General features: G+C 43.8%; 1 protein-coding gene across 6 annotated transcripts; it reads right to left on the minus strand.

The window, feature by feature from the left end:
* Window positions 1-949: 949 nt before the first annotated feature.
* On the minus strand, window positions 950-120,227 carry PSD3 (pleckstrin and Sec7 domain containing 3). Of its 6 annotated transcripts, none has more exons than XM_088054687.1 (16): window positions 120,136-120,227; window positions 104,410-104,518; window positions 90,534-91,602; window positions 88,702-89,082; window positions 75,496-75,702; window positions 75,314-75,394; window positions 68,017-68,129; window positions 65,307-65,365; window positions 61,205-61,294; window positions 39,109-39,152; window positions 31,172-31,365; window positions 28,716-28,786; window positions 21,241-21,398; window positions 20,283-20,427; window positions 16,961-17,104; window positions 950-10,645 (listed from the first exon to the last, which is right to left on the minus strand). In XM_088054687.1, the coding sequence occupies exons 2-16, from the start codon at window positions 104,411-104,413 to the stop codon at window positions 10,433-10,435; spliced, it is 2,973 nt and encodes a 990-aa protein (XP_087910813.1). In that variant the 5' UTR covers window positions 104,414-104,518; window positions 120,136-120,227; the 3' UTR covers window positions 950-10,432. The 6 variants fall into 6 exon arrangements, with proteins under 6 accessions (XP_087910813.1, XP_014115133.1, XP_005530988.2 ...); XM_014259658.2 differs by lacking the exon at window positions 120,136-120,227 and adding an exon at window positions 116,372-116,444; XM_005530931.3 differs by lacking the exons at window positions 104,410-104,518; window positions 120,136-120,227 and adding an exon at window positions 116,372-116,466.
* Window positions 120,228-129,889: the final 9,662 nt, after the last annotated feature.

Consider the following 129,889-nt stretch of genomic DNA (forward strand, 5'->3'; position numbering starts at 1 on the left):
ACACACAGCTTCTCAAGTGTCAGTCTTACCACTCATCTAAAGGCAACATACGGAGGAAAAATATAAAGAAACAGTCACCTCAGGATAGTCAAACATTCACAGAAATCTTAGGAAGAAACAACATGTCTTCCTCATTATTGTTCCAAGTACAAGCTGCTAGCCCTGTTGTAAAGCTTGGGCATGACCCACCTGTGTTGGACACATCCTCTTCATCTGCCCACTACATCTGTGACAAACTCTCCACAGAGTGTACTAACTTCCCATGCTGAGCTATGTCCCACCCAAGAACTGCAAGAACAACACTGTTTGCTGTGTCTTGTACAGACTATTTCTCCTTACTTTGGATAGGCATAGTTTCTTAACCACTCCCACCTTTGCCTTTATACACTCCATCTTTTTCTCTACTGTCTGACTTTCATGGTTCCTTTCTTCCCACACACCATGGCAGCAGCAATTCCCAACCTCAACAGTGAGGAGTGACCTCCTCACAATTTTGTGACCTCCTACAAATTTTGAGATCAACTCCCAACCATTTCTGAACAGCTGTTTGCTGCAGTCTCACTGTTTAATCCACATGCTGGTAAACCCATTTTAAATCAGTTAATTCTCTTTTTGCTGTCTCTTCACAGCAAGCAGGGGTAGCTCTGCAGGCTACACACCCTGAAACAGCTTGAAGGGATCTACTCTTGTACAGGTGCAGAAGGAAGGGAGACGTGTTCCAGCTGCCCTCACACAGAACTAATGTGCACAAAGTGCCATTGGTTACCCCAACCACAGGTGAGATCCAGACTGTAAAGCAGACAGTACACATGTGCTTCGGCTCAGGAAACCTTGAAACTACTGACTGCCAGGAGTCTGAAGCAGGACAGCCACTGCAAAGCCACCTTCATGTTCTTACTTGTAGGAACAACTGTCAGGGTTCAAATAAAAAACATTCAGCTGCAGAACATGAAATACATTTGGTTTATTTCTTTCTAAAGTTTGTACATATACATATATCATTATACATATGTGAGATCCTTCAATAGGGTTGCTTGAGTTCAATGACATAAAAATTATTGAGAAGCTTGCAGGCTCTTTGTTGCCCGTAAGCAACATTTATTCCAACTTATAAAAACACAGAGGAACAGATTTATAGTCAGGAACATGGACACAAGAGAGAAGTCTACTTTATATCTCACAGTTTCAATACATCAAAGGCAAATTATTTGTCTGTATACTGTAGGCTTACTTTATCAGCAATGATAAAATAGAGGAAAATATTTATATACAGTCACCTCAAGTGAAAAATAAAGCAATGTAAACTTAAATTCCAAAATATTATTTTAAATGATATAACAATATCCCCAAAAGTCCTTCTTCCAAGGGGAAGAGGACTGATTAAGTGCCTTCATTTATCAGGAAATGATCATTCTAAGTACCAGATACATGAAGCAGAATAAGGGAGGGCATCCTGTGATACCTGTAGAAAAGAGTGATAACTCTGCTTCAGGAAAGCATCTCTGTGTAAGCAAGTATATGTTTGAGTCCTTATGGACATCAGCAGCACATGGAAAAATCTCCCCTAAACCAGGGCTTGACTTAAGTCTGCACAGCTCTGACTCCAACCACCCAGCATACTTTTCTGGCCAGGCCTATTCCTAGGGACAAAACGGGGTGTCCTGGTGGTAGGACAGCATCAAACCTGAGATGATGACCTCCCCAAGAGTCAGAATAGCAAGTTCCATGCTGCTGGAAAAGATTTAATGGCTACCTCAATGTTGTTGCTTCACAGCAGACCAAGAAGTTACCACAAAGCGGCGAGACTGGGACTGTGTCTCTAGTGTATTACATGAAAAACACTCCAGCAATTCAGTGATGAGAGTAAACTGAATTCAAGGTTACCAGAAAGAAGGTTCCTACACATCACAAAAGCAATAGGAGACCACCCAGAGGAAAGGTCTTGCAAGGACTGCTGTCAAGCCCTGTAAGGTTAGTTCTGCACACAAGAGATGCATAAGGTGTATGTACACGCATGTGCAAAATATTTTTCTGCACTACCACTGCTGAGTTATGCTTCCCACATGGCTACCAAGCAACATTGACTGAAAATTCAGTCCTCTTTCTCAGCCTAAGAGAAAACAACAGCAACAGCTCAGGTGGAGGTAAATGACACTTCTTAACTGTGACTCTGAAACTGACAGTGCTCACCCACATCTTCCCATCACCATGGAGGGCAGGAAATCCAAGGGAGAAGCCCAGTACCTGAAAAAAGATTACAGGACTACAGCTTGCCCAAAGCAAGGTGACAGGGTGGTCCCTTTCATTTCATTCCAAGCTGCAGCTCACTTGTGTCTCAGTTCTGCAAGACATAATCACTCTGGCTGTGGTCCAGTGAAGTGCAAAGGCATAGTTTCACTGAAGTTGTTCATGTTGCTTCAACCTAACTCCATGATAAAGAGTTTTATGACTCCAGGTGAGAATCACACCTCAGGTTTTGCTCTCTCTTTCCAAGAACAATGCAGATCATGATACTGTTGCCCTTACTAGATCACAATAGGAAAACCCACTGGGTTTCCCTATGTCTTTTTCCTCAGACCAGCAACTTGTTAAAAGGTTGTTTAATGCTCCCAAGGGAAACCTCTGGAATGCATACGAGATGCCCAAGAGAGATATTTCAGCCCTGTTGCTCTTCTTTTGCCTGCTGATGAGCCACTCTTCTGGAAATTTGTACAGTTACAGAAAAAAACCCCCCTCACTACTGCTGTACGGCTGTATCTGCAGGAGACATCACAGGCACCTGTCCTTCTTGGACACTTTGGACATGATGTCCCTTTGCTGAATTTTCACAGAGCAAGGTCAACATTTTCAGAAGTAAAGCTGTGTATTAGATCCCCAGAGCATGATTTTCAGAAGTAGTCAGCACGGATGCTCCTTGTACAGGCATCGGCTGATACAGACAGGGAGAAAGTCAGCCCAGTGTTAAGCTAACAGAAAATTCCACCCACTAACTCTTGCTTAGACTCTCAAATATATGCCTTGCCTTCAACAAGCAGAACAACAGGCAGCCCCTGGTGGACAACACATGAAGATCAAGGCAGCTCAAAGTACACCATAAATCTGCAAAAGGTCTGATAGCTGTTTAAACTTATTTGAGAACAATTAGAACAACACGCATCCTAACAATGTCTGCAGCTTCTGAAGTGCTTTGGCCAAACAAGCCTCAGAAAAGAACAGTGAGCTTTGCAGTGCTGAGCCATAGAAGCCATACTTTACTTATGAAATACACACATCTATAGGCATGTTTGCCAAGCAATGTAAGCCTCAGAATGCACCTCACACAGAGGAGTGATTTTAAAGTTTTTAAATAGCCAAAAAACTCTGTCCTTTTTAGCCAAATTATAATTCTAGACTCAAGTAAGAGGACACATTTGTCATGAATATGTACAAATTTAAAAAAAACCCCAACCACAACCCACCCCTGTTCTCATCCTACAGTCTTTCAGAATCTGACAGCTCTGAGCATGAGATTTTCGTAAGTGTGTGAGTTAAGACTTATATTACCAGTAGAGTTTGGCCTCTGTGGTGACACAGACAGACTCGACAGCATTTATCTCCCTCTTCCCAGCAAGAGGCTAAGGGAAGTTGGAGACAAACAAGTCTCCATGGTAGCTTAGCTAGCTGCTTTGTCACTACACCATGATACTCAATTGGCCCAAGCTGAAACTCGCCTGTTTAGACCAAAGGTATCTTCTTGTGCTAGTCTCATTTAGGAGAGTTACAGGCAGGATCACTGCTAAAGTGGATACTAATTACAGTGGTTTCTGTCAGAGAAAAATCCAGCCCTTGTAGCTTGCTGCACTTTCAATGCTTGCACTGCTAAGTGATGTACCTTCACTGGTCCAAATAAACCTCTGGCCTGTACCCGAGCTGGCTCCTGGCCCAGATTTAAAAGCAGATGCCATGGGATGTCCCTCATTGATTAAACATCTATAATTTTTATGGAATAATTAAGTGTTCAAAGGCAGGGAAGAGATAACACTTTGGACTAGCCTAAATTTGCTCTTTCTGACCACAAGTGCAGAGTGAGGTCAATGGTCCAACCTTTGGGAAAGTTCTTACTTGCATTTGGCTCTAATAAATAACTACAACACAACCTTAATGAATCTATCAAAATGTATGAGCAAGGGACATTCTCTCAGGCAAAGCTGGGCCTGCCTCCTTTCAATGTTCAACTGTATGTTACCGTCAGCAGAGCAGATACTCCCAGATGGCATTCAGACTTTTTGCATGGAGCTGTCCTTCTTGGTCTCATGTAAACCAGTCTCCACACAAAGGGACTGTGCTAGGCCTGGATAAGGGTGCTGCTGTCACAAGGGAGAAAAGCAGCAGGTGCTAAGGACAGTTCCTCAAGCAGCACAGACTAGAGAGAAAAGGAAGCCAGCATTTCTCGTTACTCCCAGCACTAAGGGCAGTGCTAGAGCTCACAGTCTCCAGCAGGTGACCAGCCATGGAGGGTGGCACTGGCTTCTTCTTACAGCATCATCGTCCTGTGCAGTAGTGCTCAGCTCAGGTGGTATAATTTCTCTGAAGGCTGACAAAGCTGCTTCTTCCTGGAGCTCAGGTCCCCACAGTGAAGCTCTAGGTGAAGCAGTTCACTATGCTGCACCTATGTTCCTGGGAGAGCTCTGGGAGAGAGGAGAGAGGCGAGGCCAGACGTACTGTGTCTATCTGCACTAAAAATATCCTTTAAAAAGCACAAGCTGCAGACTAGCTCTTTCTGAGACAGCTTCTATGGTTCATCCCTCTAGGCAGCCTAGATACCAGATGCTGAGAACACATGCTGAGGAGCAATGATTGTGCTCTGATGAGAAACGTTAGAGAGACTTCTTAACTGCCCCCTCAGAGCAGATGTGACGTCCCAAAGCCTGGGGAGAGCAATACTGGAGAAAATTTAAACAAGCAGCAAGCTGTAAGATTGCTTTGCCATAAGATGTATATACTGCCTTTGACCCTGCAGAAGCAGCCAGTTTCCAACAACCTGGATACTAGAAGAGTAGGAATGCTGCAAGTGTCTGGTCTAAGTGTGGGAGAGGGAACTTTGCATCCCTGCAGCATAACAACTAGAGGATCACGGCAGTCTAAAACTCGGTCTCACACCTCCCAGCTATAACTGTGGCTGGAAACACAGGCTACCGACAAGCAGAGTGAAAAAGCTGTTCACAGGGTTATCCATTCAATGCAGCCCTGCTTCAGAGCAGGTTTTCTCGATGCATGATGGGAAAGTTAAATTTTCTGGATTTCTGCAAGCGTGGAAGGAAACAGACCTGTTATACAGAAGCAGCTGAGGTGTTAAGATGACAGACAAGAGCAGCTTGTCAGAAAAGGAGGAGGAGCTGTCAGACTAACTGCAATAAGACCAAAATTCATTTAAAAATGGAGAATGCAGACACAGTAACCAGTGTGCCATCTGCAGAGAAAAGCCTTTTGCACTTTCCAGGAGAACACTGCCATGCAATGTCTCCAAGAAGCTTGATGATGACCCTGTCACCTCTGACTTCCTCCACTGCCATAATCATGTCTTCACTGAATGGCCTGCTCCAGTCAAGCAAGTACCTCATTTCTCCACTGGAGAAAGGAAAAAGTTTTGGCTTTTTCAAGTCAGAAGAGCAACTATCTTTGTTATCCAAAGGCATTGGAGCTGTGAAAAGTCACTGACCAATTCCAGTCCCTGGAGGTCTGCTAGGCTGAACTTCTCCTCAAAGCAGGGTTTTGCAGAGCACTGCTTTCAAGGAGAGTCCCTTAACGGGGCCTTAATGGACAGACTACAACCTGGGAGCAGGCAAGATCAGAGGGAAAGTATTTTAGTGACGAGCTGTTACTAATCATTAGAAAGTTTCTGGTAACCATTTTCAAGTGAGTGGCTACAGACAAAAAACTCTGAGTCGGCAACACAGCTGAACAGCGTTCCCGCACAACTCTGGTGCATCAGTCACTCTGCTGGCTGACTTGCCTCTCTACATCAATTGAAAACACAACATAAATACTGGCTTTAGAAGCTACAGTCATGTTCACTAGTTCATGCGTAATTTATCTGCAAGATGCAGACAAACACACATTCAGTCCAGGGAGTCTCTTTCACAGACACTGATGAACAAAAACCATCTCAATCAGTCCCCTGCATCCTCCTGGCTCACAGAGGAGACTGGCATTGGCTTCAGAAGAGTCTCACCCACTTTGGCTGCTGGGTGGGGAGAGGGGAAGGCAATTTTCCCCTTCTCCATCAGATCTCTGCTGTCAGGTGCAGACTGGGGCGGCCCTTTCCTGTCTCTCCTTCCTTAGCAAATGGTTCAGCCCCTGGAGGATGAGTAAGCCAGCAATGCTTCAGAGAAGGGCGGATCTGTCCAAAACCACTGTCTGCACCTTAAGAAAGGGGAAGCAAGGAGGTGCTGACCCCAGCCTGCTCCCCTCTTTGCATCCCTGCTCTACATGCAGGCAGAGGCTTCGCCTGAGCAATGATAGTGCACTGGAGCAGGGAGGGTGACAAGGAAGGATGACACCTCCCTGCATCCCCAATGCAAAGGCTCTCCTGCATGCACACATGCTCATGGCAGCCAGCCAGTAACTCCTCCTTGCACTGAGCACACCCAGAAAACTGCAGGCTTCTCCAGTGATTTGCAGCTCAAGTCCCAGAGGAGGGTTGGAAACCAGCAGAATATCCTTACATACTGCAATCAGAGCTCCTGAGCCGCTGCAGTCAAGCACTGATCTCCCCTAAAGGCAAACATTTCAGCCAATAAAGGCAGCATGCAGGGTACCATGCAAAGCTACCTGGTCAGACTCTCTGCCTGAGAATCTGCCCCTTTATAGCATCATCAGGAGGGAAAAAAAAACAAATTACAGTACTGATTGCTAGATGAACCTATTCCCAAGGGAGGGCAGGAGTCTTACACTTTCACAACAGGATATTTTTTCTTGGTCTCCAAAGCATGCATTTCTAAATGGGTGCCTGGGATGTTAATAAATTGTAAAGTAACAGAGGAAAATGGCATTAATTAAAACTGGAGCAGAAACTATAAATTCTGGGTAAACTAATCTGCATGCCTCAGCAGCCTCAGCAAGACTGTTCTAAGCTCAACAAATGTTTAATGACTAAAAAATGCAGTGAAAAACTGCATTCAATACAATTAGATGAGACCTAAAAAAAATACGCTAATCCGTTTACAAGTATACATGGAAATAGATAGTAAATAATGAAAAAAAAAACCCTCTCTTTAGCAGTCCACTTTTTGATTTTTCCCATTGCTTCAAATCATCTTTTCTGCAACGACTTTGAAGAGGAATTATCCAGTTTCTGTGTCAAAGTTAGAAAATGCACTTAACAGGAGAAATTTCTTTTTGAGCTCAGCAATTTAACTGGAATTTTCAGCAACCAAAATCCATTAAAAGCCAAGAAAGAAGAAAGTTAAATGTCACCTCTTTGCATTTTGAAGCACTGCACTCCATAAACACAAGAGGTTTGCCAAGCATATTCTAGCCTGCCTTCAAAAAGATCATCTAGTCAACCCAACCCTGACAGCCAAGCATGGCCATTTACAGATCTGTACCTTTTCTGGGTTTTGCTTCTGCTGTTCTGGCCAGGATGGGGATAATTTCTGCCCTAGCCAGGGGTATGGCTTGGACTTGAAGGTTATTCTATACTATCTCATGTCATCTTCCAGGAACAGGGGAAGATGTCCCTTCTGGGTTGGGGTGTTGGGAAGCAAGTGGTTGGGTATTGTTGGCGTCTGCATGGTGAGCATTCTTGAACACTGTTGCTGTTTACCATTCATTTTCTTATCTCATTGCCGTTTCCAGCAAATTGTTTTCTCACCCTGTGATCTTTGCCTTTTATGCCTCCAATTCTCCTCTCCAGCCCACTGCAAGGATGGCGAGGGGAAGGAGGGAACGAGCAAGGACCATGTAGTGTGTAGAGTCTCAGTGGGAACACTGAACTGGGGAATAGCACTCCTTAATCAAAACAGAGAGGTCAAGTTTTCTTCCCAAATGTGCATCCAGCATTTCCCAACTGAATTGCTTCTCTCTGTTCTGCTTGTCTTTTTCAACCTCCAAAGCATGACAAACAGCTGGAGGGATCTATCTTTGTTACCCCTCCATGAGCTGTTGTTCTACCACTCTTAATTACTCCAAATAATCCTTCCCAGTGAGCACTACCATGCATCTCTCTACACTGAGTCTCCCCATGCAATAAGCTGCACCACATCACTCTGGCCCCAGAAGGAGAAGATATCTCTCTTCTTCAAGAAGAGAACTAAATGTTAAATCCACCTTAGTAGGAATGCACAACTTCTAAAGCCTCAGCACTTGGGAAACACTGGCAATTTCTACTCAGGACTCCGCAAGCTTTTAGCAACGCGGCCAAGGTTAGGAGCCAGCCTCCTGACTTTTAGCACGGAACAGCCACTCTCAGTGGCAGATGGATGCGCATCCCAGCATCATTTGTGAGAACAGTCTCATCTGGTTTTGCTGCCAGGCTGGAACTGCAAGGATCAATTTTCTCTAAAACCACACATCTGAGTATGCAACATCATTGTTACAGCCAACAGTCAGCAAAACACCAGGAAAGCTGTTGCATGGTGGTACTTGGTAGAGGAGGCAAGTCATGCAGTGCCTGTTAAGGGCCTTTTCTCTTCGATCATTCCCAGTTCTGCTCACTGGTCTGGCAGCTCAATAAAAACTAGATGAATTGACTTGGACCCTTGGGAAGCCTGACAGAACACACCCAGGTAGCAATTTTTTTGATGTGTGGCCCTTTGACTACTTGGGCTGAAAACACCAGTGCATTTTTAAACAGTCCTTGCACTGATCTTGATGCTTCTATATGCATTAAAGATTGCATTCATCAAGAAGCTGTCCTGTGCCAGGCACAGCAGAATGAACAGCAAGGAGCAATTTTCAACTGGTTCTCAACATTATCTCCCCAGACGCTCTGAGGGAAAGGCCAGTTTGGTTGTACTACTTCACATTGGGAAAGGGCGACACAAAATGGGAGAGACCTGTCCAAGCTCACCCTGAGGGCCAGTATTAAAACAGAGATTAAAACTCAGATAACAGGTAACAGGAGAGCCAGAACTCTCTGCAGAGCCATGACACTGCCCAGACAAGAGAGACTGGGAAGCAGGAAAATTATTTCTGTGTCATCTTTCCGCTCTCTGTGCCTGAAAACTGCTGGCCACCCCAAGGGTCTATGGCACAAACAGGAGCCTTTCAGGTGTGAAAAGATCTACCCATGGTGGTCTCTCCTGGTCCTGTGCTCCCCTTGGAAAGCCTGGCACAGGGTATGCAGGAACTGTGAGGAGGCACCAGCCTCTTCCAACCGGATGTGAGCTAAAGAAGGAAAATGGAAAACGGAAGAGAATCCTTTTCTGAAGAAAGTGCTTTGTCACTATGAGAGGAATTGAAAGCAGCTCTCTGTGCACACCAACAAGGAAACCCCTGGAAGGGGAAGCAACAGGACACAATATATCATAAGGCTCTATATAGCAGCTAAGTGAGAGCGTATAGTTAAAAACTACGCAGAGGCCCTTTGTCTTTAATATATATAATTAATACATAATGCTAATGGCTGACATCTACAGCAGCCTTCTTTGCAAATTAATGTGAAGCCCAGATAGCCATTCCAACTGGGTAATCCCTAATATTCCTGACTGCAGAGACAAGCAGAGACAGCATGGGTTTGGATGCCTTCCAGCCTGCAAACTGAGGAAAAGGCTCTCTGCTTGGAAGGAAGCAAACAAATTATTCCAATGCTATCATCCCAGCATTGCCAGAGGTTTCCAGGTTTCATTCCTTCACACTCACGTGTCCAGGGTCAATGCAGCAACAATAAGCAACAGTGACTATTTACTGTACCACCTGCTGCTAAGTACCAGTACCAACATGCCCCATATTGTCAGGAAACTAGTGTTCCCAGCAGCCTAGCCTCTAGTCAGCCTTCTGCAGCTGCATGTTTGCACAGCTCTTCTTACAGCTACAGCTCACATTCATAGCACTGCAGCACTTGTCCAGTTATTTTTCCCACCCACCACATAAATAAAGTGACAAGTGACTTGAGAGATGAAAGCCACATGCCGATGGGAGGAGATAAATGGGGAGGAGACAGAATAAACGTCACAGCGCTCTACGCCTTCCCCAGCTCCTTTAGAAACAGAACAACACAAGAAAGTCCCAATGCTTCAATTGCTAAATGATAAATTAACAAAGCAAAGCAAAGCAGGAGCAAAGACATCTCCCACAATCTGCACAGAAACAGCAAAATATACAATAGAAAATGTCACTAACACCCCATTCAGGCAGATGCACTTATTTTTTGTGAATGACAGGTTATTAAATGAAAAAATTTTGACCACCGATACTTTGCTGCATGGCTGTTCCCCTAGTTGTCATTTCCACTCTAAGTGACCTTCTGCTTAATGCTGGGTGTTTCTGGCCTGTAGTCCTTCCTCTCCGAGACATTGCGTTTCACCTTGGCACTAACTGGAGACTCCTGATTCAAAGAAGGACTTGAGTGGGATTTCTTCAGTCCTGGTGCATCATTCTCTCCTCCGCTCAGCAGCTCCTTCACCCCTTCTTTCAGTAGGCCAACATAAATCTCATAGCGACTTTTCTGGGAAATGAAAAGAAAGGCCCAAATCAGTCTGGAAGAAATTCTGCAGGGGCACATGAGAGACCTCCTAAGTAACATAACGCTTTCTGCTGGCCTTGAAAGCCAGGAGCTCAACATGTGTGTGAACAATGGTGCCTAATGTGGATATGAACAATAGTGGCTAATATAAATTGAACAAAGATGATTTCAGGCAGACTGAGGCCTGGGGTGCTGTGTAATTAGATGTACTCAGTTCTGCAGCACAAAAATTCCAATGCTCTGCTGACTGGTGGCTCCCATTCCAAGTAACACCACCAAACAAAAGCTTGCTACTTTAGCCATGATGAGATGTAAGCTGTGTTCATACATACTGTGATCCTATGTGCTCAGGTACAGATGGAGATGAAGTGCACTAAACCAAGGAAAGTCTTGCTCTGGTGCAATCCTCCACTTCCACCAGCAGGTCCTGCTTTATGTGCTTTTCTTATCCATGGGGGAAAACCAAAGCAAGGTCTAAGTTCGGACTGTACCAGCATGGCCACCACTAGGCACATGAGAGAATCTTCTGAAAGGCCAGATCTTAACCAAAAGGAGCAGATGAGAGGGATATGACAGCAGCATGGTATGTTCTGCTGCTACATCACTCATAGGGAATGATGACAGTTGCTGTTTGTCCAGACACTTGTATTTTTCAACCGGAAAAACTTCTCTTTAATGTGCCACATGACCATTTGCTCTATTCCTTGTCAGGACCAGAGTTTTCCTCTCCAACGGGAAGATTTTGTTCTGTTTTCTACAATTGCATCATTTTCCAAGAAACAATTTGGCAAGGAAGAAAATGAGGGTGCAGTAACAGAAGATCCCTAAAGAGTCTCAAAAACAGATATTGGGGCAGGAGGTCCTGGAACAGAGCAAACCACTTCACAGGATTTATTTAATAACCTGCCCCTAATATATCCACTAAAGATATGGTGCAGGCATTGTAATTACAGTGATCTCAGTGTGCTGGGAGTCAGGGAAGGTGGATCATCCTGATTGTTAACTTGTATTTCAAACTGGCAAAACAGCAGCCAATGTGGCAAAACAGCAGCCAAGCTATTATGTTCCTGACAGAGGAAAAAGTATTTAAGAAAATATTTTAAATTTTCTAATAAAATAATAAAGTTCTGGTGAAAAAATTTATTTGAGGGCAGGAAGTCAAAAAACTTGGTAACCATTTTGAAGTGTGGAATATAAAAGGGAATAAAAAAAGGAGAAAACATGACTGGCTTTTGAGAATCCTTTGAATAAACAAACCCTTATAGAGGAGAATTGTAGCAAAATCCTCCTACAAATTAAATAAAAAAGCATTCCTATGACTTCCATATCTGTAGCTGGAGCTCCACAACGTGAGAGACAAACACATGAAGCAGGTAAGATGTGTCATTTAATAAAAATGGAAAAACAACAAGAAGAACCCTGACGATGATGCACTGAGCTGATGGATGATTCATCACAAAATGAACCAGACACTTCTGTAAAAGGCCAGCTAGTGCTCTCAGCTTGCGAACAGTGTAATATCATGCAATGGAGAGGGGGGGCTTTACTGCTGTATGGATTTATGCTTTTACTGGTCCAGTAAATACCACCAGAGTCTCAAGACTCAACAATCAGAATGGAAATCCAGGACCTGCATGTGTGCAAATGGCCATTTTACCCTGGACTTTGTGGGGCCTTGGCTTCTATTACAATTAATCAACACGTTCCTACTTTGATTTCAACCCCAACAAAGCTGGTCTTTCAGTGACCTGACACTTGAAGTTAGTAATTCTGCCTTAAAAGAAATTAATTTGGAAATTTCTGTCGAGAAACAAAAACCACAGAAGTTGAAACCATTCAAAAGCTTCTGCAACATTATCTCTGATGAATGAATGCACATAATAAAGAAGTATGAGGTAGCCACGCATCAGTATTCTGGCATCACCTCTCACCTGACAGCATTCAAAAAGATCTTTAACTATAAATTTTCTGCAATAAACAACAAATATTTTGCCATCTGATGCAGTACTTCCTCAGAGAGCAGGCAAACTGGGACAGACAAACAGAAAAACTGTTCCTTCTGTGGTGTGTATAAGCAAAGACACCATCAAAAACAAATACTACTGGCTGCATACCTGAACAAGGACTGGTAACCTCCTGGTTTACCTCCCCTCCATCTCATTAGTCTTTCGTAAGGAACAAGAATGAAGACTTCACCAGTGTGTGAAAAGAAATTGTAAGGATCTACAGACAAGGAAAATGGCATCTTCCTTCCTAATGGTACCATGCTGCTACCTTAGGGACTCACCGGCTTTTTTGGTGTCTTTCCTGAGACGTATCAGCATGGCCCTTTGTACACAGACACTAGGTTTAGCCTGCAGTCTCAGTCTGAAAGAGACAGCTACAAAATCCTGCCTCACCTGACTCTTGCCTTTTCATTTAACCTCATGCAGCAAGCTTTTTCACCACCTCCTGCCAACCCGGACAGTACGCTGATGTGAAGGGAAGGTCTCCATTCACAAAGTTTCCATTCAAAATTTTCATATAGCTCAACATTTAGGTTTGGTTCAGGATTTTTACTGCCTCATAGTATAATAGAATAAACTGAGTTGGAAGGGGCCCACAGAGATCATCCAGTCCAATTCCTGTTCCTGCACAGGACCATCCACAAGAATCATTCTATGCGTCTGACAGCGTTTTCCAAATGTTTCTTGAACTCTCTGTGACCACTTCCCTGGGGAGCCTGTTCCAGTGCCCAACCACCCCTGGATGAAGAACTCCTCTCTAATGTCCAGCCTAAACCTCCCCTGACACAACTTCAGGCTATTCCCACACATCATCACAGACAGATCCGTGCCTGTCCCTCCTCTTCCCCTCACAAGAAAGTTGTTGACTGCAATGAGGTCTCCCCTCAGTCTCCTCTCCTCCAGGCTGAACAAACCAAGGGACCTTAGCTGCTCCTCACATGGCTTCCCCTTAAGGCCCTTCATAATCTTCACTGCTCTCCTTTGGAGGCTCTGGGGTTTCGTGTGTTTCTTATACTGAGGGGCCCAAAACTGCCCCCAGCAGTCAAGGTGAGGCTACCCCAGTGCAGAGCACAGCAGGACAATCCCCTCCCTTGCCCAGCTGGTGATGCTGTGCCTGATACACCCCAGGACACAGCTGGCCCTCCTAGCTGCAAGGGCACTGCTCACTCATATTCATCTTGTCTTGACCAGGCCCCTTTCCATGGCATGGCTCTACATTTTCTCACTCCTAGGGTTGCCCCATCCCAGATGCAGAATCTGGCACTTTCCCTTGGTGAACTTCATACGGGTGGTGATTGTCCAGCCCTGTAATTTGTCAAGGTCTCTCTGCAAGGCCTCCTTGCTTTCAAGGGAGTGAATGGCTCCTCCCAGTTCTGTATCATCTGCAAACTTGCTTAGTATCCCTTCCAGTCCTGTGTCCAAGTCATTCACGAAGATGTTGAAGAGCACAGGGCTATGGACGGAGCCCTGTGGTACCCCACAAGTGACAGGTCACACCAGTCTGATGTCACTCTATCCACTGTAACCCTTTGTGCCTGACCCATGAGCCCATGAGCCCCATGCTCACCCATCACACGAGGGATTTATCCAGCTGAGTGCTGGACATTTTCTTCAGAAGGGTTCTGAGAGAGACAGTATCAAAAGCTTTATGAAATCAAAAAAGATTGCATTAACTGCCTTTGGTTGATCAACTAAGTGGGTTATCCTGTCATAAAATGAAATCATTGAAAGCAAATGAAAGCAGGACTTTCCTCTCATGAAGCTGTGCTGGCTGTGATGATGGCTCCAGTGTCCTCCTGGTGTTTCCCAATACTTCCCAGAAGAATCATTTTCTCTGTAATTTTACCAGGCACCAAAGTGAGACTGACAGACCTGTAGTTTCCAGTGTCACCCTTTTTGCTCTTCTTGAATACTGGGAAAACACTAAACAGTTTCCAGCCAACTGGGATCTCTCCAGACTGTTCATATATCATCTAGGGAAGTTTTGTGATGACATCAGGCAATTGTTTGAGGTTTCTTGTATGAGTCTCATCAGGCCCCATATATTTGTAGAGATCCAGCTGGAACAGCTGACCCCACACAACTTCAAGGTTGAAGCTGGGAGCTGATCATTCTCATAGTCATGGTCCTCCAGCTCAGAGCACTGACATCCCCCTGGTCTGTCATCCATATTGAAGACAGAAGCAAAGACTGCACTAAACACCTCTGCCTTGTCCATGTCCCTGTTTGTGAGATGACCATTCTCATCCTGTAAGAGGCTGATGTTATTTCTACACTGCCTTTTGCCATTAATACACCTTTTAAAACACTCTATTGTCCCCCACAGTTCTGGCCAGCTGCAACTCCAACTAAGATTTGGCCACAGAAATTTTCTTGCTACAACAGTGACCAGCATCTCTCTCTGCATTCTTCCCACGCCACCTGACCTTGCTTCCACACAGCATAAACCTTCCTTTTTTGCTTTAGCTCCAAAGGAAGATCCCAGAGCCTTCTACCTCATCTGTTTTGACTTCCAACATTTTGGAATTGCCTGCTCTCACAGCCCTTGGAGTGGTGTCTTGATAGTTCAACATGGTCTGTGAAATCTGTGCTTAGTGTAAAGGTAACACAGGCACACACATCAGCACCTTGAATTACCATTTCTCCCACAAAACTGAAGTTGTGGCCACAACCTGCCTGCTTAGATGAGCATTCCTTCTGAGCTGATCACTTATCTGAACTACACAATTCAAATGCTGTTTGAGACTCTCACTAGTGAAGAGGACATGTCTTGTTTCCTGGACTACACTAGTTCTGACTTGTACTGAGGTACCTGAAGAATATCTCAAAAGATCACCCTGATAAAATTGACAGGAAACAGAAAAAAACCCCACAACAATCTACTCCCCCATCAATATTTCTATAAATGTTTAACACTCAGCTTACGTAACATCCCAAGCTTCTAAAAGTGATAGAAAATAAACTGTGCCAAGAACCCAAAGCTAAGAAACTGCTTGATCTTCCAAGTTTTACAAGATCCACACCAGAGAGAAAGTGTGTGACTTACTCTGAACATCTGAGTACTCTGTTCAAAACTGACACTGTGCCATTGATCACAACCCCTTGATCTCAATTGTTCAGCCAAATCACCTTATTGTCAATTTTCCAATCCACTTCATCAGCTTGACTACAAGCACATTAGAGGAGACAATGTCAGAATTCTTGTCAAAGTGAAGAACAAACAACATCCACTGCTCTCCCCTCATGCATCACACCAAACATCACATCATAAAAGACTACCACGTTAGTCAGGTTATGATTCCTCTTTTATAAAGCCATGGTGATTGGCTTTGCTACAGAAAAGTGAAACTCAACACAGTGGTTACAACCCTCTGTAAAAGCAAAAGTATGCAATAAGTTCAGGAGTAAAAAGAGTCCCTCTAACAGAAACTGACAGCATGGGGCACAAGGCTTATTTCAGTTCTGAAGGCTTGTGCTATGCTGCCTCCAGCATCAGCTCTGGTGGTCTCATTTGTCTTATCTGCTCTTCCTCTTTTCCAGACTATGTATTTTCCTTGCCAGGCAGTGCCTATTTAGAGTAGGATCCTTTTAGACTCAAGGCAACAATGACTTGCAGTCCTGAGGGAAAAAGCTCAAAGGTGTAGTTGTAAGAAATACCAGACATCTGCTGGGCTGGCAATTCATTCCCACATAAATTGTGGCAGACACCATCACAGATAAAAGCTAATAGTCAGATACTCAAAACAACCTCCTAATGCATCTGCCCAAGTTGCATCACTCAACCCTGTGATCTTTGTATCTTTAATTCTACCATCTTCCTTCTCATCCTGACATCCATCTCAGTGGTATACAAATGCCTTTGACAAGGGAGGCATGCCTATGACTATGACTATAACTTCAGCATAGCAGTTCCTTCAGAACCTACTAGTGGAAGACAATTACCATGATCTTCATTTCTGCAGAATGCAGTCATTCTCTAGAGACTGAGGTTCCAACACCAGGCAACATATTTTGTACATGAAGATCTTAAAACCTCTTCACACAGATACATCAGGAAGGACAGGAGTCTTGTTTTTATCCTCCATGTTACAGACTAGGAGCTAAATTCACAGCTAAAAAAGTTCTCATCAGAAAGAAGAGCCACATCCCAGCATCTGCAACTGCTGTGACTTTTCTGTCTAGCAAGAACACACTTCCTAGGGAACTGAAGTGAAAAATGCAGAACTTCAGGACTGTACCCCAAATATAAGACCATTCATACCCAAGAAGTAATAATGTTTCCCATATATACCTCAAATTCCAGATAGTGGTCCTTCAGTTTGTAATCATCTACTTCCTTGCCTTTGAGCTTCTTGTCAGGAGGATAGGAGCGATGTTCAGCAAGCTCAGTGGAGATCTGCTTCAGCTTAGCTTCATGGGACTTCAGCTGTTCATCCTTCAGAAACACATTAGGCACTTAAGTGACAGAATCTAAAATATCCAATAAGCAAAGAAAAATAGAGAGGTTCCTGTACCATAATACCTCATCGTTTCCTTTTCTATCATCCCAGAGTGCTGCCACCAACAGCTCTCTCAAAGGCACTCAAAGTGGCCAAGCTTGCTGAAAAACTCAGCAGCTAGCAGATGCCACTGAGAAGGAGAGCAAACCTGTCATCCATTGCCTTGCTGTGAGCAACACAAGCAGCTTGCTGTCGAGCAACGTGACTGACAACATGACACTTTTGCTCTAATACATTTTTTGGTAAATTAATTAAGACTGTTGTGTATGCAGACAAACCAAGGGCAGAATGAGACAGGCAGAAAACCCTGCCTCAGGTCTTAGCAACGTAAAAGGCATTCTTTCCAGGATAGAAAAGACATGGAGTCAGGGCCCCTCCTTCTATTTCTGCACTGCCAAAAGCTCTCTGGTGTGTGGTTTCTATTTGTTTAGAACAATACAATGCATTCAGAAGAAGAAGGGCTGTCCAGTCCCCCAAAAGTATACCATTTTGCTAAGCTTTTATCCCACTGTGCAGCTGGAGAAAGTGAGGAGCTGCTACTCCCACTTTCTAGGCAATTTCCTTTATCATAATCCCAGGCCCACTCACTTCCTCCAGTCCATCTGTCAAGCTAACCTTCCCTCATCTCAGAAGGTTTCCATCTCCTGCAGGATGGCCTTCTGTCCCATTTCTAGGCTTGGATCTGAAATTCTGTTTGAATTAGGTGAGTCCAAAATAGACACATGATCATGCAGATATTGGTGAACTAGCCAAGAGGCAGTACCCAGGTCAGCCCCTGTGTAGGCACCTTGCCTCAGAGGAGGGAACAGCTGCCAGTGTTGTCCCTCAGTGGTGTGGTTCTGAGTGCAGCCCACAGCTCAGATGAAGCCCACAGCTCAGATGAAGCCCACAGCTTCAAACCTAGCTCAGACATGCCTGCACTGCACTGAGTCACACTGGGTACTGAGCCTCTTGGCTCGCTGAGCTGGAGCTGCAGAAAACAGCAGAAAGGGGGAAAACTTCTACAGACGATGATAGCTAAGCCCCAGTTAATCTTGTGTTTCAACTCTCTTGCAGGAGAACGGAAGAAAGAAACATGTGGGATAATGTACCTCCGCCTAAACATTGTAGGGCTGAAACCACTTGATTGCCAAAAAATTCTTGTTGCTGTTAGTTACTACCCTAAATGTGCCTGCTCTCTTATTAGTGCCCAATCACTCTTACATTAAGTTGATTCCCTGGTCCTAGGGACATCCTGTGGTAGTGAGCTCTACAGCCTGATGACAGGAGGTCTTTGAGCAGCTATTAATACAGCACTTGCCATTTTCAGGGCACCAGTTTTGGAGCTTTTGTGTGTGCTGTGCATTCTCAGAAAAAAAAAAAAGAAAAAATCCAACAGCCTAGTAGATCTTTTCTAGATTAGTTCTTCCTTTATATATAGCTTTGTCACATCCTTCTTTGGTTGGACTAACCAAGATCAGACACTGCTCTGCTTTTGAAAAAAAATCTGGTACAATGATCTTCCACAACCTGTCATCATATCCAACCTCTTCCTTACCCATGTTAGGTCCTCACTGCACCCCAACTTCTGGCTGACCAGGAACAGACCCTTTGAAGAAGTAGTGTCCATCATGATTCATCCCACAAAATCCTAAACATCAACCACAAGGATTTGACAATTTGTATTTTTTTTTGTCTGCCAAATGAGAAACAGCCTGCTGGCAGCTTTTCCGCATTGACAGATGAAAGTAGACATGTTTCTGTTTGCCTTTGAATTTATCTACTTTGAACACTTAACATTCTTCTGCTTGTCTAAAACAGCTTATCTTGTTTCACTTTTTGTGTCTCTCCTTCTCCAAGATACAAACCACAGGGTTGTGATCTATCTTTTCCCTTTCCAGATTAAATGGAAACAATGAGACTAGAAAATAACGTGCTAAATGGAACAATCACACAGAACAAAAATTAGTAAAATAACTTACTTTGGTGATGGGGGTAAATTATGGAAGCCCCATACTATATTTTTAAAAAGATATGCATGAGCAAAAAGTAAAACTGCAAGGATGAGACAAGTTAGTATTATTTTTTACATGACATGCTTTAAACTTTAACCCAGAGCAGAAGATGATAAGTCAGTGACCACATTGTAAGAAGAAAGGCTACTTTCATGGAGAGAGAAAAAGTAGGGGCAACCAAAAAAAAATCCACACCCTTAGAGAAACAGATTTTGAGACAGTGGTTTCTAAGGATAGTTGCTAAGCTATGAAGATTGTTAAAAAAAAAACAACAAATGTATTTAAGAAGCAATCCAGCATGGGCAGATCACGTCAAAAGGTACAGGAAGATGTCAAGAAGTATAACCTCTGTCATTCTGTCAATCTGATCAACATAATCAGTATCATATTCCTGCCAAAGCAGGAGGAATTCCAGGCAGGCATTGCATCTCCATAAGTATATAAGCTATGAGCACAAGCATTTCACACAGCCAGTCTGAGACATGCAGAAATACGTGCGTTTGTGCAAGAAGCAGTAGAGCTGTGAAACTCCCTGCCATGGGATGCTAAAAGCTTGTGTGATCACAAGGGAGACTGAAGACATTAATGTATGACACAGTTTTTATATATATATATATATATATATATATATATATATATATATATATATATATTATACAAGAAATCTCTGAGCTGATAAATTAAGTCTGGAAAATCTAGTGGGAGAAATATAATTGATGCTTGTCTGATGCATCAGCTTTCATCTTTTAGCAATTCAATAAGCCAAAGGCCAGAAGTATGTCTATTTCTTCTGAAATGTGTGGTTTTCAGAAACACCCAAATTCAAAAAACCCCAATCAATTAGTATTTGAAAAGTCCTCTGCAGGGCCATAATTACAAGAAGAAAATTTTTTATCTAGTACTATTTTCTTCAAAAACATAAACCAATTGTATTTGATTCTGTTTCTTTTCTCTCCCTACTTCAAATCTTGCGTAAGGAAATGAGCAGAGATTTACTATGCAAGCCTTTTCCTCCTAGAACTGCTAGTGGCAACAGCTATAAAACAGTGACATGGACCATCACCCAGTGTCCAGCCAGAAAAAGAAATCATCATCTACCCTCTCTATCAAAATGTCTCACCTGAGATAGCTTTGTTGTGGTGGCTGGCAGGAGTGGGCGACTGAACTTCTTCTGAGAGCCAATGGCTGCTGGAAAGGGTGGTGCAGAGAAGACAGCAGCCACACAGTTAATCTTGTTGATCCAGATCTGCATTTCTTCTTGGCTCCTGGGGAAGCAACACATATTAAGCACTTGTTGACTCAGCCTCTTCTACCTCTTTCCATCCCTTCTACAGCATCTATAAGTCAGAATAACCAGAACTGGACAAGTCTTGGAGCCTGCTCCATCTTCCTGCCTATATTTGCAAGCACTCAGTCACAGGCTGGCTTGTGGTTAGGTCTGTACTTCACATGTTTTCCTAATCCAATCCAAATAACACAGGTGGCAGAGCCAACTAATGCTATGATTCAGATGTATGTCCTAAGGTCTCAGTTGCACTGGACACCACAGATCTCTAGGAGGTTTCACATGAACCTCAGTAGAAAAGGGCTCAGAAACAAAAAGGTAGGTCATCTGCTCTGTCTGGATATCACACCATGAAAAGCTTAATCCAATTACTACCTAATTCTTATTTTAGGTAGTAACTTTGTTTCTAACCACAGCATATCTTCTAGAAAGACACTCGGCTAGGACCTGATGACATCATGAGACAGACAATCCAAGACTGCCTTTGGTCATTTGCTTCAATGATTAATCACCCTGACTTTTATAAGTTTGTGCTTTGTTTCCAAATTTAATTTCCTGGAGCTTCAGCTTCTAGCTGCTCCATCTTGTTATGCCTCTCAGCTAGATTAAAAGCTGATGTTTCTTTCTCATGCACTACATGTGCACTCTAATCGCATCACTACTTAATCTTATTTCTGATCAAATAAACAGATTGAACCTCTTAAGTCTCTGTTTTAACCTGTCCAGGTAGGAATTTACTCCTCCTTCAGCACTGCTTTCTTTCCTCAGTGAGTGGCACGAGGAGAGCACTTACTGGGCTTGGAAAAGCAGGACTCTCCAATCTGCTGTTTTAAGCTTGAGGACATTGGGCTTCTTCTCATAGTCTGTTGCCTTGGATGCCAGTGCATGGTGCACACTAACTGCATTCTTCAGATCTTCCTCCGACAAAGCCTTTTCTGGCTTATATTCATCCTGCAGGAGACAACAGGGGGAAAACAGCCTTTTATTTCTGCATGTGCTATTCCTTTTTTCCTTAGACTAGGGAAAAACCAGAGTTCAGAAATAGTAATAGATTATATGAACTAATTGCAACCTGACTTGCACACCTGTGGTTTCCACTACCTTCAACATGTTTTCCTTTCTCTTTCTTTCTCTGTTTTGATGTCTTTCCAAGGGAGAGAAGTAGTTCCACTATGTGCTTGACAGGAAGAGATGTAAGCAGGAAGTATTTGACTATGACAACAGCTGTGGATTATTTGTCTTCATTTCAAGAATCCTTCATAATCAGCTCCCCACCTCCACTGCTCATCTACTTGCATTCTCAGCCTCTACTGCCTGATTTTAATTTTCTCAACCCATTACCTTTGTAGCTGCTCCTAGACAAGCCCTCACAGAGTGCAGAAGCCTCCTTACCAGTGTACACAAAGCAAGTTACAGCAAACTCCTTTAAATCTCTCTGATGAGGGTCTACAAACAGCAAGCACATCTCTATCTCGGTTTCTGACGCAATTCTAGCACTAGAGGACAAAAACAGGGATTCTTGTTTTGCAAGCATCAGCCTGGACGCAGTCTTTGATCTGAGTGACAGAAGCTGGACAAGGGTATAATGGAGCCACAAGTTCCATCCAAAGCCCACATGGCTTGGGAAAGCCAGGAGCTTTCTGAAAGAAAAATTATTTGCCAGCAAGGCTGCATCACTTTGTTTCTGAAGGGCAGGCCAAAGCAGTCTGTAATTGACTCTATTTCTCCCCCTTAGTATATCAAAGAAATCAGTCTCACCTGGAATATGCACCAAGTGTGACGGCTGCAAAGCAGTGAAATAACTCCCTGCAGGCATGGTAACTATTGATCCTGCACTTGAACACAATTTACGAGATGAGGTTTAGCAGGAAACAGTGCAGGACACAGAGCGTGTGCAGGGACAGCACTTAGCTTCAACATCCAGGGAGGCACCCACTTGAGAGATGACCTGGTTAATGTGCATGAATTCTTTACAGAATTTCTCTGGCATTACATCAAACACGATTGCAGCCAGAGGAATCTACACCACTGTCAAAGGTATCTGAGCTTACCACCAGGCTGGGCTGGGGCTCTCCAGGTTGAGTTTCAGTGGATAGAGAGTCATCAGGTGTGGTAACCACCTCTTAGAAGGTGGGAGAAAACATCTTATTCCTCTGCTATGTCTCATCCTTTCTGATGGAGGTCCTGCTAGTGCAGGCCCACAATATGCCACATTGCTCCTCAGACACTTAACCTGAGAAGAGGCAGCTACCCAGCAGTCCTGCCACCCCACAACGTCCATCTGGAGCTAGACAAGGGCACAACCCACCATGGGTCTGGCAGGCCCCGCAGAAACACAGAGCATTACTACACAGGTGACCAAAAGGCAGCCTCCCACCTAAAGATCTGTGGCATAAGAGATTTTCAAAGGCTGAGTTTCAAAGGCATTGAGCAAAGCCAAGCGTCCTCCCTCTCTCATAATTTGAGACTCAGCAAGATTTGGAGGCATCTATCTTGAAGGATTTTGCCTATGCCCACTTAGGGCATTCTTTAAACCTTTTTCAAGGAAGTCTGGCACACCAGACTTGGTCTGTGTCTTGAAGACGAATGAGGCAAGGCCTCAGGTCACGCCCCTTCCTTTAAGGGTTCACAAGCTGATTTATTTGGTGACAGTTCTGGGGGAAATGACTGGCTCCACTGTCCATGAAAACTGGGAAGGAAAACCTCAGAGCCAGGCGCGGTAGTTTGGCATTTAGGAAGAAAAGTGGGAAACACCCACAGAAGTGATTTCTCTGAGAGAGGCTGCTGGGAGTTTCTTCTCTGATTGAGAAGAAACTGCTTCTCTTCTTCTGAGAACTGACAGCACTTTGCACCACCTCTGAATAGTAAGACCACCTTTGTGAATACCACCTTTTAAAAACCCAAGTCTGGGAACTTCTTGTCCCTTTCTTTCTGGCCTTGAAAGGTATCAGAGCTCTGGTGCGGCTGGCCCTGCTCCCCCGTGGCCTGTGCGGCCTGGGCTCGGATCTCAGCGGCTCCCGGGCAGGGGATGGAGACTGCGGGGCCTCCCCCAGGCTGGGCCGGGCTCTGCTGTGGCCCGTCCTGGGAAACCCTCCGGGTCCCATCCCAGCGGGGGGACCAAAGCCCTTCCCAGGGGGGCCCCCAGCCCTAGGCTGGGCCAGGCCACCTGCTGACACTTGCCAACACCTCTCCACCCTGCCCCCGGCCTGCTGAAATCCGATACCATGAATAACTGCTGTGGCTTGGGCCAAATTTAACCCTTTCACTACACAGATGAGACCTGCAGACTTTAATCTCTCCAAGGAGAGAAAAGGACGAGAGCGATCAACACATAAGGAGACATCAAGAAACATCAAAGTCAGTAAAAGAAAGAGTCAAGCCTCAGATGGAAGGAGAATGAGGAGATGCTCTAATAGGCTAAAATATCCTTTTGGTAGGGCCATGGAGATGGGCAATAATGTTCTGAAAATAACTCCTTTAATTCATGAAAGAGTATTGGGGGGAATGAAGTATTCAAACTGTAGATGTGAGCAGAGGCATCCATTGGTGAAGCCAAGCAGATTTTGGAGTAGCTGTGATCCCATGAGATGCTTGAACAGAGAGAGAGATGAGAGCTGATGAAGACCCTTTGTCTCCAGAGAGAGAAGAAAATCTCTGTTCTCAGAGATGACCACAGAGACAGATGAAGAGAACTTTTGACTTTGAATAACTCATCCTTAAGATAATACCCCATGAGTTCATGGCCCATGAGCACACCTCTGAGTGGTGTGAAAATGGGAGGAAGGTATATGATGGCAGAGTTTGTGCCCTGGCGGCTGCCAGTTATAGAAATGAAAAGCCACCAGAAAACTGTTTCTTGTGGAGAAGTCTCCATGGAATGACAAGAAAAAACTCCTCTCCCTACAAAGACTGATGAAAAGACTACTGTATAGTTGGTACTGCTTTAACATCCCAGGTTTGTCTCTACATTGTCAGTTGGAAAAAGAAAGGTTGGGTGGGGGGAGAAAAGGTTTCTGGAGGTTTTATTCTGGTTTCTTATTCTTGTAGTCCTGTTAATAAACTTTTTTTATTCCTTTTAGGTTTTAAGCCTCTTTTGTCCTTCCCCTAATCCATATCTGACAGCAAAAAACAAGTAAGTACTCCGGTGATTTTAGCTAGAGCTAAAACCCACCACACCAGGAAATGAACTTAGGCCTCAGACATATGATATTCTATTTTACCTCATATTACTGCCTAGAGATGGTGTCAGCTATCACTTAGCTTGTTGCCTCCTAGCTTCCTCTGTGAGTTGCATCCAATGTCTACAACCCTCTCTGGTGACTAAACCTGTTTCAGAAGAAGTCCACATTTGGGTAGTCCCAGAAGCAGCCCTGGTTGATAACCCCTTTCTTTCCAACAGAGAGCATTCATGGTAATCCTTGCTAATCCTACCAGATCAATTGCCTGCAATCTACCTTGACAGCTGGGGCTCTGCCAGCTTCTCCAAAGGCACTGATCAGCATACCAGAAATGTCTCCACGTAGTTTGGCAGCCTCAGAGAAAGCTGTAAGGACACAAATGTGCTGTCAAAATTCCTTCTCCAAGTCCTTCAACTCTTTTAGACTGGTAGGGAATTCTGAGGAAGTAGGAACATCCATTTTTGTCTAAGCCATCAAGGACAGCATGTGCAATGATGGTGCTGGTGTCAGTGTGCAGGCTGAGCTGAAATGGAAGGCAGTTCTCTAAAGTTAGACCTAGACAGTGGCAAGAAATATATATGGAGCCAGAGAGAAACTGATCTGTCTGTCAGCTGAAGGCTGATGTGAATGCTGCATACAATGCAATGGCATGCTGAATTCATCTTTCTCAAACTCCTAGAGAATGGCACACATCCTGATGACCTAGAGTCAGCATATTTCTAAATACGTTTTTGGTAAACCAGAGAATGACATTTGTCTTTTCTTATCAGTCACTGTACCATGGATGGGTATCTCCATGCAGCTGCATGTGACAGCTGCAAAATTCTCTTTCAGAAAGTCTCACGATCAAATATTTTACATCAGTCTGGCCTTTCCCTATTTATTTTTTTAAAAAATTTTAATGGAGGAAATTTGAGAAAATTTATATAAAAATACTTGAAGCCTGCAACATTATCAAGTGCCACATCAAAGAGAAAAGATGTTGCAAACCTCACAGAAGAGTCCAAACAAAACACGAAGGTTCGTGTCCTGCACTATTTGCCCAGAAGCAATTTCTAACAAGGAGCGAGGTCAACATTATGTCCTCTCCTTATAAGCTTTTCTTGTGTATGCACATCACATCCCATGTCAGTCTAGTGAACAGACATTCTGTCAAGCTCCTACTTTGCAATTTCCTCTTGCTATGAACAGAGGGCAGGAAATTAACCTTGGCCTGAGGATGCCCAGAGACTCAGCCAACATCCCAAACATGTCAAACTTCTTATTTTATATATAATACTCTGCAGGCACGTTTAGTTAGCTAATTGTGAACATTTCCACTGAGCTCCTGTGGTGCTCTCTGTGCCCACTAATTCATAAACCATCTCTCCTAAATCACTAATTTAAGAACAAAACAATATGAACCACAGGAATTAGCACTGGAACAACTCCAATAGAAAAAAAAGGTAGGCAGGAAGACAAGCCTGCCCAGAAAAAGTCCTCAGTAAATCCCAAGTGACCACCATTTACAAAACACTCTCATACATGGACTTTGACAGCAAAAAATGGAGAGCAGGAATACAAATAGAGTGAAAGCAGAACTGGGATCACACTGCTCACTGGGGGAATCACAGCTGCTATGAACAATTAATATTTACATTACAATAGTGTCTTGAGGGAACAGCTGAGTTACAGATGAACACAGAAACCAATACTGCAGAAGTCTGTACATGTGTTTGTGTGTAGACAGCACATGTACAGTGAGATTTCTCTCTATCCTGCTTGAATAGCGCTCATTGCAATGAAACCACCATCACAGATGTAATTTCCAAAAATTATATAGAGAATGAGAGAAAGAGGATGTGGATGTGAATGCACTCTGCCCTACTGCACTCTGTAATCAGGAAAGAAGGTGAATTGAGAAAAGGAAATCCTTTGACAAGGACTGTTGCCAGAACAATGCACTTCTGCAAAGAAATCAAGCTGTGCTAAAATGCTTTGGTACTTACTAAAATTAGAATAATTTCAGTCCCTAGTATATTACAGAAGGAAACAGCAGCTCAGCAACCTTTCCTATAACTACTTGATCTAGCTGAGTATTTTTTAACTCTGGCACCTTCAGCTTCTATGAAACTACATCCCTAAAAGAGTGAAGTTTATTTTAGTGCTGAAGGAAAGCCCTGGTGGACCTTCTAAAGCTGAAATCACAGGCTTTATCACAGCTGCAGCATGTGGCTGAGCAGGGGCCAGAGGTACCCTGGGGAGGCTCACAGCTGCCACGTCACTCTTGGAATGAGTTACTTCCCATCACACCCTTATGTCAACCTCTAACAGCACGATAGCAAAAGCCTTGCTTGTCACTCTGCTACAGTAAGATGGCTTCAAGGCAGTAGATGGCTCCCATGCAAATGGAGAGAATGCAGCTCTGCAGAGTACTGCCCTGTAATCACTGAATTCAAGTGCTCTGACAAGTGAAAATTACACAAATAACAAACAAATAAGAACAAAAATTCCAACAATGCATTTCACTCTGCAAAGATGCCGTCATATGTGAAATTACTGCCTGCTCCTGAAAGCATGGAGGGCAACAACGGGGAGGGCAGCATTCTGTAGAAAATTTGCATGCTACATCAGCATCTCTACATTTATTAAACAGAAAGTATTTTACACTAATATGCCAACAATATTAATAAAAATATTTAACTAAGGTGCTAAAATAGGCAGTATCCTCAGTTCTTTCCCTTGAATATCAAATAAGAAATTATGTATTGCTGTACAAAAAAGGAACCTTCTTATTTCTCAGAGAACCATGCAGTCTTTTCAGGTGAACATTAAAGATTACTTATTTCAGAAACTGAAGCAGATGAATCCACTTCAGTCAGAAAAGGGTAAGTACAAGCCTGCCATGAAGGCATTTTAGTAAAACCTGAACTTGCTCCCAGCAAAAAGATTTGGGATTCAGCACACTTGATTTTAGTCTCTTGCACTGGCTCTGAGTATATCACATCCAACTTTCAGCCCAGATATTGTATCCTGACTGCAGATTGTTTTGTCTGTTTCAGGACTTCAGTACCCTCAAAAAGGTACTGCACCCTAAGCATTCACCTTGTAAACCTCATGCTATAATAATCTGATCCAAATTACTCTTTCTTCTCAAGAAGAGAAGATACCATTCAGGTTGGCTCCAATGAAACCAACAACTTCAGAAAACCACAGCAGGGGAGGAGGAAATAGCAGTATGTACTTGCAGTCCTGATAGTTACAAAACTATCATTTTTTGAGTGAAAATGTAAAACAGCTTTCAAAGAAGCATACTTCTGCAATATAGGACAGTCTGGACAAGCAGTATCTATTCCATGAATATTTCATCTATATTGGAGGGCAAAAAGCCTTAACTACCTACTTATCTGCTGCCATTTATTTGATTTTGACAGTTCTCAGTCATACGTTGCATTTTATGTTCTAACAGTATAGTTAAAAATGTACTATAATATATTTAAGCTTGCAACAAAAGGCCTGAAGCGCTTCATCTAACATTTTTTTTTAGACATGTGGCTGTCAGGAAGCACATTTTGTTAGAAACCAGTCTTTTCTTGCTCATTGGAAAAAAAGCATCCTTTTATCCTTCGATTTCGCAAAGGAACAGAAGCTTCAGATTCCTACCAAGGCCAAGCTGTTGTTCAATTGTTTTGCAGCTGGTCTTGCAGGCACTGCAGAAAAGTATACTGTGAAAAGGTGGGAATCTTACAGAAGGGGAAGTCATACATATGAAATGTAAAGTTAAAAGCAGCCTAGAGGAATGTGTGCATGACACAGAGAGGTGACGCTGGCTATTTTTTTCAGTTGTGTGAGATAGCAGTGGCAGATACTGAAACTTACAGGGAGCACATGTGGATGCAGGCAGTGGAACTGATCTTGAAATTGTGAAAAGGGAGAGGGTGTCACTGAAAGGATTCATGCCTGAATGTGTATGCTAATAAGGTGGGGGTAGGGAGCTCAGCCATGCTGTGCATCAGAGGGAAAGGAGCCTGGAGGTGCACTGAGAGAGTGAAGAGGATCCACGCTGCTTTATCCCTCTAATTAGTTTTCAAAAGACAGTGATTTCCCCTACCTTCTGCAAGTACAGGACTGTTCCCTTCAGCACAGCATAAAAGGTTTTCCAGCCTCGTTTTCCCCGGGGAGCTGGAAAGAAAACAAATGAAAACCCATTTAACTCAGATCCATTTTTACACTTTGTCTAGGTTACAGAAGAGCTACATTAGTCCTGTGTTAAAACTCCTTCATAGTATCTTCTTCAAAGGACAATGCAACTTAGCAAAGTGCCTGCACATACCTGCTGTTAGAGAGGGTAATACAACAACGCTGATGACAACCCTGGACTGGATCAGAAAGGAACAGCAGCAATGCAGAAAGCAGGCCACAGAGATCCAGTCTTTTTGCTCTTGAAGACAGGCAGACACTGCCCCTACACAGCCACACCTGAGCTCTGCACCATGGCAGTTTTCAGAAAAAAATACTCTTTCTACATGCCACAGTAGGCTGGCAGGCACTGCTCAGAACAAGTGGGATATCACTCAGAAAGCAGTGTCTCCCTAGCGCATCCTTTCCCTTGCTGCATGCCCAAGTTGGCATTGAGAAAGGAGAAGGGTTCCAACCAAAATACCCAATCCCACAAGAAAGTCAAAGTCAGTTAGAGGTCAAAGAACATAACAGAGGCAACATATCTAGCCCATAAATTCCTAGAGACAAGGGGTGGGGGGAAGTAAATTCAGCATGATGGCTGAAGGATCCAGTCTGAAATTCAGCTGTGACAGAAGGAGAGAATTAGGTACAGGCTGTACAGTCACAGTTCCAGAGACCAGAAGCCTGCATCTAAGCTCACCCTCCACAAGCACACACTGATGACCAGCATCCATATAGTGTATCACTGACGCTATACTGAAATTAATACACACACAACTAAAGCATGACACTCAGAAAGGTGTTCCGTTCTGAAGACAGAAAGTGAAGATGAAGAGGTTACAAATCCCTTGTCCCAGAGATTAGTAATTCTCATCTTGCATAACAGGCCTTATTTCTAATTGGCATTTGTTCAGTTTGATTTCCAGCCATTGGCCTCTGTTACATCCTTCTCCTCAAAGTGCCAAAGTGCTTTAGCCCTCAGAACTAGGTTCCTGAGAAAATACAGATGAGTGTTCTATCACATCACTTCATTAGAAATCCCACACAAGCTTATCTCTGCCTTGCAAAAACTCCATTAGAAAATAAAATATGAAAAAGTCTAACAACCAAACAAACAAACAAAAAGGAAAGAAAAAAGTTTTGTTTTATTTGTGCCTTGAAAGCCAGAATGCAGCTTTTCTGAGAAAGACAGATTTTAAATTGTACCAGAACTTCTGAAAACATGGCCTTAATTACATTACTCATAAAAGAGTTATCTCCAGAATGCCAGTGTCCAGTGTACTGAATAACGAGCAATTCTGGTATTTATAATTAATGAAATAATTTAATAAAGGCAACTTGATACAATTACTTATTAAGGTTGAATAAGAAGATGTTTAACAAAGATCAGTCTATTTAGAGGATGCAGTCATCCCAAAGAATTACGTCAGCCTGATTTTGACACCTTTGTCTGGATCCAGTTATCAGCTTTTTTGAAAATACTGACTTCCAACTGTACCTTCTAAAACAGACTAGCAAAACATGTGAACACCAGACAGCTTAGCCCAGCTAGCAGAGACTGGCTGTTACTGGAAACCCACCATCAAGTCAGACTTAGTCTTTGGGATTTACCCAACAATTGAACCATGAGCAGCAAATCATCAACAGTGACTGGGGAAAACACAGATGCTCTGACTAGCTTCTTCCAAGATCTACAGACAACAAATGAAGCTATCCAAACTACAAAACATACAGGTGCATCAGAAGCCCTTAATAATTAGTGCATCACCAACAAAAGTAAAAGACAAGAAGGGAAGAAGATAATTAAGGTAAGAGACGCTGCAGGATTATTACAAGAAAGGGACAGGGAGGAACTGCATAGTAAAAAGCTGTCTGGTGCCAAAAGCTGCTGCCCTTCATTGGATATGTGACCCAAGACTGGAAAGTAGGGAAGAGAATAGCATCTTCCAAATAGAGGTAAAGAGCAGCCTTTCTTTAAAGACAGACCTGGAGGGGAGGGGAGATTTGCAACAATCTGGTGTCACATAAGGAAAACGAGAATTACCAAATTACTGCAGAACAGCTACTGTAATTCACTTGAAATTGTTTTCTATTCTGTAAACCACTATATTAATTTTCTTTTAGCACAAAAAAATTCACATTGCTTTGCTGTATCACATTACTTCTTATACACATGCATTAAGCTGCTGCAAATGGGACTGAGCATTGTAAATTCTGGCCTAACCGTGAGAGTGTGATAATCCAATTGTTGTGTTGCCTGTTACTGCTGCTATTTCCCCTAATGAAGCAGCGCTATTCGCCTTGAGAAGTACATGGGCTCATTGGTACACGGCATTGTGAAGACATAACAAGAAAATAACACATTAGGATTGAAAAATTACTCACTTTTCTTTCCATCCATATCTGCATGGATTTTCCGAGCCAGAAATCCAGTTTTATACACAGCAGCATTGGGGTCATGAGGGATGTCCAGAAATGGGTTATTTGAATTGCCAATTCGACTCACAGCCTTTGTCTGGTTCCCATTATCCTTTTCATCTGTACCATCCGAGTGAGATTTTTTTTTCTCTTCTTCATCCCTTAAAAAGCAGTGAAAATCATGCATGAAAGATGGACTGACCAGCAAAGTTTCATTTCAGCAATTTTTGAACACTTCTTATTAAAACATAGCTCTCTCTTTATAGGGAACCATATTTAGGGAGAAACCTACAGATATATCAAAATATAGACATATCATAGCAAAGCTTCAGTTCACCTACTTCACCAGCACAGGACACAGATTTTCAACAAAGCCCAAGTTTCCATTATTGTCTCAAAAGATAAGACTTCAAGAATGTTCTGTCCTCCAACTTTGCCTATTTTTATTTCCATGTATTTGAGTGCTAAAATGGGAAATATTTTCCTGCTGGGTTTAGCTGAAAAATCCCCAATTTGTTAATGAGTTCACATGTAGATGGAAAGAATTAGAAAACTACAGATCACTGTGGCCTAGCACTTAACTTAGCATATGAAACATATATAATAAAAACTCTACATCTTTATTTTCCTCTGCAGACTAGCATAAAATTCGTAATTTAAAAATAAAAATTTTGCTAGGTGAATTATGGTATCTTTACTTTGGAAACAAAATGCTGCTCAAAATGTTACTTATTAGGGCAATGTATTCCACATAGTTCTTGGGCACAACAATCAAGTCACAAGCACTGCCTGACTAATAAATACCATTTTGCTTGTCACAGGCAAAGGCTAAAAAGGACAAGGCAACCTAGAAAATAAAGGGTGTCCTTCACAAGAGTAGAACAACAGTTTTCAGAGAACATTCCAGATTACAGAGTAGTCCTTCATCCTCTGAAGTCCACACACATTCCCCTCCAGGTGACTAGGAAAGGTGTGTCAGGGAGTATGAAGGCTTTCATTGGAAAGTCGTGGTAGCAACACCTTCTGAGACCAGCATCTGATTTTAAAAAAAAAATTATCATTTGAGCATAATGATGGCTAATACTGCCAAACCCGTTGGGGGTGGACCTCAAGTTGCTTCATCTCACTGGACCCAGATGACTGGCAGAGACAGGAAGCTCAGGCAGATCTTCCAAATACATGTATATGCTCAAAGGCATGTATTATGTGAGGATTAGCAAGGCATGTATCAATCCAGAAGCTCCTTTAGGGATACAGTGCTACCATGGCTGCTTATGGGAATGACCATCCAAAGAAATGTCCTCCAAGAACTGCAGGCTGCAGCAACAAATCTATCTTATCTTCAGCTCTGCTGCAAAGGTAGCTCATTATCACTCTCTACAACTGAAAGGAGGCTGCAGCCTGGTGGGGGTTAGCCTTTTTACCCATGCATCTAGTGACAGGATGAGGATAGCCTCAAGCTGTGCCGAGGGAGGTTCAGGTTGGACATCAGGAGAAATTTCATCACTGAAGGGTGGTTAAGCATTGGAAAAAATTTCCCAAGGAGATGGTGGAGTCACCATCCCTGCAGGTGTTCAAGTTCAACAAATGGACATGGCACTTGGTGCCATGGTCTAGTTGAAAAGGTGATGTTCAGTAAAAGGTTCCACTTGATGATCTTGCAGGTCTTTTCCAAACTAGATGATTCCAAAGAAAGTGATTCTATGATTCTATGAAATGATCTTCAGGGGAATAGCTTAGTCTAAGGAAGTAAAAGATTAAGAGGCTGGTTTGACAACAAAGAAACCAAATCCAGGAACATGGGGGCTGTATTAGTGAGCTCTGTAGTAGCAGGGAATGTCAAGCATTTGACCGTGACCACCTCATATAAATTATGGAAATATAGTATGTCCTCCTAATTAAGAGGAACAAAATTTTTACTTGAAGACGTGATTCCTGCAAGGAAGAGCAGTCCTTGCATCTTTAACCTACTGATGTGTGCTTTCTCACTCCAGCACAGAAAGTTCTACAAAAAAATTTTTATTAGTCAAAGCAGTAAGGACTTCATCAAGTATACTTTAGTTGAAGCTCTCTCCCAATTGAAAAAGTGAAGGCATTTCTGACAATTTTGTTTGTCCCTACCATTCATGGGTCTACTACACTCACTAGCTGCTGGTAAGTCTGAACCACTTGTGTTACATTTCTTAGATTTATGTCCATTCCAGAAGCAAATTCTCCCAACATGAGTCTGAGGCACTTAATCCAGATTAAAATCTCTCAAAGGGCAGAAGCACACAGGCTGATTTTTCACACAGAAGTGCCTTGTGAATTCTGGGATTTCAGCCAAGGACACAAAAGATTTCTCTTTGTCAGCAGAAACCAACTGCAGTAAAAGGCTTCACAGTTTCTTGGAATAAGCTATCTCCTTTGGAGCTATGGGAGTGAATTACTGTATACTGATCAATTGTCCTGTGGGAATATACTAGTGCCCTTAACCAAGCAGCCACAGTGGTGTGATGAGCAATCCTGTGGGGGACCCTGGACACCACTATGAGCTGGGGGCAGTGCTCTTAAACTCAGCACTTCTAGGGCAGATGTTAAAACAGGAATTCCTCAAAAGACATGGTGGAAAGGACAGAATAGCATCTGCTGTCATGGCTGCTGACAACACTGAACAAACATTTAACTGATCTTTTATTCTATCATGAAAATGGGACATCTTTGAGACTCGGACGGTTCAGCCATTTCTGAGAACTGAGTGCTCTGACAATAGGCACGAGGGCAAGATGCCCTCGTGCCTATTGCAAGATGCAAGTAAGTCTGCAACAGGCAATGAAGGGAGACAGAGAGGCAAGAAGGACATATTACAAACAAGAAGTGGATGAAAACCAGGGGATCTGGGACTCATTTGCTCAAATACTCCATGTTACTACAGTGGTCAAACGTAAGAAAAAAGCAAGATGATTTGGAGGAATGTCAAAGTAGCAAAAAATGTAGGTATTAGCTTTTCCTCAGGTATCTTCCAAAGCTGGCTGAATAGATAGGTGCCAAATACTGTTTATCAAGGATTTAACAATTTGAACTTCCTTCTAACAAGCCTTTACGGTACTTTTGCAAGAAAGAACTGCAGAAAGTTCAGGGGGCCTCTGGATACATAAACCAAAACTGATCTTTGTTTGAAACCCTAAACTGTTGGGAATGTGACTACCTGCCCATCCTCAGATGGCTCTCAAAGATCATCATGTGCTGTAAAATCACCAGTGTTAAGGCCTCCGGTGATGTCAGCAGGAGTCAGTGGGTTGTGGTCTGCACAGGCATGTTCAGAGTTGTGGATATGGTGTCACACAGGCATAGCTCACGTCCTTTTGAAGGGCAAGACCACTGCCTCTCTTCCATTTCATATAGGAAGTAGAACAATCCTTGTCCCTTTAGGGGAAAAAACCCCACAACGGTTCCAAAACACCCTTCAGTAGGCAAAACATCATCATGAGGGTTCAGTTAGGCTTGCGGAAGTCCTACAAAATTTTCCACCCCTGATCAGCAAAGGAAGATCATTCTCTGCTCTGGTTCTGGAAGCAATTTCTCTGGTGACCCCTCCCGGATGACTGCAAAGGGTTGATAGCTGCAAAACTTCTTTTAAGTCCCACTTTCCATTCATAGGAAATGAATGTGTCACTGCTCTGCTCTGCAGGGTACTGGTGAAAGGAAAAGGTTACCATCTGTAGAGTTTCTCTAAGCCTCTGCTTCTGGCACATGATGTTTGCAAGGCTTCCCAAAACAAGGAGATTCAGTTTCACCTCTGTAAGCCTGTCTCTTTGGAAAAGAACCTGCAGAGAGAGCAATAACCAGCCCTCTGGCTGCCCATGAGAACCAGCACACCAAAGCCAGGATCTGCTTGTGCTATCATTTACAGTCACAGGATTGAAACAGCAATGTTTTCCTTCCCAAATACATGATAACTGACAACTACAAAGTTTGCCCCTTATTCTTAAACACATAGATGTGAAAAACATAAAAATCCAGATGTTGCCATTTTGGTGAAGAAAAGCATTTTCTGTCTCTACCAAGAAGATATACAAGGAAGCCCCATTTCTGTCTTTTGGGAGAAAAGCACCATCTGATTCTCTCAGTAATAAAATTATTTCTGTACACTCTATGTGGTCTGATTTGAGGCTCTGCCTCAGAAAATTTTGAAATCATTAATCTGGAACAATGTGGTCAAGCCTTTTGTTTTTAAAACTCTGCTTCATCTCTGCATTTGTTCAAATAGCAAACTTATATGACACAGCAGAAGGTTGATTTAATCTATTTAAATACCACAATGGAAAAAAAAAATCAGGTTTTCTGTCATGCATCTGTGGAACTAACAGCATCCATATTAGGAAGTTGACTTGAGAGAATTTTTGGCATCTTTTCCAGTGGGAGAAGAGAAAAAAAAAGAACCACCTGATCTCGCCCTAAAACCAATCAAGAAGTTGCAAACAGTAAACATCCCAGAACTTGGGAGACAAAATTTAATTATAATAGAAAGAGATTTCTCAGTTTGACCTAAAAACAGGTGAGCTTCAGCACAAATGTCTTTATAACTATCCTGATTTCAGCATCTTCATTTCACGGTTTGATTTGGCACCAACTCTTTCCCACCATCACTATCTGAATGCCCTGATTTGTTTTGGCTGAAAGGAGGTAGGTTTTCAGTGTAGTCCAGAAAAAACAAAAAAAGAATATACCATGTCCCTGTAAACTTCTCTGGATAGAGAAGTGTATCATTCTCTAGTTAAAAACTAAGTTATACTCTTGAGAACTGCACTGTTCTGCTGAGAGAAGGCTTTTGGGACACAACTGGCTTAAATGCAGCCATTTGGCTTTAGCAATTTTGTAAGCAGTGCTTTGGGAGTTCATATATTAATTCTAGATCACCTGTTTTCAGATTATGATTTTTTTATTCCTATTACTTTCAACAGTAAACAGACACAGTATTACAAATAAAGGAAAACAATGATGACATTTCCATGTAGACATCATGCAAATGAAACATATTTAGCTCTGGCACCTTTGTAATCGGACAGATTTTCCTCTTTCAGCTTAAAGCTTGCAATGACCAGTGTGAGAGCCAAAGAATGAGAAGCACCTAAAAACCTTGGGATATGGTATTATAGACAATAAAGGGATGTCAGGCAATCTATCTCCCGGCCTCTATAGCTGGATATCCTCTTCATGAACCATTCCAAACAGAACAACCAGTTCACAAAAACCTCCAATGAAAGTGCTTCTGTAGTTTATCCAGGCAAACCTGTGCCTTGCTTTAAATTGATAGAAAACTTTTTTAAAGGATTTCAAATTTCCCTTGTTTCAAATTTAAGCCTATCCACAACAAACATGAAGAACAGTTCACACTTGCAGTGTGAAGCAGAAGTGTGCTTTCAGGATCCCACATTCACCAGTACAGTGTAAATTCCAGGTCAGATAATTTTATTTTACAGATTATGGCATGTGGTTCACTTTTAACTTTGTGGAGAACTTGAACCAAGCACTACTGCAGAAGAAGAGCTGTAATGCAATTCTCTCTTCAGAGCTGTACTCATGCTTTCCTGTTCAAAAAGGATAAATGAACACTCCCACTGAAAGTCTCTGGAGAACATCTGCTGATTAAGGTGTCACTTCTCATGATTACAAAATTGAAGTCAATGGTAGCCTTTTCCTTGCGTGGGCTTTGGATCAGACTATAATTCTACTGGAAATGTACTGCAAATTGTTCGAGATGATAACACACCTAGCTCACAACTAGTGAGGTAAGGGCTGGATAGCAGTCTTTTGGCATCTTATGTTTCACCATTACCCTTTCCTGCGTATGGATTTACTGATAGCCACTAATCCACTAAATAACAATTCTAGAGCAGCTCTCAAACCTTTTCTTAGCTCGAGAGTGTCTTAGATCCTCAAAGGATTTCTGGATGGAGGAAAGGCATTCCCTCAAAATGACAACATTGTGGGAGAGCTTACACTGGGGTTTGCAGTCCTACCTTCACCTTTGCATTACCTCCCACTTCTTACTCTGCCAAGTGCACCAAGGAAGCTAAGGAATAATCTTTGGAAGGGAGAGAGTATTCTCTTTGGTCCCATCAGAACAAAACTGGCCATGTCTCCTTCCCTTTCGGTTTTCTCTGTGGCTCATAACAGTAGAGCAAGAGAGTTATGTGCCTCCTCCCTCAAGCTCAGACAGCCTTAGGGCTTCTAGGGGTTATTACTTTATACCAAGCACACATCTCCATAAAAATGAAGAGAAACATCTTCACACCCCCTCTTCCAGCCAGCACTCTCGGCTCTAAAGGTACTGCTTATGCCCAGAATGAGCTTTGTTTCTCATCACAGAAATTAACTGTAACATCAGTTCTATTATGTCAGTCTCAGATTGGAACAGACAATTGGCACCTTTGAGCATTCTTCTGTAAGAAGGTAGCTTTATATCCATGCAAAGTCATATTTAAGAAAGAATCTGAACTATCCCTCTTCTAGCCTGCTTGGAATTTTCCCCCTAACAAAGGACATGGACTATACTATGTAAATGCCAAAGCAGTTACCACTTATACAGAAGCAAGATCTCATAAATCACCTTGACTGAGGCTCATGGGAGCAGAGCCAGTCATGAGCCAGTTCCCACCTGGAGGCTGCCCAAGTGTATTAGACACGGTATGGTCTCTTGGCAAGAGCTGGAGGAAAATTCTGACATTGAGAAAGTCACATAATGGATTCTGCTGGTTCTAAAGCACCTGTGACAGTGTCTGGCAAAGAGCTTTGGTGTGACATGTAAGATTCACACAGCGTGTTCCAGGTCCAAGACACAGTCTGTGAAAATGTCTCCCACCATGACTTTTAATGCTCATCAGAGATGGCACTTCTTGCTGATTCCCATTAATAGCACACCTTCTTTACCACTCTGACATCACCTAACACATTTCTGAACTAGGACAGCAATCCCACTTGGAACCAGCTGCCCTTGTGAGACTACACACCCTGACAAGAAATTTGTTTGCAGAACATGAACTTAAAACAATGAAGATCAGAAGGCACTGAACCTGCAAGACCTATGACAGTTGCCACAACTTCTAGCACATGAGGTATAGGACCATGCATTCCACATACATTGTTCCCAAGAAGGTGAGGTTTCAGATATGTAAATACATGCAGGGAAATACCTTTGTATAGTTAAAATATATAAAAGACATCATATTCCTATTCTATATCAAAATCCACTGTTCTGGAAGTGACAAAATCAAAAGGAGACACTTCTACCCTTTCCTGGCATAACTAGACCACATGAAACCTAAGCACAAAGAAATGTCTGAAATGAAACTGAAGCTTTTTCTTGTCTGCAGCATATACATAGTTAACAAGTGTTAGCCTGTCAAAAGCAACTAAGGATTGGAGAGGGTGATATCAGACTTTGTCTAATTTATCATCTTTCACATTAGGTTGTTGTCAAGTTATCCATAGTTAATCAGGAGACAAACCAAGACAATAAACCAACAGTAGGAAACTCAATCCAAGAAGTGTGTTTCTATTCAGCGGTTCTGACACAATGAACAGAAAGATAAAGGAGACGTCAACTTCTGTTTTATTTATGCAGTCATAGAACAACAGAGGATTTAATTTCTCTCTTTTTAGGCTGAAGTTTCCTACTAAATGAAGTGTCCTCTTTCCTTACAAATGCAGTTGGCTCCTATCATTAACAACTCCTCTTGTTGGAGAAACAGATGAGGCTGCCTTGCCAGGTCATTCATTAGCAAAAAAGCACACTCATTATGTACGCTGGCTATCTTCTACAGGCTTTGGATCCCACACATATGGTGACATAGGACATATAAACAGGTTACTACACAGGTACTGTTGTTAAACTTCTAATTTTACAACAGAAGTATACTTACACTGCCCATTCCAGCTTCTCATTCTTGATTGAATTGTAGAGGGCCTGCAAAGGGAAAGAAATGAGATGGAATTACTGTTTGATCCCTCCTTCACATATATTAATATGTTGAGGAAAGATCCCCAGCTAGTATCAGCAAGCAAGTGGTCTCTGATCAAGAAGGTCCCATATCTGCTAACAGCAATGTGAGAATCTTCAGCAGAAATTTCACCTAAGAAAAAGATACTGTATAATAATAATAAGCATGTTTTAAGATTACAGTCATTTTCTCAAGCAAGTTTTTGGGGTTTCTGGCTTGCGCCTTCTTAAGAACAAAGAATCATGGAATAGCTATGGAAGGGACCTTAAAAACCATCTAGTTCCAACACTCTTGCTGAGGGCAGAAACACCTTTCATTAGACTAGGTTGCTCAGAGTCCCATCCAACCTGGCCTTGAGCACTTACAGAGATGGGTATCTACAGCTTCCCTGGGCAACCTGTTCCAGTGCCTCACCATGCTCACAGTAAAGAATTTCTTCCTAATATATAGTCTAAACCTGTTCTCTTTCAGTTTGAAGCCATTTCCCCTTGTCCTTTCCTTACACGCACTTGTAAAAACTACTTGTAGGCTGCCTTCAGGGACGGAAAGGCTGCAATCAGGTCATCCTTAAACTTTCTCTTTTCCAGGCAGAACAATCCCAATTCTCTCAACCTGTCTTAATAGGAAATGTGGTCTATTCATCTAATCACCTTGGTGCCCTTGTTCTGGACTCACTCCAGCAGGTCTGTGTCCTTCCTATGCTGGGACCTCAGAGCTGGATGCAGGGTTCCAGGGGGGGTCTCACCAGAGCAGAGCAGAGGGGCAGAATCCTCTCCTGCCACTGCTGCCCATGCTGCTTTGGATGCAGCCCAGGATACAATTAGCTTTCTGGCCTCTCAGATCATGTCCAGCCTCTCATCCACCAGCATCCTCAAGGCCTTCTGGGCAGGGCTGTTCTCAATCTGTTCATCCCCAGCCTGTGCCGATATCAAAGGTTGCTCTGACCCAGGTGCAGCACCTTGAAACTTGGTCTTGTAAAACCTCTTGAGATTCCCATGCACCAGTTTTCTATCCTGTCCAGGTCACTCTAGATGCCAGCCCATCCTTCAGCTGGGTGTCATCTGCAGATTTGCTGAGGGTGCATCTGATCCTTTAATCCATGTCTTTAATGAGACATTAAATAGCACTGTATTGAACCCCTGAGGGACACCACTTGTCACTGATGTCTATCAGGACATTGAGCCATTGACCACTCACTACCTTCTGAATGTGACCATACAGCCACTTTCTTAACCATCTAACAGTCCATGAATAAAATCCATCTCTCTGCAATTTAGAGACAGGCATGTTGTGAGGAACTCTGACAAATGCTTACAGAAGTTCAGATAAATGACATCTCAACCCTCCCCTTGTCCACTAACAAGGTCACTCTGTCATTCAAGGCCACTGGGTTGGTCAGGCAGGACTCGTCCTTGGTGAAGCTGTGCTGGCTGTCTTGAATCACCTCCCTGCTCTCCATATGCCTGAACACAGCTTCTAGGAGGATCTGCACCATGATGTTCGCCGGCACGTGGTGAGGCTGGGAGGTACCTGGTTGCCATGGCTCTCCTTTCCACCCTTTTAAAAGATGTGTAGCATGTTTTCCCTCACCCAGTCACCTGGGACTTCACCAATACAATGGTGAATTCATGACTAGGGTGGCTTTACAAATACCATGGAGAATGGCTTGACAACTATATCAACCAATTCCCTCAGAAGTCTGGGATACATCTCACTGGTTCTAATAGACTTAGGTACATTCTAGCTCCTCAGGTGGTCATGAACCTGAACTTTACTTACAGTTTGCAAGAGCTACAGGACAATGGCCCTGAAATTCAAGGTTCACCCTAATTCCTGACACTCAATGAGATCTTTTGTCAATGACTTCAAAGATTTCACCATACAGGCTAATCTATGAAAATTTGCCAGAATAGCTATCCAAAGACCCTGAGCCTCACAGACGCCTGTATGCTTTCCCAGTCACACATCTAAACATAAACATATTCAGTTTCTAAGTACAAAACAGAAAACTAATATTAAGCAAGTTCTGTGCTTGAAGATCACTATACTGGACTGCTGTCCACTAACACCATTCCTCTTTCAGTTCATAGGAAAGGTGCCCAGTAGGTTTGACACCAAAGGTAACAGTTCTGTTTTTGATACAAGCCTTCAAAGAAAAGGGTCTGATACCTGACTTAAGACTGGGTGAGTATCAGACAGCTAGGATGTTTTTGGGTTTTTTTTGAGAGAGAAAGTACATATATCAGTTGGATAACTATGTCTTATTTCAGCTCCCCCAGGATCTGATGTGCACAATGGTTAACACCTAGCATTACTACAAGCTAATGGAGTTCTTCAAATAGGTCACTTAAATGAAGTATTTTGGTATGGAATGTCCCTGATTCTCACACATATAATCCGCACTTGTAATTCACCTTATATACATAGCTAGATTTACTCCCTCTGGCACATAACTCCTACACAGCCTCAAAATATGTTAACGTGTAGAAGAACTGTTGATGCACATGATAAGCAAAAAGTAGCACATCAAGTATGAACAAGCCTGAAAATCACATACTATAATAGCTATGACATAATGCTCAACAGAAAAGTAACATTTAGATAGCCTTAATGCTGACCCAAACCAAAAATAATTTGGAAGCTGCAGAGTTGAAATTAGTCTTGTGCATATGCCACAGCTGAATTCGCATGAGCCATACCATGAGCGTATCCCACTCTTCATCCTGTTATCCACTGGCTCCTTTCTGAAACTGGAAGTCTTATCTGAAGATCCTTAATATTCAGCTCTGTGGAAATTTGGTTTAACTGAACCATAAACAAGCAGGTCAAACATTATGGCATAATTCACCTCATGCTGATGCTACACAGGCAGCAACTCTTGGTCACAGTGTTCCAAGAAAGTAGGTTTCTCACAGCACATAACAACAGTTATGAACACCAGGAATAATCATGCCTCATCCTATTGACACTGAGCTAGCAAAGAGAGGTCCTCAGCACTAACTGAACTTCACTGTGCCATTCAGAGAAATACGATGAAGTATTTCCAAGCCTGGAGTTTTCACTACTTCTACAGAACCTATCTTCTCTGAAGTTGTATAAGGAGCTCTGAACCAAAGGCAAACAGGCAAAGGTGAACGGATGGGTATTTCTGGCAATTTGTAGGCACTTGTTTAATTTTCAGGTAAAAGCTATCAAGAGATTTTAAGACCACTTTGCAGAAAGAAAGCAAAATAAAGAGTTAATATTTCTCCTGACAGTTCAGCAGAATTAGACTACAACAATTTTTGTACACAAACGAATGCTGATATGGTTCCTACAGTCACTGAGCATTTCTTACATGATTTGGCCAAAGCCTCTGTCTTATTCTTTGGCTTGTTCTTTTCTTCCTGCTAAATTATTCTCTTACATTTTGAGCCATAAAATTACTTTCAAATACGAAGTGAAGAGGCTGCATACTTCCCCCAGTTACCTCCCCAGTTTTTCAGTGGTATTTTTTTTCTTCATCTAGTTGAATGAGTTTTAGAAACAGCAAAAATCTACCTTGAGGAAACACATTTGTTGCTCTCTGGTCCAAATGTCTATAAGATTGGGTCAAAACCTCTGAAAATTAACACCTGCCCTGTGCAGGTTTTTATGAGATTTCACTGCTAAGCATGTCTCTAGGGATCACTGCAGTCAAAGAGCAGAACACACAAAAGCAGCAGTCCAGATTGGTGCAGGAATAACAAATGCCCCAGGCTTTTGCCTTTTGGAAAGAGAGCTATGTTTATTCCAACCTTTACTAATGAGCCAGACATTGTCTTCCTTCTTTAGGGAGTAACATCAACCCAGAGTCATACAGCACACATTGGACCAAGGACATGGTGTCCCCCACAGACCATCAAACAGAGCCTGTCAAAAAGTTGCTGGTATTTACAAAACAGAAAGAAAACTGTAGAGACTATGCACAACCTGGGCAGCTGTATACAAGACATGCTTTGTGTGTCTACCAGACACGTTCACTGAGACCTCAGCAAGCAGACCTCTCTAGAGATGCAAATATGTGAATTCTCATGCCTGTCCCCCAACCTACCTCTCTGGCAGAGACTGCTGAGAGGCTGTGCACTTGCTCCTGGACTCACCAGCCTTTCAGAGATGTTTCATGTCTGATGTTTCAAAATTTCCTCCTGACATGTTTTGCAATCAAAAGCATACGTGTACAGCACAGCACCTGCTCTCTTTTTTATTCCATGGCTATTCCCCATGGCCCTGACTGACACAGCAGATCAATTCAATAGACATTTCTCCAGAGTATGACTAAATCAAACAAATGTGGAGACAAGCACTTAAATGCTTCACTAAATTGCAACAAAGCTCATCAGAGGTTATGTCGTGGTCATGATTCTCATTGTTCTTAGCTAGCTGCAAGGACAGGTTTTATTAACTCATGTTTTCTCTCTGGAAAATTTAAAGAGAGAAAAGAAAAGAAAAGCTCTCATTTAAAGCAGTCTTACAGACTGACAACAATCACCACTTCCTACCTGCTAGCCCAGGAAGTGTCTGGCAAATTTGCTACATAACCCGGAAGATAGGAGGTTGAACCGCAGCAGTGAATGATAGAATGAGTATTGCATAGGTGTCATCTTCCAAGCTGGACTGATACCAGTCAGAAAGTGGGAAGACTTTCTATCTCTTTTGTCACCCAAGGCTGCTCTAGACAGGATCCAAACCACAAGATACCAGCTACTCAGCAGTGTCTGCCTTCAATGCTTTGACTTTTTATCCCACCTGCCCAGAACACACATTCCTTACAGCTTACAGCCTTCCCCTTCCTGAAAAGTCTTATCTCTAGGTCCACCACACCTCAGGCCCCACACAGTTTCAAGCTCCTTGGAGAAACAAGTGCAATTCTGAAGTCAGAATAAAAGAAATTGACTGCTGCATAAAGCAGAACAGTAGGCAAAATCCTAGGCACCTTCCTTGTTTTAACTCCAATGCTGCTTTCTACAGCTCAAATTTGACCCTTAGAAGACTGCAATGTAAAAAAAAGTGAGATTTGTTATGTGTTTGTGGGATTTGTTTGTATTTGTTCATAAACTAGGCAAGAAACACTTCACTTTTTAAGTGGAAGGCTGTAACTTTAAAAAACTGCATCATTCCACCCCCATTTCCCCTTTGGTAATCAAGCAGGTCCACAAAAACCCCAGATTTTCACAAGCTCTCACTAGTTGGTACTTTTATTCCAACTGGAAAGAAAAGCCAAACTATGGAGAGAATGCTTCTGAAAACTCCTGTTCATTTTACAAAACTACCAAGGGAAGAAAGGTCATTCACCAGCCTCACCTTCCTCAAAATCTTGTCACATGCACGAACCACTGGACCCACTTAAACAGGCTGCTCTTGTCACCTGCTGGCTGCCGGTTATGCTGTGAGTCAGCCTCTGCATGCAGCAGCAGTGCACAAAAGAAAGGCACAACCAGGTGTGTACACAGGGACAAAGACATAGCAAATTACCCAGATACTGAAAGTAGTAAATCATCTAAGTTACAAGGAGGCACAGGGCCTCCAAAGCCCAGCCAGCAGGGTGCAAGATACTTGAAGAGATCCCAAAGCGCTGTACAATTCCTCCTCTCGAACAGCAACATAGGACTGGCTCTTGAAGCAAGCTACTGACTTTATGTTTGCACTAGCCCATATAGAAAAGCCTGCCAAGAGGGAAAGGAATACACCACACATTTTTTACACCTGTTCCACACATAGAAGAGGAGCCAGAAACATCTCCTGTGAGCTGGTAAACAGGCAAAACCAAAATTAAGGTCATAGAGACAGCACAGATGACCCAGACTGTCTTTTCCAGTTCTTGTCCCTGTGGTCTTTGCTTGCAACCAGTTCCCCCTTGATTTTTGGAGTCATTGTTGGAGGAATGATCATCTGACCCTTGCAGAGGATAGCCTAGGTGGCTTTTGATGACCCCAGGCCAGGGATGCACATGTGGTGCCAGGCCCTTGTCACACTTCCCTGCTGCCACTGCCAGAGGCAGCCCTGCCTGGATACACTTCTTCTTCACCTTCAGCTGATAATGGATGGCATGGTTGATTCCAAGCAACAAGGAAGCCCCAGATACACCTCTGGGCAAAGACATGCTCAGTGTTTTCAGTCACAGCACCTCCCCCAGTCACTCTTCACCTGTCCATAGGCTTCGCCCTTTGGAGGTGAGCAGTCAGACAGGCATCAGCTCCAATTCCTGCCATATGTGCTTTACTGGAGGGAGAAAAAACAACTGAAGTAGCAGAAGTCTACAAAAATAAAACAGATTACAGGGGTAACAGATACTAGACAACACAGGCGTCTGCATGGAGTCCCAATAGGTGTTGGTGTGCTCATCCTTTGGACCAGGGCGCAGCTCTGTATCATTGCCTTCTGCCAGGTTTGGATGGAGAGCAACATGTTGCTATATACCACTAGTAGCCTTCTGTTTAGGTGACTACCTGAAGGCTGGCCCTCACTCAGAATATAAATGTATATTACTCCACCACCTGCTATTTTCCACCCTCCCTCAAAACCCAGATTTTGACATTTTCTCCTGTCCTCATGCACAGATCTATAACACCTGGCAAGGGGAGGATAAGGGTTCTGATCACCGAGTGCCTGTAGCTCACTGCCAGATTCAAAGCCCACACACATTTTATTTCTCATGCATTCTCCCCCTCTTTGATGGGGATGCAGCAAGGATGCCAGAACAGTACCCCAAGAAGCTTGTGCATTAGTGCATGGCATTGCATGTCTGCTGATATTGCTCTCAATTTTAAATTCCACTGGTTTGTACAACGAACGTTCTTCTAATAAGCCAGCATACATTATTCATAGAACAGCACAGAGCTGTTCAGCAGCATATGGAACCGATGAATGTTGTTTTGGTGTAGGAGGAGATAGGGTTGATAGGAATGTTTTAGGGGGAAGGAAAGGAGATCATTTCACCCAGGGAATTTCAAGTGCGTCACCAACAGGAGGAGAACATTTCGAAGAGAAACTCCTCTGTTAAAAATCTGGTTTGTATGGGGAAGGAGGGGGAGGGGGAGAAAGAAAAAAAAGGAAAGAAAGATTGTGCCAGATATAGCATCATAAAAGAGAAAAGGATGGTTAGCTGTGGCTCCTGAGAGCCAAGAAATTAATGCCACACAAGAAATGTGTCCTCTGCCTTGATACACACTTGCTTGAAAAGATTTTTTTCTGTACTTGCTGAAGTGTTACATCAGTGTTATTATAAAGACAGCATACTGAATTATTACAGAAAAATAGAGTAAAGGCTAGAGAAGTACTTCTTGATAGTGGAGCACCTACACAGCCAATTTCAACCTGTTTTACTGGCCCTGTGCATTTGCAGGCAGGACAGGTGCAAGTACTTGGCAATTCAGTCCCTGGCTGCAGAAAAGAAGTCTGTCAGAAAAAGAGTCTACTGACAATGCTGGGTCACACGGATGAGCCTAAGATCCTTTGACTCACCTTGCATGCAGTCTGGACTTGAGCCTGCCCTCCAGAGAACAATGGTACAAAATTCACAGTATCCTTTTCACAGGTTCTCCTGCTGGTCTAAAGCTGTGGTGCCTGCCTCTAATACACACTCCCCCGAGTGAAGCCTCTCCACACAGAGGCACTACCTGATGTGTGTCAAAGAGATGAAAGGCACTTGGGCTTCCTGGCTTCTCAAACACTGGCAGTAGGCAAACCTCATCTGCAGGCACCATGTTGGTGCTTTGATCATACAACTAAAGCATGGGGACACACAATACTCTCTAGCTTACCAAAAGAGGCTGAGTCACGTAAGCGAAAAGTAAAAGCGGAGTATGTTTCTGAGGCACAAATTATTTAAATCTATCTCCTGCCCAAAGTCAACTGAAGCAGTCACAGAAACAGGTCTTGAGCATTGCAATCACTTTCTATGGGGAGCAGATAAAATACAAGGCAGTCCAGACACAAAGAAGGAGACACACCCACAGAAATACGCAGAGGACAAGTCTACAAACCAAACCTTACTTAAGACTGAGGAGATCTATGTGGCATATGTGTCCAGAAAAGCCCAACCTAGAACTGAAGACATTTCCTGAGAAGTGATGCACGAACACGTATGCACAGTTACACTGAAAGAAAGAGCTCCTTTGCTACACTACAGATTAACAACCTCCAGGTTCTTCCACCAACACTACAGTATTGAAGAGCCAAAGTTCAATTATAAATCAGTTCTCTAAAGTATGTCTGGAAAATAAATGGGCAAAATAAATGGGCAGACAAAGGTCAGAAGGGGAAACAGAGAAGTGGAAAGAACAGGACTGTCCAAAATCACAAGATCAATCACTTGCAGAGCCGCTTGTCATCAACCAGGCATGCACCACTGAAGGGAATGCAGGGATCTTCTCAGCCCTCCATAACACAGCTTTTACACATCTTAGATGCCCTACAGACACGAAAACCTCTGTCTGAAAAAAGGAACATAACAAACTGAAGCTGCAGTGTTCTTTTCAGCTTATTGAAATATATATTATTTTATTTTATACAGTTATTTTATACAGGAAAATAACTGGATATCTTTCAAATAACAACCTACAGCACTTAGAAGGAAGAAATGTGAATTCCACAGAGGAATGAACACAGAGCTTTCATTACTGCAGTAGTTAACTAATTGTGTCAGACACCATCCCTGGGAGAAAGTCGCTGCCCTGAGAACGCTACACCATGCATACACAGTGGACACAAAGCCTGGGAAGAGGGAAGATGTGGAGATTAAGTAATTCATCCAGTGTCAAAAGACTTGAGTTTTTACCATATACAGGAGAGTTTTCATGCATAAATCCTCCCACCAAGTACTGCACAATTATTTCCATGCTTAGGGTGAAAGAGAACAGGGTCCCAGAGCACCTGCAAGATGCAGTCTTTACTTTGATATTTGTTGGAGAAGCACATACTGCATCAGCAACAGCCTGAAAATGATGGCCATGCTATTTCTCTGCCCCAACTCAGCAATACACTCTTTCTTAGATATAGTTTATAAGGTGCTGAAAACAGAGCCTTGTTAAATCATACTGAAAAAAATACTTATATTTATTTCTGGTTGCAGTACCCTGTGATTTAAGTTACACAGATCAGGCTCTGAAATGCCATACAACCTGTAAACTAGCAGAGAGTGATCTGCTAGGAACTACTGTGCAGCACTAAGGTCTTTTCACCATAGCAGAGGAGATTTCTCACAAAACAGATAGGAGATTTAGGGAAGGGACACTAGAGGAAGATCCATGCATGTGTCCGCTTTGCATGCACGAGTTAAATGCCTGGCTGATGCTTTGAAAAATTTCACCCTGATTCAGCACACCTTTTCAAGTGGTTTTATCTTTTAATCCCAAGGTCAGAATCAACTGGCAATAAGAAGGAAATTAGAGGCACATTTTGGTCACTGCATAAAGTTCATCCAACACTTGGAGACATGGAGCACCTCTGAGAGGGAGACAGCTCTTAAAGCACTTGCCAGGAGTTCCTGGGTGCCTCTCAGTTATTGTGTGGGAGAGAGGGATGAGGAAAAAAAAGATGCTGCATGGAGTCGGGGTTGTTTGCTTAGGAACTGAATAATTGGGCTGGGCTGGGTGAGGAGATGCTGCACACAGTCACTGTAGCAGCTAGGAATAGCCTGTACTATCAACCATTAAAATACACTAATGTATTCCCATAAATGCACAAACAATGACTTCCTAAAAAATATTTGACAGCAATATTTAATCATGCATTCAAGTGAGACAGTATTTTCACCCAGCACTGACACCTACTAAACCACAGAGCTATAGATATGGAGTAAAAATTATTTTTCTGCAGAAAACAATTCCCATTAAACAGATAATCCCAAGGACATCAGCTGCGAACTCTGGCACATTTCCCAAGAGTAGAGCTCCAACTAGTACTGTCACTAGCAAGTTTTTCCTGTTTACTATTGCACCAAGCTCAGTGACAGGGCATTCAACTAAGAACTGATCATTGTAACACCAGAGCTCTTTCACCTTCAGGTCTCTCCTGAAATGCAGAGATTTTTTTTCATGACCTGACAGCAATTCTGTGATCACTGCAGATCATCCAGAGCTCTTAAATCCTGTAAAGCATAACCTTTTCAAAACACTGACCCCATGCCTAACCAAGCAGACACTGCTAATATTCAGTTATTTACCTTGCTTTCTTTAGTAGAAAACTCAGAGGAGTTGGAGATTTTCATAGATTTTGACCGATGGGACTGTCGCCAGAGAGATTCTTCACGGGAGTATTTCACCGAACCTGTGGCTCTCACCCGGACTTTGCTGGTGCTCTGAACACTGTTAACTCCAATCATTTCCAAAAGTGAGTGTATGGGATGGGAAAGAAGAAAGCTAATGAAACTTCCCAATCCCCTGCCGAGGAACTGGAAAAGGTTACGACTGGAGAGCCCAGGCTCAAGCAATCAGTGTTTGCTTAAAGCACACTAGGCTGTTTTCTCCAGCATCTTCAGGCACAGTGTTTGGAGCCAGCCTGATTGTTCCAGGCATTGCTCACGTCACTGGATGGGAGAAAAAAAAAAAAAAAAAAAAAAGAAAAAAAAAAGTGGCTGATAGAAACTCCTCCCCTGCTCTGCTCCACTCCCCTCTCCAGCATCAACTCCCCCTTCATACACACACCAACAGTGAGAGAGAGAGAGGTGGAGAGAAAGATGCTGGAACAAATGCCAGCAGATCAAGCAAGATATTCATTTTCAGTTCACGCGGCCACACTTCCCTGCCTGCAACAGCCTGCCATGCTCATTACTGCCTGCAATAACAAAGAACAGTGTATGAAGAGTCTTCAATCACCTGCCAGCTACAGGCTTCTGGATGTGAGAAATACTGATGGATTCTCAAAGTACCAGAGAAACGAGTGAAAACCCACAGCACCAGACAATGTACTGGGCAAGCCCCAGAGAGACAAATCAGCAAATTTCCACAACTCTCAGTGTTTGCACTCATTAGCCAGAGTTCTCAGGGTGCCTTCCCAAGGTGCAAGAGAGAGCAAGACCACTTTCACACTCTAAAAGGGGCTTAGGGGAAAAGAGATGAATTTCCCAAGGTGATCAGTGCAAACTAGCAGCAGAGCTGTGAACAAGCAGCTACGGACTCATCTCCCCACTCGGCAGCCAGAAGAGCTGTAGTCATACCCCTACACATGTAAACTATATGTTCTAGTGCCTGACCCCAAAATGATGCAGCTCCCGAGTGGCACCCTGTTTCGCCCTTGTGGCAAACCCATACACCCTCTACTGATGGGAGGGCCACTACCACTGCCAGAGGCACCACTCCAACCCACAAGAACCTGGCTCCAGTGGCACGATCTCTGTGCCTGGAGTCACCTGCCTTCGTGCAGGGGGCAAGGGGATGCTGGTGCCAAAAGAAGCTGGTACTCTTACGGAGGGTGGATGCACTAAATACAGGAAAAGAGAGATGTTTACCTCAATGTTGCAAAAGCACCATCATTTCTGGCTCCTGGAGACCCAGAGTGCAGCAGACTGTGCATTGCCATGGCAACGCTCTCCAATGTGAGAGAGAGAGAGAGAGAGAGATTGCTGTGCGCTACTCTGCTCAGCAAAGGATCGTGACAGCTGCTGACACATACTGGACAAGGGGAGCAGCTTTGTGTGAGCAGCAAGGCAAAAGTGGACAATGGGGACATTGTCCCAAACCCAGAAAAGGCAAACAGTTTGTGCAGAGGGTGCACAAGGAGCTGGAAGACTCTGCAGCAAGGCTAACACCAGGTTCAGCAACCTGCCTCATACCACCAGATCACCAGGCAGGGCAAGGACAGCAGCAGTGGTTTTGGGTTGTGGGAGGACACGAGGGCTCTTATCCCACTCACACCAAGACACACAGGGAGCAAGTCTGTGCATGAAGACAGCAATGAGGTGGTGCTGCCCTGGCATGCTGAGGTTGAATATGCCGTGCTGAGATACATCAGGCAGTCAATAGCTGCATGAAGAGGCTCCAATCTCCATTCACATCTGAGTCACATTCCGTGTCTGCCGAGCCATTGAAAGCAGGAGAGTTTGCTTATTCTATGTCATGCGCACAGCAGCACCCAGGGGTAAATAAGATGCATATGAACTGAGTGGACTTTTCTCCTAGTTAAATCTTCTCAGTCTCTTGCAATCAGGAATTTACATCCTTACAGGGCAAATAGCTAGACAGCCATATGATGGTCCTAGGTACATTTCTGCTCATGAAAGATGCTGCTGTCTCCCCAGCATGCAGCAGCTTTTTTGACAGCATTAATCCTTTGCACATGTTGCCCCCAAGGATGCTACAAGGTGGATATCCTTCCCACAGACTGTGTGGACCCTGCTGAAGGACAGCAGTCAGCGGAACAGGGAACAGCTTGCCTAAATATCAATACAAAAACTGTCCCTGGGGTAGGAAACTTCTACCTCACAGATTCTGCCTCCGTCCTGCTTGAGGCACATATATCTTCCCTTCTGGCCAACAAGAAAAATACATTTTCATTTCCACAACAGTCAGATCTAGCAAGCCCATCTCTACCTCATACATTAAGATCAAATCCCAAATGTGCTCCTTTTTTATACAAACCTGTCATTGCTAGAGGATAACTGAAAGGAACCTTCTTCTCTGACAGTAATCATGCTCTGAGTTACTTCTGCCACTTTGGAAAAAAGGTTTTATGTTACTTAACCCACATGAAATTATCCACTGCTTGTGGGAAAGCTTTTCAAAGAAAATCTCTTCTTAGAGGAAATTTGCACTGCAGTCAAACCACTCTAGATGAGCTAAGCAGCAGGTCCTGACAGGTGCTACGTAAATGGCCACAAATCACTCTCTATCCTAGCAGCCCCCTGCCTAGCAGATTATTCTTGCTCTCAGATTTATAAGGCCAACTCCCCAAGCACCCTCAACACATTTGAAATAATTATACTACCTAAATATCACACACAGACCTAGGCCAGTGTCAATTATACAGAGCAATTTTATAATTAAACACAAGCTAGACTGAATCAAAGCAATATTTCTCTTCTGTTGCCCACAGCACCATCACTGCTGCCTAATTGCAGCAGTTCATCTAGCATTCTCTGAGCTGAAGTTAGCAGATCCTCAGGTAGGACAGGAACCTTACTTCAGAAAGGAACTAGTGTATTGCTGCAGCAGTCCAAAACTCCAAGGATGACAGAATATTCTTTCTTCTTTTTTTCAATAGAGTATTGAATATAAAAACACTTCTCAGCACACACTCTCCCAAAGACAGCCTCCCGAGATCATGCATTTGAAGCCTCCAGTATCTTCAGACTGGGGATTCAGTCCAAATTTCACCAGTGTCCCTGATTTTTACCGGCAAGTGATAATACGATCTTGTACTCCTGGCTGAGCCAGTGTTCTGTGTACACACTGATTGCTATTCTGGGGGAAGACCATACTTCGACACAGAAGACCCACCATTTTAGAAGTTAGTATGCACACAGGATTGATTTATGTCTGTAACTGAGCAACAGGGATTTCTGAGGGAAAACTGTTTTGTTAACATAAATAGGGGGATAGAAGAGATGTCTTTAAAGAGGGGCTGAAATAGCTGTGCAGTATCAGAAAAATTAGAGCCGACTACACCCAGGGGACCCTCCAAGTGTGTTAAGAATTCAGGATCTCCCTTTTCTACATAGGTCAGCAAAGAGGTGGTAGGAAAGGGGCCGAATGTAAATCATTGTTTGATTACCTTTGTTTAATAATTTGGTCAATGCAGTGACCAAAAGGACTTTGATACTATACAGGGACCCTCCCTATCAGTTCCTCTAAAGAACAAACTATAAACCAGCAGGAAAATTTTATACTTTGGGTCAAAATAGATGCAGGAGCAGAAAAACAGAGTCTCTATTATTCCTTCCATCTCATCCTTTTAAAACCATACAAAAGCTTTTCTCTTGTCACAAGGCACTATGTCAGACCCCATCACCCATAGAGGAAATGGGCAGCTGCTCCAACTTACCCTGAAATAAGCTCTTTTCCATCTGTTCCTCCCACCAGTCAAATTTCCCTGGGAGGCAAAACGTACTCAGTCCTTGCTTGGTCTTCCTAATGTCATTCAGCAAATCAACAACACAAGAAGAAAAACTGCAGACTTCAAAGTAAAATTCAATATTGGCTTTTCAGGTACAAACCTTAGGACCACATTACTTTTTCTAAAGAACTCCACTGTCATCAAACAAAGTCACAAGAATCCATTAGCATCATTTAAGCCTGATGTATATGACAAATACAAGCAACACAAACTGACAAAATACATAAACACATGCATATCAATTACTTAAAATATAGCCTCAAAACCCAGTAACATATTTCTGTAGCACAGAAAGGCAGAATTATTTAACACCGCCACTAAATGCTGTTTGTTAAATAAACAACATTAAATCTTTCCTTCGTCCTTCATCTTTCCTTCTTTCCAAAACAGGAAGGAAAGGGAAAGTTAATTCTGATGGATAAGCTACTCTTACATAATGGCTGCAGAACTAGAGCTTAAAACTAATCAACAGCAAAATTCCTGTAATACTAAGATAACAATTTCTGAGGCTTGCTGACTAGGGGAAGCTGACAATTAAGATTAAATTTAAATGTCTCCTGTGAAGAACAGAAATACTAGAGCAACCACTTCATTTCTACATGCACAAGCAACCAGGTCAATAGAAATCCTAGCTGGAATGGTGGGAGAATGATGGATGACTGCATAAGGGCAACTGAGCTATCTCTGGTTTATGTTACATGAGAAGAAGGCTAAAAGAGCCTTCACAACCAGCAGCTCATGGTCACAGCACAAGTCCTTACAACTGACTTTTTACATCAATAAGCACCTAGAAGTGAGCAGAATGACAAAACCACAACAACTGGTAGAAGATCAAATGAATCTTTGTATCACTGTGTATCTGGGATCCGCACTGCATCTTGTGCCAAAAGAAACTCCGCCTAAGGTAAGTGTCTGCTCAGAATGATCGATCACATGTTTAATGAAAACAAGTCATTAGATAATAACAGGGATGCAAAGAAATCATACACCATGTTATCCTGATTAGCACTGCAAGTGAAGAGATGCCTTCAGCCATCTTCATGTTCCATGCAGCAAATTTGAGAACAGCTGTTTCACAGCCTAGTTGTTGTACTTCCTGACAAAGCACTATAGTATCCAAGGGGAAAAGCTCCTCTTCTTGAATTCTTCCTTTAAGGAATTATCATCTGCTGTCAACAGAGCTCACAGAAATTAAGTGAGCCATACAGTAGGCAGACTAACACAGACCACCAAGTTCCTTAAGTTAAAGCTGACAGATGTCACTACAAAAAACAGCAGCACTTCGAACAAATCCATAAAAGAATCAAAACCCTGAAATTCTGCACAGGTGTGACAGAAACTCATAGGAAGTGATTAAAGAAGTGATGCAAAGTCTACAAGCTATCTCAGATCAGCTGCAAACAATCTCTGTCCCTGCAGTGAGCACGTTTAGTGTCAACTAAATTGACATTGTCAATTGTCAACAATTGTCATTGAAATAAACCCCTCACCCCAGAGATCTGCATTAAAAAAAAAATAAAAAAGGAAAACATCCACCCTCCAAGGCATCTCTCTGACTCAAATAGCAAACACAACATCAACAAAAATAAAAAGAGGAAAAGGAAGCAGAAGACAAAGAAGTAGGGGGGAGGAGAGGAAGTGGGCAAAAGAAGGAAGAGGGCAAAAGGAAGGGGGCAAAAAGAAAGGGAGGAGGCACAATAGGGAGAAGTGGGAGAAGAGAGGGGAAGGAAGGAAATTGAGGCCACTCTAAGACCCACACAGGTTTCAAGTGGGTGTCACCTGTGGCTGTAAGCACTGCACTATGGAAGGGAGGAAAATGGGCATAGCCTTTGACATCCCTTTTCTCCAAAATTCCATCTACCTATGGAGTCATGTTCAGCTACCTTTCCCCAAAAGCAGGTGAAATCCTTCTCACCTCTCTTGACACCTTCCAGAACCCATCTGTCAACAAGACAGAAAACTGGTGCCTTGGATCTGCCCCATACCTGTATTCATCTTGTGAATACTTAATCATCCAAGAAAGTGTGACCTCAGAAGGAAACTAAATATTCCACTTAACATCACAGGAAAGAAGAAAAAAACCCCTGAATTTAAGGAGCAGCCTAGTACTCTTCTTTGAAAGAAAATAGTCTGACTGGGTCAGAGAAAGAATAGTCCAATGCTATTTGAAAAGTGTGGCAACAAACAGAAGGAAGGAAGACCAAAGATTTATACAGCAATAGTCCTAAAGCTGGTGGAAGGAATGTTCTCTCTTCTTCTGCTTTTTTTTTTTTTTTTAAATATGGTATAAATTATATTCCTACTCCTCCTTCCCTTGAGATGCAGCACAGAACTTAAACTTCAAGCAGATCAGTGGGTGTAAGATCAAAGAATGTTTTTCAGAATTTGTTTTCTACCTACATGGAGGTGGGAGTAATATGTCATAGGGACTAAAATGTATGTGTGACATTGTATTAGAGAATTCCCAGTCTGAAAAGAGCATAAAATTCCTCTTTTAAAGTGGCATAATTCCTATAGAGTGCATAATTCCTGAAGACTACCAGTTTGTATCCTCCACACTTGACAGATGACATTGATCCTTGGGACCTGATATGAATTTCAGTTACAGTAGAAGACAAGTAATGGTCTTGGCTATCTGAAAGGCTGGAGAAGCTAAACATCAAATAATTTCCTTGTCTGATCCACCTGGACAAGACACTACAGACAGCTTGCCTCCACTGATGAAAATTAACCCCCCAAATGTTCATTATGAGGCTGGTACTGATCCACGTAATTGCAGCCAGTAGCAATGGAAATTCTTAGCTGACTCTGCTTGGGTTTCATTCCTTGCTGACACAAAAGCCTGGCAGGCTGGGTGAGATCTTGTGAATAACAATTGGAAAGTAAAGAGGTTAAAGGTTGAAGGACCAAAAATAAATCAGAGAAATGCAGATTGTCAAAGCAGAACAGGTCCGTCCATCCTGAAATCCAGCCTGCTTCCTAGTAATACAAGTAATCCCTTGTACTACCCCTAGACTATGCAAAGCAATCCTAATTCTTGGATCACCTTCAAAAACATTTATATTCTAAGCCTTGTTTAAAGTTCTGCTTTCCCTGCTTAGAGACATAACTGGTATTAGGCTTTTGCTATTATGAGTTTTTCTTCATCTCAATATCTGGGTTTATTTGACTTGAGAAAAAATACATAGATTATAGATTTTTGCTTTTTATATGCACTGAGGTAAGTTCCTCAAATGCAAAAAGAAAATATATTTGAATTTCAACAGGTCAGGAAGGTGTCAGGAATCTCTGTAATTCAAGGGACACAAAGCAATACACACACCATCATAACCTGGTCCAATTCTCAGTTCTGCACAGATATGCTTTAAATGGTTATTGCTCTTGAATAGGACAAATGACGACACCCAAAAAACTCCAGGTTGAGGGAGACAAAGGTTATCATGGCAGGAAGGTTCTCAGCAAGGATGGAGGAGAGTGGAAACAAGGCGGTTGCTCCCTACAGTCACTACTGTAGCCAGATCTGTGGCTGCTCTGAGAGTGAAGCGAAAGTACGCTTTCACAAACAACTGTTTAAGACCAGGATTAATGATTTCATCCTGCATTCCCTGACTTTCATACTGCCAGACTGGACTCTGTTGTCTCCTAGCAGCTGAAAGGGGCCTTCCAAAACATATTTACTTCATACAGATAAGAAATGGACCAAAATACTATTTCCAACAAAAGTATTTTTAAAAGAAAAAACTTTATTTTGGGGAAGAAACAAGGAGGCAGAGCTCTGTCTTATTCAATGGAGCAAAGTCCTCTCCCTCCTCTGCCCTCCGCTGCAGGGTGTTAGAACATTCCATGTGATCCTCCTGGGGCCATTCTTGCATGCTGCTGTCACATGCTCTCATTCCCCCACTTTCATTGGGTTTCCCTCGAAGGTGGGAATTTCTTGCCAAAAAGCCACAAAATGGATGAAGTACAGAGACTGCTGATGAGAGCAATTAGGGTGCACACAGCAGTCCAATTAGTATGAGTTACTCTCCGTAAAGGGGGGCTGAGGCTGTGCAGGGAGAAGTTAAGACACCTGATGCTCATTCTCCCCACTAAATACCTGAAATCATTGGAATGGATGAACTAAGATGCCACTAACTCTCTTTAAACTGGGTGCTTGCATTGGAGGGCTTTCAAAGGGAATTAAAAAAAGAAGGAGAGAGAGAGAGAGGAGGCAGAAAGACAGTAGCAAAAAAATCCCTTAATTAAAGTGCAGGGAACTGTCAGCAACATGAGATAAACCCTACTTTGCAGCTTTTATAGGAAATTGCATTTACTAGGAATCCTGATCAAGACTGGTTCTTCACAAGAGTTCAGCACCAGCAACTCCAAGTTAATTTGGTCACTTCATTACAGTGCTTCTGCAGGAGAAAAGGCCTACTCAAAAAACAGCCTTTGAGAAAAAGCAGACCCTTTAAGCAAGCTTGACATCATACCTCCATCAGCAGCCTCTGCCAGAACGAGTCTAGCCAAGTGTCTGTAGAGCATCCCAGGTACCTCATCATGATGGAGGTTCCTTGATGGTATAATAGATCAGGGAAGAGCTATGACCTCCTACCAAAAGATACACAGCCAGGTATGACAGCACATCCAGTGGTCATATCATGGGGCAGCACTGCTACCAGTCAGCCCATGTCAGAGGGTGGGTGATGCCCATGATTCCATGAATGAGGTGTCTTTGACACTGTAAATACAGAGGACATTTACTTACACAGGACAGGTGGTACTCTGCACACGGCCTAACAACAGAGTACCCCTCCCAGAACACTGCCTAGCAAAAACAGGGATACATTTCTTCAGTTATGCCTTCTTGCAGGCTCTCGGTGGACCACAGAGGACACTTTTCTTTCCTTACATGTGAAAGGCCTTGTTACTGCCACCTTCCTGGAGTGGACTCCCACACACCTTGTCTCAAGCTGACAAAAGGAAAACATTGTGGCCAGCACCATACCAGCACTTTATTTGTGGGGACCACACTGCCCTCAGGAATTTAAGCAAGAATGTATGGCTAAAGTTAGGCTCTTTCCAAGCCAGTCTCTTCCTCATCCCAGAAAATCTTGTAAAGCCCAGCTTTGAAGAAGGCTACGGTCATGCAGTACAATTCCTTAGCCCATCATTGTGAAGATGGTATCACTACAGCAGATTAAAGCTGGTGTGAGCATGTGAGAAACAAACCACTCCTACATTGTAATCATGAGGTTCTTGACACTGCCAAAAAGTCACACTGATTTTGTTTGCTTTCCAAGGAGTGAGATCCTAGCCATCGCTTCCCTTGCTACATATATACTACAAGCAGACCCCATGGGGAGAAGTGCACTTTTAATCACAGTTCGATGTATTTGTTTTTATGGGTCCCAACTTTAAAAGCAACCTCAGAGATCTGACTAAAGGAGTGAGGAAAAAGGAAAGGCAATGAATCTTTGTGCAGACAGGTATACAGAAGCAGAATTTTCAATGCTAAATGAACAGACTGCAAGACACAAGGTGAGAAAGATCTTATTAACATTTCTCATTTCTACTTTCAAACCAGAGTGAAATATTTGTCCTCAAAGCACAACTAGTGACACACAGAAAATCACATCATGAAGGTCTTGTGTGTTGTACCAAAAGTGTTCTCATTGCTGGAAAAAAACTTACGAAAACATAGAGCTAGCTCCCCCACAGATGTGAAAGAAAGGAGTAACTTGATCTAATGTCCCAAGTTTTCTGAGGCTGATCACACAGAAGTGTGTTCCTCCTCACGTGTTTATGGCAGACCCTTGATATGCTATTTTCCTAGACAGACAAAACCCTCAGGGCCGTATTCTACACTCAGGGTGAAGGGACTGACTGAAGGCAACATTTGACTGATGCCTGTCAGCCAGCTGTCCTGGATAGCCAAAGCATTCACATTTGCATCCCTGAGTCTGGGAACTGGATCCACAGTAAATGCTACACAGAGCTTTGCAAGCCCTGGATGAACACTCAGCTCTACCTGGCCTTTCTTCCCCTCCAGCACTGCTCAGCTTTGCCCTGGGGCTCAGTAGAGTTGCAGAGCTTCATAGAAGGGTGCAGCAGGGCCACGAGGAGAAAAAGGGGAGACTGCAAAGGCAGAAAAGGCCAGTTACTTCCCCACAGGTCTGCATTAGTCACCAGCGGATGCTCAGGACCTCACTCCCACAGAGACACACTGCCACCCTGTGGAAACTGCTCTTCCTCTCCCAGGCGGCTGGACAAGGATGCAGGGAGAAGGCTTGCAGCCTCACCCATGCTCAGTGGCTACAAAGCTAGTGCAGCAGCAAGCCACATGCACTTTTGTGCTGTGCTGAAGCAGAGTGCTGTGAACTTAATTTGTTGAGACCAATGCAAAAATAAATTCCCACTAAATCTTTGTAATTGCACATGTAGTGGCAGCATGGCTGCTGTGAACACAGTAGCACAATTACTCGTACTCACTCCACTCCACTCCACTGATAAATTGAAAAAAAAGGGTCAGTTCATCAAATCTTCAGACAAGCCAGATGAGAAACCAAAGCTGGGTGCCATCTCTGTCCCCAAGACATCAAGGCAGCACACAGAAAAGGGAAGAAAGCCTTAAGCAAAGTGGAACACCAATACCAAACTTCTTCCATCTGTCTGCATCCAAAAAATCCTGAGCCCTGGTATTTGTTTTGGATGAAGAGTCAGACATCTCCAGCATTACCAGGTGAGCACTAAATACCAAGGTACAGCCCCAACTGCATAATTCTGTTAGCAGGAAAATAAACAGCAGGTGAGCACCAGTGGAAGTCTCTTGTCAGTACATTCAGCTTATTTAAACACAGTCTGGAGATCTATTTATTCAGTAAGGGCTGTAATTAGCCTGCAAATTAATCTCAACACATCCCTCTATGGCAAACTGAGAAATGAGATTCCTTGGGGGAAAAAATAATTTAAGTGTGGCTGCTGACAGATACACAGATTCAAAAATTAAATACATTAAATCTAAAATAAAGGGGGGTTGATATTCCCAATTGCTTAGTGAGAACTGAAACAGGAGGCCCAACAAAAAGTTCCCTGAAGAAAATTAAGAAAATGAAGAAATTACCAGTACTAGAAGACAAACTCTGCTGCTTTCAACTATGCAAGCACATCTGTATTTCAAAATGGTCCTGACACAAAACCTACAGAAGAGATGGTAACTCATTTGATTTGCTTCAATAGGTATTGGGTAAGCTCTCAGATGTGGAAGCCTCTTATTTTTATTTCCATTACAAAAAAATAAATAAATTATGAACTCCAGTGTATGCGCACCTGTCTTCATTTAAACAAAGCGCTGTTTCATGCTAGCAATCAGACAAAAAAGACAATTCCCATTATTACTGCCAATAAAACAAGGTTTGTCTGCTCAGCCTCTTCCCCCATTCTTCAGATTAACGCCTGGCACTAACTTAATGAACAAAAGCTGAAGCAATGCTGCCTGTGCCAGACAGCACATTATAATCTGAAATTACATCTCCAGCTCTAATGTGAATACCCCAAAGCACCTTCGATGAAAAAACACACACGCCTTCCAGATTGTACACAGAGATCCGGCTTAGCCTTTATGTATTTGCATTCTGAGCCAACTGGCTGCTTCAGTCTGCTGTAATCAGGAGACAGCACTCTGGGTTGGCACGACCACATGACTTTACAAGGCACACATCTCTGGGGCGAGACCTGCTGCAGCTCAGTTTCACCCCTCTGTGCTGCAGAGAGTCTCCTTCACTATCAAGTGAAGACAAGAGGGAAAACAAGAGAATAAACATTATATATATTATGTGTGTTCTGGGAGGAGAAACATGCCCATCACTTGTCATGTTTGACAATTAAGATTCAGAAAATGCAAGATGGGTGTTCTGTTTTGAACCATCTTTCTAAAAATGAAACCCACATTCTGCAGTTAATTCCTTACCTTCAAGAGCCCTCTCGGGAAGTCTTTGCCATCGTTCATCCCCTGGAGGTTAGCAATGAACTCTTGGCAGGTCATCTTTTTCCCAATGTTCTGAAAGGAGTGTCAGAGAAACACAACATCATATTCCTGCTGCTTTCCAAAATGACAGGAACAAGCAACATCAGATTAAATGCATCTTCCTGCTCTCCTTTAAGCCCAAGGCAGGCAGCACTAAGAACGCATTCATGAGATCACTCATAGATAAGCATCCTTGTATGCATATAGCTAGAAAAGGAAAAATACTTTTCACCCAAAGGCTCACTCACACCCCCCCAAAAAAACCCAGCTTAATACTGGAGGTAATAAAAAGGACAATGATGAAGATCTCTGGTATTTGCATGGTGCCTTATATCCCCATGTCTCCAGAAGCTATACCAGTCTCTGATGGAAAAGGTTTACTGAAATCTGCTGTGGGGCACCAGGGAACACGTGACTGAGGCCCTTTCTAGACCCTTCTCTTATAATTTCCAATGCTCCCTTTCAGTGGCAATTGCCCTGAGTTGGAGTGCGATGCCCAGGTGTGGCCATTACCTTTTCTGATTCACAAGCTAAGGCCGCTTTGACACTTCCACAGTCTCACTTCTTTCCTCTCTTCCTGTCTAAGTCTCTGACTGGAAGTTGCCCAAATAAGCCACAAATGGAAAGGACCAGTTTGGCTGCTCCTATATGTCTGTGGAGGAGCTGAACTACATCCAGAGATCTGAGGCTGCCCTAAACTACTCTTGAATCCTCATCTCCATGACCCCTCAGAGAAAGTGCCCCACTTGTGTACTTGGTCCCCCAGGTGCTAGAAGGCCCTCGCTTAGCATGCGGGGAGCCTTGTGAGCGGGCAACAATTACAACACTGCATTGATGCAAAGGGACACCGAAGACATCTGAGAAAAGGAAAGCAGCCTGAGATGAGCGGTGAAACATGCTGTAGACAGAGGAGAAAACAGGGATCTGTGATGGTCATGGTATCTTTGAGGATAGCACCACTGTCAGGAGATAGAAGTGAAGACTTTTCCACTGTCAGGGCATGCTTTGTCTGTAGAAATACAATAGAAGAACTCTGTGTGAGCTTTGTTTTGGGCTAGGAGCAGGATCCCAAATTAAGGGACTCCAGGACTGGAGCTCAAGGAAGGGCACCAGTTGGTAATACAGGTCATTAGATGTTAAGAGTTACACGACAGCAAAAAGTGCATATCCTCCATTTCCCTTCCATAATGTATGACCAGGAAAACCACCAAATCTTGACCATCAGCCTCATCTAGCCAATAAAGAAGATCCCATAGCCTATGGCCAGCACAAACCCACAGAAAGCCAGGCAAGCAGTAACCCTGGAACAAGCCATGGTAGCCCACAACAGGATGGCTCCTGACAACATAGATGGTCTGTAACTCTGGCTCTGTGGCTGCAAAGCTTATAGAACACAACTCATAACTTCGGTCTTCAGGTGCAGGCTGGAGCTGGTCTAGTAGACTTACAAGTGCTTTCCTTTTCCTCTGCAACTTCAGCTTATTTCTATTTGTTTCCTCCATACAGCAGTTTGTAGCTTCTCCATGCTGACCAAAGCCAACAGCAATGTGGCATTGCAGAAAAATGGCTGTTTTGCTGCAGGACCAAAGCTAACATCTCCATACAGTGCCACAGAGGTTCCAGAAGGTGTGCCTGGTGGTCTAGAGATACCTTAAAATGCTTTAGCACCTTTGTGGGTGATGACCTCTGCGCAGAGAAGCAAGCGTGCATTTCCAAGACACACCTAGCAAAAATGGTTTAGTTACAAACAGAAGTGTGGCAAGACAGGGAAAATAAAGGGGATAAGTAAGAGTTTGTCTGAAAGAGTTAAAGGCAAGTAAACTGAAGGCAGAGCAGCTGCATTACAGCCCTAAAAGCAGTGGAGCTGATTGTGAAATAGAAGTGCCTGTGCTTACGATCAGTATGTCAGTAACAAATAGAGCTCAGTGTATAGACAAGCCATGTGACTCATGTGCTTCCTGCTCTAGCATAATACTGGCAAGAATGGGGCAAAGCATTATCTTTGCTAGGAAACAGGCAATTAGGCACATTTGCAAGGGCTGCATTCCCAGTCAAAAATGCCAAACTTACCACCTATGTGGAAAAATGCAAAGCAGTAAGAGGAAGACCAAAATTAGAGGAAATCAGAGGGGCTGGAGGGAGCACGATGATACACTCATGGACATAACACAAGCAGGAGTCTGGCAAATACTACAGCTGCATATACATAACAACACACTGCCAACTGCCAGTGGGATAAGCCTCCAAAGTCACACACTGCAACAACCAGATTCAGCAGCAGCAATGATGGGTCATTTATTCCAGTACCTACTGAAGACTGTAGGGCCCACTAAAGCATCACAGGGAGCAATGGGAATTGCTGTCATGCTGATATGTGGCCATTGTTTGGTCTCCTTCCTTGGACTGTGAGGTCAGGTAGCCTGTAAAGCAGGAGCCCCAGACTGCCCATCACTCTGGTGAGTGGGATACTGTCACACTACATTAGGAACAGTGCAAGTACAACTCTTAGCTTTGTTGCAAAAGAGAGCAAGTTTTATTCTTCTAGATCTTCTTTTATAGACAGTTCCAAGAAGGTCCAAAAAGGTAAACCTCTCACTGGTCATTAAACCAACACATCACCATTGCTGGACAATTAGGAACACCACCCCTTGACTGTTTCTTGCAAGTAAACAAGGATCCAAACAACATCTGCATATATTGTTTTCCCTCTCCAAGAACTGTTTGGATTCCTTCTTATGATTTCTTAGGCCAGAGCAAAAAGGTTCTGTGACTTAGTTTCGCACAGGCTCAAGCTAATGCCTGAAGCCTAAAAATCTCTTATTTGACCACTCAGTTCCCACAGGATACCTGTGCAGAAACACTCAGGTGTGCTCAAGAGAAACCATGTGTGCCAAGATTAAAACTGGGGCACATTCCTGTACCCTCTGCTCACACTCACACATGACTGACACATCCTTCAGTAGGGAAGGCTAAGCCTTCGTAGAAAAAAATTCTTCACAACTCCCTACTCCCTCCTGCTTCCACAACCTTCAGACAAACGCATTCAGTTAATGGCAGGTGGGTGTCAGAACTCCTTGTGAATACTCAAGTCTTGGTTTTATTATCTGTACCCCCACAGGGGCTAAAGTAGCCCATTAATCAGACTCAGGGTGCCTCCATGTCCTGCTGCCCAACACCCTTAATGTCTAACAGTTCCCAAGGAACAACCTCCTGTAAGAGCCCTTGCAAGGGCAGTGGAGGGCCAGAGAGAAGCTGCAGAGCCACTTGGCTGAAGCCACTGCTTTTGCACACTATCATGCCATGCTTCCTGTGTTTTTACACACTCCACCCTAACTCCAGGGCAAAGGAAGCTTCCCATCAGCATGGGAATACCTTGCATAGCAGGTGTATGTTCTCAGAACCATGGGTGCTGAAATACCCGTCCTAAGGCTGCTGGTATCCTGCAGCAGCCTGACTAAGAGGACTCAAAGCAGAATATTATTTCACCCACACAGGCAGTGGGTGTGCAGTGCAGGAACACAGGGCTGCCACTCAGCATGCCCACATGCCCCCTCCATTCTCTTGGCTCTGAGTACATGCATCATTTGTGCAAAATTCTGCTTCCACCAGATCTGCCCCCTGCAACTGAATGCCTGCAACCACCACCTTCCCTTTGTGGCTTTCCCAGAACTTTTTCATCTCCCATCTTTATTCTGCCTTCCCACATGTTTGTACGTACTGTAAATGGAAAGTCAATATCAAGCACAGCTTCCCAGTCAGGGCCTGCTGCAGAAAGCATGGTAAGCACACCAGAAAGACAGGCCTGAGGACAGGGAGTATGCTCAAACATTATGGCAATGCCAAGCACAATGCCAGCTTATACATGAGTGATCAAGACATGCTGGAAAGGCCTGTCCAGGACAACAGCCTAGGAGTGCAGCCTTCTCACTGTTTGCTGTCTGCAGGGGCTTTAGAAGAAGGCCACAGGCACAGGGACTGCCACAAGACCACCCTGTCCCAGCATGGTGTGGATAGGAGTAGTCTACACAAAGCTGTTCATACTCACATGGCCATGAAGGTCTGTGTTCAGCAGCATCATGGCACACGTGAGACAGTGAACTCCATCTGCAGAAAGAGAAATAACCAGAGTCACATGCAAAACCACATCTGGACCTTTAAGGAGCTGAAACTGAGACTCATAGACTAATTGAGTCTGTTCCCTTTATAAGAATCTGTTTTATCAAGAATACACATAATTAAATAAATGAACAATGAGGTCATCACACAGCTACCAAACCAGAACAGTCTTTCTTTCATCCTTTAGTAACTGTCAAAACTGTCTTGTAGCACCCATGGATGAGACAAGCAAGACAGGAAATCACGCTATCACTCTTAGCTTGCTAATGCCAATATTATAGTCCGAATCAACACCTTCTTCATTAACTTCAGTGCAGAAAGGGAAAATTAAGATACATTCATTCTTGTGCAAAGAGTGGGTGCAGCAGGGTAGCCTGTTTTTCTCCCCCTCTGGCTCAGTCCTCATTCAGAGCTCAATTAGACCTAATTTTGGAGAAGCACAGTCAGTTATTTATGCTGCCTTGGCTCCACATTGGATAGAGAGCACTCCAGGGGTTTCTAAGCTGGTTTTGTGGCCAAGGTCCTCAGCAATAATCCAGATTCTAGGAACCATGGAATAGAGTTAGAGGTCTGGGAGACTGAAGAAAATGATTACTGGCTCAAAACAACTGAAATATGTGTGTAGGGGGAACAGCTCTGCAGAAAATGGGATGGTGCACTACTCCACACCCCACTCTCTGGAGCCTCTAGTTCAGAACTGCCACCAATCACTGGGACACTAAAAGCAACATCCCACACCCTGCCCTGGTGCCCCAGTCAAACCCTGGGCCAGATGACTGGAAGGTCCCCTGAGAGAAAGTCTGCCACAGGAAGCCAGAGCAGGCCCCAGGATATGTGATTGTGTCACTCTTGTCCTTGGATTTTATGGCAGCTGAAACACTAGCATCCAAGGTACTAGCTATATCTTGTTTCTCACTCTTTTTGTCTCTTTTTCTTCTTTTCTACTCCTAATTTCCATGTTCTGAAATATGGGTAATTAAGGTTGGATAAGTAAAGTTTGCTAAGTCAGTGCTCTATGAAAAGCTTTATTTTGATTCAATGTTTGTTTTTTTTTAAATTCTGCTAAATTCCTAACTTCTAAGGTTTGCTAGGAAAGTTTGGTTGTGAACATTCTTTTGTCAAGTTCTTCTTTGTGCCCACCTCAGGAAAAGTAGTAGTACTTTAAGCCCTTTTTGAACAAATTTTCCAAGCAAGTTTAGAAGTTGCCGTACAAGGATCATGGAAGAAGGGGAAGCTTCTAAAGTTCAGCTCTGGCTCTGCACAGGATATCCCTAAGAATCACAGCATGTGATTAAGAGCAGTGTCCAAACACTTCTTGAGCTCTTCCAGGCTGGTGCTGTGACCACTTCCCTGGAGAGCCTGTTCCAGAGCCCAACCACCCACCGGGAGAAGAACCCCTCTCTAATGTCCAGCCTAAACCTCTGCTGACACAACTACAGGCCATTCCCTTTAGCTCCCATCACTGGTCACCACAGAGATCAGTGCTTCCTTGTGAGGAAGATGTAGACTGCAATGAGGTCTCCCCTCAGGCTCCTCTTCTCCATGCTCTGCAAACTATGTGTTCTCACTGCTCCCCATTTGGCTACCCCCCTAGACTCTTCTCCATCTTCATATCCTTTTTCAGGATACCTTCTGATAATCTTATATTGCGGTGCCCAAACCACACATAGTACTAAAGTCCTGGGTTAAGCATGCAGGATTTAAACATTTAATCAGGGTCCAAAGTCACAATTTCCCTCTTGCACCCTGGACTAGAGGAAGGCAGGCCATGTCATCAGGCAAGTCACTGTTTCACTCTGGACATGATGCACTTGTTCTACCTGACTGCCTACAGTATCTTGAAATAAGAAAGGCAATAGGCAGAGGACAGACACAGCACAGAAGTAGATCCTTTCTTACTCCTCTTAAGCTCTTTCTCACTTACACATGAAAATAAAGGTGCAGCTAAACCTACTGCCTCCTTTTTCAACCTCCTCCTTCAGTGTGTAATCAGTGTGTGCTGCTATCACAGGGCCACAAGACTCTGCCAGCATGTCTGGCTGAACATAGCAGTTTATGCCAACAGACAGTTTGTCCTCTTCTGCAATCCCAGTCTTCTCAGGTTTGATCTATGTTCTTGTTTGTTTCCATCATCTATTTGCAAACTGACTGAAAACATTGGCAAGGAGGAGCGCTCTGACTGATGTTAGCTAGTCAAGATGAAACCATGCCAAGGTCTGGATACAGCACCCAAAATTCACCCCCACAACTGGCAAGAACTGGCATGCTTGATGCCAGCGCATGCAGACACAAGCGCTGAATGGAGCACAGAAAGTGAACAGCCTCTCTTCCACCTGACATGGGACCTATTTTTATCCACATGAGTGCAGCTCAAGTAGAAGTACCCACACACCAAAGCAAGCGAGATCAGAAACTACAACAGTGGACAAATCCGGAGGTGTCACAACTGAGGATTTATACTGAGGTGGTCTAAATACCTTTCCTGCTGAGGGTTTTGATGCTTACTTGAGACAGTCTCTAAAGTGTGATACAATACCCACATAGCTTCATTTTCCAGCCATACAACCTATGTGCTATTGAAGGTGAGAATGAAAGGAGACAGCAACAAGCAAAGACTTCAGTATCAGAAACAAAGTTACCTTGAGAAGAAATGGCATTTGGGTTGCACTGGTAATATCTGCTGGAGAAGTGGATTAAAACTCTCTCACGTTCCTGAGTTTCTCCAATAAGCGAAAAAGCTTTAAAGAAACTCCTAAAAGAGCAATGGAAAAAAAAGTTAAATTAAGGTAATAAATCTGTTTTTGCTTCACACAGTACAAAGAGCAAAGCACACATCACAGCAAGAAGTATGTAAGCACAAATTCAGTTCCAAGGAGCCTTTCTAGGGAGCTGGGCTATCATTCCACGTACAGTTAACTCCAACATTATAGTAAATGAAGGAAGATTTATATTACCACCAGTCTCAGCCACAGAATAATAAATAATGCCACTATTTGAAAGAGCCATTCTTACTTTTTAATTTTTTTTTCTTTGGGCAAGGAATTGGAACATGTGTTTTTTTTGCATGATAAGATATCCAGGATGTTCCCTATTCTCTTCTAATTGCCCACCATCCCTGCACCTTTTAACTTTACCTCATTGGTACTGCTCTCCAAATTAGAGAAGCTACTCCAGGTGATGAAGTCAAGCAAGTGCACAGCACTTATGGCTAACACCAAATGTGCGGTCACTTATCAGAGTGACCAGGACCACATCTGTCTGGGAGGAGTGTGACTCCCACAGAAAATATCTGAGCAAAAGGGCAGAAGAGTTGCAACATCTCCCACTGAGCTTCTACAGCAGGAGAAGTAACTTGGCCCTCCTGAGGTTCTTGCTCATGAGAGCCCAGGGTGCAGGGCTGCTGCACATCTGGGCACACTCACTGGATATAGCCTGCAAGCCTGTGCAGAGAAATGGGGAGGACACACATCTTTCACTTCTATTCTCCTACTTGACCACCCCTCCTCTTAACCACATTGCCATTCTTCCTGCTAGAAAAATGCGTGTCACAGCCAAAGATGACCTTCTGCATTCATTTATCAGGATGTTTCTAAGAAAATACTGAAAACACAAAACTTCTGGATCTAAAGAAGACATACAGAATGACTGTCTAACAGACAATTTTTAAACATTCCATGAGAAGGAAACTAACACCAGATCTGAAAGGAACGGAATATATTGCTGGAACATTCACATCTATCTAGTCTTGATGCATAAACTTCAATTTTTTCTCTCTGATGTAAGGTCAGAGACAGGCTGTACTTGCAACAATCTCACACCCACAGAGTGTGATCTGCCTGGTAATAACTTCATTTCACATGTAATGTATTGCAAATAATCCAATTCACAAGTAGATACAAGTGAATCTTCACAGAATTTCTCTGTCCTTCCTACTTTGTGCTCCTATCCTGGTTCTAGCGAGGAGAGAGTTAATTTTTAATATAAGGGCTGATGTTACTTCTGATTCTCTTGAAGGGACCTCCAGCTCATATTTACAAGAAATGAGCAACATGTACTATTACTAGAACTACAGAGGCCCCAGCCAGGTAGAAGGAAGGGACAATCAGATCTATTGGACTTTGTGGATCCAGTGCCCTGGTACACCAGACACACAGGAGTGTAAGGCTTTAGTTCCCATCAGCACATGATGTACCCTGACGCCATCAAGATATGTGGGAAGAGAATCCATCTCCTTCTGGGCTGCCAAAGGGATCCCTACAGCTGACTGCACTGGAAGGTAGAGAGAGCATGACTGGAAATAAATGGCAAAAACTCCCCATTTGACTGGCCCAGAGGCCTCGTGCATCCTTGGCATAGATTGCCTCAAAAGATGGTATTTCCAAGACCCAAAAAGGTGTTGTTAGGATTTTTGGGATAGCTGTTGTGGAGACAGAGGAAACGAGACAGCTGAATACCTTGCCTGGTCTCTCAGAGGACCCCTCTGCCTTGGGACTGCTGAGGGTTGAAGAACAGCAGGTACAGTCACTACCACATCACCACACCATCGACAATACTGCACCACCTGGGGCTCTGTGACTCCCATCCATGAGATGATCCGTGAACTGGAGATCCAGGAAGTGGTCAGCAAGACTTATTCACCCTTTAACAGTCCTGTATGGTCAGTGTGTAAGCCCAGGGAGCAACAGACTATCATGGCCTGAATGAAGTCATACCACCACTGAGTGCCACTGCACCCAACATGCTGGGACTTCAGTACGAGCTGGAGTCCAAAACTGTGAAGCAGTGCCACCATCAACATTGCTAACATGTTTTCCTCCGTTCCTTTAGCAATAGGGTGCAGGCCTCACTTTTCTACCTGGAGGGGTGTGACATACACCTGGAACTTACACACCCAGGGGTGGAAACAGAACCCCATTATTTATTCTGGACTAATCCAGACTGCACTGGAAAAGGAAGTGAGGAAAAGGGTGAGGTCCTAGAATACTTGAAATTTACTGACAACATGATCATGCAGGGCAACACAGCAGGAGTTTTCAAGAAAGGGGAGAAGCCTATCTAAATCCTCCTGAAGGCTGGTTTTGCCACACAGCAAAGTTTTTAGGACTAAAATGGCAAGATGGACGTTATTAGATTGCAGTGGTCACGGTCAATGGAACAGCAGCTATGTCCCACCAACCAGCATGAAGGAAACACAGGTTTTCCTACCTGTGGTAGGAAAAGGTTTTCCAGCCACTGTGGGTTTTTGAAGGATGCAGATTTCAGATTACAGTCAGATTTTAAAACCTCTCTATCACATGACCCCAAAGAACAACAATTTCAAGCAGGGTCCTGAACAATAATAAGATTTTGAAGAAATTAAACAAGAGACTGCTTATGCAGTAGCTAGTCAAGACATTACAAGATGTAAAAAAATATGCTCCACAGTGCAGCCAGAAAGAATGGTCCCTCCTGGAGTTGCTGGCAAAAGGTACACATGGAGACTAGATGATGACCCCTGATGTTCTGGAGTTGGGAATACAAACATTCCAACATAAAAAGGATCTGAGGCCAGCTATACCCCCACTGAAACAGAGAGACTGGCAAGTTATGAAGGGGTTGGACCTCTCAGAAGTGATTGGCACTGAAGCACAGCTCCTCCTGGCATCCCAGCTGCCAGCGATGGGCTGGATACTCAAAGGGACAGTCCCTGCAACACATCATGCCACTATGGAGTTACTGGATTACTCTGACCACACAGCAAGCTTGAACAGGAAACCCCAATCACCAAGGGATCTTGGAAGTCATCACTAATTGGCCTGAAGGTGAAAACTTCAGACTATCATCATCACTGGAGGAGAAGATTACACATGCTGAGGAGGCCCCACCATATAGTCAGTTACCTAAAAAGGAATACACTCTCTTTACTGACAATTCCTCATGTATCACAGGGACAACTCAAAAATGGAAAGCAGCTGTAGAGAACCCTATATGACAAGTCACAGAAGCTACTGAAGGACAAGGTGGATCAAGTAAGGTTGAAGAGCTGAAAGCCATCCAGCTGTCTTCAGGTATCACTGAATGAGAGAAATGGCCAGCAATCTCCCTCTACATTGGCTTGTGGATGGTGGCAAATGCTGTGTTGGGATGGCTGGACTGACAGAAAAAGGCCAGTTGGCAGTGCAGAGGAAAACCCATCTGGGCTGATGAATCGTGGCAAGAAATTGCTTCCCTGGTAGAGAAGTTGGCTGTAGAACTACATCATGAGATGCACATATGCCCAGGAGTTAGGCTACTGAAGAACATCACAACGATGGAGAGGTGGATCAGGCCACCAAGATTAAAGCGTCTCAGGTTAATCTGGACTGGCAGTGTAAGAGCAAATTACTTCTGTCTCAGTGGGCTCAAGATGCCTCAGGCCATCAGAGAAGAGAGATGCAATATACATGTGGGCTTGTGATCAAGGGGTGGACTTCCCCATGGACACCACCTCCCAGTTACCCACAACTGAAACATGCACTGCGACCGAGCGGGCCAAGAGGGTAAGGCCTCTCTGTTATGGTGGGTGATGGCTGAAATACAAATATGGGGCAGTCTGGCAAATTGGTTACATCACACTGCTGCACACCCACCAAGGCAAGCACTGTATGCTTACAACAGTGGAAACAACCACTGGATGACTGGAGATGAACCCCAGGCCCCACACCAGGGCCCAAAACACCATCCTGGCCTTGAGATGTAACTTCTGTGGCAACATGGCACCCCAGAAAGAACTGAGTCGGACTTCTTCTTTGTCTTCCCCTCCAGGCCTTTCACCATCTTTGCAGCCCTTCTTCAGGTACTTTCTGGTAGCTTCCTATCTTTCTTATATTGAAGGGACCAGAACTGGCCCCAGCACTTGAGATGAGTTTGCCCCAGTAGAGAGCAGAATGAGACAATCCCCTCTCTTGCCCAGCTGGTGATGCTGTGCCTGATGCACCCCACAACACAGCTGGCCCTCCTGGCTGCCACTGCTCAGTCATATTCAACTTGCCCTCCACAAAGACTCCTGGTCTTTTTCCACAGTGCTACTCTCCAGCAGCTCATTTCCCAGTCTATCCCAGGTGCAGAATCCAGCACCCACCCTTGCTAAATTTCACACACTTGGTAGTTTCCCAGACCTCTCATTCATCAAAATCTCCATGCAGGACCTCTCTTCCTTTGAGGGAGTCAATGCCTCCTCCCAGTTTAGTACCCTCAAACTAACTATACGTTCGAGACCTGTGTCCAAGTCATTTACGAAGACGTTGAAGAGCACAGGACTACGGATGGAGCCCTGTGGAACCTCACCAGTGACGGGTCACCAGTCTGATGTCACTCCATCCACTGTAACCCTTTGTGCCTGACCCATGAGCCAGCTGCTCACCCATCACATGAAGAGTTTATCCAGCTGAGTGCTGGACATTTTCTTCAGAAGGGTCCTGAGAGAGACAGTATCAAAAGCTTTATGAAAACCAAAAAGATTACATCAACTGGCTTCCTTTGATCATCATTGGGTTACCTTATCATAAAAGGAAATTTGGTTGGATAAGCAGGACTTTTTCTTCATGAAGTCGTGCTGGTTGTGACTGATCACTGCATTATCTTTCAGGAATTTTTTAACACCTCCCAGAATAATTCTCTCTGTAATTTTACCAGGCACTGAAGGGAGACTGACAGGCCTATAGGTTCCAGAGTCATCCTTCTTGTCCTTCTTGAAGGTTAGACAGTTTCCAGACAATTGGGACTTCTCCAGATGCCAAAGATCATTCCAGAATCATTAAGAGGACCTCACAATGATATCAAACAGCTCTTTGCATATTTCTGGTAAATCCCATGTGGCCCCATAGACTTAGGAGGATCCAGATGGAGCAGCAGATCCCACACAAGTTCAGGGTCAGCTCATAGCCATGGTCCTCCAGCTCAAGGCACTGAGCCATTCTGCATTGCCTTCTTCTATAGATTTATTAAGAAAAAAATATTTTTGTTTTCCCACACAAGTACTGGCCATGTTCAACTCCAGCTGAACTCCATGTTCAACTGTCAGCTGGAATTTTCTCTCTACAATGGTGAGCAGCAAATCTGTATTCCTCCCATGTCACCTGACCTTGCTCCATTGGACGAGCACCTTTTTTTTGTGCTAGCTCCAGAAGATGTCCCAGTCATTCAAGTTAGCCTTCTGCCTTGTCTGCTTGACACATGACCAACATTTTCGATTTGCCTGTTCCTGTGCCCTTAAGAGGTGGTGACCGCACTGATGGATCCCAACACCTTCAGAAGCATTTTCCCAGGGAACCTTACTAATTAGTTCCCTGAGCAGCCTGAAGTCTGCTCCCACCCTGTCCAGGACTGGACTCCAGAACAGACACTGACAGGAGCTGGAGCAGCCACCCCACCACATCCCCTCCAGTAGTCCTGCAGAGGTTGCAAGAGATGCTCTCAGGAGGTGCATGGGCAACACGGATCCAGGGAGTGGACAGTGAAGGAACAACCCTTCCCAGGTCTCAGACTTTTCACTGATGCTGCACAGCAGCCTCCCACAGCTGGGAGGTAGCACAGATCTCAGCAGCTGCTTCCAAAATGCTCAATAAACCACAGCTTGTCAGTGAGCCAACAACAGCAACAACAGCACTGTTATCTCTCACTCCATGCCAACCATGAGGTAGCATGCCTCAGTTTCCTCAGGCTTTGGGATGATTCTTTGTCCCCAGCTGCTGCTGCATGCTTAAGGCATGTAGCTGGCAACTACTCCAGCTACTCTTGAAACCTCAACAACCCCTTGGCTTGTTTAAGTCCTACATGAGCCTGTGCATATTTTAGAGAAGGTCATAACTATTAATATTAACTGGAGATCTACAGGGAGTAGAAACCTCCTAAATATGTGCCACAAAGCAATTATGTGTTGGATTTCACAATTTAAAAGAAGGATATATTTAGCATCATGCTTCAGGGGTGCTAAAACCTGGAACGAGCAGCAGACCTCCCACTGCCCAGGAACTCCCACTGTATGCTGAGCAGGTGCTCCAGCTTGGCTCCACTCCCCCTGCCTCAGGACCAAGTGGTTCATGCCTGGGCAGGCATGTTCCATTTACACAGCATTTAGCAGGCAGGACTTTGTGGGTGCCTTGGATCTGCTATGGTCTCTTGGCATCAGATCCCCGGAAACGCACTTGCAAAGAGGCTAAGAACTGCATGCATACCTCCTAGATTTTCATTAGAAAAAAAAAAATCACACTTAAGTAACCTCAGTCAAATGAGTTAAACTCATTTAAATCCCCTTAAACATTAGAACACCAGCAACTGCGCTAATAGGCCACTGTTACACAAACTTGGTGTTTTGACTTCTGAGAAAAAAAGCACTGAAAATAAACACTGTTGAGGTCCAGTGCAAGAAGGAAATAAAATGGAAGGGCTGGGTCTTCAAACATCCACCCTGACAGTTACCAAACTCACTACAGCTTGTAGAAGCTTTTGCTGTTTTGCACATTTCTGGATTCCTCAGGGAAACAGAGAGAGAGAAGCTGCTGAGCCACACCAAACCCTGGTCTTATTGCACTGCAGCAAAGCAGGGTAAGCTCCAAAAGGCATCAGCCAGAAAGTCTGCAGATCTGCAGATCAGCTGTGAGCAACACTGTAATTCCTCACTAGTACCTGGCAGACTACTAGTGAGAGTGACTGGACATTTTTCTCCAGCTTCTCTGTATCAAGGACCATCCCTAAGCAGGTCCACCCAAATACTTCCCTCTCCACATGGCTAACACTCCAGGAGCACTAGAGTATGGCAGCACACCAAGCCAAACAGAAGAGGAAAGCTCTGTCCCCAAAATACATCACAGTCCTCTCTTCATCTTCTTACATTCCAAAAGGACAACCATGTAAATCAGAACACTGCAAACAGCTGTTACTAAAATAAGTACATTAAGCCCACAAATAGAATTGTACCTGAGTGAGCAGTCCAGTGTCATGTCTGTGAAGTCAAAAAATTTAAGATATTCTTCAGCCACAAGCTTGCTGAATTCATTGCTAAAGAAAAGCAAAGAAATAAGTAAAGGTTATCATTCAATAATGAGCCCCTCCAGAACCATCAATAAGAATGTGGCTAAAGGCCTCATTTCAGCACATACTTTTTACCCAAATGTTTTGCCACATCAGAGCGTTTGAATCTGTCCAGATGGTAGAGGCGCTTAGCCAGGCGCCTGGCTGCTTCCAAATTGCTGCTGCTGCCATTGCTGAGATCGTGGCCAGGGGCTCCAGTGGCATCTTTCTCCTGAAGTTCATTGCTCCCCATGGCTGCACTGTAGTCTAACACCACATTCTGTAGTTCAACATTGCTGTGAGATGAAAATAATATGGAAAGAAGAAAAATAAGGTAACATTAGAGATTCCACTTAGAATGGAAGGCAATTAATTGTACAGAGGCAAGATGACATAATGTAACAAAACCCACTTAACAGAAGGAGCAATGCAGAACAGGGATATTCACTTAGCAGCCAGCAGAAGTTAGGGGTGTTTAACAGACAGCCAAATATGGACTTTCCTTCTGACTGGGCTAAGTATCCTCAACTTGGGCTCACCCCAGAGAGAGCTCTTTGCTATTATCAGCCTCCAACTATACCTGAGTGCTTCTTGCATTAGTATTTTTTAACCCAATTGCCTGCTTGGCTCAAAGAGGCCTCTTTAAAAGTAGGAAATAAACAATTTTTCTGGAGAAATGCAGTGATTAAAAAAGGGCGATCAGTTACTCCAAGCTGAGTCAGAACAAGTCCTTTCCTCATTCTTCCCCCGTTGTCCTGGAAACTACACAATTCCTTAAATCTAAAATAGTATCACCAGAACTCTCAGCGGCTCCTGTGTCGCCCATGAGCAGTGGGCATCACATAGGAAGGCACTGCTAGAAAAAGTGGGACTCGAAGCAAAGAGCCCAGTTTGGATTATGAGAGACACAAACCACCCATGCCAGCCTGGAGAACTCCTTGCTTCCCTCCTGCTCCCTCATGGTGCCAATTATTTCCCTCACCAGCTGCTCAAAGTCAAGATGTTCAGCATGGCAACCCCAGGGCACTTCAGATAAAACATGCACTTATACATTCCTCCCACCTCTAGTACAATAGTAAAGCTCTGACTGAGCTGTGTGCCTGCTTTGCTTCTCCCATGAACAAGTCAAGAGCCCACCACACCAAAAAGTGCACCCCCACATAGACATCCCTTCAAAAAGGTAGGCTTTTAACTTTAGAAGAGCTTTTCTCTGACACTACCATGAAAGTTTTTTTCGAAATCTCAGCTCTTCCTATGTGTGTGTATGCACTTGACAGCATTCCTATTTTTATTTCTATATATTTATACTATATAGAAATTCTTTCTACTAAAACCCCACTTACACAGGGCTAATGAATCATCAGCAAGAGTCATGCATAGGGCAGATATGAGTGGAATGAGTTAAAGATGACTTTGAACACACTTTGAACAGTTACACATAGTAAACAACATGCCACAGTTTCACACACCACTGTAATTTTCAGACTTGACAAGCCATGGTTAAGACAACTGATTGCTGTGCTCCAGTAACAACTGTCTAGCCATTTACTCAAATGTCTGCTAGCCACTTACTGATTCCTCAAAGATGAGATCTTCATATAAGGTGAGCTTAAAATAAAAATATTTTATATTCTGCATGCTACAAATCACCTGCTTCCTACCTCTCTTTTCATCCATGCTTTAAGGACATGTACAGAACAGAGATTTGCCTATTTCACCTCTGTTTCCATCCTCTCAGTGCTCCTACAACATCAGAAGTATCACACATCCACCCTGTGGGTACAACTTCTTTATCTGGGGAAAACAGAAATCTAACCTTTTCCTGCAAGAACTGGGGATTTGCATTGGTTTGCATTTATTTCAGTGTAACTAAAATGGCGCTATAATGAAAGGGAGTCAGTCTCAATGCGTAGCAGAAAATTAATACTGTAAATACAATTCCAACAACACTAATGTTACTGGCCATCAGTTAACCTAGAAAAGAAAAAAAGCCCCTCCTGACATCATTGTTGCGGAAAATGCCTCCTCGGCCCTATCCAAAACCACTAGCCAATGTCTGAAATTCTCTAAATTTGACCTATACCAAACATGTGAAGAAAGCAAATGACAGAGTACTCTGACACAAACCCTGAGCAACACCTTGTCCATTCAAATCAGGCACAACTAATTTCAAATTCCCATCTCTAACAACTGACAAGAGCAAGGCATACCCAGGTGAGCTAACACATCTGTGGAGCTTTTCATGTACAAATGCTGCTTCAAAAGCCATGACAACTCACAGCACCTCACTCACTATAAATCACAGTCCTCTTTCACCACTGCTCTTTATTAAAGGTAGCATTTGTAGCCCTGAAAGATGGCCAAAGCTGACAAGAAACATCTGTACCCTGCTAGGAACCAGTGTATTATGAGAGTCAACCTTACCACAAACCACCAGAAGTTTAGAAAGAAAGGAAGCACCAGCATCTGCCACTTAGTGAAATTAACAGTACAGCGGCTCCCAGCTTCTGCTTTGCCTATCAGAGCCATGGCTGGGATGTGAAGGAGGAACACCCAGCAAGAGGGAGGGTGTGCTCTTTCCCCTGCTTGACGAAACTAGTCAACAGGGCTGCATAAGAAACCCTATCCTCCAGCTTCTCCAATTTAAAGCTTCATCTTGACTGAGGGTGCCCATACATGCACCGAAGAATAAGGGATCCTTCCTGCTATTCCAGTAGTTAATTCTGACAGTTGATTCTCTTATTACTTAGTACAAAGGGGGGCTAAGTAAGTACTTTTTGTACCTAGTACAAAAAGTAAGTATTAAGCAAGTACTTTTTGTACTTCATACGAAAGTATAAAGTACAAAAAGGCTGTCAAGTCAATACAGGTTGTCTTTAACATAAGCCTCTTGTTCAGGGGAAATGACAGATTCTTAGCAGTAAAGTAAGACTTCAGTTCTCAAGTGGATTTAGGTGGCTTGAAGACTCAGTGCTATTATCACTGAGGGCATAGGAAATGCAGATGCCCTGTGCATGGCTACTGTGCAAGCTGCCTTCAGGGCAGGATATTTTAGCAGGGTCCAAGTGGTGTTACTCAGACAAATGCCTGGTATCTCTTACTTTCAGCACTTTCTGGGTGCATAACTTTCCCTCCATGCCTCAGTTTACTAATCTGCTGAAATCAGTAATACTTGCCTCCCTCTGTAAAGTGCTTATAATGAATTCTAACTAAGCGCTAAAAGCAACCAGGGTGAAAATAGGTCTCTCTTCTGCAGTCTACAGTTTCTACACATAAAGAATCCACAGCAGCATTACCATTAAAACAATGCCAAGAGACAGCTTTGTGTACAAAGCCCTACAGGGCAAGGCTGGACATGGATTTCTCATGCAGCTTTACTCTTTATCACATCAAAATGGGAAACCTCAACTGAAAAATGAAGTCTGAAAAAAGTAATAGATTATATTCCCCCTAATCCTAGATTCAAGGCCAGTGGATTGTAATGGTAAGTTAACTTAATACTGGTAAAAACTTAAACTTAATACTGGTAAGTGCCTGTCCAGCAATGGATGCTAATTTTTATCCAGAGATACTTGTAATAATCTTTGCTATGAGAAAACACAGAAAACAGAACTACAAAAAAACTCCAGACCTCTCTAGTCTCACAGCATGAGCTGTGGCCAGAAACCAGGTCTATAGGTTTCAATATTTCTGTCTTCAGCAACGCACTCCTGATGCATCCTTTCTCCTATCAAAGCATCCCCAGACCCACACGGAATGCAGAGAGGTTGTGACCCCCATATCCAGTAGAAATTACAGGAACGTGATAAGCAGCTGCTGTGCTAAACAGCAAATACAGCAGCAGACACCTCTCCAAGCTCACAGATAAAACATGTAAGCTGTAGACTGTAAGCTCTGGTAGGCTTTCCAGCTTTTCTGTAATACACCATAACTACTAGGCATTTTATACTGTTTTTTTCTCTTGTTCCATTATAGACCAGTTCTACAGTGATTCAGCTCCCAATGCCAAGCTATCTCAGTCTTGCCAAGCTCAGCGCTCAGCACACTTGATCTGTTTGAGAATATTCTAGATTCACTTACTGTCCCCGCCTCCCATTCCTGGTACCACCAAAACTGAAACTCTACACAGCAATGTTTGATTGAAGAACGGCTGCAACTTCCAGAAAAAAAAACCAGCAAGGCCAGTAACATAATGATAATGATACAGGCACATCATATCTCAGTGCTCCACTCTACCAGTCAACTAGGCTGCAAGAGGAAACGTCAGCCTGAGTGTGACTTTATGATACCTTAAACCTTGGTATGCTCTTCATTTTGTAGCAAATCCATGGAGATAAACCTCTCTGCTTTGTCCCAGGGAAGAAATGCATATTAGCATTTTACTTTATGGAGTAAAAGCACAGTACAATTGGCCCAGCTAACAAGCAAGTGATGTTCAGAGTTGACACAGAGCGGCAGGGTGTGAAAACTCAGCCTAAGTGCTGTCCTCACTGCAGCCACTTCAGTGATCCCAGCTTGCCACTGCCTTTAAATTTTACCGACTGATGCACAGCATATGTTTTGTGGCACATGGACTCCCCTGGATGCATACATTCCTTCCCCAAGGAACACTAATTCATCTGGCATACATGTCTGAAGGGAGTGCACCGGTTGCACCAGTTGCAGGGGAGCATGGATTAAGACAGGGATGGAACCTTCACAGACTTTTTTGAAGGACAGGAGGAGAAAACAGGAGGAAAACAAACTTCTCTCAAATAAATATTGATGCCTTTAACATCAGCTTTACTCCAAGGCAGGCTGTATCAGGCATTTGCCAGCAAAACCCATCAGAGCAAAACGCAGCAATGATTAGAAGTAAAGAAGGATGGAGAGACATTCTGGAATACTGAAGGTAGGGCCAGAACCAGTGTTTTTTCAGCAGGGCTATGGTGTCCACTGGGGAGCCACACTGAAGCTAATAATCACCCACTGCAGGACAGAGCTGGCTCTGTTGTTTTAAATGCTTTCACCCGAGCCTTCTCCTTGGGCAGCATTCCCTCCATAACCATAAACTCTGTCCATGAAAAGCATACTTTAGTTCAACAGGCCCTCAGAAGCATGGCAGGGACAAAGCAGAAACAGTCAGGCGCCTGACCCCACTTCTCCACTCTACCCCTTATCTCCTGCCCTGCAGAAACAAATCCCTGCTCTGCAACCCTTAGGAGAGATGTGGCTGTTCAGTGAACAATATCCTTTCACATTTCAGTGCAGACCAGACATAAGCAGTGGCACAGTCTGAATTTTGTTTAAAAGGACCTGAAAAGTTGTGCTTGAACAGTCTAGCTCTGAAAGGAGCAGCCCCACTGAAGAAAGTGAAGAAATCCCAGCAGCAGTGGGATGTGATGACTCAGTTCCTGTTACAAATTACCTGACCACACAAACGGGCTGGGAATGGCTGTGCTGCAGCTTTGCTGCAGCTCCAAACCAGCTTCTTCAGGGCCAAGAGAGAGTGAGCACAAAAGCACTTCAAGCGATGATTTACCTTGCCAGTTACCTTCAGCTCCAGGGCTCCTCCAAGATACAACTGTAGGAAGGGGAGAAAAATAATAAAAAAATAAAAATAATGCCCTTTCCTAGCAGATGACTCAGTGTGCTATTTTACTCCAAATGGTTTAAACAGCTTTGAAGTCCTACGTATGGATTCTCTTCAAAGACATGCTTTGAAGTAGATCCCTCTTTGAGGACTGACACAGCTGCACTTTGCTGCAACTCAATTCAGTGGGTGTCTCAGAAGCACAGCACCAGACAGGACATACAAAGCAAGGACAGTGTCCACAAGCCAGAGTAACCACCAGGCATCTATTAAAAAGATGTCACATCACACGGAGAGGAGCAAAGTTGTAAGTAATCCCTGTAATCAACTACGGGTTATCAATAAAATACAGATGCAAAGTCAATTTCAGGGGCTGAAATGCATACCGCTGTTCAAAAATAACCTCTTCCTTCCTGTAATCATTTGTCTTTTTTTTTCATTAAAATAATTCCTAGTGATTGTAAAAAAGGGAGGTAGCAGCTAAAGCATTCATAAAACACCATTTCTGTAGGCTTGTATAAAGCAAATGCAATTGTCATTACAGGATCACAGCATGAGAACAAGAAGTCCCGCCACATGCAGGGACAGGATTGCAGCCCTTCCGAGAGACAGCACGTACTTTATTACACAGACATGCTGGCCCGCTGCCACCTGAAGTACAAATGTCTTGCTAAAAATACTTCAGGTTTGATTCCATTTTGACCTCAGGCTTCATACATCACTACAGCAAGGTTTAGTGCTCACAAAGGGACACTCACCACATTAATGTCACCATGCCTAGAAAGTGAAACCCTGGTCCTCACCACAAGGGGTACTCAAAGGCTCGTCCCTGAAATGGATATTCCTGACATGCATAGACACAGAGACTGGTCTCTTGAAAGTATTAGGATTGTCCCATATTCAGGGTCTGATCCACCTGCCCCAATAAAAATAAAAAACAGACCCAACAAATGCACTGCATACCTATGACCTTGCTCAGAAAACACTCAGCCCCTACACGTTTCAGGAGCCCTCAAGCTCTCCCCTCAGCGCCCTGCTCCAGGTGTCAAGAGTCACCATCCCTGCGTTCAGCACCCACATGACCCTCCTTCCCTAAGGCTCCTGCGGGGCCCTCCAGGATAGGACCGAAACTGGGAAGCCAGCAGAGTACTTCCCCTCTGTGCTTGGGCTTAGTTTAACTGTTGGGAGACTGGCTCAGGAGAAGCATATTAACCAGGCAGCTGGTCCAGCTGGTCCTCCCTGGGAGGGAGCAAAACCGGGAGATGCATAAAAGCACATGTGTATACACCTTTTGGTTCAGGCGTCCCTGCAAATGTGCAGATAAAGCACTTGATCACTGGCACTAGTATCAAACAAGAGCTTTACATTGAAACCATGCAGCAAAATGAAACACCTGTCCTCAAAAAGAATAGCGAATAAAGAAAAAACAACAAAGAAAAAACAACCACTAACCAACCCACAGCTCACCCAGCTGTGCTAAAAAGGAGTCTGCATGCACGGTGCCCTGTTCTTCACCGCTGCTCCAGCATCTCATCTGAAGGCATGCATGCCTCTCTGTGCTCTCCTGCCAGCTTCCAGGCTCTGTCTCTCTCTATCCCAGCACACACACAGAGGAAGAAGAGACTTAATCAGCAATAACACGGAGAGGGGCTTGACTAGCAGCCAGTCGTGGCTAATGGATGAGACAGCAGGCTGTACTTCGGGACCAGCTCAGAGCTGGCAGAGACGCCTCGGTTTTGGTGAATCAAGCCTTCCTGACCTAAATGGCTTTGACTTTAATGGAGATGGGCCAACAGATGCCAGCTTAAAAGCTGAGCTGCTGACAGCTCTATACTGAGGAGCTTTGTGTAGCAAACTGATCAGCTGCTCCACTTTTTTTTTTTCTTTTTTTTTTTTTTCTTTTCTCTCTCTGTCAGCTCCTGGATTTTTGTTTTGTTCATTTTATTTTCAGAGGACACCAGGAACTGAAGAGGCGAAAAGTCAGCAGCCCTTTTTTTTCCTCTAAAACAACAGTTTATTTAGGAACTAGAAGCAGCTTTACAAACTCTGTAAACTGGTGTTCCATGCACCTCATTAGCCAGAGCAAAGGCAAATTCTGTACAGAGTATCTCCAGAGCCTTGATAAAGTGATGACACATTCCTTGAGGGAATATCAAGGTCAATAGTGTAACACAACACAACTAGGCTGTGTAATAAATAACAAGGTAAATCTTCAGCTGTCAAAATGCCAGTGGCATTTTGAAATTTACCCCTGTGAACTGTGCCACTTCATCTCTACCTGGATTTAACCTACACCCATTCCAGCATATTGTGGTTAGCTGTGGCTCAACAACTGACAGATGAAAATGGGCTCCAGTGGTTGTTTGCTTGCAGCTGCAGATGCATTTGATGCATTTGCTTTTCTAGGACAATAACCAATGCCATCCCTCTGAATAACCTTCCTTATCCTAGGCATATGGATGACAGCAAATATGAAGTACCATGTTCTGACTGACCTATGACTCCTTGGTCATAGAGTCTGCCATGAACTGAGGCATGAAGGTGAAAAAACATCCACTCAGAAAAATAGGAATCTCAGCAGATTTCACACTAAATGAAAAAATTCAACTGGGTCTCAAAGTGAATCTTCCAAGTGCAAAAAAATTCTACCACACCTACATCAAATAGACTAATAAAATGATTGTATAAAGGTTACATGTTAGATTCCAAAGTATTGAGTCTTACAACTACTCTGAAAAATCAAATACAAGCTACTTTGGACAAAAATACCAGTGTGCAAACTGAAAACTAGAGATATAACTGGCATGTGGGTACTGATAAACTGGGAAGAGACTTAGAGAATCAGCCCAGAGAGAGGAATCAAAACTGGATTTATTTGTCAACAAAGTTTATTGTCTTAAAGAAGGAATAAGCACAGTGCCAAGTAAGAAACGGCTGGAAATGACCTATACACAGAGGAAAAATACCCACCATGGGAACTTCTACAAGAGGCCCCAACAATTAAAAGTAACCTGGTACCCATGGGAATTTCAGGCTACATTCTTGTGAATTTATTCTGAGAATCACCAGATTGCTTTAGGGAGTTTGTTTTCTTCCCCTCTTGAATACATATAAAACTAAATTTGTGTTTGCATCTCTAGGAGAAAAAAAATAACAGGACTTGCAGAATTTGCTGAGCACTAGCAGTTCCTTGAAGACGATGGCAGGTGGCAAATATTTAGCATTTTTGAGGATTAGGAGCTGCAATACAATTTTTTTTCTCTCTGGATTTACAAAAATCTTGGTCAATGTCCTGCCAACAGAGACAATACTTCCCAAGACAACAGGAAAAGGCACTTACGGCAGGAAAAGAAATGCCCTAAGTTTTTTGTTGTTGTTTTGTGGGTTTTTTAAAGTTTTTTATTCTGACTCAATTCAGCCTACAAGGGGAGATGGAATGGAAAGCCTGCTGTAAAGTGTGTAGTAAAAGAGAAGACTAAAACAAGTCCAGTCTTTGAAGTATAAAGATCATCATAGAGATAATTTCACACTTCACATTTAGTCATGCAGATGCTTTGTCTGTAGTGTACATAGAAAAGGTAACTCCTCTTCCCCTCAGGTATATCATACTGCTTTGTAAACATATCCCTTTCACCACACTCTCACTTGGACCACCAATTTTAATCAATTTGCAAATGATTACACCTAGTCCAGGCAACACAAACTCAAGGTCAGTATCTTGGTACCACCTTGCAAACACTTTTCCGTCCTGCCTCTAAAAGAAAGACTAAACTCCCAAATAAAGAAAGGTGAGCCTTGCTCGCCTTAACACAGCCCACTGGTATGGGAAAGGAGAACAGCACCTGGGCGTAGGTGTGACAGTGCGGACTGCACGCCTCTGCAAGGATAACAAAGAGACAAGGGCACCAAACACACCCCAGACAGATACTACGTCCTTATTGTCATTACAAAGCTTCATTACACGGGCAACCTGCGGCTCAGCCTATTTCATGAGGATACCATGGTGCCCTGACACACAGCAAGGCTGTCACTCACCTCTAAAACCTCACACACTACCCCTCCTCCCCCTGTTCTCCCACCCCTCCTGTGGAAATTTAAGGCTACTTCAGCTGACTTAAAATAAAAAAAGAAATATTTTCTTTTCCCCTCAGAGGAATAATCACTACAGAACGACAGAACATTCTGAGCTGGAAGGGACACAAAAGGATCATGACTCCAACTGTTAAGTGAATGGCCCACACAGGAATCAAACCCTCAGTTTTGGCATTATTAGCACCATGTTCTAACCAACTGAGCTTAGCTCAGAGAACTGAAAGAGAATAAACTCCACCCCAAAGACCCAAAAAGTCCCGAAGGAAGGCAAGCTGCACTCCCTTGTCCCCCAGCCATCCCTCCTCCACTGGCCAGGCACAAAGGGCACCCAAGCTATGCCAAGAAAGGGCTACTTGCAGAAATAAGTCTGCCTGCCCTGCAGGAAAACCCAGGGGCAGCTGACATCCCCCTACCACGAGGAAGTATGGCAGGTGGCTGTCAAAGCAGGCAGGTCCATCATACACCACTCGCCAGGACTTACTGTGTTTAACCACGGCCAGCAGCTGACAGGGAGGACAGCAGGGATTAAATCTTCAGACACCCAGGAGCTCATAGGAACTTGCAGCCTGCAAGCCTCTAATAGTTTTTTTCCTCTTTTTTTTTTTTTTTTTTTTTTTTTTTTCAGTTCTGAAGGCATGTGACCGGCCCTCACATACCAGAGCTGACCCCTCCCAAAGCCAGCAATTTCCTAAGAGCAGAGAAGGATGTTACCCTCCCGCTTATTCATTACGAGGCAAGCTTTCCTTGTCCTTATGCATCAAAATCTCACTCCCGTGTGAGGTACGCTCTGGATCCTTCCGGACAAGTGCAAAAGAGCCTATGGTGCTCAACTACCTGCTAGCAGGAGGGCATGGCCACAGGGAGCCCTGGCTCCTCCTATCCCAACTGGCATAAGGCTTCCAATTTCCAGGTGTAAACCACCAGCTCTTTGCTCTAAAATCGGCCGTTCCCTTCTGCTCTGGGCCAAGAAGAACTGCTCTGTTTCACACTGCTCCCCCATTAACTAGTGCTGGTACTTGGAAGCATGCTCCCTCCCCAGTCACTTTTTCTATCACCAAAATGCCACGGCACAAGCCACTGCTGAGATTTTGTTTTCGGTTTTTGCTCCCTCGGGTTGGCAGTAGGGTTTCCGGACAAGGGGGGCGGGGGGGGGGGGGGGGGGGGGGGGGGAGGAGGGTGTGCGTCGGGGGAGAAGGAGGGGGTCTCATGCTCCTTGCTGTCCCACACTGCCCCGCTCTGCTCCCATATCCCCCGCACCCGAAATCCCCCCGCTTCCCTTTGCACTTGCCAGTATCCACATGCCGAGCCCCCACAGCAACCCCCACCCCTCTGGGAGGGGCTTCTCCCGCCGCTCTCCTCCAGGCGGGAGTGGGGTGCAGCGGCCGAGCAAAGCGCACGGAGCGCTTCGGCCGCGCGGGGCCGGGCACGCCGGGGCGGAGGGCTTGCCTCCCCCTACCCTCCTCCTCCGGGGGCTGGACCACTGCGGAGGGTGCCCCCGCTGCTCTGCAGCGCCAGGCAGGCACTACGTGTGAGGAATTGCAGCCCCAAGCACAACCGCAGGCTCATGACACTGTAGGAAGCGAGAGCAGCAGACGCAGAGGTGCCATACACACGCATCGCACAGGCTGACTTAGGTAAACCTATGTCACGGATTGCTTCAGGCTACACAACCGCGCCTTCAAGCTCCAGCCGCCAGGGTTCAGGAGGCTATTTCTGGTTCACCTGAGCATCACCGTGACACACCGGCTTGACCCCTCTGCGATAAACCTCCCGCCTCCCCAGCACGCACACACTGCTTCCCCGCGCTCCTAACACCGTGATTCCCCACTGCCTCCAACAAAGTAGTACTCACGACCTGCCAGCCGCCTGTCAGTCACCACACAACATACACGCCTGGCGCAATACAACATGATACCGGAATACCGGAGGAGGAAGGGTGGTGTTGGCTATAAGATTATTGTTGGGAGGATTACTCTGTTGGGCATACTCGTGGCTAGTCAGCCTGCTGCGGTGACATTCTCTACTGGCACCTACCTTAGGTGAGCCCTTGAAGCTTGTCCCTAAAAAGCCAGGAACACTTTTTTTCCTTTTTTTTTTTTTTTTTTTTTAATTGAGGAAAAACTATTTAAACATCTACTGCTGATTTATCATATGGCTGCAAATCTAAACTAAAATTAATTCTAACTGAAATCCACATTAGGCAGGCATCTGATGTGACTCATCTAAACACACCTTGTCTTTGTGATAATTTTTGTCTTGATGAGCCAATGTGGGCCTTACTTGACAGTATATTTTAGATACTAGATGCTGCAACTATGGAGTAACAGAATCAGGATCTGGATGTACTGCTTGTTCTCCCCTGTCCAGTTTTATGTCAGTCTTTGATTTTGCTATATGTATGTAGCTGCAAGTCTCAGGACTGACCTCAGGTTCTGGCTCCATACAGGTTATTGCAGATTAGCAGTCACTTACTGCCTATTGGCAGGCACCATGCATGCACAAGATTTAAACACAGAAGGACCTTTTTCACTCTATGATTGAGGGAAAAATACTTTAAACTCTAAGGTCCTTATCCTTTTATTTTAAGAGCCTACTGTACCTTAATCGGTAGTTAGCAAAACTACTTCTGCTCAAAAGGACTTCTTTCATTTTAACATAAAAGAAATAAAACAGATAAAACATCTCCCACCCTTACTCCCTGGAAAGCTCGAACTAGATTAATTCCATCTAAAGGAATAGTCTTTGGACTCTAAGATAACATCCTGTCTCTGGAGGATGAAGACCAGAGGCATCTTTGTCCCTCACAAGGCCCTTCACCATTTTGCAGGTGAGTTGCACCTTCACCACTCTGCTTTTAACTCAATCTCCTACTTTGTGGCTACTTTTCATTGTCCCTACTCTTTTTGACTGCACACTATAAGAAAAGTTTGCACATAGAGTGATTTCCTACAATTGTACAGTATTTTTCAACCACTCAACCTAGTTCTTGCTTCTCAAATGACTCTTTCTTTTAATATATTTTCTCCCCTCCCCTTTTACCTAAACAGAAATTTCTAACGTTTTTGGGAATGCTCACTCCTCTTTTAGGAAGTACGTGCACAAATGAAAGAAGTAGCTAACCTGTGAATGTGGTGGAAGCAAAATCTCATCCCAGCAGAAGTAATGTCCTAAACTCCCACTGGCCTCAAGAGAGGAAACACTATGCCCAGAGACACATCTTTAACATCCAGATCACAAACTGCATTTGGACAACTCATTTGTGTACACAAAGTGTTACTGCTCCTAAAGTTGCTGCCAGTAAATTCAGGTAGGAACTGGAACTGAACAAGGTTCATTTGTAACCAATAACTAACTCCTCCAGAGACAGGTCCCAGAGATGTGATAATATCAGACAGACTTTCATCAACATATCAGCATTGCCTAATAAACCTTCATAATGTAAATTTGCACTCTTCTTATGAATGACAGGTTTGGATGGCTCATTTCTCTCCAGCAGTCACCCTGGAAATGATTCTCTGTAGAAAATTTTAAGTGTTAAGAGGCAAAACTACACCCTGTGACAGTACACTGAAGTAAACAGAGACTGGGGAACAATCTCCAAGCACATAGAAAGCTCACTCACTACTTTTACCTTTCCAGACGAGGGACTTCTGTGACGTCTCCTTTGAAGAGTGTTTCGCTTGTATCCCTTAAGCCATTGGCGATGCCTTCACCACATGCCTTGACCTCCCTGTCAGGGACATCTGTCTGCCCCAAGGCTGATGTCCTGTCTAAAAACTGTCCACCCTCCTTCATGCGCTGCTGGATCATGGGAGTGAGTGGCATCTCAAAGCTGAAGTAACTATCGGGCTCCGAGTACAATGTCTCCAGCGATTCCGCACTGTAGTACAAAGATGCATTGTCTAGGATGTTTTCAAACTGTGAGCTGTACAGATCAGTGGAGACGTCAGAGTGCTTCTGCCCAAGGAAATCTTCGTATCCTCCTCTGGCTGCTTCCCCCTCCTCCACCATCCTGAAAATTAACCAGAAACAACTCATTTCAGTTTGGGGGCAAAGTCTAGACTTTTGGCAACCCTTATCACCTTCCACCTTTCTGAGCAAAAAGGTCAACACAGCTTTATGAAACAGAGGGCACTGCAGGTAAAATGCTGGTTTCTCTTTTGCACTACCCTCTTTATTAGCATCATCTTCCTCTCCAGGGACATAGAAAGAAACTATTTTCTGGGTAAAAGAAGAGGGCTGGGAGACAGCCTAATATTGTCTAACAGATTATATTGGCTGCTTACCTGCAAAGGAGAAAAGCACAATATGTAACATCTATCTTAGCACCAGTGCCATGTCAGAGGCTGCACATGCTGGAGATGTGTATCCAGATGGAACCTCTGCCCTTGAATGATAACTTGCTATCTCTGCAGTCCTAGGATTGGGGTCTTCAGCAAAAAGCTCAAGGAAATCACTCCAAAATGCAATACGAAGTCCATGTAATTAAAAACATGGAGCCTGGGGAACCAAATTTGAAGGGAGAAGACTCAGCCTGCTTGCTGATGCAAGGTATACCATCCCTCAGAGTTTTCTTCTCTGCTGCACCAAATACTGTGAGGCTCCTCAACGTGACAGAGGTTAGGGTAGCCAACGCAAGTAATCCCATGCCCAAGTAATCCCATCCCAAAGCAAAACTCCACAGATCCAGAGGTGCAGAGGCAGGAGAGCCTCCCTTGTAGAGATCTTGTTGTCTCAGCAGGAAACATCTCTCCATGTCAAAGTCAGCATGGTTTGCTCAGAGCACACCAGTGGAACCCTTTGTTTTGTCAGGAGATGTCCATCAGGAAAGAAAAGCAAGCAAATCAGGATGCAAAACAGCATGCCATTCTTGCAATATGTACTGCTAAATGATATAAACATACCTAGCTAGCTAGCTAGGTAATATAGAAAGCACATATTGTAGCATTTATCCTCCTATGAGCTACATGGCCCCGGATAAAATATCTTTCCTTTTATGATCTACACGGCCCTGGATAAAATGTCTTTATTATCCAACCTTTCAAAGGTTCTCACACTGTTCTTGCATGAACTCTCAATGAAACCAGAAAATCTGTTCAGGTGCATATGGCCAGGCCTGCATGCCAACTGTATTTTAATTACATGACATGTCCAGATCCCAACTACACCTGCTACAGAAGCTTCATCACACAGACATCACTGTGCAAACAGCAAGACTTCTGATCTTTGTTTCAAAACCTGAGATGGACTGCAAACTTCAGTAAGATAGTGTGAAGTAGCTTCAGTACCAGCTTCAGGCACTAACCAACCACCAACTATGAACCACTTCTGTAAACACGACACCACAGGCAGCAGAGAAATATTTGCTGCTTCTCATTAGCTCCTAAACAGGTAGGCACAAGCCACATGCCAAGACAAAAGAACCCCTGCCTGACCCCTGCTCCCCTTTTAGAATCAGCTCACCTGCCCTGGCCTCTTGCAAGCACAGCCTTCTCCTCCTCACCAGAGTTCTTCCTGTCCTTCACAGAAACTTCATCCTTCCTACTTTCATCGAGCAGTGCTAGAGGAGTGGCTCCAGAGGCAGCACGTCCCAGCCTTGGGTCTTCACAGACCTCACTCCATGCACTGTCTGGCAAGGAAAGCAAGCCTGGGGAGACCACTGGTGACACAGGGTGGCTGGATGTCTTGGGGAACGCCTTCCTCTCCACAGACACAGAGTCCAGCAGTGAGTGCTTCTTTCTTTTCTGCTCCTCAGCTTTTTGAAGCCATAAGATCTCCACACCTTGAAATTCTACATGTTTACTCGCAGCTGGCTCTTTAGCAAGCCTTCTCTCCAGACCTGTTTGCATTTTGCCTTGACTGTACTCTGAAAACTCCTCAAAACCTGTCCCCCTCTCCACTCTGCTGAATACTTCCAGGTTTGTCACAGATTGTTTATGACAGCTTGGTTCCTGAGCTGTGTGGACCTCCTCTGCTTTATTACTTATGGCTTGTGAGGATTCAGACTGCTTTTCTCCAGCCCATACTGAAGCCAGATCTTTCTCTATGATCAAATGCTTTTTTTCCTCAGCTGTTCGTTCAGATGGAAGAAGCATGTCTGAGAGTTTTTCTTGGCCTGCTGGAACTGGTTCTCTGGCTGCCTGCACATTTTGGCTGCCAGTAACACTCTTTTTTTCCATTGGCGTCTCTGAATCGAGAGAAGTATTTGCTCTTTCTTGCACCTTTATTGCTTCTAGCTGCCGAGAGATTTTCATAATCTCTGGGAGATTACCCACAGGTTGCAGACCTTCTTCTGGGGTGTGAAGCTGCACTGCCCCTGCATTAGGCCTCAAATTATCAGCAGGAGCTGCGCACTGAGGAACAGGCCTGACGTGGTGGTGACTGTCCCGTCTTTCTGGACTGTGAGTTACAGGCTCGGCCTGGCTCGTCGATGGAGCCGTTGGCGCTGGCCTGCTTGACTCTACAGTGCCGTACTCTGGAAATTCATTGATGATGGTCTGAGGAGGCAAACTGCTGCTTCCACGGCCACTACCTGCAAAGATAAAAGAGACCCTGGACTTATCTACCACATGCACAAAGCAAAAATCTTCATCTCCCTCCCCAGCCCACTCCTAACAAAGTAACAACGCTCTCCCCTGCCGGGAAAATACTGTTCAGTTTAACTTACTTCTGCACACTCTCACACTGCAGTTATCCAGAGCTGGTCATTTTACATAGGAGTTTTTGGGCAGCCCTACTTTGGGAGTTTGCACTACAGAGGAAGGAATGCCAGAAATGTCTGCTACACTTCAGAAAAGGTCCCAGTGGCACATGAACAGTCTGAGGCAACAGGCCAGGCGCATAGGCCTAAGAAGGCAGAGATTCAGATGTCTACATCCATCCACAGCATGGACCACCACACATGATGGTTTTACTTAAATAAGACACCAAACATGATGATTTTACGTTTTTTAGATAATTTGCACTTGTAAAGGTGAAACACTGGGAAGATAAGCAGCCACACCCCTTATGTTCTACAGCCTTGACAAAACTAATTAGCTAAATTACAAAGCAATTAATAAGCAATTCAACTTTCTGCCAGCACTACCCTCTTCCTTTAACAACTCAGGTAGGGAAGGTCATGTTGCAGTGATGGATGCATACCAAGCAATTCACAGTTTCTATTGCAGCAAATACACTGCTGCAGAAAAACCTTGCTACCCCTCCCTTCCTTGTGCTGCTTTTTCAACTGATGGAAACAAAGCAGGAGCAAAAATGGGTGGTCTCATTTTCCAAGTGCCAAGCACCCAGTGGCTCCCATTGTTTCGAGGTAACAGAGAACCATCTGTGCAGAGGGATCTCAGGGATCACGTAATGACAGATAATTGGCCACCTTATATCACAGCCCAAGGAGGAACTGAGATTTTGGGAGGAAAAAAGTCCAAAGCAACAACAAAAAAGCCAACCATCAACAGCTGTATTTGTCCCACTCCTTTAGAAAAAAATAAAAAGAAACTGGTCTGGAGTACAAAAGTGTTTTGAATCAAACTACAGGGTGGCGAGACCTAAAAACCTATTCTGAAAATTATCAGGGGGGACAGCTCTGAAACCAGACACCAACTTGCATTTGAATGGTTTGGCCCCAAGATGCATCTCTAGGTGCTGCACTGAAAACTGATCCCCCACCTCTGCTCCCAGCAGGCTGGCCAGGATCTGCTTCTGAGGCCAAAGCCATGTAGCTGTGGTTAATGATAGGCTGAGTTCAAGGTGAAAGAGAGGATAATCTAAGAGAAGTTCAGAATCGCATTAATATGACTACCTATGTGCCAGTTGCTTGCTGAGGTAAGCAGAAGCTTGCACCTGCCAGTATATCCCAGTGTATCTAGCCACGGGGTAAATTATGCTGCACTGAGAGTGGTGCAGCATCTAAGTGACAGTCTTGGACCCTGCCAAGCCTCAGAATCTTCCCCAGTGGGTTCTCCAAACATATCCATGCCATTAACTTAATCACTATATAATAAGAATTCAGCTTCATCCAGACGACTTGGTTGCTGTTCAGGACAGTGCTTTTCTGGACAAAGCAGGGACCTTTTCTCAGCTGTAAGGAGCAAAGATGCCCTGTCCATAACTGCATTACCAGCTCATCTTCTTGGCAAGGTTTCCAACACACAGGTGTGGAAAAGCACCCAGAGTGCTTTTCCAAAGTGTCTGAAGCAGCAAACAGTCCCCTTTGCACACAACTCAGCCACACAGCACCTGCGTGCATCTCAAGCCCATACTTTTCAAGGCACAGGCACTAGGTTGCTGCAGTAGGACACTCCCACCAGGACAGACTCACATGTGACAGTGATGCTCTGTGGTAACAACGTCCCTACACCTTCACCAGAACAACCCCAGGCAAGCAACCCCAAGCTGCTTTGTAATCCTGCAACCCTGGTCTTCTCTAATGCAGCAGCTTTAGTGCTTGCCGCTCTCTCAGCATGGTCTAGAGGTGGGATTTTTCAGGAGAGGGCTGATAGGGAGCTTGTCACTATAGATGTTAACATAAGCCCTTCTTGGTGGACACATCCACTCACAGCAGTGCTCAGTGTGTGTCCTCAGCACTGGGACAACACTTGGAGAGGCCACTGCCTGGGCCACACTCTGTGGCTGCACTGCCTGAAGAAAAGCAATACTCAGTGCCTCAAGAGCTGGGACCCCCCATGCCTCACTCCAACCCACACATCCCGCCTTGTTGGAAGGAAGCCCGGAGCGTCAGCCTGGGCCTCCTGTGGGACTGGGAGGCAGCCAATGTGCTGCGGAGGCCAAGCCCTAACAAGGCACCGCACACAGATCCTGCCAAGGGGCCAGGCTCGTCTCTGCTAATTGCTATCTTAGCTTCTGAACCAACACGAGGGAAACAGAGGGGACCTTATTTCTCGTGGTGAATGCTAAATGCTCTGCTGCATGCCCCCATCTGCCACCATCAGCCACATGCTGATGGTGGAAAGAAATCCTGAGCAAGTTTCTGATTTACTTCTCCTCCTGAACTTCATACTCTGGCAAGCCCATCAGATTCCAGAAGAGGTACACATATAGAGCACATACCCACATATGCGGGCACAGAGAGATGTCCAAGGGAAGGGAGAGTGCTTACACATACACCCCTGTGCCACACCTGCAAGCTGTGTTCCATCTGGCCAAGAGAGTAGCGCTATCACAGTAGAAATGTACGGCCTTTTCTGAAGTGAGATGTCAGCAGCCATCCTCTGGATGGACTGCTGCTGACACCACTGCTGTATGTAAGTACAAGTCAGTGGGATTCTTGCCTTCATGCAGGAATACTGCCTGATTCTCTGATTGAAAAAAAAAAAAATCATATGACATCAAAGCAGTGTTCTGTTGCCATTATGTTAGGTACCACCATGCACATGACTGCCAAAGTCTCAATTATTTGAGGAAAACCACGACCAATCCACTGCTCTCTCCCAAAATTGCAAAGCCTTTCCCTTTCCTCAGAGTTATTTCAGGTAGAAGAGCTTAGGGGAGCTTGAGCTCTTTAAGGGAAACTCCTCCCTTATTCCCATCCACCACCACAGCATCATGTCTTGCTGCAGCTACTGGCATATCCTGTCCAACCCCATCCCCCAATATGACTGCATTACAAACAAGGCTAGAAAGACAACAACAAAATTTAAGGACTGCACTGAAGATGCGCAGGGAAAAAAAATACCCATCACCAAACAAACAAAGAAAGGACACACACTTTCAGGTAACACAAATTTCTACTTTGCATTGAAGGTGGCTTCTTTCAACAAATGAAAAAAAAAAAAAAAAAGAAAGGAAAAAAGAAAGAAAGAAATGAATAGGGAAAAAGCTAAAATAGAAAGGGGGTGAGTGACTAGAAAACTGAGACCGGGCAAATATAAGCTAACAGCATTTGGCAGCCTTTCTGATGACTAGACGTTGAAAGAATTAATGATTTAAATCAGGCATAGATATGCTATTTCATAGGTAAATAACCATTCCATGTCAAGCAAACTTGTCTACAGCATAATAAAAGGAAATTCTAGGAAGCAAAACACAAGTTAAAAGCATAGACAGACATTTTGTTTACAGGTACATTTTAAAAAAGAATGGTGTGAGTGTCTCTCTCTATACAGTATATATATAAATATATATATATATATATATTATATAGCTCGAGAAATTAGATATATTTGCTTGAACAGTCTCCTTACTCACAGAGGTTACTGTAGCTCCAGCAGTTACCCATTGGTCAAAGAAATAAAATGCACAGATCATCAGTTTATCTATAGCGATACCAGCTAATTCAATTGCTGTTGTTCTAGTCAACTGGAATCAAAATAGTTTCAAATTTCCTGGCAGCTGCTGCCCTGCACTGCACACAATGATGTAAATGGATGCTTTCTGAGTATTATGAAACTGATGGGGGAACTGCAGTCTCATTCAGTCTATCGCAGGAGCTAAGGAGTCCACCTTGGCAGCTTGCAGGGGGAAAAAAAAATTTCCTCCAGCAAGGCTGCCTGACGGCATGCCAGGGATACGTCTGTGCTTAGCTGCCGTTTTTGTAACTGCGTCCGTAAGGGGAGAATCGGGCAGAATGGCGATGCTGGGAGTCATGTGCTGGTTTTGGAACGCAGGATGCTTTATGGCATTTCAGCATTAGTGAGCTGAAAGCATTCACTAAGCAGCCCAGTCATTTTGCATTTTATGTCTCTGCAGCTCCTTGCGCCGATCACAAGTAGCACGTGGGTGAGCTTGCATGCAGCATCATATAAGTTACGTTTTCCTGCTATTTCTTGCCACTACTTGTAAAAGGCAAATTAGGGCAAGTAAAAATCAATGTATGCATTAAGATGAAACAAATCTCTAGGTGACTGAGCTTAATGAACAAATCACAGGATTTATGGTATTATAGCACTACTGCAGCCTCCCAAGGAGGGTTACACATATTTCCTTGTCCTACACTGCATTATGTTACAACTTCTATAGTCACTAGAACTATTCCAATTGATAAAGCAGCCTGCTCCTGCTGAGATGGAGCAGCCGTCCCCTATAAAAGGGGAGGGATGCTGCACAGCCTCTGGCAGCCTTGTGCAGCAAGGCTTTTTCCAAATGATGTCATTCTTCATGCTGCGATAGGTCCTGCCTGGCGAGCATAGCCAAACCCAGGGGATTAATATAATGCAAACACAGGGCTTTTGTAACTGGACTGCAAACATCCACACTGGACTGGGCTCAGGATTTTCTGCAGCTTGCAGACACTCCAGGCTTTTGGGCAGTTTGCTTACTCCAGAAAGGAGAAGCAGAGCCAGGTTTTCATCCTGTCAAAAGTTACAGTGTCATTATGTAAAAACAACTAGTTGGTGGAAATGGGGAAGCTGAGTGAAAGCGAGAGGGAAACAGAAGGAAGAGGTTGGGGAGAGCTGCCTAGAAGTAAATCCTGGTGAAATGCCTTTGTGCCTTAGCAAACATGTAGGGAAGATAGAGGGGAATAGAGGTATGGCAGGGCCCTTGCAGAAAAATTGACCACCTTGGCTGAGATCCCTCACTCCAAAAAGAGACAACCAGAGGGACACCCTGCTGTTGTCACTGGGAGGTTTGGCACAGAGCCCAAGAGCATGCACAAGCTTCCTGCTCTTTGCAGTCACCACGCTTGAGCAGGTAGACAGTGGTGTGACAGCCAATGGTTCAGGGTTACCCAGGAATTAAACTAATTTGTTCAAGGAAAAAAATAATCCCCCTGCAAACATGCAGGGGCAGTGTGTTGCTCAGGAAATCATACACCCACAGCTTGCTGCACACTGGAAGAGATTCTCAGAAAGGTACTGCTCACCACTGTTCTTGCATAGTTCCCTAAATTCTGGGGGATTTGGGCTACCAGAGGCTGTGCTAGATGAAACTTCAATCTGCCACAGGACTACCATGCGCATGCTAGGTAAATCTGTCATGAATCTTTCTGCTAGCCAAATCCCAGTGCTGGAGTCTGGTAGTGATGTGATGATGCTGCGTTGTTTAGGATAACAGAGTGAGAAAAGCCACTAGGATAATGTAAATTTTGTGTGTTTAGAAAGCAATGACCATTTAGAAACCATGTAAAATACATGGGTCACTTTCTGCCTCTTTGACAGTTTGTGTGGATTTTTTTTACAATTGCACAAGTTTTAACCCTATTCCTGATGGAAAGCTTTATGAAAGCAATGCTGTGATGTGGTTGCATATTTTTCCCCACAGATTTTAATTAATTCCCAGTGGTAAAAACAGGGTTTGGGACCACTTGCATAACCACAACTACACTGAATTAAATGTCCTTCAAGGAGCCCCTATACCTTTCCCCTGGTTGCAAGAAGGATAGCACCTTGCTGCAGTCATTCCCAGGCCTATAGCGAGCTCAAAACAGGACAAAGTCCAAAACTAACATGCAGCACGTGCTGAGAGGATTTAGTGTGAGGGATTATCCACTACAAATTGCTGTATGGGCCACAGATGGTCAGTGAGATAGCTCAGTCCCAAGAGTCATTACCCTGGAAAGCAAAATGGTAGAGTGGAACAGCTGCTAGCATGAGCAGGAACAGGAGGGAGTACAAAGGGAGTATGTAACGACTCCTTATCCTGACATAAAAGTGCAAGTGGGTCTTAGAATATTTAATGCACTTTTCTTCTTTGAAGTCCCACACTCTGGAATGACATGGCTGTGAGAATCTCAAGTCTTGATTTAAGACTTATGTTTGGAGAAGTCTGAAACCCAAAATGTAAACAACAGATCCAAAAAGAATCTGAAATTTTCTATTTTTCTACTGCTGTGACTTAGAAAGGAAGCAGGTAACAGGTGATTTTCTAAGTGTAGATACACAGAGCGATTAGCAAGAATTACTTTAAAAGCTCTATAAGAGCCGTCACCTGAAGAACAAACTTCCAAAGCAGTGACAACTCACAGCTGCTTTGACCGTTTCAGCATCTACAAAGACTTTACAGCCTTTCTAAATTCACTTGTAATTAATCTTAAATGTTTAAAATACTGTATTTTTAAAGAATCCTCTCAAAACCCTTGGAAACTTGCTTTGAGCCAGAAAAACTGGCTTTAAAAATCCCTCATTTCTAAGCACAGATCTCAGAAACTCTGGATTTTTGTAGGTCCAGAAACCAGAAAAGGATATCCTTTACTACATTTCAGGGTTTGGGACAAATTAACCCAGCTAAGAGTAGTCTTGCTAGGCAGTTCTTGAAACACCCTAGGAGATGGATCTCAACTTATGCACCCAGCTAAAACAAAAATAGGACACAGAGGAATATGTGTGTCTCCCAGGTTTCAAATGCTTGTTGCTAAAGGTGCAGTTGGACATTGCATGGCAACTTTTCAGCAGGCTCCCACAATGAATGAGATTCGCTTCCTCAGGAAGCTGGATAGAGTTAAGTAAATGATGCAGGGATCTAAGGCAGAAGGTACTTGTTAAAGCAGTGAACTGTGAACAGGAAAAATACATGCTTGTACTCTGCGTTACACTTTTCAGTCCAATACCAGGCCAGATCTGCATCTACTCACATAATTTTTACTTAAAAGCCTTCTCCATGTGCATATCCACAGCATGTTAACATGCATCATTTCCTTCAGAAAGCTTCATAAATTAAGACTACAGCACAATAGAGGGTTTGTGCTGGTGTGCTGCAGATTTCACCAGATGATGGGGCTGAGGCCAAGAAGAGGAGGCCATGGTAACAGGTAAAAATGGAGCTGTGCCCATAATAAGCCAAGTCAACTCTCTGACCCTCTCCTGTTGTGCCCACTGATCTGGATGCCCCATCTTCTGTCTACCTGATGGAAGGGGGTGGCCTAACTTCCTCCAGGAAAGTGCTGCTGAGTCCTGCCAGCTTCAGTTGAATTCAGCCTGTGCCACGTGTGCTCAGAGCATCTGATGTGGCCAGACACTGACAGACTGCCAGCATCACCAGGTCCCCATATATTTCTGTGCTCACATCAGCAGGGCTCTCAGCTTCAGCCAACAGAGCACAGACAGGGAGACATTTACTGCCTTCTGAGTGCTTAATTCTGCACCTTTAAAAAACAATAAACAAACAGCCCATGTTTCAACAATTATTTGTACTCAACCCTTGGCCTTCAAACAACTCTGTTGTTTAGAAAGTTGAGGATGTGGTAATCTCCTCCCTACAGCTGTAGGTTATGATAACTTGAACTATCCAGCTTTCAAGTGGAGGTCACAAGACATACAATTTCCTCCTGTGGAGCAAGGGACTGAGCATAATGCCTTGTGCTCCTTTAGTTTTCCTTTCCCCTGGACTGGAAACCTAGACATCCATCACACCACACCTGACAGCTCCAGAGCATGCCTCAGCTTCTCCCAGCCCCAGGAAGAGGGACACAGAAATTCAAGGGAGATAGCAAGACCCCTCCACCTCTCCACCTCTGCAGCCAAGACACAGAGCACAATGGAACCTGTCCTCCTGCACTAGCATTTATTTTTCCATAGGCACAATTCTCCTCTGACAGCACTGTAAGAGCTTGCTGCTCTTCAGAGCATCCAAAATGACCTGGTTTACTCTGTGTTGGCTTGAAAGATGAGCATTCAGCATGGCCAGTGAACATGCTGGTGCCAAAGAGGTAATCGCCTCCTATAGTGCACAAACTGAATTGGAAAAGTACCTTCTAATACAATACCTCCGGAGACTTAAATTTCAGAAGTTAACCTTCTTTTTGCATCTTTGCCAATCAGCAAAGCCAAATATCAGGGATATTTATGAGAAAACTACTGATTACACACTATGATTTAAAAGCTCCTGCAAGTCTTCTGTGTATCAGAAAATGCAGTGGGACTCTAGAAGCAACAACAACAACAACAAGCTGATAAAGTCAAGTGTGCACAACAGGATGATGGAATTTTAATTACGGGGGAGAGGGGTACCACAGCTCCGAGCTTTCTGTATTCCAGCCTTATGTGTGCTCCTGGTAAACACTGCAGGACATCTGATGTGCCAGTCCTTCACTGTAATTAAGCAAAATTAATGCAAAAATCAGGCAGTCCTCCAACCCTTAGAAAATGCAGCTTTGCACCTTTTAAGGAAAACAGCTGTAGAGGAAGATACCAAACCAGGGAGCCCAGAATTCCAGGATTGCCTGGAGATGGAAAGAGCAAGAGATAAAAATATGGCAAAGGGTGGTGCCTCAAAATGGAAAACAATGGGGTTGGAGCACTGGGCAAGACTGCAGTCAGCAGTCAGGGCTATCACTAGAACAATGTAATGAGTGCCTGTGGTCTAAGGGCAGTTCCTGCAGTGAGGACCAGGAAGGTGCAACTTCCATGCAATGTGAGGAGGATGCAGCCGAGCAGGACACATGTGCCTTGAAGTAACAGAGCGAGTAGATAAGGGAGGCAAAAGATTAAGACAACCTAGTATGTCAGTGATGCTAATTTTACACAAAGATACTGGGATGATTTTCTTAAGACTGTTTAAATCACCAGCACAGAACCCTGAAAAGGCTTTACTTTTACAAAATTGCAGCCATTGTGCTCTTCCTTTGTTCTTGAAACAAGTTCTAGAAATTCTAAAGCAAAAGCAATCATACCTATCATTGTGGTTCAGGAATGGGTATGTTGCATTGGTCAAAGTACATGTTTGATTTTCTTTCCCATGTCAGATCTGGCATTGTTTGACCCCTTGCAAAGGTGATTCAGCACACATTGCCAGGAGAGAATAAGCCTTTTTTTAAGAACTGTTATTTTGGCATTATTTGGGGGAGGGGGGGGGGGGTGTTTTGTTACGCAGTTTTTGCTGTCTTGAGCTTGCTAAGCACACAGATGAGCACAAGAACTAGCATGAGACAATCCATGGCAGCGTGTGTCTGGGACCATCTCTTCTGGCAGAAGCAAGATGTTAAATGAGCTCAGTTGCCTCATGACACCTCACTGAGCACAAAACAGCAAGTGACAGGCTTTCCAAAAAGCTATTTGTTTCAACAGGAATTCAAAACCAAGCTACTTCCAGCAGCTGTTGGGAAAGACCAGATATGCATAGCAACACGGGCAGTATTTGTACAGGGCCTTTTTGTGAAGGATGAGATTAAACCTCCGGTACACAGGAGGGATGAAAGCTTTCTCCTCTCTCTGAAGCATCAGAGAAAAGACTGTTTATTAATCTTAAGAAGCTATTTTCTTCCTAACAACAGTCTTGGATTTATTTTCTCATATAACAGGAATTATGGGGTATTTGGCCTTCATGTTTATTTAAGGAATTATTTTGTAGTATCCCCCACTTTTTTCCCCCAAGGAAGCACTTTTAAGACTAAGTCATGTGCCCGTGACTTTTTTTTTTCCTTTCTGGTATTTAAATGTATTAACAGCAAAGTCATAAAAATCAGACCTGTAGCACAGCCAAGCCTCAAGAAAAGTCTGCTCAATAGAGATCACTGTTTCCACAGCAGTTTCCAGAGGAGGAATGTATGTTTCCACATACAACAAGCAGCCTTTTATGTCAGTGAGTCTGAGAAGAAGTCTTGTCCAACCCAGCTAAATTCAGTTCCTAAAAAACATTTTCTTTTGCTGGAAGGCAGAAGGCTGGGGTTTCGCCAAGGAAGGTGGCCAGGCTGTGCAGGGCCACGTGGACAAGTGTGGTGCATCCTCCCCGCTCCCCCAGTGGGAGGGGTCTGTAGGGAAATGTGTGGTCTTGAACCCTTCCACAACAGGAGGGTCCCGGGGGCTTGGACCTGCTTCTTCTCCGAGTAATACATCCAGGGCAGGAGAATGGGCAATGGACAATAGAGGAGAGGACCAAGACAAGAACACATTAGGGCATCAGTGATCACAAATATCCCAGATAAAACCAGACTGAAGACAGCAAAGGAGAGAAAATGATTTACATGTCACAGCTTTATTAGCATTTGAATAATGTTGATGAAACACCTCTTCTAAAGCCATCTAACTTTTTACTTTCCCCCCTCTCATCTGAAAGTGACCAGCAGCTTCAACCTGGAAAGTAAAAATCAGCAAGGGAGCTTATTAACAAAAGCTGCCATCTCCCACCTGGGTAAATAGAAGTGTTTACCACAGTCACCCCCAATTATCTGTCCTTCTTTTTGGATTGGCTTGTCTGATGCAAGTGTTTTAGTACTCAGTCAAGACACGCGTATCCTCAGCAGCATCAGCAGGGCTACAGTAACATGGCTGTGGCAGAAAGGGAAAGGATAAACCAGAAGGCAGTAGTAATTAAGCCGTTCAGCAGCTTACATGCGTTCCGTTTCTGAGGCCAGCCATGGCATGGGTCAGCTGCTTCAGGTTACACAAATTAAAGTTCAGCCTAAGTGCCCACAGTGACAAGATGTTTTCTTGACCAAGTTTAAACACCAACATTTCTCCTGGCCCTGCCCCTGTCACTCATTTGCTTGAAATATTTCATACTTTGACCCCTAAAAAGCATGTCTTCTTTCTTTTAAATTAAACTTCAGAAAGTAGCATGTTTATTTGGATTTCTAGTGGTGTTTTCTCCTTTCCCGTTTAACACAGAAAAGAACAGAAAGATTTTCAAGCATAGCTGCTTCTCCCAAAAGCATATGTCATGACATATTTGACATATATCAAATCCAAAAAATACCATGATTTGGTGCACAAAAGCCCTGACTTCGTACTGTCCCCTCAGTCACCCTGTCCTCATTCACCTCCAGTTAATAAGCAGTTAAAACCTGCTCACATGAAGAAAAACTATAAGGGGCAGAACCATTCTCATTTATCGATGGCAGTCAAACAACTTGGAAGAGAAGGAGGAGGAGTAGGATGCATTCGTCTGTGACTGCATGAGGCCAGTCTGGGTAGGCACAATGTCACCCAGTTTTTGGATACAATTCACAAACATTGTGCATTAACCACTGTTATATATTCACAAACCCTCCTGTGAGGGTCTTGAAATCACTCCCATTTTGCTAACTGTTAGCCCCTAATGGTAGTTTCTCATTAATAAAAGAACAGGAGGAGATCCAGAAGCAAGGCAAGAAGCAGCACAGGAAAAATACAGAGAATTAGGCACATAAGTCAATATATCTGGCTTACTCTTTGCCACTTTTTGTTTTAGAGCTCAGTGCTTAGCTTGGAATACCCATCATATTTGATAATTGTTTTGGATGGTAATAACAATAGATTCACTTGGATTTATTAGACACAGCATCCTTTATTTAATACCAATCTCTGGATTTGTACCAATGCCTGCTGACAGTGCTCTCACACTGTGTCTTTCCAAGCAAAAAATTAGGTCATCATGATTCATGTAATAAACTGATACACATTTTGCAGTAATTTGGAAGAGTTTTTAAAATTCCTAAATGAGGTCCTTTTGGTTTGGGGCTTTTCAAAGGGTTTTCTTCTCCTTTTGGAAATCTGGATTTTTTCCACTTTGCAATTCAGATTTCCCAAGTGGATGACCAAACATTAAAAAATCCAGGAAGAAACTCAAATTCTGCTTTTTATTTTCATTTGTTTGTTTTGTTGGCTTTTTTTTTTTTTTGGTTGGTTGATTTTTTTTGTTTTGTTTTGGGTTTGTTTTTGTTTTTGGGTTTTTTTCTCTTCTTACTGAAGTTGAGTGGCCTATGAGTTTGCTTCTGAACAAAGTGCTGCCCTTTTCTGGCAAGAAGGGAGTCTTCTTTAATTAAGTGACATTCCAGAAACTTTGCAATTAAAAAGGATCAAGGTACAAAGAGAACAGCCTGAGGAAATGCTTTCTCGAAGAGGGCAGGGCTTGTTGATAATTTTGACAAGGCAATAGGAATAGCTACATATAACAAATAACTACATTCATTTTCTTCTAAGATTGGGCTCTTATAAAAGGTAGAAAATGCCATGTATTTACAAGAAGACAACAGGAACAAGACAGATCCTTAGGCATAACATTAGATAATGCACCTGGACTTCTGGAATTACTGACTACAGAGGGCAGAGCAGTTCAGGTACCACCTCATGTATCTAAATTAAAATCTTACCTACTCTACCTGTAGAAAGACCACAAAGCACATTTCTGGAAGGACCTCCAGGCAGAAATGGCCATGTTTCAGCATGTGCAATTGCAGAACTCACGGCTAAACAACTCCACTGCAGAGAAGTGCAGGGACTTCCTCCACCAATGTGTCTCCAGCACATGAGTCCCTGCTGTCACATCGTGGCAGGAGTTTAAGATGGGGAACCACTGTCATTTTCTGGGGCCACACCAGTAGGGTCCTATGGTTCTTGCAAAGGGCAGCATAGCACAGTGAGTGAGCCCTCATGGGATCATTAAAGGAGCAGCTTCTGCAAAACTTTCCCGAGTGGTTTAAGAGATGTTTTTTATTTTTTTTCTTGACACAATAGTAATAAATAGCACTTACCCATTCCTGAAGGCTTCTCTTCTTCCAAGCCAAATAAAAATTCGTATTTGGCCTTGGCAACATTCTGGGCATGAGCTGATATGTCATTATCCCGCACAAGTGCTTCTGCCTAGAGTCAAAATAAACAAAGCTTATCTACCTTTCTGTGAAAAAACAGCAGAAGGAACATGAAATCCCTTCAGGCAGAATTTTTGAAGTATTCATTTCTCTCTGTCACCACCAAAATCATCCAGAGTAGACATGGGCCAACTCAGCCCACCTGAAGAGTTCACCTCTCTGTCATTGAACTCAAGAATTTCAGTATTAAGAACAAAGATCTAACAGAGAGGTTAGACCACCCAACTACTCTTTACCCACTCTTTAGCCAGCTTCCCCACGGAAAGGCCAGCAGCACTGGCCAACTATCTTAATAATACCAGTTAGGGTTAAAAATATCAAGGGAATTGTATCAGAAATAGCAAATTTGAGTATGTATGTCGTAAAACTAGGACCCATAGGAAAACCATAAATGGAGCAGGCTGTTTCTTTGAAAAGAGAGTGGGGTAGAGAAAGTGAGGAACAAGGATTACAACAAGGATGATTTAAAAAAAGGGAAGAAGGATAAGGTATGCAAACATGTAGGAGTAGTGTCTAAAGGTCCCTGTTGGGCAGCCCATGCATGGCCACCACTGTCTAGGTCAGGACAAGAGCCCAACTTCATTTTACAACCATACCACACAAGTCAAACCTGCTTATCTGGCCAGGAGGCAGGGGGGGGACACAGGTTGGTGAGCCCAGTGAGCAGGGGAACACCTGGAGGGATGGATGGACAGATGGATTGAGCAAACAGTCTACCCATGCCTGGTGCCACCAGCACCTTCCCACGGCTCCCTTTTTGTAAGAACCACTTTGACAGAGTAAAGGTCCAGTTTCTCCGAAGAGAGGAAGATTACAAGACTAAGATCAAAATACTTTTCTGAACAGGTAGGGACAAAACAAATCTCTGCGATAAAGCACATACCAGCAATAAACTGTAATGCAAAAACTATCTAGAGTCAGCATTAAGTTTCTTCCCAATTGGGCAAGATGGAGACCATAATTCTTCTGTTTGAAGTGACAGATAAAATAAATCACTAACTTCATAAATTCTTCAGTAAGCTTTATATTCATATGAGGCAGTCAATTGTTGTGGCATAGCAAGCCATGGCAGAGTTTACATTGGTGAGAGCATTAGCTTACAAAAACACTCTTTAAAAAACAAAGTTAAATGGAACATTCTGTTCCCCAGGAAAACAATAACTTTTATGCATTTCTATCAAATACCTCAGGATGAGCGTAGGATACAACCAGAAATTCAAAGTACAAGAGACACATAATTCACAGGAACACACAGTAACAGCTCTTTAATCAGAGATGGATGGAATCACAAATCCATATATTCCTACTAGGCCATTTGTCCAAAAATTACACTTTCTTCCAAGAGCATATTGATGAATAGCTGTCTTGCCCCATGCCCTAGAATGGTTTTGCTCCAGGTTCTCCTGGCCTTTTACACCCATTTCTTCTCCTATCTTTCTGCACTGTGCCAGTTCTACAAGATTTAGTCCAACACCACTCTGCCCTAAGTCAACAGAAGATCTTAAACAGGGGTCTTGGACTAATTTATTTATTATTCACTATTCCAGCTACTCATCACTAGGGCTTCCAGTACATTGGTGCACATGCTAACACCAGCCTACCCAATCCTTTGGTAAAGACGTGATGGAACAGATAAAGAGCTTTCTAGCAGGAAGATGACTATCAAAAGCATGACAAAATGGGCTTGGAAGAAATCTCCATGTCTGTCCTGCCTTTACAGGGCTGCATTCATTCACTGGCAGGGAGGCAAGAAGGGCTAGAAAAGGAATAGCTGGAGCCAGACTACACAGGAGAAGGCTTTGTCTGCAACTGCTTAGCCAGGAGTAGCTTACAGAGCCAGACAAAAATTCACCCTACTCAGATGGATGTGAAGGGATGGGATGGCTAACAACTAGCTGGTGCCAAATCCCAGTGATAGATAAATGAAATGGAAAATGAAATTAACACAACAGTCCAGTTCCTGAGCAGTAAGGAATTTCTGATCTATATCCCTCTGGGACACAGTTTCTCCAGCCCTCAGCCTTGCTCTTTGAGATATCACAGACATCTGCTGCACTGAGCATCCCTGCCAGCAAACACATGCTCTAAGGATCTCTATTTGCCTGTACCTTATTGTAAAGCAAAGAAGAAAACTCCAGCTCACAGCACCCTCTGCATCATCCAGTAACAGACACAAATAAATTGTCAAATTACAAATAGGGCTTCAGTGTATAGGGCATCATTTATCAAAGTTATTTGCCTAAACAGAGGCTGCAAGATCTTAGTCTTTGCATCTGAAAGGGGTAACTTGATTTTCAGGAGTGCTCAACACTGTTGATGAGGATTACAGATACTGGCTTAGGTATGGGAACAGCTGTATTTAACATCTATTTAGGCTGTCAGAGCACTAAAAGAATGTATAAAGAAAGTCCAGATCCAGGTTTAAGGCTAAGTTTATCATATTTCATTCAAAGAAGAAATATGGAAAAAGAATGCAAGAGCAGGAAAGAATGAGGATGCTCTAAGGTCAGAGCTAGTTTTTAAGACTATGGCTTTACCAATATCCAAATCAAGAAACAACATGTGCTCTCCTTTCCTTCTTTTGATCTACCAGTCACCCAAGCCTTGCAGAAGTCAAAATGCCCTGAAACCAGGAGCCCAGAAATGGGCTGGACAAACATTCATGGTGCTTTCAAGCTGCTTTAACAAAGATTAAATATGCACGAGATTGAAAGGGATATAAAACTCCTGCTTAAGCCTTCTTTCTCAGCTCAAGGGCAAAGAAATCTGCATCCAGGTCAGCTCATTTCATAATTGCTTCCCTCAGAGGGCTTTAACTACCACCTTTGATGCATCTTGTCTTTGTCACTGCTGGAGAGGGTGACGCTTAGAGCACCAATCCCCTTTAAATCAGCCCAGCTGTACATACATTTCTCAAGAGCCATAGGTATATTATTTTTCAGTTCAGTGATGCTCTGGGCAGAGAGGCAGCAAGTTCCTACTGATTTGTGCATCACTCTTGCAGTGGTTTCTGCCTGTTTGAACATGTTTAATCAAGCCTACTTCTTTAGGTTACAGCTTTTGGACAGGAGTTAGGAAGACTGCATTTGCCTCTCACTGAATTTTAGATAACATTTATAAGGCTGCATTAACTTGCACTTGGCAGTCCTCACTCCTCAGACCTCCTGCCAACACACTGGGCCAGTTTCTACTGACCTCACATAAAGCATTGGCATGGGTCAACAGAGGTCCTACCTTGCTGGCTTTCTGCTTCTTGCTTAGGGAGCAGAGAGATTCTTTAAGATAAGCCCATGGTGCTCATGGTGGTTTCAGGCCAGCTCAGGAATGAAGCTGCTGAATCCGTGTCTCAGCACTGAACTGAACAGCAGCAGGATACTAAGACCACAGGGTTCCTGCTACTCCAGCAGGAGCTGCCGAGGACAGGTAAGTCAGCCCAGCACAAAGTACACACTGCCTCTGCTCTGCTGTCTGGATGTGGAAATGGAGCAGTGGGTCAGAATCTGCAAGGATCCTACAATTCACCCTTGAGCGGTGTCTAGCTCCCGATGAGAGCTGGGTGGTTCCTTACCTGAAGCAGTTTCATTTTCTGGATGATTTTAATTTCAACTCATAAGCTCCCCTCAAACTGCCCTCCAAAAATCCCAGTCGTTTTTAGACAGGTATAATGAGTCATAAAAAGCTGAAGAATATGCTTCTCCTTTCTCCACAGAAGAAAAGCACCAAAGCATCCTCTTTTGACTTTCACTGAGGTTCTGGTTGGGACCTTTTTTTGAGACAAACTGGTTTTGTCTTAGGGCCTTTTTTTCCTTTTCATACTGTCTTGGGGTGAACATTTCCTCCTAACTTGTCTCAAACGAACACACATACCTACATGTCAGAGAGCTTTAACTGAAAAACATCAAACTCTTGCTACCTCACCACCATTCTCAGCTGAGCTGACAGGAGAGCTGGGCTCTGTCTCAGTGGAAGGGGATGACAGTGTCCACAGCTGCTGAGACAAGGAATGGGTCAGTCTGAGCACAAAGAAGCAGTGTGAACCCATGCCTCCTATAGCATTCACACTTAAGGTCATACATTTTCTTTGAAAATGTTCAGAAAGGAGGAAGTATTCAAAAGAGCAGATAATTAAATGGCAAATTCCAGTCTGGAATTTTTCAGACTCCCTGAAAGGACAGATGCTGTTAAGACAGACTTACTCCTTGCGGGAGACCTGGGAAAGGAGTGCTTGCGAAAAAGCAGAACAGGATGGGTGCTCAAGCATGAATCTTCAGGGAGCAAGAGTCAGCCAAAATTCTGGACTGCAAGAGACCACTCATGCTAAGAGGGAGCATCACCTGGAAGGGACCTAAGGACCATTCACAAGGAACTGGTAGCTGAGACAGAGAGACACAAGCTCAGAAAAAAGCCTTGAAGAATGCCTGTAAATCACAGTTTACTATGGAGAACTTCACAGCCACACCTGGACCATTTCTAATCCCAGGCTGTGCTTATTCCATTCTCAATGCTTCACCAACATGTCTAGCAGCAAAACATTCAACTGCCTGTCAGCAACCTATCAAATACCCTGATACAGTGAGTTTATGCTCTCAGCAGGAATGATGGCCAGAAGGCTCCCACAGATTTTAAAACCTCCTCCAGCAAGTTACAATGTCATGGACAAGTCTTTACAGAATCCTGCATTGAAAGCTCTGCCTCTCCTGTCACATCATCCCTGCATGGCCAAGAGCTTAGCAAGCTTCACTGCTTTTGACAGGTCATACCAATTGTTCTGAAAAGACTGTGCCTGTTGAGCTTATTTTAAATAATTTTCCTAAGTAACAGGATTGAATGCAGAAAGCTGGCATTAAAATAAACTTGCTAACTGGTGAAACCTAGTGCACTGACATCACAGGAGGAGTGTGGGTGCTCACAGTAAGACCACTAGCAGGGGTTGTAGTGTTTAATTCCATGTGACCTCATACACCATACTTGTGTTTTTCTCACATCTCCCCACACAAATACACGTTTGTAGATCTTGAATTAAAGCACCAGTAAAACAGATTGAAATTCAAAAGAACAGGAGATTTGCATAGCTTAATCTCAGCTGGAGCTGCTAAAATTTAATGCTAGCCAAGGTTTGGAAAGAGAAGGCATCTCAGCTTGGGTTTTAAACTAATTCCTAACTATCAGGAGTTGCAGGGAAATGTATAGAAAGCCAGAAAGTGGGGAGGAAAGAATGGGCTTCTGTGAGAGCACTGCCTATAGCTGTTTTCCAGCAGAGAAGCTGGGATTTTGGAGAGGGTCATGTAAGACTTTTCAGCTATGAGGCAACTGAGAGATGTGGCAGAGGTGCTTGAAGTGATAAGGGGTCTGAAAAAAGCAAAAAACAATCAGTAATTCAGCACTTTTTTTTTAATGCAACAGCCAGAAGACAAAAGAAGGTATTTGGAGTCAGCACCCCACCAAAGAGGACATGGTTCCTGGTACAGTTTGTAGTCAAAACCACCAACCTCCTTGCAAAGCAGTGTCACAGAAACCAAAACACTGAGGTATCTGACGAGAAGGGTGAACAAGCTCAAGGGATACAAATCCCTAACGATGTAGAAATCACATCCTTCTCATGAATCTCTAAGCTGAACTCTTCCTGAGCATCTGCTGATCTCCATGACCACATACATGCTCTCCTGAGCTAAAGCTAAAGAGTCCAAACGAGTGCACTGAGTCACTATACTCACCAAGCTTTGGCATGGCCATGGACTGGACAGACCTCTGGCTTGGTACCATCCAGCTCTTGAGTCCTTACCACAACACACTCCACAGCTTACCCCAGGGATTCACCAAAAGGCACCAGGGCACTGCAAGCTTCCTGTACCATTATTCCCAGCTCTACAGGATTTGTTTACTATGAGCAGCCTCACAGGAAGTAGTCAGACTGGAGAGAGCAAAACTGAAAGGGTGCAGATACTATCAAAACTACTCTCCCTGCATAAAGGCAGACTTCACAGAATTTCAGTGTCTAAACAGAGTTCAGAAATGAAGCAAAAGACTTGCTGCTTAGGAAAAAAAACTGGGAACAGTGACCAAAAAGACCTCAAATTAATGACTTAGCAGAAGTATCAAGCAGGTAAAATTTTCTTCCAGTCTGGTCACCTTGTTTTAGACTTGCAGTAGAGTTTTTCTCCCCTTAAAGAAATGCTTGCTTTGTTGCATGGTTGAAGTTGTTAGGAAGGAGTCAGCTGTTACACAGAATTAAATGCTTTTTATTATGCACAGGCTGACGCTGTCTGAGTAGTAACTGCATGGCTGTGAACAGCATATTAATTCAAAGTCTGTATGATTACACTTTAGCATTAAAGGTCATTCAGCATATTGTATTTGCCAAGTCAGTGATTTCTGATGCATACTGTATGGACCTGTGGCTATCTATTCATTATTTCTAAGGTATGTGCAAGAATCAAAACTAGCCCTCTGAGAAGAAGGCTTTAGCTCACTGCCTGAACCACTGTGTTCTCAGATGTAACACATAGAGATAATGAAAAACACCCAAAACTTTTATAAAGCCACAGTGCAAGTATTTTTCCGATATAATTCCAAGTTATGTCAAAGAGCACTGGGGTATGATTTAGGAAAAACTGTGCAAAGACAGTATCTTTTATCCAGAGAATTCAGTGATGCACGTAGTAGACATCCTACATTTACTGTTTTTGTTCAATCTGTTCCAGTATATTTAGCAAACTGGATGGAAGCAGGTAGCGTGCTTCCATCGTCTTTAGGCATCTCAGATGGCAGAACAGTGTTTAGACAGGCTACAGGTCTGCTCCACATGGATTTCAGCTCCATGGAAGCTAAAATTTTAATATACCTAAATGCCTCATGAGCCCACCAGAATTTAGTTCTGTATCTTTAAGCAACTACATTTTTCCAAAACCCTAGCCAACATCTGCTGTCCTTTGAAAATTTACAGATGGCATCCTCTGCCATGTGCTATACATTCTTTATGTCCAGCTAAATATACACTGCTTTTATTGATGGAAGGACAGGGTATTGGGAGAGCTCATCTTCATTTTCAAATCAATATTATAAGCATAGTTTAAGATAGTGTCCCTCAAGTGATTAAAATGTTCCATTTCAGTGAATGGTTAAAAAAAACAACCTAAAAACCAAACCAACGAACAAAAAAACTCCCCACACTCAACCATCAGATGGACCACTCTACACTGGAAGAATTTACATCTGCACAAGCGTAAAAACCTGTATTTTCTCTGTGACAAGTGCAAACTGTAGAACCACAACACAGCAACAGTGTATGCGAAAAGGGGTAGGTATCTCCTGCTAACTTAGACATAGCTTATTGATTCTGCATGATTATTACATATTACATATTTTAATTCATTTTACAGCATTCACCTCAGCAGTTTTTTCTGAGCCTTTACCTAGATTCAGCGGAAGTTTTTTGGAGCAGAAATATGACTGAAGTTTGATGAGAGCCATCTTATCTCTGGCACAATTGAGGCAGAAGCGAGAAAACAGGTCAACAAAATTCTCCTGATGTCCAGGAACTGAAATACATTGTTGCAAGAGTGTTTGCTTGCTAAGAAAGTGCACTTTAAGGACTGCAGCATTGTCAGGCAGCTATGGCCCCACAAGCAGTCAGAAGTCAACAGGCTGTTTCAGCTGTGGCAGGAAGGCAGAAGACATCAAAGATGTTTCATCCCCCACAAGCTGCACAACACAGGCCAGCTGGCACTTATGTCCCACTGGTGAGGAAGTGAGTACCTCTCCTTTTTTCCTCATTAAGTCACAGCAAGTCCATAGACAAGACAGCTGACAACAACCAGAACTTGCTGGTACTAGAATTTGTTTCCTCTTGAGAACAGGGCTTCCCTGGTAAACATTCTTCTGTTAGCACTGACATGAGGACATATCCCAGGCCTAAGTGCATCTTGCCATCACACTTGGCATTCATTCAGCCTGGAAGATGCAGTTATTACTCAAATGACACTTCCCATTTGAAAACTGCTGTAAAAACATCATAAGTACACTTTAAGCTACCTCTTCCACTGTGCCATTTCATGCCAAGAAGAGAAAGCAAGCCCCATTCATTGCTTCTGCAAAAAGGGAGGCTTGTATTATGTAATCTGTGTCATTTAGGTTGTTTTCTTACTGCTCCCACACTACTGTATCACAGTTTCAAGACAAGGGCCTCTTTTCAGTCATAGAATCATAAAATACACTGAGTTGGAAAGGACTCATCATGATCATCAAGTCCAGCTTCTACTCCTGTGTAAGACAGTCCCTCCACCAGGCAGCAAGATGTTGCTGTGGCTATGACCGTGATGTTCTTGGCACACGTGGCAATGTGTTTCTGCCCTTGCAGGCCATCCCCAGAAGCCAGCTCCAGCCTAGTTTCCTTTAGCTTACTCCAGCAGTTGCAACACTGAAAATCTTTTTGTGCAGTTAGCAAAGGAAGCAACAGCAAACGCCACACACTTCCCACAGCCATCACTGGTGGCTGAGGTACTCAGTGAGGTGGAAATGCAGTGCTCACACTCTGATGGACTGCCTGATCCTGTGCCCAAACAGGTTTTTTTACTAACAGCATCCAGGAAGTACAGTCAATTCAGGAGCCATTCAAGCTTCAAGGGCTAGGTAATACCAGAGCTCCTCTGACTCCTGATTCAACCCTGTAGCAACCTAGCCCGCACCCAGAGGGCTAGCTCTCACCCCACCCTGCTTTTAAGCACCATCCACAAACCTGCATTACTCAGTTCTGTAATGCAGAGAATAAATGTTTGGATGCATTAGCATCATAGGAGTCTGTGGTCTCCAACAGAAGCTGGCAAAATAGCAAGAAACATCTCAGAGCACGGAGGAGCTGCACTCAAGAGGAAGTATCTGGAAACCTACTGCAGAAGGATACCTCAAGTAGTGCTACTCCTGAGAGGAATGGAACACTTACATCCAGAATGAAAGTGTCAGGCACACACTTTGTGCTGGTCTCAAACAGCTTTTTCATCTAACGGAAGAAAATTATTTCTAACACAAACACACCCCTGCCCCCCAATTTCACATCACTACAAACAAATGAGGACTGGAAATAGTCTCTGTAATCATGGGGTTTGGAAGCTATCAATCCATTTAGAAAGATATCCAGAAGTTTAGGACACAAATTGCACAAGACCTAAATCTGTCTATCTGAAGACCCACCTTGCTGTACGGTGACTGTCCAGAGAAGCTCCCTAGCACACGTCCCCTTCTCAGCCACACTTCCAGAGGGAAGGAGCCACATGCAATTTTACAACCAGGATGCAATGAACCACCCAGATAAGGTCTGGATGGGACAGGCACATCGAGAAGTCCCTGCTCCACAAGAAGCCAGCTCTCCATCAGGGACCATTTGCAAGGGAATGTCCCTTCAAGGATAGTGGGTGGCATGTGTCCCTGCTGATCCTAGGAACATTACTCCCACCTTTGCTGGGAGAGCTCAGCAAGACACACCAATTAACTCCCAACAGCTGCTGCACCCTGGAGATCCTCAGCACTCACAACAAAGAGGTGGAGCAGGATACTCTGACAAGCCCCAATCTTCGAGTTTTGGCAGCAGTTCACAGGTTTGTCCAGCCTCAGCTGAAGAAAAGCACCTTGACAGATGGCTCCCCAGTACCCTGGGGAATCACCCACCTAATTTTACTCTGCACACACTACCCCCCCTCCCTCCCTTTCTTGGGCTCCTTTCACTAGGCCACTACATTGTGCTACATCTAAATTACCTTTAAATCAGCACCCAGAAGTACCCCAACATCTTGATCTCTTTGAAGACCAAGCAAACAGAGGTTCTCCACAGAGAAACACATGCCTGAGAAAAATCACTCCAGCCCTTCAGCAGGTTTGCCAGCCTGTCTCTACATGAAGCAGGTTTCAAGCAATCAGCTACTGTGCATGCACAAAGACAGTTTATCAGCCATGGCCCAAGAACCCTTACTTAGCACTGGTGGCCTTGTGTGGTGTACAACTTGGTGGTGTGCTGCCTCAACACTGAATCTTCCAGCACTTGTCTCAGAACACACACATGGAGACAAGTGCCTGCAGAGATGCTCCATGGCTCTCCTGCAGAGAACCTGCCTCTTCAGCCCACAGGGATCAAACCCCAAACCATCTTTTATATCAAAGCTGCAAAATCAATTGCCAGACTTCCCTGGTGTGATGGGCAAGAATAGAAAGGACTGTGTTGGTGTGGAGGCAGGGAGGGGAAGTACTCTGAACAACATCCACGTCTTTCAGCTATGCACCTTGACGACAGTAAAGGGATTGCTGAAAAAAAAAAGCTGCTAGCACATTCATTAAGATCCTCACTGCTCTTTTCCTTCTCACTTTGATGGCACAGAGATAAATTGGAAACTGGAAATAGTAAACCAAACAAACTACTTAGGCACAAACAGCACAAGAGAACCACTTTTGCACAGATCAGCTGTGCAAGAATTTTCTGTGTGCATTAAGAAGTCCTAGTTTTTTTGTTTCAAAACTTGTTTCAAGTTTTGAAAACAGCAGCATGTAAATTTCTTGGATTTTTTTTTTTTAACATCACCAGTTCCACAAAGGATGTTCTTACACTCCCCAAAGAACCAAGTGAATGGGCTCTAATGGAATGGAATCATTCACACAGGGTCTCCTACATGGTTAACCTCACCTCTCCCCCACCAAAAACATGCCCCAAAACCGACTCCCTGTCTGTGTAAATCAATAGAGCTAGGACAGATTCACTGAGAGCATTAAACTGGTAACATCTGCTGAAACACATCAACTAAGGATATGACCGATGCAAAAGCATTTGGAGTAGAAAGAGGCTTCTTTCTACTAGCTAAACCAGAAAGGCTTGGATGACTCTCAGTGTTCTATTACAATTGCTTCAAACACTGGGTGCACAACCCCCAGTATCATTACAAATACTGCATTTGACTGTCTGTGTTAATGCCCCTACACACAGACAGAATTAAAGTGTGACTGAAGCTACAAAACTAATAGCTCTTGCAGTTGCCTATTACACACCCAAATCACTTCAAACACATATATATGTCTTTGCCTGACAGTATACTAACTGGACCCTGTGGGAGCCAGGTAATTGATGTTTACAGCACGGAAATAGTCACCTATATGGGAGTTAGCAACTTCAGTAGGTTTATGTGAAGTTCAAACTCATTACAACTGTATGCTTATGTTCTCATTGAGAACCATAGCCCCAGTTCCTGGGAGCAAGGATGAAGACAGCACCTCAATTGCAGAAGAGCATGCTTGTTTAGTTTAATATTCTACAGTTTCACACTTTTGGTAGAATCATCTCAACACCACTCTTGCCCTGGAAGTGCAATGCTACTACTCAGCTAAACGCTGGCTTTTATGACAAAGTCCGGTTTAATTCAAGAATTTAGCTAGGTTAAGAGTGCTTGTCAGTGCAGCAACAGTGCTGATGTGTTACACAAACAAGTTACTTGGAGACACAAGCAAAATGAACTGCACCATATGCAGGCTCGCGGTCCCAGCCCTGAGTGCAGCTTCTCTGCTGCAGCTGGCGTCTCTCGGGATCTAGCAGTTACGAGCACAGAAGTGGGCTCCGAGCTTTTTCCCTTAAGGCACCCGTGAAAAGAATTTAAAAAAAAAAAAAAAATTAAGAGGAGAAAAGGAAAACAATAAAAGGAAAGAGGAAAAGGGATAAAGGAAGAAGGAAGAGAGAAAGGGTAACAAAAAGTAAATAGAAGAAAAAATAAAGAGAGAGGAAAAGGGAAAAAGAAAAAAATCAAAAGTAAATGGGAAAAAGTGCCTCCGGCTGAGCGCAGCCCCCGCACCCGCACGGGCACACGCCGCCCCTTACCGCACCGCCGGCTCCCTCCATCTCCCATCGCCGGCCGCGGCGGATCGCAGCCGCCCTCCCGCCGGGCCGCGCCGAGCGGGGCTGTGCCGTGCCGGGCCGGGCCGTGGTGCCCCCCGGCCCGCAGCGGAGCCGGGCAGCGCGGCGGCCCCAGCGCGGTGGGCGCGGAGCGGCGCGGGCCGGGCGGCGGGGCCGGGCCGGGCCCGGCGGGGCGGGGCGGCGGCCCGGGAGGGGAGGGCAGGGGAGAGGGGGGCGGGGGGCGGCGCGATGAAGGGGAGGGGAGGGGAGTACACCACGTGCTCCTTGAAAAGATTCTAAAAAAAAAAAAAAAAAAAAAAAAGGGAATTATATCAGGATTAGCAGAGCAATAGAGTGAAAAGCACAACCTAGACCGCGTGCAGCAGGGGTGTTGGGCAGGGACACGTCCAAAGCCCGCGGGGGCTGGGACATGCCGTACTCTGCTCTTAAATACCCTCAGTGCGGATCGCAGTTGTTGGGGGAAAAAAAAGAAAAAAAAAAAAAAGAAAAAGAAAAAAAAAAAAAAAAAAAAAACAAAAAAAAAAAAAACAGAAGCCTTTTCCAGCCCTGGGGCTTCTCCTCGCAGACCTACTTCAAAAAGCAGAAGAGCGCAGATGTCTCCAGAGTAACCCCATCTGAACACTCGAAACTGATTTTCCACTTTTGTTTTTTTCATAGTTTGCTGAAAGCTCTCTTGCATCGTCAGGTTTTAGAGCGCTCAGCCGCGTGATTAGAATTTGTCTAACTAGGACCTCTGAGCCTTGTTCTTTCAAGTACAAGTGGGGTTTTCCTGTCAAAAGCTGTGCTTTAGAAAACACCCCCAAATCTCATTACCCCAGTTAGAGGAGTTAACTGCACAAGTAGCTGGCAGACTGCATAAAGAAGGATGTCAGTTTCTGTAAGTTTAGTGTGTCTGTGTTTTGTTCAAAGGCAGCTGAAAACTTCTTCGGTTTTAACCAATCAAACTTGAGGACAGGCTTTCTGGAAAAATCTCTCAGCACCAGGAACACGCTGTATGTTTGCTTCGTTCCAAGCATAGGCAAAAAACACTTGCATGTTAGGTGGTAGGCAAAGTTGTTCTCTAATGGTGTGCTCTTCTGAAAGGCTTTGGACAGTTGGTGTTGGTGGTAGAAGTGCATCACCATGAAGTTAGTGTCATAAGTGTACCACACCCAGACAGAGCAGCAGCTCTGTGGCTTAGGAGACAACATAGCCCTGCCTTGTTCCCCAATGGCTTCACAGCTTGGTGCCAGAGCCACCCTCCCTGCCAGCACTGGGCCATCTCAGATTTTCTTCAGTCCCATGGGGAAAAAAATCCATTTCCGGCAGGATGAAAGTATGACTAATAATGCTTGAAGCACCCTGGCCTAAAACTTTCCCTGTTTGGCAATAAGACAGGTAGCAGCACCATCTCTGGGCTCCTCCAACTTGTCTGGGGGCTCTGTTCAGCAGCACATCCCCATGCTCTTCCCAACAGGGCTGTGGCATGCAGAGTTCACACTGCTTCTCCTAGACTGAACCCACTATTTCTCACCACTCCAGCTCCACGTTTACCCCAACAGTAGTGCTCCTGCTTTACACTCACATCACCCACCAGCAGACTGCACCACCTCTGTCATCTGGGTGCCATTGGTGTACACTGTATTTCAGAAGGCATTCTGCTCTTTCCCTACAACTTCCCCTCTCCCCATCCTAAGCCTCTCGCCTGCTCCCCAGCACCACGGGCTGTCTTTAACCATCCATCCCAGGAGCAGCACAGGACCTGGCCCCTGCCCTGCTCAGCAAAACTCCAGTACAGTAGTTTCTGTCCTCTGGGGACAGGTGGGTGAAAACATGTCTTTCTATCCTCTGAAACTGCTGGCACGGGTCCTGAAGAGGTCCCTGTGGTACAGCTCCTCCATACCCATCGCCTGTGGCTGAACTGCGCTGGCAGGGGAGGGTGATGTGCTGAAGGGCTTCACCCCTCTCCCCCAGCCTCAGATGTGATGCCAAATGTGTTTTGGCCCCACCAGGGTTTTGTCCCATCTGTCAGACACCCTGGGGGCCTCAGGAGCTGGTGTGGGGGCACAGGCTGTAGATTCCCCATCTGTGCTATGTCTGAGATGGCTAATGCAGCGGAAAAAGAAACCACCCAGTGCCTGAACCTCTGGGGAGTTGATGCACTCTGCCTGCCTCTTCCCTGACAGGCTGAGGTCATGCAATTGCAGGCCAAGAGGCAGCTGGGAGCAAAAGAAGGGCGGGACTGAGGGGCTGGTGATGTCCCTTGCAAGGCACATCCCCCTGCCCTGGTCACCTAGGAGGCTGATGCTGCCACTGCACTCCAGTTTGGAGCTTTTCCCCCTCAATTTGTGTTGAGAAAAAAAAAATTCTCTCTGATCCAGGCATCTAGTCTGAGTCACCCAGACATTTAGGCTTCCAGGAAGGCAGCTCTGTGCCGAAGGATTGGGAAAGGACAACATTTGCCAGCCTGCAGCAGGATGGTCCTGCAAGCCTCTACTATGTGTGAATCTAGCTCTTGGTTAGCTTCTCTGCAAAGGAGGGTGATGGAGTCCTGAAATTGGCACAAATGTGTGTTTCTTACACCACTGGTCATTGTTTTCTGCAGAGGGGGCATATTAAATCCTAAAACATTTCCGTGAACAGGCAATCAGCAAATTTGGTAGGGTTAGTACATCCATGAAGGAAATCTGTATTTTTGTCCAAATGCTTGATATAAATTTCCATGTATTTATATTAGAAAAAAATAAAAGTCACAAAAAGCTGATACAAAGCCTGGCAACTTGCTAAGTAGTTATGAGCTACATTCCACAGTTAGAGAGCACTCTTAATTGTTAAAGAATTTAGTTGTGAGCATACAGCAGGTACTTTTACACAACCCAAATAGAAATTTTAAAAAAACCCAAAAACTTAGAAGGTGGCAAACAGTCAAGTCCAGCCTGTGCAGAGGCTAAGGTGCTCTGACTTCCCCAGCCACAGGCGGTGATGGGGAGCAGGGAGCCAACACAGGGTGGGTGACATGCATGGGTGCTGGGCTGAGGTTGAGCAGAGCACGGGTAATGGAAGACAGTCTCAGAAGCTGGTGGCTGCAGCAGACAGAAGCGTGAAAAGCACCACGAGGGACAGGTAGTGGACTGCTTGTTTGCAAAGAGTCTTGAGTAGAAAACAGGAGTTCAATAAACAGGAAAATAGGTAAGACTGGCAGCGTTAAGGGCTGCCAAAGTGTGCTTGTCAAGCAAGCCCACATTTGAGCACAAGAGTGAGACCAGGGCAGCAAACCAAACCTGTTTTTCTGACTATAACACACGGGTCAAACCTGCTTCTGGTAACAACACAGGGGTCCTAGGGTACTTTCTCTCATCAGCAGGGCAGCACTTAGGTGGATGGATGGATTGAGCATTGCTATGTCAGTGCCTGTTCCAACCAGATGGCACCAGTCTCTTCCCACCACTTTCTAAGACAAACTTAATTGTCTGGGTCAAAAATTCACAGCTGAAAATACTGTTCCTCACTATACTACGCCATAACAAAGAAAGAAAAATAAGAGGGAATAATAAAAAATGAGTGTATTAAAATCTGCATTCTTCAAAGAGTAACCAATGCATAAATTCTGTAATTTTTTGCCAGTGAAGTTGCTATCTTGCTCATTATTCTCCTCTCACAGTGAAGTAGTACAGGAAACTCACTTCCAAATAATCTTTCCTTATTCAAAAGGCAGAAAACCACAAGTAAGCAATCATCCAGGTACTCACCAGAAAATTTCTCAGGACATTGCATTTCAAATCAAAGAGACTCTTTTGTCTTGAGGGAGAAGAAGGCTATAAAAAATAGGATCATTTAAAAAGCCTATCCAGAAACACCACTATCTACAGATGGAAAGACTGAGTTAATAATTTATTGGATTTTCCTCATGTGTCTGGATTTTCTGGACACAGCTGGGAAAACATTTTTTTTTTCCATTTTACTCAGAAAAACACAGTCGCCATCACAAACAATTTTTATTGAATTAAGGTCAGAAAAGAAGCTGCAACAACACAAGGGGAGCAGCAAACTTGGATGTGAGGTGAAGAGTGCAAGAAAAACTAGGCATGTGTAAAGATGGTAACTTTCCTATTATTTCTTTAAAAGAGTCAGGTATAAATCATTATAGTAAGGCTCAGAGTGACAGCTACAGCATGGAATGGGCCAGTGAACACACTGGCTAGTTAGCCAGCTTCACTGTGAGAAGGTGTATGCTGCAAACCATGACAATATTACCATTCTTTACTCAGCTCTTTCCTCACAGGTTGTCAGGTTTGTTTGGCCTCATACCCAGAGTTCCTGGAAACTTTCATGGGTTAACTGACTCTTGTCCTGCTCCTTCACTCATGGACAATTCCCTAGAGTCTTGCTCTGGCCAGGAAACCACCCAGACATTTCACATCACTCCCTCCTCCATCTGACATGTTAATTGGGAGGAAAGCAAATGAGCAACACTCCCTGCCCAGGTAGCCCTGTAACTGGCCAAAATTATACCATTTGATGGGAAATCTCAAATTTGTTATTCTATCCATCAGAGTGTGGGGATCTCCAATTTTATATTTATTTCCAAAACAGCGGACTTCACAGCACTAGTACCTCCCCTGCTGAATGAGTCTTTAGAAATCTCATTATTAGCCCAAGTCAAACTGAAGAACAGAGAAAATCCTGCTGAATATCCCTGCTTTGGAAGGTTCTTGCTTACCTTGTGGGTCTCTGCTGTCATGTCCTCTCTTAATCTTAGCCCTTACTCTTCCCCACATCTAGCAAATCTGTCACTTTGGCCTTCCCTTTAGGAAGGGCTGCAGAGTCCTGAAATCAGCCCCTATAGATAGTGGGTACAACCTTCTGAACAGGCTGCCATTCCCCCCCCCAACAAACACCCACAGGTCCTGGATGTTTGTGTGGAGCTGATGAGCCCACAGCTGAGACAGGTCATTAAATCTTTTCTTTTCCAACTCCCTCCAGAAATGGCAGCCCAATGCAGCAATCATGGTGTAACCTAGGGGCCCTACTAAAAGTTTGCCAGAGTGAAGACCATGGTTCTAGCCAGATTGACGTTGGCCATGTTCTTCCCAAGCATCTCCAAAAGTGACAGAGAAATAGCCATTTGTTCCTGGGCTACTAAGCCCTACCAAGTCCTGCTCCTACTGCTCCCCCACACTAAGGGTACAACCTAGCCTTCTCTCTGGATGGGGGAAAGCCTGCCATCCTGCTCCTGACAGGCAAGCAAGAGGCTTGGTCTAGGAACTCAGGATATCCCAGAAAAAAGGAACACCAACAGCAGAGGCAGGGAAAAGGAAATTTCAGCCAGTTCCCTGGCTGGAGTCACCCAGGAGCTCGCTGTTGTTTCTCTGTATCTTTGCCATATTAGATCATTAGATGGAGGTTTCTAGGGATCAAATCACCAAGACTCTTAACATTCCCCCAACTTGCCACATGAAGGGTAAACAACAGAATCACGTTTTGGTTTCTTTGCAATGTCATCAATATGGCAAAGACAGATTTGGCCTTGTGAGAATATGAGGGAAGGATTCTTTCACTGTGTCATGGTTTAAGCCCAGATGGAAATTAAGCACCATGCAGCTGTTCACTCAGTCTCCTCTCTTCACCCCTGTGGAATGGGGAGGAGAATCAAAATAAAGCCTGTATATTGAGATTTGAGATAAGAACAGTTTAATAGTGAAAATAAAATAAAACAATAACGCCAAATAATAACAATAATAAAAAAAGGAATAAGCAATATACAATGCAGTTGCTCACCACCCACTGTCTGAGCCAGGCCTTCCCTTCCTGAAACCAGACCATCCGCCCTTCCAGGTAACTCCCCCCTTTTCATAGAGTGAGCATGACGTTTTGTGGTGCGGAGCATCCCTTTGGTCAGTTCGGTCACCTGTCCCGGCCATGCTCCCTCCCACTTTCATCTGCGTACTGCCTCCTGGCAGAACATGAGACAAGGGAAGAATAGTCTTTGACTTAGGATAACCACAACTTGGCAAAGTACCAAACCATCACAGTGTGTTATCAACACCATTGTCATGCTGAATCCAAAACACAGCCCTGTAACAGCTACTGAGAAGAAATTAACTCAGCCCTAGCTTAACAAGAACACACTGCCTTGTACTACAGAGCATGCATCACACCAGAATCTTCAGCCCCACAAGTCAATCTGGCATACACTTCTCCTCTAGCTCTTTCCCGGGGAATACAGTGCCTAGTAGAAAAGCAAGGGACTCATATAAGGAAATAATTTCTCAGGCCAAAGCACTAAACCTGATGTTCATCTGTTGAATCAGATTATCAAAGGCCATCTCAAAATGAGTGAAAAAACTCTGCTTAAGCATGGCTACTTTTAGGAGTCTTCCCCATCTGCCCTAGAGTCACTGATTCCTTCTGCCATCCTTACATTGTGCCTGCATTTTGTAACCAGATGGATTCATTAGGAAAGTAGCACAACTACACTATCAGCCACAAGAAAAAAGAATGTTTTGCATAAATATCAGCAGTGGTGTTCAAAAGTGCATTCAAACACACAGGTGAGGAGATACTGTAATTTAAGCAGAAGAGAAATGGTCCAGGTGGTCTTTTACCCTCCTGAACAAAAAATATATATGTGATTCTACAGAACATTATTCTTTCTATGGAAACCTTAGCCAGTCTCACAGAAATCTTTCTGGTCTTAACCTCCAAAGGGAGATGCCAAATACTGTAACTGTATGGTATGCTGTCATCAAGGGAAGCATACATTTAAAGCCAAGATATGGTGGGTTTGTGGTTTTGGCTTCCTTAGACCCTGGCATATCCCCCTTGAGTCTCCTGTACAATTTTCCCTTTTTCATGAGTGTCTTCTTTATCCTGCTAGAGATGTTTCAGAGGACTGAGACTGCACATCAGATACAAAGCCAGTGAGGCATGAGGGGAAAAAAAATATTTATTCAATGGCATTTTTTTTTTGTAGGGTAGACAGCAGCTTTTTACAGGACTATCACACCCGGAAAACCCACCTCAGAGAAGGACTGCTGCAGCTACAATTGTCAGTTGCACTGACATGCAACAAGCAGCCTTCAGAGCTGAGCAAACATAAAGCATAACACCCCACTCTCCTCCCCAGAATGATATAATTATAGGCTGTAACTCTGGCATGTTCATACAGCAGCCTCTGGCTGAAATGCTCCAGTCAAAAACGCTAAAAACATTGCTCTGAAGAGAAGTACTAACAAGATCACTTCCTCTGCTTAAACAATCTGCTTAAACAAATGGGTGTTGACAGCAGAGAGCTGGAAATGGATGGGCACATCAACATCCCCCCCCCAGCTCTGCCCAGGCAGCGAGCACACATCAGTCACAAATGACAGGTGGAAAGTTAAATGGGGACAAGCCCATTTCACTGGGACAGAGTGAGCCTAGCCAGTGTGAACAGATCATTATTGGCTTTCGGTCAGAGCTGGAAGGACTCAGCTGGCAAACTTCTCAGCAGATTTTCTAAACAAAGGAAAGCACCATTCATTCCCACAGCAGAGGACAGGAGCCAAAACTGAAAAAGATTCGAGTCAGAAGTATCATGTGTCAGCCAGAGTGTGACACCAGAGACAGCCACTCTTGTGATGCAGCACCATGGTAACAGCCATGGTCTGCTGTGCAGTGGGCTGCTTCAGCAAACATGGGGGAGTATGGTGTTTTCTTCTTCTGTGGCTGGTTTCTTGGGGCAGCCTGACACACAAGGCTGCTGCACAGCCTGCTGGGCTAATATCAGCCTGGAAGGGTCATATGAAGGGGTGGAAAGCCTTAGAAGAGGAACAGCTCTGAGGTGCCTGGGAGGACAGAGCAAGAAAGGAGGCATAGCTTTGCATCAAAAGACAGGAAGCATATGCCTCCCATGTGCATCACACACTGAATATGTGGATGGAAAACTGGCTACCAGGGAAAACTCACATCCTCTCATGTCAATCTTCTACAATTTCTTGCTCTTCTCCAAAGTTGGACACCAGACCTCCTTTCAAACTTTTCACCTCAGCCTTACTCTTCCGTCAGCAACTGAGTAAAGCAGCTCTCACCTGCTCCTGTGCTATAGCCCACAGCATTAGTTTTCACCATTGCATATATCTTCCTCTGTACCCCAGATGCCTGTACTAAAAGCCAGAGTAGGTGCTATACAGCATCTATCTCTTCCTTTCCCTTATTTCCAGGAATGCAGAAAGCGTGAAATGGACAATGCAATACTCTAGCATGGAGATTCCATTTCCTCCAAAGCAGGTTTTATCTGAACAACTGAGGGTGTTGGTGGGCATTGCCTGTCATTTATCAGTCCCTATCACCACAACCACGTGGATCCAACACCTAGAGGTGGAACAGATGTGCTACTCCTGAGTTCCTCAAATAAAAAAAATCATTATTTATTCTCTTTCTAAAAGCTTGATTTATTTCATCCACTGCCATATTGACTTCTTACAATTCCATCAAGCCAGTTTTACAACTCCCTAATTATCTCGAGATCAAATCCAACTCAAAAGTCAGCCCAAGGGAAAAAACTGCTCAGTTCCACAAGCATGTGTTCCAATCCTTCACAAGTTTTTGCATTTATATGTTTCTAATTAGAATGGTAGATTTTGATAGCTAGGTATAGAAGCAACATACTGTTTTCTTCCCTTTCCTTGATGCCCGAAATAGTCTCTTCTTTGGGTTGAAGAACTTGCTGGATTCCTGTTTTTTGAGAGAAGCAGAAGATGCAGTATGTATGGTGAGGAAGTGGTAACTATCTGAGACAGTTGTGAGAGATACAAGCTTCCTTCAAGGCCTGCTGGAATCAGTGGAACACTATCACTGCCTGCTCTGGCCTTTGGAGTCTCTCTTGGTTATTCCCAAACTTTGGATTTTCAATGGCTGTCTTAAAAGTAAATTTTTAGTCTGATTCCAATCCTATTGAGCACATTCAGCCTTCACTGCCTTAAGTTCTAGTGGCAGACAGTCAGCTCAGGATAAGGCTGTGTGCCAGTGTTTATAAGTGCAGGACAAGCAATCTTAATTATAGTTTTCATACTTGTAGGCTCATCTAAAGTCCAGGGTGAACACTCATGAATTAATCCTCCTACTTGTGAAAAATGCAAGCCCTAGCAATCTGACTTCTCAGATGAAACAACTGAGGTAGAGAAGTTAAATGACCCAATCAAACCTCAGATGCAAGGGAGTGTTATGCTCAATATGAAAAGGCTGCTCTTTGCATGGCAATAAACCAAATGTCTCTCAGCCAGGCGCCTCTCAGTCTCTACTAAACATGTGTTTCAGTCCCACTGCAGGTGGTCACATACATTAAATTAGACAGACACACCACTGCTTTATAAATCCAGGACCCAAATATCTCAGATTCCCATTCCCATTTTTAGCTGGTCAAGAACTGTGTTGAATGCATCTTCTACATTTGAAGTGGCCACAAAACAGCCAGCCACCCCAGCTGCCTCAGGAGTAAGCTCTGCAGAATGAGACATCAAGGAGGGCCAGAATTTCCCCAGGTTGTTGGAACTGGATGGAAAAAGAAGAGAATTATATTCCTGAGGCACTCAGGTTTGTCCCTCCATCCCCCTTCTTGAACTGGGAAAACCTTTCAATCAATGAGCTCAGATTAATAAACCTGACTGACATCTTGGACTTGAATTTGAGGGGATTTTCTGAATTGGATGGAAGATTTTTGCCTCTCTTTGCAAGTCAGTATTTGTAAATGTGTTAGTGTCTCCCTTGATATGAAGAGAAGATCACTCTTCTGTAGGTAAAATATAAAGGCTCAGCTTTTCCTACAAACTCATCCAGCAGTTCTTTAGACACACCTGTGAAAAGCAGTTTTTGCACTGGATGTTAGCAAAAGCCAAGAGCACAGTGTAAAATCCTTCTTCTTCCCATCATGGGAATGTGATTATTGCTAAAGTAATTTACTTAAATAATGGCTTTGATCTCCAAAGAAAACAAATACTGCAGTCTTATGATGACACACAACTATCAAAACATCTGGTGGCATGACAGGAATCCTTTTTGCATTTCCTGCATTCCCCCTGCATTTCCTGCAGGGAATGCATTTTTTGGATGGAACTTGTACATCACAAAGGTAATCTTTGTACTGAGGCTATGGACCTCAAGCCATACAGCTGCACTTGATGCAGCCTGAGGATTTGCAAGTACCTCACCAAGGGTTTCTTCTGGATATGAAACACTCAAATACATGGAGAGACTCATTGTGTGATATGCACTAAGGTAACCTGGCAAAAAAAGATTGTCAAAGGTCTTTTATACTTTTTAGGAAGCTGTGTTTGAAATTAATAAAGCCAGAAGATCTCTGGGATCCAAGGACTGCTTTACAAGACTTGTCAGAGGTTGGGCATAGACTCCAGCATTTTAATCTGGCTAAAGAATGTGGCTGCAGATCCAGTAGAGGAAGATAGTGGAAGTGAACAGGGGTATAAAATCTGCCTTTATAGCCACCACAATCATGGGTTTTCCTATAGATCAGAGTCCTATAGATCAGAGCCCATAGAAAATCTGACAAATTATAGTATACACACCACACAACTATACCTACCACAAATGGATCTCAAGCCACCAAGGTCTTCTCTAAGAAAAGACAAATCCCTAGTCAAAAACTCCCTTTATGGACAGGAATCATCTTTAGGGTATATAATCATCTTTAAGGCACTATGTATTTCAAATGGAATTGGAGTGATAGACTGGACAACTATGGGGAACACGCATATGCTTGGAGTGTACTAGAGGATGACAGCCATCCTGAAAAGGAACACAGTGAAATGTTTTCAAAGACTACAGCATGTTGCAGTAAATAAGGTACAGTGCAGACCGCCCAAAACTATTAATGTAATAGTTTTATTATTAATTATTTTCAAAACTATTAATGTAATATTAATGTAGTGTACCCCATGAGAGAGAACAAAATGTGTGTAACATTGCTCCTAATCCAAAAAGTTCACAGTTCAATCTAACTGGTATTTTTTAAAAGTTGATGTTTAACTTCTAAAATGGCAATGAATCACATGACAAGGAAGCTAATAAAGGTTCCCTGGAAGGAAATACTTGGTATCAAGATTCTGTGGTTCCCCTCTTGCCATATGCTGATACCCACTGCCTTAGCTTCTCCCTCTAGTCCCAAAAGAAGGCAACAATATAGTGGGACCAACCCCAGTCCTTCTGTACTCAGTCCTGCTCTTCAGCCACAAGGGTGTCTTCATCTCCTTTGCCCACAGTCAGCTGAAGCTGTACTGAGAGCACTGCTGATCACAATCTAGCCTGGACAGGGAATTTATATTCATCAAAGAAACAAAAACAAATACTACAAATACTAAAATATAAACATATTCATATAGTGTGTGTTCCCCCAAGGAGTCTGCTGGATTTGGCCTCCTTGGTTTTTGAGGTGCAGGCTTTCTCCTGAGTGCCTAACTTGACCAACACACAGGCAGCAACAATTTGATTGAACAGTTCTTATTTTAGCTGGGTTCTCTTAAGAAAACAAAAGGGGTTTGTGCTACCAGCAGCATCTGTCTGCTTCCCATAGCATCTTTTGAACTAGTTAGATAATTCCAAACAAATGTAGGACAGAGGTCTCAGGGCAAATTAATTTAATGGTAAATCATCACTTAATATATGTTTGTTCCAAGGCAAAGAGAGGGATAAGTACATCTCTTTGGACTGCAGTCAGCCTTGGCCAGAGATTCACTCATCTAGGCATTTTTTTCCCTACCAAAGGTATCCAGCAGGACACTAATGGTAGATGGGAAATACTGACACAAGCGCAAGAGATAGCCCAAAAGAGTGAATCTGTAGGAAGAGAAACTTCACAAGAATGTTGCATGCTTTGTTACCATCGGCAGAAGTTCCTTGTGATACATGTGTCCTCCTAGCAGACAAACAAGGCCATAGTTTGGTGATTCAACTCTAACACAATTGGTCCCTTTCAAATCCTGCCAGTTCAAACTAGAGGATTCCTTCATTCTCTTTGCTAGCAGAGGGAAGAGCTCCTGGTTACCAAAGGGCAGCTCTTTGGTGAACACTTGAGTTGCTGCCCCAGCATCATAGAGAAAGAGTAATGAAAAGATCAGCAGAACTGAGTTATGGCATGGCATTCACCCTTGTTCACTCTTCCCTGAGTCTGCATTGATCCCAGCAAGAAATTCTTCATGGCATATAGAGGGCAGAGCTGCATTGCAATGTTTAATCTTGAAGCATCCTTGATTGTTTTGGTAGTCACTCCACTCAAAATGTAGGAGGCTCAGAGAAAAAGGACTGGCTCTCGGCAGTATCTGCCTGTTAAAAAACGACTGTAAAAATCTTTAGGTATAAATAAAAGTTACTTTCTCACAGAAATTGACATTATCTTAGACAAGATGTAGACATCATGTGGACATAGACAAGATGGAGGAAAAAGTCAAGTTGTTCAAAAATGTCACAACTTTCATTAGTAAGGGAAGAAAAGGCTACAAGCCATTAAGCATTACAGGATGTGAGGGTGATTAGCAGGGATGGCAACACATGGGTAAATTACTTAGCATTTGGTCAAAGTGTTGACCAAGGTTTTCCAAAATGGCATTTTTGCTCCCAAAGTGTCAAATAATGCCTCAGAGTAGGGGGCAGAGGTAGGGGACTGGTGAAGACTAAGGGGTATCTTTAGATTGTTTTCCCATTGCCCTTGCATGTTGTATGAGCCATGTATATCTCATAGACTGTTACTCTGTAGTCTATATTTCACAGGATAAAGATGTTAATCTAGCCCATACCAGCTGTGTGAATGCATGAACATAATTTTAACAATCCCTGTTATTTTTGGGATATCCTTCTTTCTCCCATGTAATTTTTTCAAATGTGTCACTATCTTAACAAGTGGAAAACATCTAATCTAAATTTCCCTTCCTGTAATTTCAGCCAGCTGCATTTATCTTATCCAGAAGAGAGAACAGATTATACCTTTCTCTCCTGAAGCACTCCTGTAATTACATGAACAAGGATTGTATGACCCCCAAGTTACCTCTTCTCTAAATTAAAACAACCCTGGCTTTTGTTCATCATTCCTTGTAAGTCCTGCTGTCTGTGTAACTCGTTTGTATTAAGACAGGCCTAGCAGCCAGATAAACCAAAAATGCAACAGTCTACCTTCTCATTAGACCTGAACAGTAATTACTGAAGCTATCAATTGTGACGAAAATGTTCCAGGTTTGTAGAATATAAATTTTTGGGACAGGGAGCTAGAAATACCTAGATTCAAACTCAGGTTCTGCTGCTGCCTGTCTGTCTGATCCTGGGCAAACTGAATCCCAGTTCACAGCTCCTTCACTTGACAGACAGGTCTAGAAATAACTTGCTTTACCAAGCAAAGGATGGCCAAAGTAATTTAAAACTGGACACTGTGCAGATGTTGTAAATTCTGGTGGAAAAGCTCACTGTTATGACCGTCTTCCAGGTGGACAGGTGCCCTCTTTAAGAAGTTATTTTACCTTT

This window comes from Pseudopodoces humilis, chromosome 4, assembly GCF_049639895.1.
Source record: "Pseudopodoces humilis isolate 2021_Gansu_Grassland_sample_001 chromosome 4, ASM4963989v1, whole genome shotgun sequence".
NCBI lineage: Eukaryota > Metazoa > Chordata > Aves > Passeriformes > Paridae > Pseudopodoces > Pseudopodoces humilis.

Bases quoted from the DNA above. Each gene is read 5' to 3' on its own strand.
- PSD3 (XM_014259658.2), bottom strand. From the start codon at position 116,392: ATGGAGGGAGCCGGCGGTGCG. The intron at 104,519-116,371 runs GTAAGGGGCGGC...TTTTGACTCTAG, and splicing joins TGGAGGGAGCCGGCGGTGCG to GCAGAAGCACTTGTGCGGGA. The intron at 39,153-61,204 runs GTAAGGAATTAA...TTCCCTTTGCAG, and splicing joins TCCCGAGAGGGCTCTTGAAG to GCCCTCTACAATTCAATCAA.